Raw genomic sequence first — 144179 nt, 5'->3', positions numbered from 1 at the left:
AGCGAGACAAAAGAAAAAATAAGTTCACTTGCAGTCAGAGTTATCGGCAATAGTGCAATAATATCAGGGTCGATGGCCAAGGCACTAACAAAACCGACCTAAGGAAGGGCACACGTAAAGCAGTTACCAACGAAAACAAATGATCTTCGAAAGGCAAGGCCTTGAACGAGTGATCGTGATGGGCATGCGGTGGGCGTGGTTCAAAGCCCAGATACTTACCAACAAGTTGGAAAAGCAGCACTTGCGCTGCTATGCTCGACCTAAAAAGGTTCAAAACCTAGCAATCCCAGTCATTCTGAATCTCTTAAACAGCCCCTCTCACCCACATGCTGCTAGTAGCACAGGGATGTCTTTTGACAGCTGTGCCCTTTAAAAATAGCATATTCATTCTTTCACTCATGGGTTTCATCCTGTCACATTAAACATTTTTTTAAATTGAGATTCCACGTTATAAAGTTCTAACTCATGGAAACAGAATCCAGATGGACTCAAGATCTGATCTCCTTTGATCATCCCTTCAGATGGAAAGGAGATTAATGGATAGTGTGATGGAAAAGTTCATTTTTCAGGAGCTTTCTGAACTTCAGGTAATCATATCCCATGTGTAGGCGAGAGCTGGGTCGGTGCTATAGCGTAGAGTTCTTGCCATGAAAGTACTGCCAGTGGAAAATATCAAGGGTGGGAAAAATACTGTTAGCGAACACCTAGGTTTAGATTTACTTAAGGATGTGCAGCCACTCTTCTGGCACTGCATGACTTAGTGCTGTGTCTGTGTCTGTGTCTGCAGACGTTTATAATGGTTAGTAAATTGACCCAATGCTTTGCATTGCTTTGTGCCACGCTAGTGTGCTCACAAAGCCTTAGCAATCAAGTCTCACAATGTAAATTTGGAATTGTGTACTAAATGGGGTAAACTATTACCTCAGATGTAAAGACATTTTACCAGCAAGCAGAATCAGCCACCAGTGGCAGGAACCATTCTCATGTCAGAGCATTAGTGGCGTTACTACCCTCTACCTCAGGTAAAGGAGACCATCTCACAACTGATAATATTTCTGTCCGTGAAGTTTATTTTTTAGAAACGTATTTTCTGTATTAGAAAAGCTGATGGCAATAGCTTTAGCATCAGCGCTGATTGTAAGAGTTGGTGGTAAATACATTGGATGAGTGTTTTAGAGAGAGGACATGCATTTTCCCCATCTGGGATTAACAGCATTGTACTGCCATTGGTATTTCCCATTAACTTCTAGGGATGAAAAGACCACTTTTCCGGAAAGAACTACATTCTCTTCACCTCTCTTCACTTCTCCAAATGGTTATTTACATTTGTTTGTGCGTCCCTTCTGTTTCCCTTGTCCTCCCTCCGTTATTCTTTCATCGAGCTCTCACTGTGGTCTTCCTTCTGCTGCCCCTCTCTGTGCCTTTACCAGACTCTAGACAATTATTCTTCTCAGTTCAGCCGTTCTTCCCTCCCCCTCACTTTATCTCATACATTTTATCCTATTAAGTTAGAGGGAATCCTTGCTGTCAGCTTGATCCATCTTCAATGACGTCCGTAGTTTAATCCCATGTCAGTCCAAAAGCATCCACCAATCCATCTTTAGAAATGCACCAAATATATGGTCAGTCCTCCGTGCCTCGCATCAAAAATATTAATTTAACTACTGAAGAAATTTAGGTCCAGATTTCCAAGGCCCTAGTGCCACTAGAGCATCACTTTTGTGACAGTCCGGTGGCGCTGTGCAGTGCACCACAGTTACAAGGTGGCGCTAAGCCACTTTTTGTGGCTTAATGCCACCTTGTAAATATGGGCCCCTCCGACGCAGTTTTCTGCATCGCAGGGGCGTGTAATGAATTCAGCTGCAGGCGTTCCACCGCAACATCCATTGCTTTTGGCGCTGCCACAGATTTACAAGAAGGTGTAAATCTGTGGCAGCCCCAAAAAACTAATGCCACCCCTGAGGAGGAACATTTTGATTCCTCCTAGTTTTTGCTTTTTCCGTGTGTGCTGCATTCTGAAGCACATAAAGAAAGAGCAAAACGCCATCAATTATTGTTTATGTGTGGCAAGGTGTCCCCAATCTTTAAATAATGACGATTTGCTACTTCTATGTGTGCTGGATTCTGCATTCTGCAGCACACATAGAAGTGCCAAATCGCCATTGCAGATTGTTTATGTGCCGGAAGAGACATCTTCCTGAACATAAGCAATCAATCCCCTCAATGCAGTCACCCTTGCACTACAGTGCAAGGGTGCCTTTATGTTGGCAGCTGAATTTAGCTCCGGGGCTTGGGGAAACACAGGGGTGCACCGTATTTTAGTAAATACGGCACATCTTTGTGTTTCTAAAGTGGCACGGCGCAGCAAATTTTTTCCGCAGCACCGCCTTACACCACTTTTTAGTAAATCTGGCCCTTAATGTACTCTGGGTCTCTAAATGGGTTGCCATTGTAGACAGATCACAAGGAATTTTAAGTCACGTTTATTCCAGTTTTGAATGGATTTTCATCGACATGCATACCAGTGTCCGGGAACATATTAAAGTGAGATTTAAGAATGGCTTGAAGGAATATATTTTCCTGTTAGGTTGCATTGAAGTGGTTGAATTTATTTTTAAGTGGGAGAAAGGTTACCTACAAATCGTGAATCTCCACCTTCAGGTCCTCATTGTGACTGGTTCGGTGTGGGATCTGGTAACTTTTACACCAGATAAAATCCAACACTGAGGTGTTGTAAATTTATTGGCGTGATAATTATAGCCTGAGTTTTTCTGCACCAAAATCCATCCCCGTGTCCTGGTATTTACTGGCCTTTCTTCCCTCGCTAAGTATCGGCAGATATGACCTACCTTAGTTTACCTGGAAAAAAGTGTATGGGTGCAGTGTTGCTACAAATCTCACAATTTCGGTATATGTGGTAACTGGCGTTTCTGCGCATATCAGAACTTGTAATAGACTCGTAACAAGGGCCTCAGTTTGGAGCGTTGGCATGTATGTTTCATGAGACGACATTACCATAGAATGTACTTTTAATACATTACAATAATCCTAGTTTACTGCTTACTGAATTAGGCTTATTTATACATAACTATTTTGTGCAAAACGTGAGGTGATTATGAGGAAAAAATGCAGTTGGTCAATTTTTTTTCCATAAATTGTACAACTGCCACTTGACTTAAAATTTTCCAGAAAAAATATAGGAAATACTTATGAAAAACTATGACTAATGTGCGGATGTTATCACAACAGTTTCTCCACATATTATCCCTTTGCTGCCTATTTATGGAAGATAGAATGTTTCCATAAAGGTCTTGAACCTCAAACTACCAGGTTTGAGCTGGTGGCTCAATAAGGAAATGTGGTTTAGGAGGTAGAGTTTCTGTTCCCAATGGATTCTGCCTATTTAGTCCACTAGGGTTTTCCACTTTTGATCACCCACTTTTTTAACTGTTTCTGTGGTTGACTCTCACTACCTGAGTCTCACTCATGGTAACTTAACGGTAATTAGATTGAGCTTGTTTACTACCAGTGTAGTGTCCTTAAATGTAAGACCATTGCAGTGCTGCTAGGGTAAGGGTAGTTGCATGTGAACACATGGGAAGATTCATGTGCATATGTGTACAGGCTGTGCATGTGAGACTACTATCATACGCAGTCCAATAATAGTGCACAGGTAGCCTGGTGCAGAAAGGACTCAAGGATAGATGCTGTTGTGAGCTAGGCCTTATAATGTTAGTGGGCCTTCATAGATAGGTCAGAAGGGTTTAATGGAAATCCGTAATGCTTTCATTGTATTATGCACAAAGGTGAAATGTGCCATAAAGTGCAGTTTCTTTACACTTAGGCCTGCACAGTCCAGCGACCTGTCAAACTGAGGTAAAACATGCATGGCAAGTTTGATTTTGCAGGTTCTAATAACATGTATATACATCTTCCTGTGCTTTGTCACACTTTCTGAGCCTAGTAAATTACTCACAGCAGAGGGAACAGGGGCCTCCTCTCACAAAGAGAGCAATTATCATAGATTGACACAGCTCCTTGGAGAGGAGAGGGGTATTATGAAATCAGCATCTGATAACTAGCTGTCTCACTGCACTTAGGCTGGGTCAGCCCAAGCCCTCTGAACAAAGGATGAAGCCCAGACATTTAGAGCTAACACATGAGGGGCTCCTCTTTGAAGTTTTGGTGGGAAGGCCTTTGGCAGTGATGTCAGCTATGGGTAGATCCGAGGCCCTCAGAAGAGCTCTTCACAGAGAACACCTGACAGTGCAATTTTGGATTGAACCATAATGCTGTGTTGCATGGTTGGGACAGGGGTGGAGGAATCACATGGCGTCCTAGGATTGGTCAGGAGTGCCTGACATCTAGAACTTTCCACCCCAATGCAAAAACCCTTGCACATAGGAGAGACAGTGAACAAGACCCTCAGCCTGGAAGGGGACAACAGCAGAATCATGGACAGCTGGAGTGGATGAGAGACATCTTCTGCCCTGAAGACATCCACTATAGAGTTTGCAGCTAACTACAGAACTAGCTGTATCTCTTCAGGACCAGTGACGCTGGCCCCCGTAGGCCCACTGAGGACTAGTTGGGTGACGATCTGGACTCCACTGCCACCCCAAGTGCTCTGCGAGACACCTAGGCGGCTTCGGGGCTTGTGAGTGTGTGCAGGAAGGTGCTCTGGTGGCTGGTAAAGGAGGGGCTGTGCAAGATGCCTCTACTAGTAGAAGAAGGGAGCCATGTGACAATAGAGAATAACAGTCATGCAGGGAGCCATTAAAACCGACTCCCCACAAAGTGCACCCTTTAGAGACCAGAGAGCTTTTTGAAAATGCTGCAAGTGGTTAGAGCCTGTGTCCCGGAGCAAAATGTGCCAAAGATCTTCAAAATCCATACACATGGGCCAAAATAGGGCTGTTTAAATATCTCACCTTTGACCCTTTTCAGAAACTGAGAAACCTAGTGGAGCTCCACCTTGTTCATTCAAAATTCACCCCGAGTCGGCCAGAGCCCGGGGTTTGGTGAAGCACTTCTCTTTATTTAACTTGCTCAGTGAATAGGCTCAGTGCAGTGGGCCCCATTCCCAGACTTATTTTCATCCCTGGGGACCCCACCTCCCATCCCCCATCCCCCAAGGCCTGAAGCCTGATGCAATATTTATTGGGGCCCGGGACCCCATCCCCGAACCCCAATGTGAGAAGAACAGCATGGAGCACTGCTGCAGCCACTTCCCAGTGGGGAGGTGCTGCCCCCACTCCCCATGCCCGCGGAGTGGGGTGGCTACCTCAGAATACACACCGTGCCTGCATGGAGCGGGCCAGGTGAAGATGCCTCCTCTGGCCCCGGCAAGCAGAAGTGCCGGCCAGGCAGAAAGGAACTGGGAATGGGCTCCTGGTACCAGCCTAACATCACTGGAAAGGCTGTGGGTGGCCCAGGTGGGACTGGGTCACCCTAAAACAAAAATGTGTGAGCACGAGGCTGCAATAAACAAAAAAAAGGCACCATTGCACAGCTACAAAATCAAGTATTCACAAAGCTGGGCAAGGTGTGGTCTATAATGCCCTGCTAGAGAGTATTTGACATTTTTTTCCCTTCTATGTGGTGCCCCAAGGAGTGGCAGAGGCACCACCAATGTAATTCTAAAGTGCTTTGAGGGGCTACAGGGAGTGCAGCAGCCCCCGAGGAATGTGTTTAAAGCTTAACCCTAAGCCCCCTAGGTCATTGAATTCATGACCTTTGGAGAGGTTGTTATTGTTTTAAAATAACTCCAGGGCTGGAGCTTTTAGGCTCAGAAGTGCAGAGGGCCATGGTGATTGGTCATATGGCTACAATGTGTGGCCTGAGTGTGTAAAAAGAAAGATTCTGAGTCTTGTTTGTGATTGTTCTCAAAAATGCCATATTTAAAATGCTTCACTAATAATGTTATTGATGGCCTTTGGTATGCTTATTAATGAATGCATTTAAATATGATTACTTGCACCAATAGTTTTGATAATAAATCTGAACAAGTGCTTATTCTTTTAATCATGTGTTGACTCCTTGTCAAAGCCAATAGGCCTGACCTATATATTGAAGATAAGGACACCTTGACAAAGCTAATATGCTTGCCTTGTATATTAATGTGTTGACCCCTTGATTTGATCTAAAATGACACCCTCTTATTTTGTGATCTTGCATCTAGTATAGGTTAGGGTTTTTTTTGTTATGGAGTTCATGACCTAATAGGGGTCAAATGTGATTTGAGAATGGCACAAAAGGTATTTTCATCTACCTGCTGTACATATTTGCAATTTAATGTGTACTATTTAGTAGTGTATACATAATAAATGTTTGCTTCCTTTATCAAACACAAAGCACTGGTAGAGCAGTGAATTATTGAGTGTTGTTCTTGTGTTCCAGCAAAAGAAGAATAACAACCCACACCACCTCTGCTGAGTAGGCCTCGGACTGCTCTGCTTCTCTACCCTAAGAGAGTCAAGTGCTGCAATGGGATACTTGTTTCCCAGTAAGGAGACAATTGTGGATTTATTACTTGACGCAGGACTTACATCTAGCACAGCTAATAACCCAAATTCTTATAATCGTCTTTTCCAAAAAGACTGTATGAAAATCTAATGCACCCTTCTTAATAGTCTTCAAGCCCTAAGAGATGTTGGTTTATTTCTGAGCTGAAGGTTCTGAAAGGGAATTGGGGGCCCAGGCCCCAGCAATTAATTACTTCAATTTGTGGCTGCAGATTACTGGGACAATTAATGTTTTTTAAAGAGAGCCACGCTACACATCTTCATCAAGGACTGCTACCCCAAAGTCAGTACTAAAAACCTGTACACAATATCATGTTTGGGGTTTTTTGTAGTGCACACTGCAGATGGCACAACTTCTATGCATAGGATATGTCGAGGCACTAGAATCTTAAAACGTGATACTAAATGTGAGTGTTAGACCTGACAGCCTTAGGGTGGCCACCCCTAACTTTTTGCATGCCTCCCTCCCCTTTTTGGATACTGTTTTTGCTGGTTTAAGACTCTGCTCACTTTACCACTGCTAACCAGAGCTGAAGTGCATATGCTCTCTTCCTTTAAACATGATAACATTGGATCATACCCAATTGGGTTATTTAATGTACTCATAAGTCCCTAGTAAAGTGCATTATATGTGCCCAGGGCCTGTAGATTAAATGCTACTATTCAGCCTGCAGCACTGATTGTGCCACCCACTTAAGTAGCTCCTTAACAATGTCTCGGGTCTGCCATTGCAAGGCCTGTGTGAGCAGTTTCACTGCCAGTTTGACTTAGCATTTAAAAGTACTTGCCAAGCCTAAAACTCCCCTTTTTCTACATATAGGTCACCCCTAAGGTAGGCCCTAAGTAACCCATAGGACAGGGTACTGTGTAGGCAAAAGGCAGGATATGTACCTGTGTAGTTTACATGTCCTTGTAGTGTAAAATTCCTAAATTCGTTTTTACACTCCTGTGAGGCCTGCTCCTTTGATAGGCTAACATTAGGGCTACCCTCATATACTGTTTGAGTGGTAGCTGCTGATCTGAAAGGAGTAGGGAGGTCATATTTAGTATGGCCAGAATGATAATACAATATCCTGCTGACTGGTGACTATTTTAATATTACTATTTTAGAAATGTCACTTTTAGAAAGTGAGCATTTCTCTGCACTTAAATCCTTTTGTGCCTTACAATCCACTTCTGGCTAGGTTCAGTTGACAGCTCCCTTGTGCATTCACTCAGACAAACCCCAAACACAGGATGCTCTGCCTCACTTGCATACATCTGCATTTTGAATGGGTTTTCCTGGGCTGGGAGGGTAGAGGACCTGGCACTTACATGTCAAAGGACAGTAGCCTACCCTCACACAAAGGACTGCCACACACCCTACTGGGACCCTGGCAGACAACATTGAACTCAAAGCGGACCTTGTGCACTTCTAAGCCACTCTTTGAAGTCTCCCCCACTTCAAAGGCACATTTGGGTATTTATGCAAAAACAACAAGTGATGGACGGAATGCTGAACATTGTCAAACATTCACCCCAGTCACAGATCTGGGTTTAATCCATCGTTTTTTTGCTGCCCATGCCATTCCAGTTTGGACCCAGCCATAAGCAAATCAGTCTTGACCCTGTTCCCCATGGGAACAGTCCAGCCCGAACTGCTAGGCCAGGGCTTCCCTGGACTGGAAACAAGCATCCTCGGACCGGTTTCGGGGTTTCACCCCTCATCAGCCAGGCTAGCTTGAATCCAGTGGCATGGGAAGCACGGGACCCACGTCTGGGCATACCCTTCCCACTTAGGGCGACAAATGCAAAAACAACAAGTGATGGACGGAATGCTGAACATTGTCAAACATTCACCCCCAGTCACAGATCTGGGTTTAATCCATCTTTTTTTGCTGCCCATGCCATTCCAGTTTGGACACAGCCATATGCAAATCAGTCTTGACCCTGTTCCCCATGGGAACAGTCCAGCCCGAACTGCTAGGCCAGGTCTTCCCTGGACTGGAAACAAGCATCCTGGGACCGGTTTCGGGGTTTCACCCCTCATCAGCCAGGCTAGCTTGAAACCAGTGGCATGGGAAGCACGGGACCCACGTATGGGCATACCCTTCCCACTTAGGGTGAGGCATACCCTTCCCACTTAGGGCGACAAATGCAAAAACAACAAGTGATGGACGGAATGCTGAACATTGTCAAACATTCACCCCCAGTCACAGATCTGGGTTTAATCCATCGTTTTTTTGCTGCCCATGCCATTCTAGTTTGGACCCAGCCATATGCAAATCAGTCTTGACCCTGTTCCCCATGGGAACAGTCCAGCCCGAACTGCTAGGCCAGGTCTTCCCTGGACTGGAAACAAGCATCCTGGGACCAGTTTCGGGGTTTCACCCCTCATCAGCCAGGCTAGCTTGAATCCAGTGGCATGGGAAGCACGGGACCCACGTCTGGGCATACCCTTCCCACTTAGGGCAACAAATGCAAAAACAACAAGTGATGGACGGAATGCTGAACATTGTCAAACATTCACCCCCAGTCACAGATCTGGGTTTAATCCATCGTTTTTTTGCTGCCCATGACATTCCAGTTTGGACCCAGCCATATGCAAATCAGTCTTGACCCTGTTCCCCATGGGAACAGTCCAGCCCGAACTGCTAGGCCAGGTCTTCCCTGGACTGGAAACAAGCATCCTGGGACCGGTTTCGGGGTTTCACCCCTCATCAGCCAGGCTAGCTTGAATCCAGTGGCATGGGAAGCACGGGACCCACATCTGGGCATACCCTTCCCACTTAGGGCGACAAATGCAAAAACAACAAGTGATGGACGGAATGCTGAACATTGTCAAACATTCACCCCCAGTCACAGATCTGGGTTTAATCCATCGTTTTTTTGCTGCCCATGCCATTCCAGTTTGGACCCAGCCACATGCAAATCAGTCTTGACCCTGTTCCCCATGGGAACAGTCCAGCCCGAACTGCTAGGCCAGGTCTTCCCTGGACTGGAAACAAGCATCCTGGGACCAGTTTTGGGGTTTCACTGCTCATCAGCCAGGCTAGCTTGAATCCAGTGGCATGGGAAGCACGGGACCCATGTCTGGGCATACCCTTCCCACTTAGGGCGACAAATGCAAAAACAACAAGTGACGGACGTGCTTCCCATGCCACTGGATTCAAGCTAGCCTGGCTGATGAGGGGTGGAACCCCGAAACCGGTCCCAGGATGCTTGTTTCCAGTCCAGTGAGGACCTGGCTTGGCAGTTCGGTCTGGACTGTTCCCATGAGGAACAGGGTCAAGACTGATTTGCATATGGCTGGGTCCAAACTGGGGTGGCATGGTGAGCAAAAGAACGATGGATTAAACCCAGATCTATGACTGGGGGTGAGTGTTTGACAATGTTCAGCATTCCGTCCATCACTTGTTGTTTTTGCTTTGTCGCCCTAAGTGGGAAGGGTATGCCCAGACGTGGGTCCCGTGCTTCCCATGCCACTGGATTCAAGCTAGCCTGGCTGATGAGGGGTGAAACCCTGAAACCGGTCCCAGGATGCTTGTTTCCGGTCCAGTGAGGACCTGGCTTGGCAGTTCGGTCTGGACTGTTCCCATGAGGAACAGGGTCAAGACTGATTTGCATATGGCTGGGTCCAAACTGGGGTGGCATGGTGAGCAAAAGAACGATGGATTAAACCCAGATCTATGACAGGGGGTGAGTGTTTGACAATGTTCAGCATTCCGTCCATCACTTGTTGTTTTTGCTTTGTCGCCCTAAGTGGGAAGGGTATGCCCAGACGTGGGTCCTGTGCTTCCCATGCCACTGGATTCAAGCTAGCCTGGCTGATGAGGGGTGAAACCCCGAAACCGGTCCCAGGATGCTTGTTTCCGGTCCAGTGAGGACCTGGCTTGGCAGTTCGGTCTGGACTGTTCCCATGAGGAACAGGGTCAAGACTGATTTGCATATGGCTGGGTCCAAACTGGGGTGGCATGGTGAGCAAAAGAACGATGGATTAAACCCATATCTATGACTGGGGGTGAGTGTTTGACAATGTTCAGCATTCCGTCCATCACTTGTTGTTTTTACATTTGGGTATTTAAACAGGGCCTCTGCCCCTACCAACTCAGACACTTCCCGGAGAAGAGAACCTGAACCAGAACCTGCAACCTGCCGAGAAGAACTTCCTGGCTGCCCAAAGGACTCACCTGACTGCTTTCTATGAAGGACTGCTGCCTTGCTGTTGCCCTGCTGGCTTGCTGCTTTCTGGCACTGCTGAGAAGTGCTCTCCAAGGGCTTAGATAGAGCTTGCCTCCTGTTCCCCGAAGTCTCAGGTCCAAAAAGACTTCATCTCTGCAAGAAGAACTCCCTGTGCAGTGGAAATCGACGCACGGGCAGCAGAAAATGCCGCACAGGCTGCATCGCGGTGAAAAATATACCTCACGCTGAACCGGAACAACGCAGCCCAACTTCGCAAGGAGAAGTTTGACGCAGTGCCAGCGTAGCGCCCGCAAATTCGATGCACGGCCCACTGGATCGACGCACAGCCGAGCCAGAACGACGCAGCCCGACTTCCTGAGAGGAATCGACGCAGCGCCTGCCGTACAGTAGAATTTTCCAAGCAACGCCCACCAGGTCGATGCAGCCCCTGTGACTTCGTCCTGCAAGTGCCGGATCTCAACGCATCGTCCACGGGGCGTCTAAAATTCCCGCAACCCGAAGTGGATCCTGAGACCGAGCACCAGAAATTGACGCAAAGCTTTCCCTGTGTGGAAAATAAATGATGCATCGCCGTGTGCGGCCCGAGAAATTGTCGCACACCTCCCTGTTTTCCATGCACCTCCTCCTGTGCGGTTCCTTGCGGAGATTTTGTACGCAAACCAGGTACTTGTGCTTGCAAGAGACATTTGTTGCTTTTAAAAGACTAAAGACACTTTATATAATTTTTACAGTGATACTGGGTTAGCACCAGAGTGTCCAAAAAGGTATCTTGGTGGACACCCACAAAGGTGGTCAGGGTTCCCAACAGAAGAAGGAGGGAGAAAAACGTAAAGATAAGAAACTCTCAAAAGGCCCTCAAAACAATTCCTAAGGGGTGGGGGTGGTAACCAGTCCTCATCTAAATTTAGGAAGAAGCCAGGGTACTTTGATAAAAAGATAGGAAAGTTTATCCCCAAATGCTTAGAGTGCTACCAGCATGGACACTCTAAGGGTGACTCCCAGTGTCCCAAGAGGGCACAGCCCGCCACTGGAGGGCAGACACCTGGGTTGGCTAGTGTAGCACTCGGGAGGGAGACAGTCCCAGTTAGCTTTGGGGAGCAGATAGAGGTGTCCCTTGTATCCCTGGGAGATAAGGAAATGGTGCCAAAAGCCCACATGCCTGCCAATACTTCCAATTATAGGCAGTGGGTCACCATTGATGGGCAAAGGGTAGAGGCTCTGCGTGACACAAGAGCCAGTATGACTACTGTCAAGAGTGTAAGCAGAGCAGATTATCCCTAATACATTCCACCATGTCATAGTCGCTGACAATCGTGAGATTCACCTACCAGTGGCTCTGGTTCCCTTTGAGTGTGGAGAGGTCTCTGGTACTCTAAAGGTACCTGTGAGTCCTGCCATGCCTGTAGATTGTCTGTTAGGCAAGGATCTTGAGCATACTGCCTGGAAATAGGTAGAGCTCAGATCCCACATGGAGATGTTAGGTTTGCCTGAGTGGGTCTGCATGACCACAAGGTCCGTGGCTGCCCGGAAAGGGAGTCAAGGGCGTCTGGAGCCTGGAACAATAGCCCAGACAGCTGCACAGGGGAAGGGCAAGAGGCACGGGGAACCCACATCAGATATTCCCATTGTAGTGGACGGGGTCCCAGAAGAGGAGGTCCCTGAGCCAACTGGAGAGGATATTGCTGACCTGCCTGAACTTGCTGGCTGGCAAATAGACGGTGGGCCACCCATGGGCCACCCAGGGAAGAATTCTGCAAGATGCAGAAATAGTGCCCCACTCTTGAGGGTCTGAGGCAACAGACCCGCAGCCCAAGCAGCAGGTGAAGCCTCTGGTGATCACCATATCTACTGGGAGAATGATCTCCTTTACAGTGAGCGTAAGGCTCCTTTGGGACAGCACGTGTGCTGGTGGTCCCCCAGTGTTATCAGGCCTTCCTACTGGGCCTGGCTCACGACATCCCCTGGCAGGACATTTGGGCCAAGACAAGACCTTTGCCAGGCTTATCTCCCACTTCCATTGGCCTAGAATGGGGGTAGCCTCAGATAGTTTCTGCAGGGCCTGCCCCACCTGCCAGGATAGTGGGAAAACAGTGAAAAGTCTTAAGGACCCTGTGATCCCACTCCCCTTCAATGGCACCCTCTTTGAAAGGGTGGTCATCGACGTCATTGGTCCTTTGGACCCCAAAACTGCCTTGGGCAACAGGTTCATCCTGGTTTTGGTGGACCATGCCACCCGCTACCCAGGGGCAATCCCTCTGAGGACATTTACTGCACCGGTGGTGACCAGAGCCCTGATGGGACTATTTACCCGTGTGGGGTTCCCAAAGGAGGTTGTGTCTGACAGAGACACAAACTTCATGTCAGCGTACATGAAGTCCATGTGGGATGAGTGCGGGGTAACCTACCGGTTTACCACCCCTTACCATCCTCAATCCAATGGGCTTGTTGAGAGATTCAACAAGACCTTAAAAGGCATGATCACTGGCCTACTTGAGGCCATGAGGCATAAGTGGGACGTCCTCTTGCCATGCCTTCTCTTTGCTTATAGGGAGGTGCCCCAGAAAGGGGTGGGGTTCAGCCCCTTTGAGCTTCTCTATGGTCACCCTGTCAGGGGACCACTAAGCATAGTGAAAGAGGGCTGGGAGAAAGCTCCCAAGACACCTCTCCAGGATGTGGTCAGTTACATGCTGGCCCTCTGCAACCAGACACAGCGCTTCGGGAAGCAGGCCAAAAGTAAGCTTGAGGCAGGTCAAGAGGTGATGAAGGAGTGGTATGACCGGAAGGCCACTGTGGTTGAATTCTCACCTGGAGACAAAGTTTGGGCAATGGAGCCAGTAGAGCCTAGAGCTCTCCAGGACCGCTGGACTGGCCCATTTGAGATTAAGGAGCGGAAGGGGGAGGCCACTTACCTAGTGGACCTCAAGACCCCTAGAAACCCCCTAAGGGTTCTCCACCACAACCGACTCAAGCCTCATTTTGAGAGGTCCGAGGTAAGTATGCTCCTTGTGACAGATGAGGGCATGGAAGAGGAGAGTGAGCCTCTTCCCGACCTCCTCTCTGCCAAAGAAGGTGATTGGTCAGTGGAGGGTGTCAATCTCTCTGACTCTAGATCAGAGAGGAGACTGCTAAGAGTTATTGGAGCAGTTCTCTTCCCTGTTTTCCCTTACTCCTGGACTCACCCACTTATGTGTCCACGATAGTGACACGGGAGACAGTCCCCCTGTAAAGAACAAAATTTACAAGTTGTCAAATAAGGTGAAGGCCAGCATCAAGGAGGAAGTCGCCAATATGCTGGCCCTAGGGGTTCTTGAGAAGTCTAGTAGTCCCTGGGTCAGCCCTGGTACCCAAGGCTGCTGCACCTGGTGCCAAGCCAGAACTCCGGTTCTGGGTGGACTACCGGGGTCTCAACTCAGTCACACGGACTGACGCTCGTCCCATCCACCAAGCTGATGACAGGCTAGGTGCTGCCAAGTTCCTCAGTACTTTTGATCTCACATCAGCGTACTGGCAGATCGCCTTGACTGAGGGGGCTAAAGAGAGATCTGCTTTTTCCACACCTGAGGGCCATTACCAATTCCTGGTGATGCCCTTTGGGTTGAAAAATGCCCCAGCTACCTTCCAACGGTTGGTTAACGGGGTCCTACCTAGACAACATAGCCGTCTATAGTTCCAGCGTGAAGGAACTCTCCTGCTCCACCTCAAGGAGGTGCTTCAGGCTCTGCAACAGGCAGGCCTGACCATCGAAGCTAGTAAGTGCCAGATTGGGCAGGGTTCCGTGGTGTACTTGGGACACCTAGTAGGTGGTGGCAAGGTGCAGCCACTCCAGGCCAAGATTGAAACTATCAAGGCCCAGCAACCATCTAGAACACAGACAGAGGTGAGAGCCTTCTTAGGCCTCACCAGATACTACCGTTGATTTGTCAAGGGCTATGGATCCATTGTGACACCCTTGACAGAACTTACTTCTAAAATGCAACCTAGGTTGGTGAATTGGACAGAGGCCTGTCAGAAAGCCTTTGACTCCCTGAAGGAAGCCATGTGCATGGCCCCCGTGCTCAAGGTCCCTGACTACTCCCAGGAATTTATTGTGCAGACGGACGATTCAGAGCATGGCATAGGGGCTTTTCTAGTACAGCTAAATGAGGAGGGCTCAGACCAACCAGTAGTCTTTATTAGCAGAAGACTATTACCACAGGAACAGAGGTGGAGTGCTATTGAGAAAGAAGCATTTGCTGTGGTCTGGGCCCTGAAGAAGCTGAGACCATACCTGTTTGGGACTCACTTTCAGGTTCAGACAGATTACAGGCCCCTCAGATGGCTCATGCAGATGAGGGGCGAGAATCCTAAACTCTCGAGGCGGTCCATTTCCCTGCAGGGGATGGACTTTACAGTGGAACATCGGCCGGGGATTGACAGCGCCTACGCTGATGGTCTCTCCAGATACTACCGCCTTAGCGATGAGAGCTCCCAGGAGGTTGGGTAGCTCTCCTTTCAGCTGGGGGGGCACATGTTAGACCTGACAGCCTTAGAGTGTTTACCCCTAACTTTTTGCCTGCCTCCCTCCACTTTTTGGATACTGTTTTTGCTGGTTTAAGACTCTGCGCACTTTACCACTGCTAACCAGTGCTGAAGTGCATATGCACTCTCCCTTTAAACATGATAACATTGGATCATATCCAATTGGATTATTTAATTTACTTATAAGTCCCTAGTAAAGTGCACTATATGTGCCCAGGGCCTGTAGATTAAATGCTACTAGTGGGCCTGCAGCACTGATTGTGCCCCCCACTTAAGTAGCTCCTTAACAATGTCTCGGGTCTGCCATTGCAAGGCCTGTGTGTGCAGTTTCACTGCCAATTTGACTTAGCATTTAAAAGTACTTGCCAAGCCTAAAACTCCCCATTTTCTACATATAGGTCACCCCTAAGGTAGGCCCTAAGTAACCCATAGGACAGGGAGCTGTGTAGGCAAAAGGCAGGACATGTACCTGTGTAGTTTACATGTCCTTGTAGTGTAAAATTCCTAAATTTGTTTTTACACTCGTGTGAGGCCTGCTCCTTTGATAGGCTAACATTAGGGCTACCCTCATATACTGTTTGAGTGGTAGCTGCTGATCTGAAAGGAGTAGGGAGGTCATATTCAGTATGGCCAGAATGGTAATACAAAATACTGCTGATTGGTGAAGTTCGATTTAATATTACTATTTTAGAAATGCCACTTTTAGAAAGTGAGCATTTCTCTGCACTTAAATCCTTCTGCGCCTTACAATCCACATCTGGCTAGGTTCAGTTGACAGCTGCCTTGTGCATTCACTCAGACAAACTCCAAACACAGGATGCTCTGCCTCACTTGCATACATCTGCATTTTGAATGGGTCTACCTGGACTGGGAGGGTAGAGGACCTGACACTTACATGTCAAAGGACAGTAGCCTGCCCTCACACAAAGAACTGCCACACCCCTACTGGGACCCTGGCAGACAGGATTGAACTGAAAGGGGACCTTGTGCACTTCTAAGCCACTCTTTGAAGTCTCCCCCACTTCAAAGGCACATTTGGGTATTAAACAGGACCTCTGCCCCTACCAACTCAGACACTTCCTGGAGAAGAGAACCTGGACCAGAACCTGCAAACTGCCAAGAAGAACTGCCTGGCTGCCCAAAGGACTCACCTGACTGCTTTCTGTGAAAGACTGCTGCCTTGCTGTTGCGCTGCTGCCTTGCTGCTCTCTTTCTGTGCTGAGAAGTGCTCTCCAAGGGCTTGGTTAGAGCTTGCCTCCTGTTCCCTGAAGTCTCAGGACCAAAAAGACTTCAACTCTGCAAGAAGAACTCCCTGTGCTGCAGACATTGATGCAAAGCCGTCAGAAAATGGCACACAGCCTGCATTGCGATGAAAAATTCACTGCATGCCGAACCGAAATGACGCAGCCCGATCGCAAGGAGAAGGTGGACGCAGCGCCAGCGTAGCAACGGAAATTCGACGCATGGCCCACTGGATTGACGTACAGCCGAGCTGGAATGACGCAGCCCGACTTCCTGAGAGGAATCGACGCAGCGCCTGCAGTGCAGTAGAATTTTCCATGCAACGCCTACCGGATCGACGCAGCCCCTGTGACTTTGTCCTGCCAGCGCCGGATTTCAACGCATCGTCCCCGGGGCGTCTGAAAACCCTGCAACCTGAAAAGGATCCAAGACTGAGCGCCGGAAATCAACGCAAAGCCTTCCCTGCGTGAAAAATAAACGACGCATCGCCTTGTGCGGACCGAGAAATCGATGCACACCTCCCTATTTTCCACACATCTCCTCCTCTGCGGTTCCTTGCAGAGATTTTGTACGCAAACCAGGTACTTTGTGCTTGCAAGAGACATTTGTTGCTTTTAAAAGACTAAAGACACTTTGGCCCATATTTATATTTTTTTAGCGCTGCATTTGCGCCGCTTTTTGATGCAAATATGGCGCAAACTTGCAAAATACAATTGTATTTTGCAAGTTTGCGCCGTTTTTGCGTAAAAAAATGACGCAAATGCGGCGCTAAAAAAGTATAAATATGGGCCTTTATATCATTTTTACAGTGATATTTCCAAAAGTTCTTATTGCATTTTAATCGTGTTTACCTGCTTCTTATCAGATAAATATTACATATTTTTCTAAACACTGTGTGATGTATTTTTGTGGTGTCCTACTGTGTTATTGCATGATTCATTGCACAAATACTTTACACATTGCCTTCTAAGTTAAGCCTGACTGCTCAGTGCCAAGCTACCAGAGGGTGGGGCAGGATAATTTGGATTGTGTGTGACTTACCCTGACTAGAGTGAGGGTCCTTGCTTGAACAAGGGGTAACCTGACTGCCAACCAAAGACCCCATTTCTAACAGTGGGAAAGAAATCACTGCACCACCTATGTAAAAACATACACACACAATACGTAGTGTGATATAATACCTAACCTCCCCACTGTTGATTCAAGAGGTGGAAATGCCTCCTTTCTTCCACTACTGAAAAAACTCACAACAGACTCAAAAACTTTAGCAAACTAGAGACCCATCTCCCTGCTACCCTACACTGTGTCTTAAAAAAACGCATCAAGAAGAGACTGGCCAACCACCTCGATGCCAACACCCTCCTGTATTCATCACAATTAGGATTTAGATCAAACCACAGCACTGAGACAGCCTTTATATCTACTACAAATTACATCCATCTCATCATGGACCAGGGTGACTCCATGGTTCTCATGCTTCTCAACCTCTCTGCTGCCTTCGATGCTGTCTCCTACCTAATACTCATCCATTGTTTCCATGTGACAGGAATGTGCAGATCGGCCTGTCGTGTAGGCTCTCATTATCCTAATGAGACTACCAGATTTTGAGCAACAAGATCGTCCACGGTGTGGGGAACTGAGTCTAACTCACGGTGAATGACACTTGTCACTCTAAATCCGGGTTTTGCTCCGGCTAACTAGCAGTGCCTTATCTCTCCCAAATGGAAGAGACAATTGTGCAGTCGAGCGCATGACATCTTAGTACTTCTCAGGGAAGTCGTGGTCACTCAGGTCACAACCGGTTCTCTCATACACAGTACAGTCTCATATATAAATGACAAAGGCAGTTTAAGTTTCAAAGATTGGTTTAATAAAACGACTGCATTTTAGTTAGCAAAGCGTGAGCTGCAATAACCAGAACTATACAACACAGTAAGATTAAAATAGTAACGATGAGAGTGAAGCACACAAATAAAGCTATCATAGTGCCGCTAGATTATTTTCTCTCTAAGTTATATTTCGAGCACAGCATGTGAAACCCTAAGCCTGCCTTTCAGGTTCCCCCGGGAGGACATCAACCCTCATACCTGGGCAAAGGCCTATAATCTGCATCAGCATCTGCAACGGGGCATTCAGCATCTAGTTGTAGGTCCCTTTCTGGAATCTCCCTCTTGACGTTTACTAGGACTAGGAAGTGTTTTTATAACTAACACGCAGATGTTCTACGAAAATGTCTCTATGTAAGGATGTGTATTTTCTACGAATACTGGAGACTAAACTTCTACCACGTTTACCGGCAATTTACCAGACTGTAGCCTTGACTGACGCACAGGGCAATCAAGAATGCAGTATTTGAGAACACAGTGTTGAACTAAGCTAAACAGTGTGATAGAAGAAATTAAAACAAGACCGTAAAAACTGGTTATTGTAAAATAACAGTGCGAAGCTGAATAAAATATATCTAGGGCAAAGTGCACAGCGGCCTAATATGATAAGCTAACGTGCATGAAGCTATATTAAAAATGGCTACACTACAGGCCCATCAGTGGAACGGTTCCTTCCTCACTTGCCACATACAGTCTTTCAGCCTGCCCACTGCAATCTGATATGCAGCATCACCTCAGGCTCATTTATTAGCCCCACACTCTTCAATATCTACATGGCCTGCTCACCAACATTGTCCATACCCATGGTCTTAACATCATCTCATATGTTGACAACACACAGTTCATCCACTTCCTCTCTGCTGACACTCCATGATCCAAGACAATATTATTGACTGCTTGTCAGAAGTCACCCTCTGGATGAAGACGAACTGCCTGAAGCTCAACTTAGATGAGATGAGGTTGTACTCTTTGGAAAATATACCTCACTTTGGTCCTCATCCTTGTGGGCATCAAAACTAGGAGCCACCCCTCTTTGTTTCACATCAATCTAGGAACCTAGGAATTATAAACATCAGCCATATCTCAATGTACGACAATGCTAACCTGATCACCTCCTTTAGTTTCTGCACCCTCAAGCTCCTCAATAAAATCTTCTGATGGGTTCCTCTCAACACCAAATGTACAATCACTTATTGCAGTGGTTCCCAAACTGGGTGCCGCGGCTTCCTGGTGCTCCATCAAAACTAGCCAGGGACACCGCACAGAGTTTGGGAACCACTGGTGTAGTTTTATTTTGTCCGAAATAGCTCAGTGGTTCCCAAACTGTGTGCGGCGCCCCTGGCTGGTTTTGATGGCGCACCATGGAGCCGCGGCGCCTAGTTTGGGAACCACTAACTTATGGTATAGTCACCAGGAAGCTAGACTGTGGAAATTCATGTTATATGGTAATCTCCGCTCAACTCACCAAAAGGCTACAAGTCATCGAGAATACAGTGACCAGACTTACTTGCAACCTCCCATCACACTCACCCATCCACTCACCTCAAAGACCTCCATTTTCTCACTATCCTCAATACACACTTTTCAAATTACTCATGCACACATACAAAGCACTGCACACCCTAGGACCCATGTACCTGAAAAACTGCATCAGCTTTCACACACCCACTAAATACTTTCTGTAAGCAATTAGGTTATTGTGTAGGATGTGAGGCTTGTGAAAGTAATAGGTACACAATTGTCTTGTTACTGGGAACCAAGCTCCCCATTGTAGCACTTGACTCCTTCAGGGTAGCAAAGCGGAGCATTCCAAGACTTACTCAGGAGAGGTGGTGTGGGCTAGCAATCCCAATCTGCTGCTATGCAATAACATCACATAATAAGTCATTGTCCAGTTAGAGCTTTTTCTTTGAAAAAGGAAAAGTACGCTTATACACACTCACACACACACACACACACGCACACACACACTACTAAATACTATGCATTAAATAACAAATATGTACTTCGGGTAGGTGGAAATACCTTCAGTGAGAGTGTGAAATCACATTTGACCCCTAGTAGATCATGACCACCCAAAATTATAGTACCCCTTACCCTATACCGGATAGTCCATCATAATATGAGGATGTGACTTTTTAAATAAAATTGCCCTATTGACTTTGTTAAGGGGTCACCACACCAATATATAAGGCAAGCCCCTTGACTTTGTCAAGGGGCCACCACATTATAAGACTAATAACCACATGTGAAAAATCATTATCTTATCGCAGTGATCCATAACCATGCTTAAATGCAATCATTATTGTCAGTCCACACAATTCAATGTTTCTCAAAAGTAATTGTCAGCAATATATTTTCAATAAAGCATTGCAAATCAACATAAGCTGTGTCTGAACCTTTTTTCTACCTATTTAGGCCACATACATTGCAGCCAAAGGACCAACCCCTAGAAGGCCCTACACCCCCAAGCTGTAGATAAAACCCCCCAGCCTCAAGTGCAAAAACATTGCCAAGTATACTAAGTCATGTATTCCAGGACCTGGAAGACATGGGGGTAATTATTTATAGCGACCAAGAGGGGTTGTTGCACTCCCGCACCTCCCAAACACTTCTTTATGAACATTGGTCATGCCCCTGCCCCTCCTTTGGGCACCATCAGGGAAAAGAATTGTCTTATCAACCCCTTGCAGACAATTGTGTGGCACTGTCTCACAGAAAAATGCATATTCAATCAGTGGCTGCGGCCACTATGTTTACAAGTTCAGTCTTGCGATATGCATCTCAAGTTTCTTTTTCTTCTTTTTTTTTGGGGGGGAGCGTGCCCAGTTGCACTTGGTCCCCCCTGAGGAATTCCTCACATTGAGGCAGACAGAGAACCCAGTTCCCTGCTGGCCAGCACTGTGCTGTTCATGCATGTTAGACAGGCTTTTTATAGCCACGCTTGCATGCTTGCGGGTAGGCTGCAGCCTAGGCTGGCCTCCCCACTCCCACCAGTCACAAGCCAGCAAGCAGGAGGCAGCAATAACACTGCCACATGTTGAGGCCCAGGGTATGGGGTCTTGGGCCCCATGCAAGATTATGCCGGCTCCACACACACCCCTATTTGGGCAATTTAATAAATAAAAGTGTTGTATCATCCCCTGAGAGCTTGGCCTTTCCCAGGGAAAAAAGTGCAACAGACTTCTTGGCCCTTGCAAGGATGTTGAAATGGGCACATTTTCAAAATTCAGGCCCAGTTCGGCTGATTTTCCTGATCATGGGCTAATTTCATTCCTGGTAGCAAGCCCTGGCCACCTAGAACATTTTATCAGGCCTACTGGCCTCAAAAAGGATGCACTCTGCAAGAAGCTGGTTTCACTGGCCTTCTGTGCCAGCTTTCTCCTATGCCTGATTCCTCGTAATCTTCTACTTCTGCAAGGGCACAGAAGTCCAGGTCTTCCCCCAACTGGTATCCATAAATTGGTGTGTAGTTCTATAGTGGTAGTCCATATTCTGGTAAAAAGACAAACTGAGGTCATCAAAGGTGGTCTTTATAGGAAGCACAAGACCTCACCCACCAAAAGATGGCATGCTTCATCATTAGGCTGTGCTCCTTGTTGAGCCGTCACTTTAGGTGGGCTTTAATAATTTTCCACTAGGAAACCCACGTGAATAGATTAGGCATCTCATTCTGGTCTTAACGAATTGCCATTGATTCTGTTTGGGGCAAAGACGGAAAGAAAAATGTTCACCATATCTTTGTGAATTCTAGAAACATCATTATCTTACAACTTCTCTCTGTTTTTACCCCTTAACAAAGGCCCTGTTAATATATAGGTATACTGGATACCTCTAGTTAATTTTAACTTCTCATCTTTTGCTCCAACCTATTTTTCGCCTATCCCATTCCCTCCATAAAGTTCTGAGGGCTTTAGTCTGGAACCCGGACCTTTAGGCAGAAGGAAAGGTCTCTGGCATAAAGCCCCTACAGAGGGGCCCTTAGGCACTGCAGCACCAGACCAACAAGGAGAGTTGTACTACATTGCATGCAAACCAGTGGATAGTTCAGGCTGCCCCCATTTCACCCCAAAGCTAGGTATGGTAGCAGTACTAGAGCGCTAATTTATACTCACCTTGTTGTTCTGCTACTGACTTGTGGAACTCAAAGCGGACGTGGCAAACCTTGCTTGTTGTTGAATGATGGGGAGAAAAAATATTTACAGACAGATGACAACCTGAAACAAAAAGGAAACAAGAGCATGCTCAATGGCTGTCAGAGTAAGTGCATTATACCACCAGTCCTAATTAGTACTAATGGTATGATGTCCTTTTTTGATGTCTGTGTGCCAAATTTAATTTAATGACACCCAGGTGATTGGAAGTGGGACATGTAAAAAATAATATTGCCATGTCCCTACAGTGACAATGTCCTAAAATCTATTTTCATTGTGGCAGGCCTAGCTCTCCTATGTAGATAGCCGGAGTACAGATGAAAATACTAATACTGTATCTCAGGAATCACTGCAGTACCTATTGTGCCATCCACTTCAGTGGTAGGGCAAACATCACTTCAGGCCTATCATGAACGCCACCTCAGCACCAGACATCGCCATAGCCATCCCACAGGGCTACAAGATCTCCCGCAGAGGCCACACCAACGGAGTGGGAGGAGGAATCGCCATTATCCACAAAGACTCCATCAAAATCTCAAGGAACACCAATGACACCCTCACCACCGCCGAGCACATGCACTTCCAGATCCACACCGACCCCAACACCACCCTCAGAGGAACTCTCATCTACACACCTCCCGGACCCCGCCCACAGTTTAGTGACACCATCGCCAACCTCATCAGCACCCACGCCCTCGCTTCCACAGACTACATCCTCCTCGGGGACCTGAACTTCCACCTCGAGAACAACAACGACGCCAACTCCACCGCCCTGATCGACAACCTCGCAAACCTCGGACTCAAACAGCTCGTAACGACACCTACTCACGCCGCTGGACACACGCTCGACCCCATCTTCTCCGCAAGCCCCCACGTCTCCTTCAACCACACCACCGAACCACACTGGACCGACCACAGATGCGTCCATTCACCTTCAGAAAACCCACCACACACCACCGCACCCAACAGCTACCACGCCGCTGCTGGGGCAAGGTCACCGAGGACCAACTGACTACCGCCCTCGCCCTGAGACCACCCACCGACCCCACCGACCCAGACACCGCCGCGACCAACCTCACACAGTGGATCAACGACTGCGCCAACACCCTCTCCCCTCTCAAGACCTCTACAACCAACCACACCAACAAGAAAGCCGCCTGGTTCACCGAGGACCTCCGGATCTCCAAGCACACCTGTCGGAAGCTGGAGAAGAAATGGCTCCACGACCGAACACCAGACAACCACACAGCCCTCAAGAGCACCACCCGCAGACACTACCAACTCATCAGGACCGCCAAGAAGACCGCCAAGAAGACCGCCTTCAAGGACCGTCTAGACAACAACGCACACAATACCAAAGAGCTCTTCAGCATCATGAAAGAACTCTCCAACCCAAGCTCCAACATCAACGACATCCCGCCATCTCAAGACCTGTGCGACTCCCTGGCCACCTTCTTCCACCGCAAGATTACCGACATCCACGACAGCTTCAACTCCGACCCCCCCGCACCCACCACCGAGTCCACCACCCCTGCGACTACCACTCGCACCAGTCGCCTGACCGTCTGGTCCAGCATCAGCGACGAAGACACCATCAAAACCATGAACTCCATCCACTCCGGATCCCCATCGGACCCCTGCCCTCACCACGTCTTCAACAAAGCCAGCGCAACCATCGCGCCCCACCTCCGGAAAACAATCAACTGTTCCTTCGAGACAGCAACCTTCCCAGAAAGCTGGAAGCACGCCAAGATCAACGTCCTTCTGAAGAAGCCCAAGGCGGACCCCAAGGACCTCAAGAACTTCCGGCCCATCTCCCTGCTCCCCTTCCCGGCAAAAGTGACCGAGAAGATTGTCAACAAACAGCTGACCCGCTACCTCGAAGTTAACAACATCCTGGACCCTTCCCAATCCGGTTTTCGCAGTAACCACAGCACCGAGACCGCCCTCATCGCCGCCACTGACGACATCCGGACCCTGATGGACAAAGGAGAAACAGCCGCCCTCATCCTCCTGGACCTATCAGCAGCCTTTGACACGGTCTGACACCGCACCCTATCAGCACGCCTCCATGACGCCGGTATCCAAGAGAAGGCCCTGGCCTGGACCACATCCTTCCTCTCCAGCAGAACCCAGAGCGTCCGCCTCCCACCCTTCCACTCCAAAACCACCAAGATCATCTGCGGCGTCCCACAGGGATCCTCCCTCAGCCCGACACTGTTCAATATCTACATGGCCTCCCTCGCCCACGTCACACGACAACACAACCTCAACAACATCTCCTACGCTGACGACACCCAGCTGATCATATCCCTCACCGAAGATCCCCACACCGCCAAAGCTAACCTCCACCGAGGAATGAAGGCCGTAGCCGACTGGATGAAGGACAGCAGACTGAAGCTGAACTCAGACAAGACAGAGGTGTTCATTCTCGGACCCACCCCATCAGCCTGGGACGACTCTTGGTGGCCCACATCACTAGGCACAGCCCCGGAACCCACGGACCACGCACGCAACCTGGGGGTCATCCTCGACTCCACTCTCTCCATGACCAGGCAAGTCAACGCCGTCTCCGCGTCCTGCTTCAACACCCTCCGTATGCTCCGCAGGATCTTCAAATGGATCCCCCTCGACACGAGAAAAACCGTTACCCAGGCCCTCATCACCAACAGACTCGACTACGGGAACGCCCTCTATTCAGGAACTACAAACAAGCTCCTGAGACGACTCCAACGCATCCAGAACGCCTCGGCCCGACTCATCCTCGATGTCCCCCGCCGCAGCCACATCACACTCCACCTGAGAGGCCTGCACTGGCTCCCCATCAACAAAAGGATCACCTTCAAGCTCCTGATCCACGCACACAAAGCACTGCACAACACCGGACCCACCTACCTCAACAACTCACTCAGCTTCCACACCCCCACCCGAAGCCTCCGCTCAGCCAACCTCGCCCTCGCCACAGTCCCCCGCGTCCGAAAAACCACTGCCGGCGGCAGATCCTTCTCCTACCTCGCCGCCAAGACCTGGAACACTCTCCCCACCATCCTACGACAGACCCAGGACCTGCTGGCCTTCAGAAGACTCCTCAAGACCTGGCTCTTCGACAAGTAGCACCCCCCCACCCCCTCCCCAGCGCCTTGAGACCCTCACGGATATGTAGCGCGCTTTACAAATGCAGTGATTGATTGAACACGATACCAAGACAATTCTAGTGTATTCACTGTCTAGTTTCTAGAGAACCCTGCTTTTGTTCTACCAGATTTCTGTCTCTGGGTTTGTTGTGGGTACAGACATGGCCTCAAACTGGATTTTAGTGTTAGATGTAGGAGGACACTATGATTGCCAACGTGCACTCCCCACACACACCACCAGCCCTCAGAGCCCAAGATGAGTGCAGCAGAAGAGTTTTACCATATTGAAAATGTCTTGATACATGCCATGCTGGGCACATTTGCAATAAGACATACAGTAACTACTGAAAAAGTGGGTAGGGTTGGACAGGTGAATTTATACCGCATCGTTTTTTGGGCATACCCCGAAGCTTCCCCTCTAGCTAGTTTGAGGCATAAATGTGCCACCTCCAGGCACCCACATCAGAACACTTTCTGGACCTGCAAAAGATCAGAAGAGGAACAGACCTGTAACCTGTAAGGTCTGTAACTTAAGAGGAGCCTGAAATATCTGGAAGAAATGGATTCCAAGGGTCAGTTGGATGAGCTCCTGTGTCACTACAGGGCTACCACTAGCAACAAGAGGCCTGTTACTAGAAAAACCCAGCTAACCAGTGATAACTGGACCTGGACTTGACCATGCTGTTGGCCTCTGTCTGACACCCTGTGAGTCTCTATGTGCCTTCCCTCAAGTATTGGGGGAGTTTAGAAGTGTATTCCTGTGGTGAATTGGGACTTGAAAGACTAAGGGACTGATCACGACGTTGGTGGATGGTATATTTCGTCACAAACGTGACGGTTATCCTGCCCACTGTATTACAAGTTCCATTATATCCTATGGAACTTGTAAAACGTCGGGAGGGATAACAGTCATGATTGTGACAGAATATCCCATCTGCCAAAGTCGTAATCAGGCCCTAACTTCAAAAGTAAAATCTTTGACCAGGATGCTTTGTGCTTTTTGATGCTATTTTCCCTTAACATTTTTAATACTAATATCTCTAGATCCCCTTATTGTACAGTTGTCATTTTGGTTTAATTTTGTTGAATAAACTTTACTCTAGTTTCCTAATTCAGTATGGGGTTTTATTGTTTTGAATGTTGTCTTTATTACAGTATTTCTTTAGTACTGCATAAAAATACTTTTCACATTGCCCTAAGCTGGGCCTGCCCGCTATGTGCCATAACTGCCAGAGTGTTTAGTGACTTGGAGGGTTCCCGCTGACAAGGACTGTGATCTCCTTGAAGTGGGCAGTCAACCACCCCCAAAAAATAATACACTTTCCGAAAAAAGGCATTATCTGGCTGACACGTGTGGCTACAGGGCTACCAAAATCTACAAATAGCCTTTTCCTGGAGTTTCCACCTGACCAGTACTAACTGGACCTGATCTGGACCTGGCTGGCAGCCTCTTCTGGAGTGAGTATTGACACCAATATGCTGTTCCTAATGGCCTGTGACTCTTGTCTGTGCTAATTGGACCTCTCTTACCACTCATGAATACCTGGTACTTAAAACGTTTTTGGACTTCCAGACCTCCAGAGGACCTGGACAAATCACCCCAGCCTGTCCAACCAAGGCACAAACTCACTGGGCTGAGAAATCAGGTTTCTCCTGCACGGAACGTCTCAGCGGAAGAAAATCCTATTGAGGAGATCCTCTGTAAGAAAGTATGTAGCTTCATGGAACTCAGTGTTGGATATAGCCACAGCCTTCTCCTGTTGCAGGCTTAAGAACAACAAGATGACTTACTGTGCTGCCCTACGCCAAAAGCCCATAGAAATGGGCCTACGTTTGAAGGTAAAAATTGTGACTGGGCAAAGGCACCAAAAGTATCCGAACTGGGAAAAGTCTTCTCTGGGTTTGAAATTTGAATTTCTCCTGCTGAAATCTTTTCCTGCCAAAACCAATAGCTTTAGCAGTACCTCGCCTAATGCATATCCATCTTCATGAGGACTTACTCGGGTACAGCATGCTGCCTTGTCCGCTGAAGGATTATGATTTCCAGGAAAAAAAAAAAGTCAGAAGGTAATACCTCCAACCGGGCCAAACCTGGTTGGTGTATTTAACTCGAGCTCCATAGCGGTCAGCTTCAAATTATACCTAGGTCTTGGTCTAATGCAACCATTGACTACCATGGCACTTTGCACTTTTGTCTCTATTTATACTTAATTCTTTAAAAATCATTATAAATTCATATCCCTTATTTCACTTAATGGATTTTTGCTGTTTTGGTGTGTTCTTTAAATTTTACTCAATTTTCATTAATTGGAGTGGAGTTTCATTGTGTTGTTTTTTTTTTTTTACCTCTGAGTTGTTTTAGCATTTCTACATGCTTAGTACATTTTCTGTAAATTAAGCCTATCTGCATTGTGCCATAGCTACCAGGGGTTCAGCTCAGATTTAGATTACTAAAACTTTTAATAAGACCGACTAACAAGACAGTGCCTTTATTACTTGTGATGGACCCCAATCCAGCCCAACTAATGAACCATTTACTCTCAACAATCATAAAAGGAAGAGGAAACTAAACTTTCAATGTCCGAAAGCATCAAACAAAACTGGTTTAACTCTTTCATGAACGCTACAAGTGTTAAGCAATTCTACATTTAAAATGATTGTGATTTCTCCTGTATCTCCTCTCACTTCTTTACTTCTATTGTGAAGTGTAGGATAGGCATTAGAGTTCTGGTCTAGAATACATGCCAACAGACCCACTTCAGACAATAGACTCCCAATTATTGAAGACAAAAGGGCTTTATTTCAGCCATCTCCCACCTGGAATTGCCTCTGCTACAATAGAAATCAACGGGAAAAATACATTCTCCCAATGGTTTTTCTCAAAATTTCCCACTCTCCTTCTTTGAAAATGTTGGCATGTATGGTCTAGTCATGTGGAACTGTGCACATTGTCACATATATGCGCACACATGTATCTAGTTTACCCATTAAGTAAGGCAGAGAGGCTTTGCTTATTTCTTGACAAGACTAGGATTCAGTATGGTTTCTTCGTAACATGAATTAGAAAAGTGTCCTAGAAAGATATCTTTGATGCCTCTCTCTTCTTGTGGACTGCTCCTCAAGGTGACAAAGTGTAGACTAAATTGCCAACATGTGTAGTCCACCTGTGTGCCCACCTAATCTTCCAAATATGCCACAGGATTCGCTTTTGCGTGCTCTGCAGCTCCATTCAGAAAAGCTCTTCCTCTGCCCTGTCCATTATGTACAGTGCTTCACTCACTTCGTTGGATGAGTGTAGAGGCTGATCTGTAATTGTAAACATGTGTCCTATGTGTGGCAGTGGTGTAACAAAACGTGAGGAGCCTCCCTATAAAGTACCTGGAGGGGGTCTCCTCACCCTGGACCCAGTCAGGGGCCTGGTGCCCATGCACACTGTACTGTGCTGAGGGGGGATCCTGGAGCTCGCTCCCCCCCCGCACCATGGGGGCTGCGGGCCTTTGTTACAACACTGGTATGGGGGATAAAGCACTGTAGCTACCTTTCAGGTGTACTGCTTTTCGAAGTTATATGTATGCACACATAATAGCACTTGTCGAAGTGCTTTAAAAAAAGTATGGGAACTGTAATGATGTATGTAATGGAGGTAGGGTCAATGAGTGTGGGGGTGGGGGTCAAAGAAAGACCAAAACATTCCCCTTAAGGAAGCTACATATATAATAACTCATGGATTAAAGGAAAAACATAAAGTTAAGTTAATCAGTGGTATGTGCGCTATTGTTTATTATGAAACCTCTATTAGTTAATGCACTGAGAGGTTTGTGTGTAACCAGAAACCCAAATAATGAAATCTTGGTTGATTAAATGGAGAATTGTGGCTCGTGTGTTACTCGCAGTATAAGACAGACTGCTACCAAATGTGCAAAAAGGTGCTTCCAAAATACAGGTTTTAGTAATACCCAGACTGCTTGATGCATACAATTCAACACAAATTACCTGTGCCTGCTGCCTATTTGCACCATGCGATAGTAGACTTGTAATCTGGTAATTGCACTGATTTTTGGTTCAAAATATTTTTGACAATTTCCTATTCTTCCTTATTTGCCTTACTATGAATTTACCCTCTTTCGAGCGGACCTCTCAAGATTGTGCCTGGCTTCATCTCTTCAGACACTTACGGTTTTTGATCTAAAAACTCAAAACTTCATGTGATGTCATATCTAATATCGCACAAAATGGTCTGTACTGAGTAAAAAGCATTTCGCTCTTAAGGAAGTGCAGTTTGATCAAAGACCAATCTGCTTGAATTGTGATGACTTTATTCTGGGGCACAATAAGTAGTATGTTAATTCTTTGCTTAAGATGGAACAGAAGGCGGATATGGGAGGTGGCTCACGTAGGTCACACAGAGCCCTCTCTTGGCATTTTATAGCACGGATCACACAGTCCCAATGATCAAATCTTCTGGACTCAGCGCAGGGAAAGACTTAAAGACCTTTATCCCAGAAAGGTGCTTAACTTTCAGCTGAGAGCAGCAACTCTGGGGAAAAGCCACAGCTTGCACACCACACCTGCTGCCCACCTAGACACCTGTCCTTGGCTCCCATTGGCCCTTGGAGACCAGATGACCAGCGTGGGCTGCACAATCCTCCTAAGAAGTAGAGCAACGGGGATTTGGGACAGAGCTGAGGAGGGGTGAGGAGGGGAGGGATCTGTCCGATCAGGGCCAGTGAAAGGCAAGGAAGAACGTGGCACGAGGAGGCGAGAGCTGGGGCTCCCCACCTGGATACCCCCAAAATCTGAAAAGCATTGAAGCGAGAAGGGGGCTTAGGGAAACAGAAAAACTGGAAAAAGTCCTGTGCTAAAGGAGTGGGCGTGGCTGAATATTTTTGTTCCAAGTTAGCAGCTATTTGCTTCTGCCTGTGAAACCGTGTTCCTTGTGACTCCAGAAGATGGGGGCTGGTGCCAGTGCCGAGGCAAAGCACTCCAGGGAGTTGGAGAAAAAGTTGAAGGAGGACGCAGAGATGGATGCCCGTACAGTCAAGCTGCTCCTGCTGGGTAAATGCCATCTTTTGAATTTAGGAGTAAAATGTGATGCTTTGGAAGCTAGCATAGGTTTCTGGGTCTCTGGCCAGTCATAGTCTTTCTTTAGGACACCTGTTGCTGCTCCATACCCTCTGCGGCAACAGCAGAAAGATGTATGCTAGGCAGTGTCTCACTTTCATATACATGTGCACCCTATCAGGAACTCTGCTGCCGAGCTGGCACAGCGTATCTGCTACACCCTGGAGGTGTGCTTCACATGGACGGTCAAGGGCACATTGCTCTGCCTGCCATGGTCACATTGGTCTAGGTTGTAATGCAGTGCTATATATGGAATCTGAAAAGCATAGAACAGGTGTAGCACGAACATGTGTGGCACGTACTCCCCAAGGGCTGTAGTGAGCAGGAGGGTTGACCACACTGTTTGCAGCCCCAGCTTCAAAGAGAGGTGAGAGGCAGATGGATGCCTGTCTTCATGTGTGTTGTGTTGAGAACATGTCCTGTGCAAATGTGTGCCCTTAGCTTGGACTGAGGTGAAAGAATATGAGGGTCTCCTACAGCCCAGGAGCGAATTAGTCTTGTGTCTTCAGTTTGGACGGATGAAAGAAATTAGAACCAGGTCTTAGGGAGCTGCGTATTCAGATTGTACAGCAAATGCCTTCAGTAGACCCATTGATTGAAATGTTGCCTGCTTTCCTCGGAGTTCTGGAAATTACTGAGAAGAGACTGCACTGAAGGGTAAAGCTTTGTTCGGGGCAGCTAATGAAGCTGCTATGTATTCAGTGCTTAATTTGTAGAAAAAAAAGAAAAGGAAGTGCAGGAGCCCAATGTTTTTCATAGAAGCCCACCGTCAATGCTGTCGAATGTTGACCTTGATAAATACCAAAGTTGCATAGTCTTGTTTACATCTCATGCATTGTTCCATTACGGGTTCTTGTTCTTTTTTTCCTCGGCTGTCGATGTTGTCCTCTCTTACCCTATCACCTTCTTTCTCCCTTTTTTATTTTTTTCTCTTGCTCTGGGTCAAAGTTTGTTGATGAAAAATAAGTTCTGGGTCCCAGAAATGAGCGCTTGTGCCCACCAACTATACACACTGGCACAAATCAAGAACTGTGGGTATGCCTGAGGATCATGAAGGGGCTCAGAATGCACAAGCGTGTCTTCTTAACTTAAACATAGATGAGTGCCTGTTCTTCTGGGAGCTCAGATGGGAGCCCTGTACCATTAGGTTAGACGTAGGTGAAGAGAGGTGAATAACTTAGAGATGGGGGCTGTATTATTCATTGTGCCCTGCGGGCACAACTGGCGTGTGTGCCTGCTTTGTGCACCCCCCTGGGGCACAATGGTATTGCAGAACGGATCCCAGATGCTTGTGAGTCTCTTCTGTAATATTGATAGTGCCTGGGCACATGTAGTGCTAGTGCCATCATGACAGGGTGTTCCCTCATTTGCATGGGGCTATGGCCCAGTGCAAATGAGGAAATCACTTTGCCTCTGCACCCGTGCCATATTATGGCAGCAAATGTTAAAAGGTAATGGATGGAATACTTGAATTAAACTCAGCCACTGGCAATCGCTCAGGCTGCATCCCAATCCATCGTTTTTTTGCCCACCATGCCACTCCAGTTTGGATCCAGCCATACTAAATTCAGTCTTGGCCCTGCTCCCTATGGAAACCATCCAGCCCGAACTGCCAGGCCAGATCCCCCTCGGACCAGAAATAAGCATTCTGGGACTGGTTTCAGGGTATCACCCCTCATCAGCTAGGCTACTTGAAACTGGTGGCACAGTGAGCCCGGAACCCGTGTCTGGGCACACCCGGCGCACAAAGGGTTGCAAATGCAAAAACAACAAGGTGATGGATGGGATGCTTGAATTAATCTCAGTCACTGGGAAACACTTGGGCTGCATCCCAATCCATAATTTTTCTGCCCACCATGCCATGCCACCATGCAGACCATATTATGGCGGCGAGCGCAGAGGAAAACATGCCTTTAGGAGACACTCCTAAACATAGCCCGTGGAGGGGAGAAAGGGGGTCAATGGATCCCCCAGACATTCCACTGCAGATGGGTGCAGCCACTCACTGCACCTGCCAGCAAGGGGATGTCTCTCCCCTCTTCAAAGGGAAGGTGGCATCCACCTGCACTGCAAAACACAGAGGTGCTTTAAAGAAGCCACTCCATGTTTCATTTGAATGTAATGCCTCAAGGGCAGCTCTGGTTCGCGGCTGCCCTTTTGGGTAGCGCATTCTTTGTAATACAGCACCCTGTCCCTGTTTGTACCTGGTGCACTTTTTGAAGGGTGCGCCATCTCTCAAACAGGGAAAGTACGCCATATTCATATTGCAGCCCCAGGTGGATATTCCGACAATATTACCCAACGTATGTATCTCAGATGTAAACCATTAAAGATCCTTACATCCCTGCATGGTCAGCACAGTGCTGAGGCAGTAGCGACATGTATCCTCCAATGAGTCATAAAATGCTGACTGGTCACGTGGGTGTTTAAACTATGCAGACCTGTCCCCTTGTTTTCTAAGACAATGGGCCTGATTTAGAATTTGGCGGAGGGGTCACTCCATCACAAACGTGACAGATATCCGTCCACTGTATTACGATGTCCAAAGGCTATTATGCAATCATAATACATCGGACAGCATTTCTGTCACGTTTGTGATGGACTAACCCCCTCCGCCAAGATCTACGTTAGCCAATTGATTCTTAACATGTGGTCTGCGGATCACTGGGGGTCTGCAACACCTACTTAGAGGGTCTATGACTGCTTAGAAAATTGTAAATTATTACCAGATTAGGAAGTATATATGCATAAATAAGCAAACTTTAACTTTTTAAAAACCTCTGTGTAAAGGAATTTGAAAGTGGAGTGCAAAAATTAAGTTGGTATCCTTTTCTTGACTTGTGGGAACAGCACAAGTTCTGTAAAAGGAATCTGATATGGACGATTGATGGCCACAATTGAATCACTGGAAAATGCTGATAAAAAAATCCATCTATTAGGACCAAAAAAGACAAAATAATAATTAGGAGTCCTGTATATTAATTTGTCCTTTGGAAATAAAACTACATTTTTGAAAAAGCTCCAACATTTCAATTAAAACTAGAATTTCGATTTTCGTATATGTTTCTGTTTTTTTAATAAAATAAAATATTTCAAAATTTATGTACACTTGATTTGCCATTTTTATGCATTGTTTTGAGGTTTTACATGTACACCCATTAACACATGCGAAATTATAATGATTATTAGAAGCAAAAGACATCCTGGATTTCCCAGAACAGTTTTGTTTTTTCGGTTTCTGTCCAAAGGTAATTTCACTAAATTTAGTACATCTCGTTGTGTTCCAGTGCACAATTGATTACTAGCCCATGGTGTACAGCAATCTAGTTAACACAGATAACACTGTGTAAAAGTACCTTTGATTTCCGTCAGTGCCCCACTGTGTATTCTATGTTGGTCAGCGCTGTAATTTAAGTCATTCTGTGCCTCTCGGTTCATACGAGATTTCAGTAATACTTCCATGTGTATGGAATGTCACAATTTTTGGTTTTCAAAATTTGGTCGCCCTAAAATAAAAAATAAAAAATATAAGTAAGACTTCCTTCACCCGAATACATTTTGTGGTTCCTGTGAAATTTGCTTTGAGTTCTATTATCTTACTAAATTGATAGTGATTCATAAAAGGTCAATGGCAGGGTTAAGTACGTTATAACCTGGAAATGTATGTTTTATATGTACTTGTATACACTCGTATAGTTACATATTAGCAATATCAATTTCTTGGACTCTATGGGGGAAAGGGCTGCAGTGCAAGTTCTTTTCTTGGTACATTAGTCCTACTGGAACAAGTCCGCTGTTACCCCCTTCTTAATGAGCCATTCATTAGTGACAAGCGCATGCATAGTGCCTTGAGACTGTGTATAAAGTTATGTCCCTCTTTCAATAGTACCCCTGAGAAAGACATCCGGTGCGGCATTCCACCAGCGTTATGCTGTGAAAGAGATCTCCTTGAACCGAGGATGCTTCTAAAACTAATAGTACTTGGACATTTACGGCATAGAAAAACATTTTCATGACAACTGAAATAGTGTAAACTCCTTAAAGAGTAGTGTTCAGACAGTGGCAGCCCCAACACTGGATGAAGTTCTGCCCACCACCATGTTGAGTCGCGCCAGCAGTGGGATGTGTTTCAAACAGCTGGGAAGCTTTTAAATTGATAACTTCTCTGCTTTAGTTTTACCCTGTTGTAGGGCTTGCCTAAGACAGTGCATGCTCTATTGTGCATTAATTTTAGTTCCTTGCTCTCGCACATATAGTTTAGCTTAGCTTAAGCCTGCGGCCTTTCCTCTTTTGCCTAGATAATATGCTCTACTCTCATGTATTCATTTTAGAAGAGCTTGCTTTTCAGTGTGGATGTTTTATTTTTCCTAATCAACTGCTATTCTACGACAGCATTAATAATATTATACTGCATATTTCTCATCAATGTCCCTGACTCAAGGTTGACAGGGAACAGTACGAGACCAGCACAAGATAATGTTTGTCATTGTTGCGACAAGAGCACGCACATAGTCTAATACTTAGGCAGAAGCCCAAGTCAGGCTGATTTCGCGGAACAAAAACGTCCTTTTCTACCATGTACCATTTACCACGTACCATGTAGGCCAAGTGGGGGTTAAGAGGGGTCCTTCCGATCAGGATTTCCATCTATGCTGCATGCCATATTCTAGCAAGACCTCAGCCTTGTCTCTGCAAGCCAGCTAACGAGACAAAGGAAAGACCTTCATTCTAAGGTAATGGGGTGGGTGCTCCTCTCACGGACTGAGTATGAACAGATTGGGCTATCACCGCTGTGCTCTTGCTAGAAGCTAGATGTTTGGTGTTAGGTAGGAATTCTAAATACATGTTCATTGCAATATGTTGGGAGATGCTGCTAGCAAGATGGTAGGGCTGGGCCATCAGCCTCCAACTGGTGTGGCAAAGACTCAGTCACCCACAAGCGGTGGTGCTGCCTCCTCGAATCCAGCAGTCTCATTCGAATGATGTCCTACATATTGTTTGTAAGACATTTTGTTCACAATCAGGAGACTTAGAACCTGCCCATTAGTCATCATTGGTTCATCGTCACTCTCATTTCCTTGCTTTTCTTTGGTCATTGTGTACTGGCTTAACTTCCTCTTAGTGTGTTTATCCCTCCCTTACAGCATAGCCCATATACTGCTTCCTTTCGATGCCCACTGTCCTTCCAATGCTCACGCACATTTTGGGGGTACTTTCATTTTATTTTGGTAGTAGAACTCCATTAGAGTGCATGCATTTGTAGGCACCTCGCCCCACGCTCTTTGTTGTTCCATTATTATTGCTTCACCCATTTGTGTTGCCCGGTCATTGCTTGCCCCATTCTGGTTGCCCCATTGTTTCTTTCACCATTGTTGTTGCTTGGCCTGTTAAGGGGCTAGCACAGGGTTAGCAAGGAAGCTTCAGAATGGCCCATTCTCTACCAGTGATGCTTGTGCTCTGATCCCATTTCAGCAGCAATCTGTGTTTGAGATAAGGGCTAAGGGATAGTGGGAACTTGATGAGACTTGGGCAAAGTTCATTTAGAGCACTGTTGGTTCCAGACCACGACTTGTATACTACTGGTCCCAACACACCCCACTCTCCCAGAATGGTCTCTGAATGGTTGCTGCACTCGAGCTTCAGAAAGTTGTTCTCAGTAGTTTTAAGACTTGATATACAGACAAAACATCAACAGTGAATGGCTGTCTCCGGGACACATCTAACTAGAACCCCCACAAGTCCCTGTAGTCTGTGATTAGGTAGCACCCAGTCCATATTTTCCACATATATGCAGCCCACCTGCAGCTTGAGATCTTTAGTATGTAACATCCATAAGGCCTGCACTCGTACCCAAGGACTTTTCAGTTTTGGGAGCAATTCCCCTCCACCAAGAATTCCCTTTCATTAAAGCGCAATCTTAGAGAGTGTCGACTCCATTTTGGGACAACCTTCAAATTCTTCCTTTAAACATTAACAAATGTATCTTTCAAGATAAAAGGCGACCAGCTCTGAGGTGGTCTGAAGCCTAGACGTAGCTGAGAAGGGAGATCTATTTGCTTTGTGAATGTGTTTTTGTCATGTTGTAGTGCAGCACAGCTGTTGTGCAGCATGGCTGAAAGTAAACAAAATAAAAACTGACAAAGCCAAGTACTAGAGCTATTTGGCTTTGTCATTTCTTTTGTCAGCATGGTTAAAAGTTGGCTGCATCTTAGCAGTTTTTTTAATGTCAGCGTGCCGCTCTACATCATGGATAAAAAACATTAACAAAGCCAATAGATTTCGCAAAGGTGGGACCTAGCTTTACCAATGCTAGTTAAATCTTGTTCCAGTGGGAATAAATAATTAAAGACCAAAGTCACAAGAGCAGCAATATTAGAAACTATTCACTGGACTTAGCTTTGCAGGCACAAGGTAGAATTATCATAATTTTCCAACTACAGGCACTTGGCCATATCTGAACTCCAGCTATGAAGAACAAAAAACCACGGCACATCTCAAAGTCACAGTCTAAGCCATTTATTCCTTGGTACTTGTAAAAGGAGAGTTAGTGATCTGATCCAATGAAGTATAGTGGGTAAGTGATTTCCAGGCCGAATACAATTTTTCGTAGTTGTGCGAAAACAACCAAGTGATTTCTAGGCCAATACAGTTTTTTGTAGTTGAAAGAAAACAGCCGACACATGTTTCGTCACACTGGACTTTTTCAAGGCTTTCGCAAGTTGGAGGTATTGCTTGTATTATGAGATTCCAGTAATCATGAATGTAGAACAGGTATGTATGGTATATCATGAGTTGAACAGGGAGTCCGAAGACCATGATACGTCTGTTGCCGGTCTCCCGTCACGTCTTATTATGGATCACGTCGCATCTGAACTCCAGGGCAGTTTTGTATTACAGAAGCAGCAAGTTTGGTAGCAATAAGTTTTGTGTTGAAAGTCAGTGTCCGCTCACTTGGGCAGTGGATGTTCTCTCCTATGAATGGAGGTTTGGCCCTATCCAAGGAAGGGAATCTATATGCTGTTTATGTTCCATGTTACGTTTGCATTGGTAACAATCACTTGCAAATCCAATAGGTCTCGCCTATGAGGAACTTAGTGTCTTTCTCAACTTTTTTAGAGTTATATTGTACAGCAGCATGGATTCTGTGTAGCATGGCTGAAGTAAAAAAGAAACAATAATGCAGTCAATAGGCAAGACCAATTTGCTATGGATGCGTCTTAGTGTTTTTTTTATGGATGGAGAGGTCTTGTATAAGGGGCAAGCAACAAAAGGGAGAGAGGATGATGGGAGGGGTCAAGCAACAATGTGGGATGGTGGAGCTGGATGGGGGAAAACAACAATGACAGAGCAAACACATGCTCTCTTATGGCGTGCTACAACATACATTTTTTCAAACGTATGTCCAGAAGTGCACGACCAGTGAAGGGACACTGGCTGTCGATAGGTAGCAGTACTTGCCCCATACCCCATAGAATGGATAAACACAAAAACAAAAAGTGAAAGCAGCATGCCCTGATAAAAATGAAGCAAGGAAAAGAAAGTGACGATGATCTCAAACAAGGGTAAGTAATGAGTGGGGTTTAAGCTCCTTGCTTGTAAATAAATTATCTTCTAAGTGACAGTTCAAGATGGGTCACACCCAATGTGCACCACCTGAGAGGTACACAGAAGAAAAGCATCATCAGACAGTATGGTGAGACCAGGCATAACCGACTGCATGAACCAGTTCTTGCCAATCTGAAAACAGTGGATGTAGACACAAGGTGAAAGCAGCAAATGGCTCTGTGACAAATGATCTACATGTGTCTGCACAGTTGGGAAGTGCACCTGCAGATGGCAGCTCCCTGCGTAGGTGCTGAAGTCGACATGTGGGGGCCTTCAGCACCCCCAATATAACCAAGTTGGAGTTCAGAAGGCAAATGAGCAATAAAGATCCCTTTAAAATTTGTTTTTTATCTTGCCACAGAGGTCAAATGTCAGACCCAGTCTTCTGACAAATTGCTGCTTACTCTTTTAACATTTGAGATTGGTGTTTAATTGGCTTTCTCTGACTGCAAAGTGAGAGGATTTTATAAAGTAAGCAATATGACAATCTTTCTGGGGTACAGGGAGTTTGAAAGGAAAGGCTGTAGGATGTCATTTTTTTCTAACACACAGCAAAACGTATATCCATGTAATTGAACTGCACAACAATTTCAAACTACAGCAACAATTAGGAAGGCACAAATTAAGCACTTTTTTTTAAATTGTGAAGTGTGATGGAAACAAATATTTTAATAGGGTCAAAACAAGCCAAGACACTTTACTTGGTGATGTTCAAAGTATACATATTCACTAGAACCTAATTTCCACCATTACCATTTGTGTGCTGTGTAGTTTTATGCATGTCTGTGCAAATTTAGTTTCCATTTTAATGGAAAATATGCTGTCTGTAAATGACAGTGTGCTACCATGCTTTAGTAATATATTTGTGACTGTGTGCTCTAAAATACACTACCGGCTGTATACCATCTGCTTATCACTCTTCTTTTAATTAACATGGATCATTTGCTACACTTGCTTTTTGGGTACTGTTTGGATTTTTCATAATCCCTGTGACTCCAATAATGTAACATTGTTGACAGCGCCCCAGTCTAAAAATTGTTCCAGCGCACTGGTTCCGTTTAAATCTATGAACCACAGAGTGAAAATGCTCTGACTGTGAAACAAGTAGGCAGAACATATGGGACGAAATCAGATACCACATTGACATTATGGTTTCTTGTGTTTTGCTAAAAGAAGAAGATGTAAAGTAAACTCAAGCGAAGTGCATTTGCCCTCAGGTAGGACTCCATTAAATGAGACGCTCACTTGTGATGTACACGTGTTAATGAATAATGTAAAGCTAGTGATCAGTAAAAGTGAACTGGGTGATGTACTTGTCAGGTGCTCATGAAGTGTATGATAATATTCTTAACAGGGCCTTTAAGAACACATGCACTAAATGCCATGGTAAGTCTGCATGTTAAATGTTGTCCACTAATCTTGTATGGTTAATCTTCGTGACCTCCACAATAGATGGGAGACCAATCTGGGAGCCCTACAGGATACTGAACGGAAAGCGGCTCTGATGCACCCCAGGAAGGAAGCAACCAAGCTAGATTGTGGTTAATACAGTTCAAAGTTCTGTACCGGATATATTACAATAGGTCCAAACTATCTAAAATGCAGAGTGCGACAGATCCATATTGCCTACATTGTGTCACAGAAGAGGGTACATTCCTACACACAATTTGGAGTTCTCCCAGGGCGAGTTTGTACTGGGGAAGTCATACAGTAATTGAAAACTTATAGAAATAGCTATTCCTAGGACGCCTCATCTAGTCATACTGGACATCCCAAGTGATGTAGACATCCCTAGAACGCAATTACTCTTTTGCATGCAAGACTTTATGATCAAGAAAAAGGATGTGGCAAAACTGTGGCGGCAGACACAAGCACCAATGAAAATCATGTGGCAGGAGGGTATGGACAGGTTTATGGCGGCGGAAGGGTGGTATGGAAAGGATTTAATAGGTGGCTCCCTTGTCCATTGACTTATTCTTAGGTAGAGTAAACACACAGGCTTGGAGCTTACCAACTAACACAATAGACTTTCCAATGGCCAAGTGTATTTCGGAAAAAAAAAATTATTCTTTAAAAAGTACACTCCTACCATATGTTCAATACAAATTCTGACTGGTTATGCGAATAAGAAACTGGGAGTTCCAAAAAAAGTTACTGTAAAAATATAGAAGCGGAAAGAATAATATAGGGCCAGATGTACCATCACGGCCCATTGCGATTCGGTAATAGCGATTTTTAAGAAATCGCTATTACCCACTCGCAAAGGGCCATGTATCACATTTGCGAATCATAATAGCGATTTCTTAAAAATCGCAAATGCTATTACCGAATCGCAAATTGCGATACCGGCCCCATTCGCAGCTATGGGCCTGTTGGCTCATAGCTGCGAATATTTAGCATTTCCAAAATTGCGATTTCTGAACCAGAAATCGCAATTTTGGAAATGCAAAAGGCCAGGGTCCTGGGGGCCTAAGGCCCCCTCTCCTGCACCCCAAAAACTTTTTTTTCAACATGTAAGGTACACACATGCCAAAAGGGCATGTGTGCTTTTCATGTTGAAGTTAAAAATGCAGTTTAACTGCATTTTTAAATTTTGCACCAGGTTACCACCTGGTTGCAAAGCATGGTATTTTGCAAGTGCAAAATGCCATTTTTGGAAAAATCGCAATTTGCGATTTTTTCCAGAATAGCCTTGCGACCTGGAAATTGCGAATCGCAAATTGCGACTCGCAATTTCCAGGTCGCAAGGCAAGAAATCGCTATTTTAGCGATTTCTTAGTTGTGGTCTGCGAATGCATTTCATGCATCGCAGACCACGGTTTTGCACTTGCAAACGGCCGATTTTACCGTTTGCGGGCGCAAAATAATTTCATACATCTGGCCCCATAGTATGTAAAAACGTGACATTCAAAAATGCTAAATTAAAATAAACCAACATGAATTCCTTTCTTAGAGGCATCCTGTTTGTGTTTTACTATTGGACACTTCTCCCAAAGCAGCATCATGGCCCAAAAGAAATAAATGTTGATGATTACCTATAATAATGTGTAAAAGTGTTCTTTCCAGGCACACACTTTTGCTATGTTTAAGTCACTGGATTTGCAGCTCTACATTCATTTTTGCTACAAGCTTATCTAATAAGCAACAACAAGATGTCTATTTAAAAAATAATAACCCAAAATGAATACCAAAATAAATTAAGTGATTATCGAACGCTTCAAGGGTCTTACTCACAAAAGTAGTGGAGATTCTCCTACTTATAGTTCTAAAATGGAAAAGGTTGTTGGAAGTGCAGTATATTAATTACCAACCTGCGTTAGCTTTTATTTCAAATAATTAAACTATTCAACAACTAAAATGTGCACATTTTAAACATATTTTAATTATTTTTATATCAGAAACTGCCTAAATTACTTAAACAGATGTAATAAATTATTACGTCTTCAGTTGCATCTTCACACCGACGAAATTTTCACAAAGATACTCATATTCATTTAAACGCAAAGCCTTTCATGACTACATTCGAACTGATTGTATGCAATAGATATACACAACAGTGGATTTATAAAAACTCCCACAGTGTATCTCAAATTATTTTCTCAAAGTATCAATATATACAGTTGTCAGCTCTGATACAATGAATGTCAGGTTTTACACATCACGATTGATGCCTTCTTCAGGATAAATATCACTTTTCTGGAACTTGGAGCCACCAGTGCCCACTAGCCATTGGAATGATAACTGGCAGTTGCTCTAGAACCCACAGGTGAAGCATGCTCCTGCTGTAGAGGGGTAGTGAGTGGTTTTGGTTCCAGGGAGGTCTGGAACACCCTTGGACTTTTGGACAGTCATTTCAGCTTACACCTGTATTAAATTTGAATAATGCATGGTATAAAACTGCCTATTATTTTATTGGCAAATAAACCTTGAAAGTAGCCAGTATTAATTGGTAAAACAAATGAATTAAATAAACGCAGGAGACTAAAGGTTTTCATAGGAGCCCGTCACTGAATATCGAGACTGCCTAGGGTTGATTCCACCTCATGCCTCTTTCTTCCATCACCCAACTCTTCCAGTTACTTTATTTCATTGTTGCATGTCCCAGGTTCTTTATCATCCTTGCTTTCTGATGTTGTTAGTTTTCTTTTGTCTCTTCCTCCTACTTTACCCCTTTTCTGCCTTTGTCTCTCTTGTTCTGGGTCAAAGTTTGATGATAAAAAAATAAGAAAATGGCATCTCAAATGAGCGTGAGCGCCTACCATCTTCAACCACCAGAACAAATTAGGCACTGGAAGTGACAGAAACGTATGGTTGGGACAATCATCACGTTTGTTAAAACACATGTTCATACTATTTCACTGGCAGATAGGTATCTTAAAGTGCACCACAGCTTTTCCTTGGATGCTGGCAAAAAAAAAAGTTGCTGGCTGAAAAAGTTGCAGTGTATGTGGGCATGCTAAACAAATTGGGACTCATTGTAAAATAATTTAGAAAATAGGGTGTGGTTAAAATAGACTTCAAAACAGGCCTTCGCCTTCCTAGCCCACACTCAGTGGAATTAGATTTCTGATTCTATAAAATATAATTCCAAATCGCAGGAATTGCCATTTTCTAATTGCGAATCACAATTCCTGATGTAAGAAAAGGTACATCTTTTAAACAGTGATTCCTAGTGGGTTGGAAATTGGCTTACCTCATAAATATTAATGAGGTAGCAGTTTGTGACCCATTAGGAATTCTAGGGATCACAGGGATGGTGGCCTGCTGGAGTAAGCTGACCACATCAGTGCTTGCTTTTTAAAAAAGCTATTTTTTTCTAAATACAGCACATTTTCCTTTAAGGAAAACAAATAAATTATAAAAAAAAAAAAAAAAAATCATTTTTTTAAGAGTAGGTACTGGTCCGTGGGATCTCTGCCTGTTGTTAAAAAATACATTTTTTTCTATTCCGAAAAGGGAAGGGGTGCTATTAAAACACCTTTGCATTTGAAGATGGGTAACAACCTCTTTCAAGGAGTCTGTAAACCATCAATGTTTTATGATCGGAATTCGGTCACAAACTATTAATACATCCCATTCAGATTCGGTATTCACGAACACGCACCTTCCAACTACTGAATCACAAACCTAAATTATGAATAATGTGAAATTCAGGTGATATTTACTGCACTGGTAAATACCAGTATTCAAAGTGGGGTGATCAGTGTGTGATTATGCCGATCCCTGCACAAACTCCTTTTTTAATAGCAGGAATCAGAATTTACAGCCTGACTGGTAACGATGCCCAATGAAGATGGACTTCGGAACTGGTCACACCACTTAAAGTTTTTCATATGATCAAAACTCCAGAAAGCTCCAATTTGTCCATGAGGTTGATATGTCTGTGCCACCAATACCCATCATAGTATTTGATATGTATTCAGCCAAACAGGTGCATCAACGCCACTTATCCCACCAATTGGCAGAAGACCCATCTATGTGCAGCCCTGGCTTTTTGGCCAACACTGCATTCCAAACTTGTAGTTTCAATGTTTCCGTCATAAGTCTGTGCCTGATGGTCACAGCATGTAAAGTGAAGTTGGCTAAAAATCCAGACTTGAATTAAGTTGACTCACAGTTTACATCCAGTTAGTTGCCATGCACGCGTCGAGAACTGTGTCAATTCGTGAACCAATTTTCAACTGCTGTTTACATGCTGTAGCTGCCAAGTGGTATGAGCTCTCTTGGGACACAAGAAGCCCTTCCCACCTTTTAGCCATCAGAATTTGGAATTTTTGAGCCAAATATAAAATGTCAACGTTAAAAATACAAATCCCAGAATGCGGTGTGCGTTTTCGAAAATACCCAGGGCTCCTCCACAGTGTGACTTGCAACATGGATAATTACTTTCACAGGGAAATCATATTTTTGCTGGTAAAACAGGCAAATTAACCAGTTTTCATATGTGGAGGCGGTGAACGGTTTCTGCTTAGCGAGCATAACAAGCTGAAAACAGCCTCGGGTTATTAAACATCAGCGGCCTGATGCATCAAAGCCGCACCAAGGCCCGCTCCATCCATCCATGTTATCCGGTTTTGGATTTCTCGTCCTGCTTTGACCGAGACAAGGTCAGGTGTTTTGTCCTGTCCATCACCTAGCAACCGAGCTCTTCGGTGAAACTGACACGTTTAATCTCCCAAATCCTTGTTATTCCTGGGCCCTATTACACTGATCCGACAATCGCAGGATTCTAGCGATTTGCCCACTGGGTAAGAGGACGCTGCTAACTGAAGAACAAATGTTTACACTAAAGAGAGTGGATAAGGGACCGAAGAGAGGCCTGATTCCAGGCCCGGCCCTGGAAAGTGAACGAGCCCTGACAAAAATGTTCAATTCGGCCTCCCACTGCATTTTATGAGGGAGAGTAACAGAAACTCCATTACAAGATTTCTTTTTTAGCACCTGCAGCTAAAGGTGGTCAGGAAAAATGGACCTAACTGGTACAAATTGCAGCAGGATTAAAGAAATAGATTGGCAAACACCTTCAGAGCAGTTTCGTGGCAGGCGATTACTTTAGGGTGACCAGATTTTGAGGAGCGAAAACTGGGTCAGGTCAGAAATAAAAGAAGGACTAACGACTTTACACTCACTTTTATATCTGCATGTCCCGTTTTTTTGCGTAGCTTTGTGAATGTGTGCCTATACATGTGTTTGTTAACATATATGTATATATATACACACACACACATTTACAAGATTATGCATATACAATTAGCTATGGCTTGACCTCCCACCCTGCACCCTCAACCATCCCCCACCCACCTCCCCCTGCCCCGCCTCCTCTCTCTGCTGGGAGCAGACAGGGTACTGCGTTGCCTGTCAGCAACAGATAAATTACTTGAATTATTGCATACTTTGTAGTCTGTTAAAGGAGCTCATACCTTGAATTTATGCTTCCCTAGATAATCGGACTTTTGTCCCAAAAAACAGGACATTTATGTAATAATTTGACCTTTGTCCCAAAAAAATTAAGAGAAGGGTCGGGACAGTCCTCTACAAACCGGGACTGTCCGGGGAAATTCGGGACGTTTGGTCACCCTAGATTACCTCCTTATAACAACCCAATACCTTCACTCGGAAGTGCTAGAAAGTCCAAAGGTCTAGTCCGTTCACCGTTGGGTGAGTCCAATACAGTGCCACAAACCGAAGCGCCGAGACTTGAGCTGTCAAAGCGCAAAGGACAGGTCCTGGCCACCTGTTCTGGCTGCGCATACCTTATGCCCATGCTAACTCCCTACTCCCTCCTGCCTTTCTCAAATGTGCGATCTGGAATGTTTGTTGCCCGTGTGTTAAACAATATTAAAATTTAGGCCTGTGACTTAACACCCTCCCACCGCCAGAGGTAATCAATGTTCGACATTGTTATGGTCTGTCTGCCTATGTTTTCAATATCGCTAAAATGATTACCACCGAGGACTGGCTCAATAGATCAGTGAGTTAAGCAGTTGCTGCTCACAAGTGTGTGTGGCACGCAGGTAAAAGGTTTGACTATGTCTTTCATCCTTTCAGTGTTAATACATTTAGTAAAAGTACTATGAAAATTAGGGGTGTACGGGAAGCTCCGCTCCGCTGGTGGAGTTAAAGGAGATATGGAACTAGTTATCCAAAAACCTCAGCTAGCCCCGCCAGCAGAGCGGAGCTCACCCAGTACGCACTGCAGGCCAGTGTTGGCTGCACAGTGAAAGCGCAGACACTGCGCTTGCGCTGTACAGCCCATAATTGCAGTGCGCACCGAAGCAGACCAGAGGGAGGCAGCTGTGCTGAGACATGTTGCCGTTGGACGATGAGGAGAGGAGGACCCCGGGAAGACCCAGGTAAGTTCTCGCCTCTTTTGTCATTGTTTGTGCACACTGGTGCACAAACAAGGAATTAAATGGCAGCTTTCGCTGCCTACAGCCCTGGCCTGAACTCAGGCCAGGGCTGTAGACAGTGAAAGATGCAGGTTGAGGCCTCTTGTGCACCGTCCTGGCAGCTTTGTGCACCGGCCTGTCCCATGTGCACTGCACACAGGGCAGGCCAGTGCACGACAGGCCTGGCACCTTTTGTTGCATATGCCCCTGGCCGGGATTCAGGCCAGGGGCCATAGGCAGCAAAAGAAAGGTGCAGTTTCAGGCTTCTTGTGCACCGGCCTGCCCAGTGTGCACTGGACAGGGAACCGGCCGGTGCACAAGAGGCCTGAAACAGCAGCTTTCGCTGCCTGTGGCACTCCTGATTGCACCCATTTGGGAAGTGCTAAGCAGGGTCGGGTCCGGGCTGACCAGGCCTGACCCTGCTTAGCGCTTCCGAGATGGCCGCATTCAGGAGGACTCCGCAGGGCATGGAACTCCGGCTTCACGGAATTCCACAGAGTTTTTTTTCAACTCTACAGGCTCAGGATGGAAAGCCAAGTTTAGTAGTTTATCAAAGTTAGGCCATCAATATTAGCTGTAAAACTTAAACGGATGCATAACCTACAAAACAGGGATGATGCATGTTTACAGGTACTGCTCAGAAGGATTGCTGCTAGATTCAGAATCATCCGAAAGGCGACAGAGAAGACTTTGGGTCACCACATTCCACAGAGAATATCGGTTATAATTGGTAATTCTCTGAATTGACTAGCCAACAAATTTGCTGTTTTAGGTGAAGTCTCGAGCCGAGAATAGAAGTCAAAGAATTGTTTATGGGAAGCAGGGATTGAAATGCGACTATTTATTGTGCATGCTCTCCATGCCATAATTGTACACGTTTTTTCAGGACCAGTGCAAGATAAGTTAGCTGGTCCTGAAACCTCCCTTTTTTCTAAATTGAAGATGGTCAAATACTGGGACATTCAGTTTTCACTCACAGCATGGCAAAACTTTAGATACTGGTTCTGTTTACAAAGCAAAAAAAAAGCCTACAAGAACATAACTTACTTTAGTTAAGGTACTTTGCACCGCTTAGATTGCTGTCTAAATGCAGAGTGAAACAAATGGTTTCCTCACCTTTGAACATTTCAGTTTGTCAGATCAAGACATAGATAGCTTTCAAAAATACAGATTATAGAAGACTTAAGTACATATGCTTTCAAAATACCTACCAAACATAAATACCAGTCTACAAAATACTTGTCAGGAGCCCGACCCACCATCAAGTATTTGTCTCCAGCTATGCTAGGGCGCTAGTTAGAATAGTAAATTAACTATCTCCTACAACCGGTCAGGGGTTACTTGTGGTCTGCCTCATAGGGGACAGGACCTTTCAGTACTTCTTGGACTGTTACAATTAGAGCAATACCAGGATAATTTAGATATGTCTGGTTCCTGTATGAGGTGGCGTGGGCAAAACAATGATGTGTTGAGATGCGGCCCTCGTAAATATCACTGGTAGAGATTAAATCAAGCATTCCACCCATCACTTTTTTGTATTCTTCAGTGCAACTCCAAAAGGGTCACAAGTATACTGTACAGAGATATAGATCCATGCTCACTATACTGCTGGAACCAAGTACCCCCCTACCGAAGAGACCCAAATAGGCTGAAACCAGTTTAGGGTTGCTTGTGTTCCAACTCAGAGGAGACCTAATCAAGCAGTTCATCCAGGATTGTTCCTATTGGAGCAGGACCTAGGCTTATTTGCATATGACTGGTTCCTGTCTGAGGTGGCCTGGTTGACAAATAAACAATGAACTGTGATGTGCTTTTGAGTATTTACCAGCAGTTGAGATTAAATCAAGCATTCTATCCGTTACTTTTTTGTAATCCTCAGTCAACGGAAAAAATACAGAGTGAACATGATCAATTTTAGGGCTACGGAGTGTAAGATAATTTCAGAGAAATATGCTGATAACTGCAATTGGTTAGTACCATATTCCTGAAATTAAGAAAATCTCTTACATACTGTGCCTTTGATACCCATAGACTAGAAAAGCAACATATAATTGTCTTGAATACTGCACATAGGTCAAGAATTGTGTTTTAGTGTGCTGGTCCTGATCAGTCGAGGTCAGAAACTCTTCTCTAATGCCAATACGAGCGGTTTCCACTCCTTAGTAGGGGCAGAATGCCAACTGGTAATAAGTGAAAGTGCGATCGATCTCCAGGTGTGAAGAGAACTGAGATATTACTTTTTCTACAAACACCTTTTCCACAGATGGCAAGCACGATGTAGTTTTTGTAGATGGCTAGAAACTGAGGGTCAGAAATGCTGTTGTTTTCTTTAATTTAATGGATTTCTAAGCACCTACACCTGCGCACTTAACGAACTTTAACAAACTTTAAAATAAACAATGAAGAGCTGAGACAGATTAGAATGACTAAGGAGAAGACAAGACAGAACATAGAAACCAAAAACCATGGAGAAAGAAAGAAAGGAACCAGACGTATGTGCTACTCTTCTTTGACTAATGTATAAACAACGAAGAATCATATCAAATCTCAACCACAACCTCAACATGAGGACGGAAAGACAAACTAGTATCTCTAAAAGCATTGCCACAAGATGGGCTTAAGAGGAAAGCTGAACAATGCTAAGTCCCTTTTCTAAGGCCTGCTTCTGAGTAATGTTAATCCAATCCATCAGCAGTTGTTCAGGGAAGGGGTTGTGAATGTAAACGAAAACCTATCTTGACCTGGTTCACTGAAAATCAGAGACAAGAGGCCTCTCCAGGCAGGGATCAAGTTACTTAAGGAGTCAGGCAAGTCCAATAAATCTAACCACACCAGTAGACCATGGTGGTCCATTGCATCCCATCAAAAAGCTCCCAACCCTGAGCAAAAACGGATGGGTTCAAAGCATCCCACTGCTTTCCACCACCGACAAACAGAAGGAAGAAGAAGATACACCGCTGTCATCTTCCATCTACTGAAGGCTGGGAGTAAGCCACAACTGCAGGCCGGCCTCCAAAGCAAAGCCCCAGTGGAGGCCTAAAACAGTCCAGCACATCATGGCCTGTGCCGCGGTCTACTGAAGGCTTTATGTCCTTCATTAGCACCAGCAGAGAAGGGCAGAGCCAATGTTAAAGCCACGTCAGACACCACAATCTCAAAATAGAAAGCCAGGGCTTCAGACAGCAAAGATGGTACACGAGCAAGGGGCGCCCATTTTCATTTGACAAAATCTGCTGAACGGCTGTACGATAAGAACAGTTACACAACCTTTGGCCAATGCATGCTTTATATGTCCTGTCTCTGACTATTGAAAGAATGCACATTATAGAAAACGGCATCGCCTACTGCCAAAGAATTGTAGAAGAGCTCAGAGTGGATGTGACGCAGCCATACCCCACCTCAGGTCAGAAGCTCAGAGATTCCACTCAGGGAGCCAAAATTGAGTAAAGCCCATCATCTTTCAAAATAACTTAGGGCCTCATTTACTGAGAAGTGGTGGTCGCACTGCGCTGCGCCAAATTTGGCAGCGATGTGCTGTGTCACTTCAGAAACGCAGGGATGCGCTGTATTTAATACAATACGACACCCCCCTCTGTTTTCCCTAGCGCTGGCGCTACAATTAGCTACCTAGCCCCAACACAGGCACCCTTGCACCATAGTGCAAGGGTGCCTACTTTGTAGGGAATTATTGTTCATGTGCAGAAAGGTGTCCCTACCTGCACATAAACAATCAACAATGGATATTTTCTAGTCCTATGTGTGCTGCACAATGCACATAGGTGTAGCAACTCGTAATTATTTAATGATAGTTTATGTACAGGAAGGTGCTCCATCCTGCACATAAACAATCATTAATGGTGTTTTGCATTCTGCAGCACACATAGGAAAAGCAAAAAACAAGAGAAATAAAAGTATTTCTCCTCGTTGTGCCATGCTGATGCTACCTCTGGGGTGTCGTTAGCTTCTGGACAGCCTCAGGTTTACAAATCCTTGTAAATCTGGGGCAGCATCAAAATGCAATGCATGTTGCAGTGGAACACCCACAGCATCATCCAATGCACGCCCCTTTTACGCAAAGTGATGCGTGTAGAGGGGCTGTATTTACAAAGTAGCGTTATGCCACAAAAAGTGGATTAATGCCGCTTTGCAAATATGGGGCAGGTCTCTGCGCCAATGGAACATCATTAAAAGTGACATTCCGGTGGCGCAAGAGCCTCGTAAATGAGGCCCTTAGTTTTAGGGGAATGTTGCTTTCTTGGATGCTAATACATAAAAAAGTAATCTTCATAGATGATACTTTCAGAACTAAACACCATAGTACTGCCTTCACGTGAGCTGCAAAGAGGTGTCTTGAGGGTGCTCCATTTCTTGCCTCAGCCTTGAACCTGCTTGGCCTGTATTCTAGTGTTTAATGCCTCTAATCTGTTTAAGGCCTACAGGGCCACTTTAAGAGGGGTAATTGTAATCCACCTACACAGGGATTAGATTGATTTCAGAGTCAATAATCTGGCCTGTCTCAGCTGGCATCTCTGGTGGCTAGTCTGAATGTAGAGGTCTCTTACGAGACAAGCATTGGCAAAGTCAATAGGTGCCACCTATGCAAGAGCTTTTGGCTTTGCCGTTGTATTTTAGCCATGGTGTACACCAGCGTGGCTGCTGTTCAGCATGGCTAATTTCATTGGCATAGAGGAGAGTGGCATGTAGTGTCGTAGAGTGAAGTGACATAGAGTGTCGTGGAGTGGCATGCAGTGGCATTGAGTGGCACAGCGTCTAGTGTGCTGAAGAGTAGAGTAACAGATTACAGTGGAGTTGCGTCTAATAGAATAGAGTGGAGCGGCGTAGTGTGGAGTACAGTCGTGTAGTGGAGTGTTGTGGAACGGAGTGTCAGAGTCGTATGTCATGGATTAGAGTGCCATAGATTGGAGTGGCGTACAAGCCATGGAGTGTCGTAGAGTGGCATACAGTGGATTGGCATAACGTGTTGTAGAGTGGAGGATCATAGAGTGGATGGTTGTAGAGTGGGGGCATAGAGTGTTGTAGAGTGCAGTATCATAGAGTGGAGTAGAGTGGCATTGAGTGGAGTAGAGTGTCGCAGAGTGGAGTGACCTAGAGTGTAGGGGCTTAGAGTGCAGGTACATAGAGGGGAGTAGAGTGGAGTGTCTTAGACTGGAATTAAGTGTTGTAGAGTGGAGTGCTGTAGAGTGGAGTGGAGAAGAGTAGAGTGGAGTGGCATAGAGTGCCGTAAAGTGGAATAGAGTGGCATAGAGTGGAGTATGATAGAGTGGAGTAGAGTGCCATAAAGTGGAATAGAGTGTCATAGAGTGGAGTATGATAGAGTGGAGTAGAGAGCAGTATCATAGATTGGAGGGAGTGTCGTAAAATGGAGTGGCACCAAGTGAAGTGGTGTAGAGTAGAGTGGAGCAGAGTGGCATAGATTGGAGTGGAAGAGAGTGGTATAGAGTGTCATAGAGTGGTGTGGAGTAGAGTGGTGTAAAGTGTAGTAGAGTGGCATAGAGTGTAGTGTCGTATAGTATTATGGAGTGTTATAGAGTGGCGTGGAGGGTAGTAGAGTGGAGGGCCTGTTTAAAGAAAGGGAGCACTGGTGGAACAATACAATAAATAGGCTATGCTCTATGAGGGGGACAAAGACATGGTGGACAGAGTAAAACAAATAAAGGCAGCAAATAGAAAGCATGTAAATGTGAGTTATAAACTACAAAGCCAACACATTCCTAGGCCACCTTTCCAAATGTCCCCATGCCATCTTTAGCAAACCAGACAGCTGCAATGTCTGGTAGACTTCGACCTAAAAAGAAGTGCATCAAAGAGGTCTCACAGCTTGATTCAGACAGTGGGAAATCAGGACACAGCTATGTCACTCTGAGTAGTCTGACTATTTTTTCTTTCACCAGACTCCCACATTCTCATTTTCCACGGTTCCTGTATTTCTTGTTCTTTTTCACTTGTTCCCTTGCTGTGCCCCACTGCGCCTCCGGGAATGGGCAGAAATGTAGTGTATCTACAAGATATGGCACATTTCTGTGCCCTCCCCCTCTGCTGGCACACAAATTGCTCCCATGCGCTAATGCAATCACCCTTGCACCATGGCACAAGGATGCCTGCATTGTGGCACTCCTTGTCAGCCAGACCCTGGACCATAATAATTTTTGAGGTCCTAGCCGCACACTGCACCACTGGAGCATCATTGTTTGATGTTCTGGTGGTGCAGTTTGCCAGCCCATATTTACAAGGCCACGCAAAGCCATCTTGCATGGCTTTTCATGGCCTTGTAAATTAGAACCTATTTAATGCATAACACTGCGTGAAAGGGGCGTTCCATGGGTGTTGCTTGGAATGTTCCCACACAACACCCATTGACCCAGAAGAAATCTGACGCATTCCCAGATTTACAAGTCTGTGAATGTGTCAAATTCCAACGCCACCTCATGGGTGGCGTAAGAGTAACACAACTGGGAGGGATATCTTTATTTCTGCCCAAATCACCTCTTGTGATTGTTTTTTTTGCAGGAAAGCGTCCTTTCCTGCACAAACACTATCATCCCCACAATGCAGGCACCCTTGCAGAATGGTGTAAGGGTGCCTGCTTTGGCACGTGGCAGCAATTTGTGTGCCAGTGCAGGGGGAGAGGTCAGAAATGCGCTGTATCTTGTAGATGCAGTGCATTTCTGCCCTTTGCCTGTGGTGTAGGGCGACATAGGAAGGTCATTGCTGCCACGGGTCTTGTAAATGAGACCCATAGTTTGAAAAGTTATGACAATATTAATAATATTTGTCAGGCGCCCAGCAAATGTTATTAGTGTCCAAACTTGTGAGCTAGATATGGCAACTGCCTTTTGTTGTGGCAGCTTGCACAGGGCCTGTTCATCTTATTGCCCCAGATCCTGTTTGATATAATTTTAAAAGTTGTTCTGTGTTAGTTTTCTCACTTCTGTGGGTTCAATCTTGTTTTCTGGCCAGGTGAACTGTTGTTGATCATATGGGTAATATTGTATGATTCTGGGAGTTACATACCTTCCCTTGGATCCAGTAAGTGTTTCTTACGGTACAAATCTCAAGGTAAATGTGAGCACTCCTTGTCAGCCAGACCCTGGACCTTACTCGGGTTTTATGGTATTTTTTATGGAGTTGGTCCTTGTTATTAATAGTTCTTAATGTGAATACTGGCGGTTTATGCCCTCAAATCCTCAATGGATAATAGGTATAGAAAGGGTAATCATATTGGCAGCAGTATTTTTACTTTTCTGCATGGAATACCTTTAATTCACCAGAGCAGGTTTCATTCACTATAGACACCGAAACACTCTCCTTTAGTTATTTTCCTATATTATTCCCTCCATGTGCAGGCCTTTAAATCAAGAGAGGAGATCTCACTCCCCCATACAACCAAATTTGGGTTTAGTTTTGTATACATTTTATGTATCATTTTTATACACGTTGTAGTCTCTTCTGACAGTATAGACAGGGACGCTGGCCCTGAAGGAAGCCCAAGAAGCTATAGGCTATTTGAAGGGAACTAAAACATGGCGGCCTCAAATTAAGGTGGACCCGCTCCACTTGACTCTTTCACTTTACCAGATGGCGATCCCAATAAAGCTTCTGGCCATCCGTTAGGTAACTTATTGCAATTCTTTTATTTTTGTCCCTCATGCCCCTTTATATTCAGCATCCCATTGCTGAATAGTTCTCATTTTGAGAAGCACCCTTGCTGAATTACAAGAGATAAACGCCCTATCCGGCCTTGGTCAGGTGGGTAAGGGTTCAGCGTCCTAATAAGAAATTAACAAACATAATACTTTGCTATCAGTATAGGGCCTTAGGCTGTTGGTTCCATGTCAGGATCTGATTTCATAATCCTTCTACCCTAGACTACCAATGTGTATACAGCAGTTTCAAACATTTTCATTTGCAGGGCTCTTTGTTTCACATTGTGAGATTTATTGAGCATTGGTCGTTAGCACCGACTTCTCTTCTGTGGAATCTGTTGTTATCATGCATGGTCCTTTCTTGGTTCTGTGAGATCTAATGATTGTCCCGTGCATTGGCTTTATATAATGTTTACCATATAGCTGCTTGGTAGTACTGGCCGTGATTATATCAGATCCGTGGGACATTGCTTAATTATAAAAGTCTCTGTTTGATGGGATTTATTGGGTGATCCTTGATGATAAAGTCCTTGGATTTATTGGAACTGCCGAGTGTTGCTTATTTGTGCCACTCTTTTACCGCAGGGGAGGTGTTGACTGTTTCTCAAGGGTTCAGGTCTTAATGCATTCGATTATGTTAGACATTATTAGATAGTACAAGTATATATTCTGTGAGATCAGTTGAGGTCCGTTAATGGTAGACATCTAAGTTCCATGGAATTAGTTGTGTGTTCTGGATGGCATTTTTCTTAGCTGTGTGGTTGATAGGTGTTCCAGGTCATGTTCATAGCAGGATACAATTGTACTGTGGTACAGTGCGTGGCACCCTGGTTGGTTAATGTACAAAAATGGATATTTAGACATTTGAGACATCTTCCATCTCCTATGGGGAACACCTTTGAAACAAGGAGATGCTGGTTCTATTTTGTACTTTTATTTTCATCGTAGATATACACAGCTCCTATCGTTTCTACAACATTATGCAATGTGGTTTAAAACCACAGTGGAAGTGGTATTACAATTAAAATTCAAACATAAACAAGTACTGGTAAAAACTAGTAGGGCTGGTGTTGGCTACCAATGTGTGGCTTTGCAAAGGCTTGTGAATGTTTTTTGTAAAACTGTACAAAAGGACTACTTTTTGTGTGTAAGTGCACATTATGCAAGAGCAGAATAATGTTACTCAAAGAGAGGTAAGTCAATGGATGAAATGCGCTGACATTGTGCCCCATGCTGTATGCTGTGGTGGTTAAAACAACAATGTGAATGAAACACTAATGGATGATGAGAGATGGCTGTTTCACCCTTTAATTAAATCTATCTATGTATCTATCTATCTATCTATCTATCCATCTATCTATAGATATATATTTTTTTTCCTGAAGAAAACAAAGGTTGCAAGGACATTACAGTTAGGTTTACTTTTTACCCACACAGATCCAGAGAAATTTTGCAGTTGTAGTTATACTTATAGTTATACTTATGTTAAGAAACTAAAACCCGTGGCCTAAAGTTACCTGATGGCACAAGTTATAGCTTCTTCTGATAAGTATAAGTATATTTATAACTCCTGAATTTCTATGGTTTTGTGTGGGTGAAACGTGAACCTAACTATAACATCCCTGTAACCTTTGCTTTTTTAGTGAATTTGTATGTTTTTTTAAACGTAAAATAATACAACCACTGCCGCACACATGGACAACCAGCCCGCGTGCACCAAACCCCACACAGCACATGGCCTTTGACCATACACGGCGGGGGTTTTGTGTGTGAGTGGGTGTATTTTTGTTTTTAATTGTGCCTAGGATCCACAGATCCATTGGAAAGGTACACTGGAGCTGGGGTCGCGCTGAGCACCCTAGGGGATCCGCGGATCCTCGCTTAGGCCCCCTCCAAAAAATTGGGTGCAAATTCTTGCCCATGAAGGGCCCCTCTGAGACCCCTCCATGTGTCCTATGGGACCAAGATACCTGTATTCTGACCCCTTATCGGTTTTAAACTTTCATTTTTCCTTCCCCGGCCCAAGCGACAGACGAAATGGCGGCCACATCTTTCCTGTCAGGTTGTTGCCAGCCAATCAGGTCCTTCCTTTTCGCTGGGACCTGCGGACCCACTGCAAGTGGATCCGTGTCCCTTGATGTCTATATTTTTTATGTCCTCACTATAACTACCATATATATATATATACACACACACACACACAAACACACACATATTTTATTTACATCAAAAAGTATTGGCTAATGGCAGGTATTTTGGCAATTAAAGTAGCAATATATCCTTTATTGTCCGTCCTCCCACCAATCCATTGCCCTTGACATTACAAATAATATTACAGGTAACACAAAAACGACAATTACATCACTATAAACTCACCAGTAGCATCATAATTATATGATATCATCAATAATAACATACTTGCCCACTAACCTGTTCTTAAGTACTCATTAACAGAACAACCTGTATGTACTTAGGGTTAGCTCATCCAAATGTCTTCAACAGTGTAGCTTAATGAGCTACTTTAGATATGGCAAGTAGGATATTCTTTCGAAGAACAAAAACTAATTTAGATAAATAAATATCGAAGTATGTCTAGTGCTAATATATATACAAATGATTAGAAGATGGCTATATCACACTTTAATGTCCAATTAGAAAAATAATTAATTAACTTAATTGAAATCTAAATAAGTACATGACATCTATGATAATATCCATGATATAAAAAAAATCAAAATGTATTGAAATGATTCACAAAATACAAAAAGACCAATACATACACTAATGGAATGTACAAACCTAACTCAATCACCCATCATTCACACTCTATTAAAAACTGTGTTGGAAACAATACAGAACAGTTGATAACCCCATAATAACAATTGTCAAAAATATCTGTAGACCTACTAATCTTGATAAATCTCGATATACATTTTATTTAGACTGATCTGTTATTGTTGTAACAATACTCTCGGACGAAAGTGTACACTTTGTGTATATTTCCCTGCTTGAGCTACTGTTATTAAGTCAGGGTACCCCATTGGTCATTTACCTTCAACAGTGTAGCTTTCAGGGTACATAAAATTGCATACACCCTACTAAGTTTACAACTCAGGACTACAGCAGACGTGTAACTATAACTTGGGCAAATGGCATTGTTGTAAAATTAACTTAGCTATCCCTTTTGGTATGGATTATTATTGGACAGTGAGAATCTACAGGTAGTGGCCACCCTGGTAGATGATCAGCTGCTTGATGATGGAAAGTGGAAAGGTGCAACATCTTATAAATATAACTCTAATGCGTGTTCACTCGGATATATTGTACATATTTTTGTAATAGACTATGAGGAAATACCTGAGAGCTGAAACTGTATACAAATATTGTAATGTAACTGGAGGCCTAATTCCTTAGTTCAGTGGTTCTTAAGCCATAGTCCCTGGGGGTCCACAAAGCCTATTTAGGTGGTCCACAACTGTTTATAAATTTAAATAATCATGTCAACAGATTACTACATTGCATATACATAAAAAACAACATTTAAAATTCTAAGTTTTAAAACACAATATAAATGTAAAGAAATTTGAAATCTCTAGGTAAAAATTCACTTGGTATCATTATTGTAATTGGCCGAGGCAGTGTAGTACAGCAACAGAATCTAGTGTGGACTGTCGGAGGTCTCAATTGAAGGAACACCGGCATGCGGCAACAAAAAGAGAGCATGCATTAGGAGCAAAGAAGACAGGTTTATTCTGGAGACTAGCATATTACTTTGTCTTTTAAAAATAAAGCTACATTTTTAAAAGCTGTAAATTTCCCATTGAAACGTAGATTAATCTATATTTTTGCTTTTTAATTAATGGTGTATTTGTATGATCTTTCCTTGTTTCTGTATATTTGTGTATTGCTTTGAGGTTCAAATGATCGATATTACTTAGGTGGGGGTCCCAGACTTCAGACTGTGATTCACAGGGGGTCCATGGAAATCAAAAAAGTAAAGAATCGTTGCCTTAGATTATCGGGTGATATGATGTATAATGCCATATGTTATCTGGAATAGCCTTAGTGCTGTAATTTGTTAAATGTGAATGTGTTGTATTACATAGAATGTGTACATCAATTAAATTCAATTGCGCATGCCTACCATGCTTACTTTAAAACATCTGTTTCACTTTCTGATGTTCAATGTTCTTTGATGTCCAAGATTTCAAGGATTTTCAAGTAAAATGCTGTTAGGGACATTTAAGCCTATTTCTAGTACCTGTTTTCTAACAGAACATAGACTGAAACATAAACACAGGCATGCTAAAGAAGAGCTAGTACTGTGTATTCAAGATGGTGTGTGGGTTATTGCTTTAGAAAACCCTAGGGAGATTGTTGAGTGGGAGCCCATTTGAGACAGGATTGTGCTTCCTCTAAAAGTAAGATGGCACAGTGTGTTATGATCATCATATATTTTGTATATTTTGTATTCTAGGTATCTCCTTTTTGAACTATGTATGCCAGAGTTCTCCCGCCCTTCCTATCATGAAAGCTACTTCTGAAAAATTAAAACCAACCTGAGCTACTGCCTAGTATGGGGATTAGATAAGGGTAAATAAGACTCAGAGAACAAACGCTGCTCCTGAAGAACCCTAGTTCTACGTCAGAGTAATATGAGGACAGGTTGACCTATGGGGTTCTCAGGCACCAGATTTATCTGTTCATCCTTGTTTAGAAATTACCTCCATGTGGTGGGTGTCTGACTAGGTCTGATTGTCTTTTTATTCTCTTTATCCTGCTATACAGGGGACGACACATCTCTCATTTGAGAGTCAAGCCCACAAATACTTCCATTACCTGTCTGATTGACCTGAAATTCACTGATTCGTGTCCACAAGGAAGAAAATCAGGAAGTTATTTTTCTTACATATATTTACAAGGAGAAACATCATTCATGTATTTTGCCCAGTACATGTATATTTCATAGCTCTCTACAAGTAACTGTATCTCCACAGTCGCTCCTATGCTCAAGGGCATTACATGTGAGGAGGTAATGAAACATAAATCAATACATGAAGGGATGGGGGAAGGATGCAACAAATTATGCAAAAAGAAAGGAAGGGAGAGAAAGGCAACAGCAGAAAAAATGCACAGGACAAATGGGAAAGAATTAAATTACAAAGAGAGAAGATGGAAATTTGAAAAAAGGCAAAAGGAGGAAAGGAGCAACAGAAAGGTGGACAAGAGAAGTAAAGCAAAGAAGAAAAGGAGAAAAAAGAGGAAAAGAACAGCAGAGAAGGAATGGAGAATGAGAATGAAAAAAGAAGAAGTAGAAGTAGAAAATGAGAAAAGAGAAGAGAAAAAGGAAAGGAAAGGAGAAACAAGAGAAAGGAAAGAAGAAAAAGGAGTAAAAGAGAATCGGAAGTGAAAATAAGAATTGAATAAAAGGATAAAAAGGAGTGAATGAAATAAGAAGGGGAGAAGGATCAGAAAAAACAAACAATGGAAGAGGAGAGGAGGAATGCAGAAAAAAGAAGTAACGGAGAAAAAGGAGATAACTAAATTACAAAGGAAGGAGGACGGGAAAAAGAAAAGAAAGGAGCATTGAGAAAGAACTCGTGAAAAAAGAGAAAGAAATCAGAAAAAGGTTTTATAGAAGATGATAACTTCACCTCTTATTTTTTTTTTTTAAACAGTCAACAAAGTTTTACAGAACCCAACTAAGTGAAAGGCTGCCAGATCTTTTCTGCTAATTGTTTATTCTGAAAATGTTCAACGATATACAGAAATAATATATAAACTAAGAACAGAGTGGAATGAGATAGAGAAGAACTTCATATCAGACAATTGAGGTTGGGGTCCATACAGAACTGCAATCACCTTACTTTATCAGAGGCTACAGAGAGGCACATCCAGCCTTCATTTGGTGTGGTTATCTGCCTGCTTTCCAATGCAGTTGAGAATAGCTGATGCTGTTACTTTGCTGAACACTGGTTCTATTGTTCAGAAGAAGAAAGCAGGTCTGAACCAACTCTGAAACTTGAAATGGGTTGCTTTTGTTTGGCTTAGTTAGACGAGAGTGAAATGGGGTTGTAAATATTGTTATAAAGAAGCTTAATGATATAATAATTTTACAATATTTTTTACTTTTCACACTCATGATAAGTATGTTTACCACTATTGTGCTTGTTTTCATACTGTTACAATTCATATTGTATGCAATAGAACAGGACTTCTGATTTTAAAATCAATATAATCTTGGTTTCCTAGTGTGCTTGAGTGTGCCGTGCCATGATGAAAGGATTTGAGTTTTGCTAACTATCCCCGTGATACCGCAGAGGATCTATTGTTACTTAGAATGCATTTCTCTCAAGTAATGCTCAGTGGGTTGCAGGGTGGTTGCACTCCATTTGGCTTTCTGTCTCAGACTGGCACATTGACACAGTCCTTGGTGCCAGGGGGTCCAGAATGCCTATCATTGGCTATACTTTGGAAAGCAAACCAGAAACCATATCAAGTTCTAATGAGAAATTAAGAGGAACATGTAAAAGAGAACATCTAAATCCTACAGAGAATCTATGTGCACAGAGATCGAGATCAATATGACTGATATTAGTATATAATGTGCACCAATGATTTCATGTGGTGAGCACTGGCACTCAGTGCTGGGGACAAGGACTTATTTTATCATCCGACTTTTACGTATAGCAGGAAAACAAAAGTCACAAATGACAGGGTGAAAAGTGAAGGGAAAAATAGGAAAACAGTGGTAAAGGGAAAAATCTGGGAATAAAAAGAAAGGAAACTGCAAACGTGAGAAAAACAGACAAGAATTTCAGGCTTGTTGAATAAATAGGCATAAGGTGGATCAAAAACGAACATTCTGTATCTCTAGTAATGGATTCCCAAAGCTTGGTTTTGACCATGACACTTATATTTTTGTAAGTTAAGAGTGGTCTGGGATTTCTCGGATATATAAGCAGACTAGGGTGACATTTGGCTCAAGGAAAGGCGGCAGTGGGTTTCCCCGGGAGGAAATGTGCTCTTCTGAGCTATCAGCTTGATTCTGCAGTAAATATTGAATCGAGACCCATAACAGAATGACATTTGTTGTAACCCTTAGTTAGGAACATGTCTGAAGCAGAATTCCAACTGGAAATGATAAATAATGAAAGTGTATAGGATGCCATCTTTCAGGGGGTTGTGTAAAGGATCCTGCATAAGGATTGCGTGAACTGGAGAGGAGAACTGAGACATTAGCAGCCATTCTAAAACTAATCTTGTTGACCAATGACTTTCACTCTTCTTTCATTGGGGCCTGCACTATTGGGTGATTACATCCTACTAAGTAGGTGTAGTCTTCGTTGGTGGATAGTGATAGGCCTCCCTACTCTAATTTAGAAAATAAAGACTTCAATCTGATAGGTCTCAAAAGGTTCTTCGAAACACAATTCATGCTCTATGGGCCAGATGTAACAAAAAAGGCATTTGCGATTCAGAAATAGCGATTTTTAAGAAATCGCTATTTCTGATTCGCAAAATGCAATGTATCATATTTGCGATTCGGTAATAGCGATTTCTTAAAAATCGCAAATGCTATTACCGAATCGCAATTACCGAATCGCAAATTGCGATACAGACCCCATTCGCACCTATGTTCCTGTAGGCCCATATTTGCAAATTGTTTGCATTTCCCAAATTGCAAATTCCTATCTGGAATTCGCAATTTAGGAAATGCAAAACCCCAGGGCGCTGGGGGCCTGATGCCCCCTCTGCTGCACCCAAAAAAATATTTCAGGACATGTAAGGCGCACACATGACAAAGGGGCATGTGTGCGTTACATGTCAATTTTAAAATTGCATTTTTAAGTTCAACTTGGTGGTAATAGCGATTCCTTAATGCCAAATTCGCATTAAGGAATTGCTTGTTACATGTGGTTTAGAAATCGCAAATAAGGATTCCTTATTTGCGATTTCTTCTTCTGTAAAATGAGTTACCCCACTGAAATATTGTAGTGCTGGAAGTTTGTGCTCATCTTGTTTGCTAGTTGTAGAGGATTCAAGTAATTAGGGTATCATCAGAGGTTCTACCCTTGGCAGTGCTTTTGTGACCCCTGGCTATGATGTGCAGATGCATTTGAAAGTGTGCTTCAATTAATACAACATTCTGTAGCCCATATGGGAAAGGGAACCCAGATACTGAAGAATGTCACATGATGTCACTTCTTACCATTGTGGTGAAATATATACTCTATGATGTTGCCAATGTCACAGAGAATAGGTCACTTCCTGTGCCATTTTAGGGACAAAAGCAAAGGGTTGTCACTTCTGTTACAACCAGAAACGGCATCCATGTTGTAGAGCGTCAAATATAGAACAGCTAAAGATTGAGGAGTTAATGTTAGACATGTACATAGTTGCTGAGTTTGCTATTGTGAACTGGTCATCTGGATGCATCTTGTTCATGTTCTTATCTTTCTCCTTTTAGGAGCTGGTGAGTCCGGAAAAAGTACAATTGTCAAGCAGATGAAGTGAGTATTATGTCTCAAACAGTTCTAAAAGATGGTCATGCTCCTTTCTCAAACCTTCACCCTGTCCAGTTCTGAACTAGAATCCCCCTAAGTTAGCATTCTCCACTGATATAATACCTACCTTATCCCAATAGTGAGCTCTTCTGTACAGTCCTCCAGGCATCATTTTCCTCCATCCTCTTCCACAGCTGGCACTATTACATTGCTCTCCATATATGCCTCTGCTGCCCTGTGCAATTAACCTCAACTACCTCTCTTGCAGAGCTCCTTATCATCAAAGCTTCTATTAAGTTTATAAACTAACCACTTCAATATTATTTACCAGAGCCCACCCTCTCTCGAATTCCCACATTGCCCCCTCTCTAACACTCTCTAATACCATCCCTAACGTCCTGAACTTCTACGTCATTTGCTAAATGTTCATTGAGTCTGCCTGTAAGTAACCTGTGCGTTCCTCGTGGCTGGTCCTCTGGTGCTTCTCCGTTGGCTTAATAAAACATCCACCCTAGTGAGTAAGTAATAAAATCAGTCAGGTACTTCTAAATGTCAGTGATGAAAACATGGATGTGACGTGTAGGATCTGTTCATTAGGCTGTGGCGTTCTTGCCACATATGTCTCCTTCCACTGGTTGTCTAGTTTCTTCTCTTTGAGGTCTCCAAATTGACCACAGAGGTCTGGCTGCCTGTGACCAGAGCATGGCTGTTGTTTTCTCCTCTGTCAGTGCTGGGGAAACTAAAGAGCGTTTACCATAGCTACATTGCTGGATTGTCTATTTAGGTGTTTACAGTTAGTACTTTAATGTAGTGCCTGCCTGCTGTTTTCATAGCTGCATTGTGGATATATGATGGAATATTGCATGCGCAAAACACACATGCCTGAACAATGTGGACGGTATAACAAATGTGTTTTTTCAATGCATTCCTTTACCACGCATGCCTTTACAACGATTTTAAGTTGTAAAAGCATGCCTAGTAAAGGCATGTGTGGGAACGGCATGTGTGGTTCTAGCGTGCCACCCCCCCAACCACCCTAAAAAGATATCTACCCGACACCCCCACCTGCCCTAAAAACATAACTACCCTGACATCCCCACCTGCCCTGAATACATATCTACCCTGTCCCCAACCTGCCCTAAAAACATAACTACCCTGACACCCCCACCCTTAAAAAAAATAACTACCCCACCCGGCCCCCTAAAAAGAAATAACTCTACCTCCTCCAATACCCCTAAAAACTTTCCCCCAGGCCCCATTACCTGACCGGGTCCTCTCCAGATGCACTCTCCCTTTTTCTCTGCCTTAATCACGCATGTGCGTTGTTCACCACATGCGTGGTTAAGGCAGAGAAAGAGGGAGTCGTTGTTTTGGCAAGCGTGGTGACGGCATCGCGGCAAATGTGTCTCGTTGTATTTGCCACGTTGTAAGTAATATTTCCCCTGCATTGCTGGATTGTCTATTTAGATGTTTACAGTTGCTGCTTGTATATAGTGCCTGCCTGCTGGTTGCATAGTTGCTTTGCTGGATGGTCTATCTAGATGTTTACAGTTGGTGCTTGTATGTAGTGCCTGCCTGCTGTTTACATAGTTGCGTTGCTAGATTGTCTATTTAGAGGTTTACAGTTGGTCCATGTTTAGAGTGCCTGCCTGGAGGATGCCTACCAGTTGCACCTGCTTGCCTATAAAGATAATCTACCATGGCTGCCTGCGTAGAGTGCATGCTCTGGTTACCCTTCTTTTGCTCCTAAATGACTCTTTGTATCAGTTACCATGGTGGCCTATAATCAATGCATGCCTGATGGTTGCCGTTTCTTACTGATGGATGAACCCTAGGGGCATTATCCATGGATGCCTGTAATCCAGAGCATTCCCCCGCCTGCTTTCCTGTCCTTCCTGGATGGACTCTTTAAAGCATTTATTTGAGTCTGCAATTAGTGCATCACAGTGGTTTTCCTCCCTATCCCTCAAACCCACCCAGGAAGCAGAACCCGTTCCTTCTCCGGGGTGCAAGGCGATTTATTCTACCCAACCATCTCTCTTTGTCTGATTCGCCTCCCTCCACATAAAAGTGCTCCTGCGTAGTCTCAGCAGTGGCGAAGGCAGTGTGCCTGGCCACTAGTGCAAGGAAAGAAATGGCAGCACAACCACTTTTGAACTGTGAAATACAACAATAATCAGGGTTTAGTGGGCCCTTCAGGCCTCTGGGCCCTGGTGCCACTACACCTTCTGCACTAAAGGAACCTACGCCACTGAAACTCAGTAACAAGAGGAATGCATTTTACTACTTATCCGCTTCACACTAAAACATTTCCCACATAGGACACAGTCAAAAACAAAACTATGACTTAATTTAAAGTGCAAGTGTTCCATCTATCACCCCTCTTCCACTATATGTCCGTTATATGCTTGTACGTAAAGACGCAGCAACCCATGTTTGTATAAGGGCATCACTCTGTTCAGTCTTGCATAACAAAACCGATTCTTACCCAGGCCACACTGCAATGCAGAACTCTTATGACTGAGCCCTGTATATGGCGTATCATGCAGCCTGTTGACTAAGGGGCATGGGTGCCTCGACAGAGGTATGAAGCGCTATATAAATGTAAATACAGCTACAACCACTACTGTCACAACTCCTCTGCCATCCCCAAATGCTGATATATAGACATTACATAAATGCAGGATTCTTAATATACACACTTTACAGTCACTATAAACATCCAGTTCTGGCAGTACTATTACTTTGCATCCAATGGCACAGCTAATCAATGAACACTACAGATAGTGCACAGTTAGGGTGAGCTGATCTTGAGAACCAAAAACCGGTACATTTTGCAAAAATAGAAGGACTACAATTTCACATCAACCTAGCAGAGCATAATGACAGCTCTCATCAGCATAGGAATACAGAACAGGCACCATGAAAACAAATAAAATGTAATTTTTAAAACAAGCACCATACCTGTTAATTAAATTGGTAACTTATAACAGCTTCTAACTACCACAGCTTTAGAACACTTACAATAGTGACTTTCACTGTTTTCAGTCAACTCCCTCTAAAAACCAGGACATAAGCCAAATTTGCCGAAATCTGCCAGGGCAGGTGGCGAAAAACCAGGACTGTCCCTGCAAATCCGGAACGCATGGTCAGCATATGCACAGTGGTCCTACACCACCTCAGCAGCAAATGATCCTGCAACATCCACCACATCATATACCCCTAGTAACCAACGTTTCAAAAGCACCTCCCACTGCCAGTGCATAGTCATCATTCCTAACAGCGAGAGCTGGTACACCAGGCCAGTGGTTCACCTCAGAAGTTGCTCATCCATTTCCTGTCCGTCTTCAGCTAGTTCACACTAGAAGAGATGGTCTATCGGATACGTAGCAGTGACTGTTATTGCCACCCCGAGGTCCCCTGTCTTCCTATGAAAATGCAAAATGATTTGTCACTTTACCTTACAAGAGGTAATCAACTCCAGTGGCGGCCGGCAGCTTTAGGAGGGAGGGGGGCAGGCAGTCAGGAAGCACACACACACTCATTCTTTCACACACACATGCACGCACATCCAATAACAACACTCATAACATTCAAACATGCACGCACGCACCAAATATTCATTTTAAAAGATCAGAAACACACACGCACTCATTTTTTCACACACACACGCACGCACATCCATTAACAACACACATAACATTGAAAGATACAAGCACACACCAAACATTCATTTTAAAAGATCACACACACTCATTCTTTAACACGCACACGCACATCCATTAACAACACTCATAACATTCAAACATGCACACACGCACCAAACATTCATTTTAAAAGATCGCACACACACACACACACTCATTCTTTCACACACACACATCCATTAACAACACTCAAAACATTCAAACATACATGCACGCACCAAACATTCATTTTAAAAGATCATCCACACACACTTACCTTCAGCCTCAGAGGTCTCAGGAGGGTTGGGACTGCTGCCTTCCCTCACTGACTGACCTTACCTTCAGCCTTGTCATAGAGTTGGATGGGGTCAGTGAGACTTCTGACCCCACCCCACTCTGTGACGAAGTGTCACTGATTTACACTCGTCCTGGGCGCTTCAGGGCTTAAACCTGCAGCGCCCAGGTCGAAGTCAATGGGTGACGCTTTCCTCGTCACCCAGGGGAGGGCCTTGAGGCACCTTTGTTGAGCCGAGGAGGTCACGCCCATAGGAGCTGCGACCTCCTCAGCCCAGCAAAGTTCAGTTCAGGCAGCCAGTAGTCTGCGCAAATCACGCATGTTTGCTCCTGGCTGCCTGACCTGAATATGAAGAGTGTCTGTCAGGCTGACCTTTGTTCAGCCTGACAGACACTCTTCATGAAGGACAAAAGGTGGGGGGGGGGTGGCCCCTCTGCCCTAGAGGACGGGCCGCGCCTGATCAACTCACAACAAACATCCAGCAGTGTCATCCATCCATTGAATCGCACACGACTGCTCCCTGCTTAGAAAATAGTCTGTGACACGACCTTATCCAATAATTTACAACTAATCTCGAACCTACCATTTCAGTCAAAACCCTGGAGAGAATAGGTACACACTGGGTACAATAATACATAAATTCGTAAAGCTCCCAGGTGCACACCAAGTCAGGTTCTATGAAGCTGAAAGTACAACATGCCTTGATTTTAGGGTAAGGGCTAAACTTAATTCTAACGGGACCTCAAACAAAACCTAAACCTAGCCCCCTTGCGCTCTTTGATTTAATTTAGAAGAGAAGGTTGTGGAGGTCAAGAAGTTTCTATTGATAAACTTTATTCAAAATTAAAAGAATGGATATCTAAATCTTTTTATTTGTTTGTTTTGAATACTCATTTTTTTTTTTTTTAATAAAGTAAATAAACTTTTAAACTTGAAGAATAAATTAAATTATTTTCGATTGAAACCACTTGACCTCAACAACTCCTCATTCTAAGTGACTTGATTTGTACCACAAACAGCAAGACAAGGTAGGTCAACCGGACGGGCATTTGCACCTTTGTCCTCATTTACCTACCACTCCATTTGGTACTCTTTGGATACTTAGTACTAGCGGCACAGCAATGTCCTTCTCAGCATAAGCCCTTTGTTTATCTTCTAATGCCAAGGCAATTTGACATTTTAAGGGCCTTTCACCAAAATGTCAGGGAGCGGGACATAATTTTGTGCTACACCTATTGAAATTGTAGGTCATGAATTCTCCTTAACCAACTCAGCCAGACTGAATTTGAGAGATGTGTTCTATAGTGGTGCATATCCTTTCTAACACTCAAGAAGTAACCTTGCCACCCTTCTCTCTACCAACAGTCCCAACCTACATAGGTAATAGTGCTTGTTACAGTTGCCATTATTGTTAAAAATACGTCTGACCTCCGACTCCTCTTACGAATACCATTGACTTCACCATCCGTAGTTGTGCCAATACAATGCACATCTTGATCCTTGCAAGAATAGACAAAGAGCATACAGCTACCTGACTATATTATAACTTATGAATAGCATCAATTATTGACAATACACTGCCTCAAGATAAACACTGACTAGCTCAAGAACATATTATTTCGCAACAGAAAAACCTCTTCTCCATCATTTTTATTTTTAGCCATCAAATATGTTCATGCACCTGAGCTAGAATTTTTTTGCTTGTTTCTAGTGTACAGGGACATGTCTGGTCACCTCATTTATTGTCTCCATGTAACGTCGAATGGTACAGTAGGCCTAGTAAACAAGAGCTGACAGGAAGACTGCATTGTCAACAGTTTGTCAAACTTTATTTGCTACTCATAAGAATAAAGGATCCAATTCAAGATAGGCTGCCTGATCAACTCCATAAACTAGCACCGCACATCTCTCTTGCTGTGATCAGCAGGATCAACAAACGGAATACCTACATGATACTTCAAATGTTACTAATTCTCAGGCTTACATGAATAAGATTCGAGGAACAGCATTCTAAGATCAGGTAGTTAGACTCTGAAAGTTCTTGCCACTGACTATTCAGGCTATTGAAGCTGAACTGCCTATAAAAAACACCCTCAAGCTCATGCTGTTTTCTATTCCTATAAAGAATGCATGTTAACGAAAGCCTGGATGTTTCAGTATCACAATGCTACTCTGTTGTTAGAAAAGTCTCCTACAAAATCATTGTCATACGTTAACACTAAAGACATCGATCCAAAGTAAATTTGCTAGAGTGTTTTTCCAGCCCTTTTATCACCAATTTCTTACCCATAAGCGCCAGCAACCAGTATCAACATGTCCCTTTTTGCTGGAAGTACTGCCTCACCCATTAGGTAGTGCTTGGGCACTATTGCCCCAATAGCCAGTGACTGTTCTTGCACTATGCCCCGCAGCAGTTACTATGCTTCTTCACTTGCAGGCTGCCTTTCTACTTTAGTGCCCTCATCCGGCTCTTCAACATATACCCAAACCCACATTCCGTGACCTTTCTAAAGCCCCAATAGTGTGCACAATTGCCACCAGTTATACCCTAAATGAACCCGCACAAACAGTGCAATTGCAAGAATCTCACAGTCAGAACTCCTATAAATTTTTCTGAAGTCAGCACTCCTGCAGCCTTTTCATGGCAATCACTTTTATAAATCACACACACTCAGTACTAAAGGATTTCCTACTGGAAGTACTTCCACACCGCCAGTACTCCTATGAGATCTTTCATATTAATCACTTCTACAATGCTGTCTGAGGCAGCCCTGCAGAAGGTCTGTCACATACAACACTTTCCCATGATTCCCAACGAACACTGATTCACAATCCCTTGAAGTAAACACCATTAAACAATCTCCTAGTCACAGCACATACAAAAATTCCCTAAAAAATGAGTCACGTAAGAATCCAAAGTCAACACACCCAAGAAATCATCCAGTGACAGCAGTCATACAAGATCTTTTTTAAGCCAGCATTTCTATAAGATCCACAAAAGTTAGCATTCTTGCAATATCATTCAATGCTCATAGTTCTACAAGGTCGTTTAAGAACACTTCTTCACTTGTGCATGATCTTCCATCGTGAACACTGCTGCAGTATGTCTCGCACCCAAAGTTACTTCAAGATAACACTCAGTCATCCCTTATGAAATAAACCCACACATGACACTTCTAAAACAAGTACAACAGACACTACTCTTATTCCCTCCTTCATTATTAATACTTATACACAAACATTCAAAATGCATTTAGACAACTCATCATCCTGTTTTGCTGATTATGATAGCCACAAATTATGGATTGGCATTTATGTTTTTTTTCACCCTTTTCCATACCAGAATTATTCATCAAGATGGTTATACGAAAGAAGAGTGTTTGGAGTTCATCTCCATCATCAACAGTAACACGCTGCAGTCAATGCTGGCCATTGTGCGAGCCATGAATACCCTGAACATCAATTATGGGGACTCAGCACGGCAGGTAAGTTCTAGAGGATGTCAAGGAGTGCAGCTAAAATCTCAATTAACCACAACGATTTCCCTCACTTACAAACATCGACCAGGTGCTATCCTTTATCCTTTGCCATCGGAGCAAAAGCGAGTTTCAGCAAAAGCACAAACAGCATGAAGTTAGGGTGTCCTGTTTCCCAAGAAAATATACCAAGGAGAAGACTGAACCCATTCTAGCTATTTTTCCAGATGTTATAATTTACTTCTACGTTAGAGAGAATACAATGTAATATTATCAGTCACCACCAATACAGCCTTTTCATTAGTAGGGCTTAACACTGTAACAGTGTATTACAGAGCGTGCTTTCTCAATGAAACACTAGAACAAATAGAATACAATTTGATGGTTGTAAGACACTACATTGATATGGATAATATCAACCTTCAACAATATGACACTCATTACATCACCTGCTGCCACATCATCATGATAAGTTGCCATTATTATTCATATTTTCACATTTACTTACCTATTCTTATATTGAACATTTGAACACGTATAAATGTGCTTATTTTGTTTTTCATCAAGTTCCTTAGGGAAGAGATTATGGATGCAAAGTCAAGTAGTCATCTGGTGAAATGACTGATCATGCCCAAGAAAAGATCTTAGAGTAGATATGTTGCAAGGCACAGAAACAGAATTAGGGCTACAATCTCATCATGATCTGTACGCATGGCATTGAGAGATAATATGTGGACACAGAACTTTAGAAAGGTCCACACAAAGTTGCACTTTTCCTTGTTGAGAGTCAGTTTAGCTTCATTAAGAGCTTGGCAGACTTTCACCTGGTAAACTTTACTAGTGTGTTGTTCTGCTCTTATAGTGTTTTTCGGAGCTAGAATGTCATGGCTTTAGTTGAAGCAGTGGGGACTATCTTGATTTATTCTTCAGACCAACCTTTGAAACAATGCAGCCACAGACAAAAATGATGAAACCAAGGTGCTTGTGTCTAAAAACACCAAGCTACATGGCAAACTCGATGCTGTATTGGGAGTACTCTCCAGCTGGAGGTACCTTTTGTTCAGTTTAAGGATTGGAATAAAAAAAGTACCATTCAGATGATCAATCTTGTCAAGAGTGCAGCGAGCCAAGTGTCTCTCTGCCTCAGTGAATGATAATGCTGACTCATATTAATTCAGATGCCAATTTTTCCACATGTTTGATATTTGGGCACAGGAACTAGAGATGAAGCCCATGGTGTGGGTCTTTTAACAGGATATGATGATTCTTCAATGTAACTATCAGGGGCAGCTCCTCCACTATGGTGGAGGAGCTTCGCCCCCCGCCAGCAGCAGCAGCTGCAAAACCTTTACTATAAAACTGGGTTTATAGTAAAAGGGGCGGACCACATGCTATGACAAGCACAGAGGGGGAGTGCACTCCTCCTCAGTGCGCATGCATGTCTGGCCTGCCGTCTCAGGCTGGCCAACACACATGCATACTGGTCCCTCCAACCCGGCACTGCGCTGCCAGGTTGGAGACAGCAGCAGAGATTGCGTCCAATCCTAAAGCTGCTTTCCTGTTGCTAGCAGCATGAAAGGATTGTTAGGATTGGACGCAGGGCAGGCTGGGAGCCTGTGCCTGTAGTAGAGAAGAGGAGCGCGGCTCAAAAGGTACGTTGAAAAAAAAAATATATTGTTATTTATTTTTTTGTTGTGCCCACCACGCATCGCGCCGCCCTGCCCCTTTTCCCTCTTGTGAACCGCCACTGGTATCTATCCCCTGGAATAAACTAAGGAGTTTGTATATGAAACAGTCAAATGGGATATTAGTTGGCAAAATATGTAAAGAAGGCCCATCCTCCTGATCCGGTACTGTGTGTGCGTGGGATGTGGGCAAGTAGGAGTTCTACAGAGCAGAGGTGTCGGGGTGATTGGTGGAAGGTGATGCTTAGGTAGGTATGGCCTTAGTTGTATAGTGTCTTGAATGTGTGTGAGGACTTTGAGTTGATTGTGTTATTGTATTGGGAGCCAGTGAAGTTCTCTAGAGTGTAGTGTGATGCGAGTTCTGTGTGGGGCAACTAGGATGGAGCCCCCTAGTGGATGGCTTTCATGCTAGCAGTTGTTTCGACAGTGATGACAGCAGGCCACCAGGTCAGGGTTTGTTCATCGGCTGTGATGGGAAGTTGAATTGCGATATTGATGTCTTGTGAGGGAGGATGTTGCTAGAGGGGCCTGGAGGCGCAGTGAAATCTTTGATGATGGCAAAGATTTCCTAGGTTACTGCAGGTGTTAATGCGATTTGCAAGAGCAATGAGCTTGGTGTTCCGCATCTGCTAGTAGTAGCTCCTTAGGGCTGATTTGGAGATGTCTTTATCTTCGGAGTCTTGACTTGTTCTCTGTCTGTGCTCCAGTTGCTTGCAGTGGCATTTCATCAGGCTAGCTTACACTGTGTACCTGCTGGCCTGTAGTCAGGCTTTTACAGTTGGGTTAAACTTGAGGGGAGCCTGGATGTCGAACATGCAGTGATCCAGCTGTTGAGGTTCTTGATTGCTTTTGGTGAGTTGCTGGAGTGCTCAGTACAGTGCTCTGAAATGGGGGAAACTCTCTCCTCTTTTAAAATGCCTTTCTAGATGCCTAGGTGTTAGAAATGGGGTTTTTGGTTGGCAGTCAGGTTACCCTCTGTCCAAGCAAGAACCCTCACTCTAGTCAGGGTAAGTCACACACAATCCGAATTATCCTGTGCCCACCCTCTGGTAGCTTGGCACGAGCAGTCAGGCTCAACTTAGAAGGCAATGTGTAAAGTATTTGTGCAATAAATCATACAATACCACAATATAGCACCACACAAATACACCACACAGGGTTTAGAAAAATATATAATATTTATCTGGATATTTGCAGGTCAAAACGAATAAAGGTGCAATATGAAATTGTAGAGGTATCACTGAAAAGTGATATAAAGTGTCTTAAGTCTTTAAAAAGCAAACAAAGTCTCTTTCAAGCACAAAGTACCTGGTTTAAAGTGGAAGATCTCCGCAAAGGGCCGCAGAGGAGGAGATACGTGGAAAAATGGTGTGTGCGTCAGTTTCGCCCCTTCACACACGGACTTGCGTCGTTATTTTTCACGTGGGTCGTTTTCTGGCGCGCGGACAGTCTCCTTCTGTGGTTTGCGGGATTACCAGATGTCCTGCGGTCTGTGTGTGGAATCCTAGGCTTGTTTTCCGGCTGCGCGCCGTTCCGGTGGGCTGTGCGTGGAATCTTCTCCATCACGGCAGGCGTCGCATCGATTTCCTTTCTGAAGTCAGGCGGCGTTGTCCAGGCGAGGCCGTGCGCCTAAGTTCCAGTTGCACCGCAGGCGTCGCGTCAAGCGGCGTCTTTCCGGATCGGCGTGCGGTGAATTTTTCACCGCGGAGCAAGATGTGTGTCGAATTTTTCGGCGCACAAGGCGTCCAAATGAAAAAGAGAAGTCTTTTTGGTCCTGAGACTTCAGGGAACAGGAGGCAAGCTCTATCCAAGCCCTTGGAGAGCACTTCAGCAGCAAGGCAAGAGTTCAGCAAGGCAGCAAGGCAAGAGTTCAGCAAGGCAGCAGGGCAACAGCAAGGCAGCAGTCCTTTGTAGAAAGCAGTCAGGTGAGTCCTTTAGGCAGCCAGGCAGTTCTTCTTGGCAGGATGCAGGTTCTGGTTCAGGTTTCTTCTCCAGCAAGTGTCTGATGAGGTAGGGCAGAGGCCCTGTTTTATACCCAAATGTGCCTTTGAAGTGGGGGAGACTTCAAAGAGTGGCTGAGAAGGGCACCAGGTCCCCTTTCAGTTCAATCCTGTCTGCCAGGGTCCCAGTAGGGGGTGTAGCAGTCCTTTGTTTGAGAGCAGGCCCTCCACCCTCCCAGCCCTGGAAGACCCATTCAAAATGCAGATGTATGCAAGTGAGGCTGAGTACCCTGTGTTTGGGGTGTGTCTGAGTGAATGCACAAGGAGCTGTCAACTAAACCCAGCAAGACGTGGATTGTAAGCCACAGAAAGATTTAAGTGCAAAGTAAAGCTCACTTTCTAAAAGGGGCATTTCTAGAATAGTAATATTAAATCCAACTTTACCAGTCAGCATGATTTTGTATTACCATTCTGGCCATACTAAAAATGACCTTCCTACTCCTTTCAGATCAGCAGCTACCACTTGAATACTGTATGAGGGCAGCCCCAATCTTAGCCTATGAAGGGAGCAGGCATCACAGTAGTGTAACAACTAATTTAGGAGTTTTACACTACCAGGACATGTAAACTACATAGTTACATGTTCTGCCTTTCACCCACACCGCACCTTGCTCCAGGGGTTACCTAGGGCACACATTAGAGGTGACTTATATGTAGAGAAAGGGGAGGTTTATGCTTGGCAAGTACTTTTAAATGCCAAGTCGAGGTGACAGTGAAACTGCACACACAGGCCTTGCAATGGCAGGCCTGAGACAAGGTAAAGGGGCTACTTAAGTGGGTGGCACAACCAGTGCTGCAGGCCCACTAGTAGCCTTTAATCTACAGGCCCTGGGCACATATAGTGCACCATACTAGGGACTTATAATTAGATTAAATAGTCCAATCAGGTATGATCCAAGGTTACCATGTTTAAAGGGTGAGAGCATATGCACTTTAGCACTGGTTAGCAGTGGTAAAGTGCGCAGAGTCTAAAAGCCAGCGAAAACAGTGTCCAAAAAGTGGAGGGAGGCAGGCAAAAAGTTAGGGGTGACTGCCCTAAGGCTGTCAGGTCTAACACTAGGGCTGTTTCAGTGGTGGTAGGTCTGAGGTGGTGTGGGATGGGTATACTGAAACTGATGCAAGTATGCTCTGTACAGGTCATAGTGGCTGGATTGTCGACTTTAATGTTGCTGATTGAAGAGAAAATCAGGTCCATTAGGTGTCCAGCAGTGTGGGTGGGTTCGGTACTTGATTTTCAATGATAAAGAGATTTTGAGAGATGTTGGAAAATAAATAAATGTTGCAGCCTGAAAGACTCAAAAACAATAACAATGCCTACAGTGACTAGTTTATCATCAGAAATGATTCATATTGAAAGGCACTCAGTGATGCCATTGTCACTATAGAAACACTAGTGGCATTGTGACATTGTCACCACTACAAGACTACATTGTGAAAATGTGTGGTTTGCTTTCCTAGATGAGTTGGTTGAATGAATGCCTGAAACCCGCTAAGTATGCCAGAGCTAGAGAAAATATAGCAGAACTGCTCCATAAGTTTCTGCTTTTCTACCTCCTTACTCTATTTCTTCTCTCAGTTGTGTTTTCATTTTCTCATTCATCATCATTTGAGCTTTATCTTGGCAACAGCTACCATAAAAGCAATACATATACACATATAAAACCATGATTCACAATACAACATATAAAAATACAATAAAATCCTTGAGATAAAAAGTTCCACATTACCAAAGCCCAAGGTATAAAAATCACACACTAGGGCAAAGCCCAAGGCATAAAAATAAAAAGGATACATATGGCTTAATTTTTCTTAAAATTTCGTGAACCTATACCATAAAATGATTAAACAAACTTGTATTCTGAGTCAAGCAAATAACACAGTAGAACTTTACCAAATGGATTTAAATTCCTAAAACCTTGGTGTTCTCCTCCCCATGTTATAAGAACGCCTGGTATGATACAAAGGTATAAACAAAAATCTAAGAATAAGCAATATTAAATAGATTAAGAAACGCAGTCTCTGTTGTTAAAATAATTGTGTATTAATATATAAAACTTACTCTAATACACCATATTGCCGCAAAAAACTTTGCCACAGCGCACACCACCGGCCCCTGGGTACCAGTTCTGCAAATCCTATGGGCCAAATGGTGGTCCATAATACCCATAGTATTGCAGGGAGGTCTTATCCAACAGGCCCTTTGCTTTTTATATGTGGGACAATGGAATAAAACATGACTAATTGATTCCCTAGTGTTACATCCCATTGGGCAAGAATCTGTTAAACTAGCAGTTAACTTCCACCTGGAAGTAAGATCACATACTGGTAAGGATCCTAATCTAAATCTTATACTGACAATGATAAAAAACTGTCCGTCATACTACCCGACGGAACAGCTGCTAAAGTTGATGTTTGTACACTCACCCAGTATGCATCCTTCAAGTTCTATTAAGCGTTTTTTGGGAGATGCAAAGGATCCGCCCAATAGGAACCCAACCCAAGTTTGATGAAAATGCTTTTTACATAATGACTCCATGGAATTTTCCCAACCTGGGCGTCTCTCAAGAGCACTCCTAACCATGTCCTATAAGGGTCTAAGGCTGCTCTAGACCAAATCCAAATCTAATATTGCAACGGTCTCAGAGCAGCAATATCTGCAGTAGAGTATAAGTTCAAATCCATTTGGATAGGCAAAGGTAGGAGAACTCGAGGGAACCTTTCACAGGGCCTTCATAAAAAATATCTCTGCCCTTTCTATGTCATGGAGTTTACCATGGACCCACAGCTCAGCACCGTACCAGGCACACGCTCCAGCCTGCATTTTGTAAATATCTACTGAAGGTGTGATGGGAAAGGTGGCGTTCTAGCAGCAAATCTCAAAATACCCCCTGTCTTTTGTTTAAGGGACATAGTGCACTTTGTCAGATGTGCTGACCATTTAAGGGAGTTTTCTAGTCTGACTCCCAGATAGTCAAAATCAGTAACATGTTCAAGGCAATATGTGACAGAACAACTAGGTGCTAAACAACTATAGCCTAAACCACTACTGCTAAACAACTAAAAAGTCTCTACAACTAAGTACTGAACAACTACTGTCTAAACAACAATTGTGCCTGAATAACAATAGCCTGAACAACTAATTTTGATATATATATATTCTAAACAACTAATAAACCATAAAAAACAAAGAGAAAACCTTACCTTAAAATTAGTTGTTCAGGCAATTGTTATTCAGGCACAATTGTTGTTTAGACAGTAGTTGTTCAGCACTTAGTTGTAGAGACTTTTTAGTTGTTTAACAGTAGTGGTTCAGGCAAGTAGTGGTTTAGACCTAGTTGTTCAGGATGATTCCCCGTTCAAGGGCCTTACCATCCAACACTATACTTTTCTTTGCTCTACATTTTGGGTCACCAAATACCATGCATTTGGTTTTGGTGCTATTTATTTGTAGGCCGTAGTCCCTATAAAACCCCGAGAATTTCTCAAAAAGCCTAGATAATCCAGAGGCAGTTTCAGAGCGTCATTTAAGCTAATAAAATAACTATGGAATACAAGCATTTATAAAAGGTAAGAAGAGAGTAGGAGCCAAAACACAACCCTGTCCAACACCTTTCTGTATGGGAAACTCGTCAGATAATTCTCCGTCCTTCCCCCACCTTACTCTGGCAAAACTCTCTGAGTACAGTTACCTGATCAAATTTAACAAAGGGCCCGGGACTCCAATTTTGGCTAAGGTCTCCCATAACTTGGAACGGGGGACCAAATCAAAGGAGGATCTAAGATCTACAAAGGCGACAAACAACCTACCGCCGTCCAGGTCCACCACCTTCCATTTAATTGTAGGAAAGCGGAAGAACTGATCCACCATGGCCGTCTTCTGCCTAAAGCCAGCCTGCAAGTGACTTAGGGCCCCATTCTCTTCTATCCAGGCTCTGAGCCTACCCAAAACCTGAAAGGAAAAAATCTTCTGAAGATTATCTTAAAGGCTGATGTGGCTTTAATTAACCAGAGCCGATTTGTCCCCTTTTTGTAGATAGGGATAATTATTGCACCCTTCCATGAGTGGGGAAAGATGTTACTCTCCAAAATAGCGTTTGAGACTTGATTAATGTAAGGGCCCCATAATTTCAAATCAGACTTGTACAGGTCAGATTGTATCCGATCTGACCCAGAAGCCTTCCCTGATTTTTGGGCCATAATGGCTATCTCTGTTTCTTTCCCAGTGCACGGTATGATAACACCTGCCCCATCGATCTTATCCATATGTACACTCTCTGTATCCACTGGAGGAGCAAAATCCTGGCTTTAAAGTTTAGTAAAGTATGAAAAACAAGTTTTTGGAGGGATATGACAGTCAGGCCTAGAGCTCAGATTTCGTCCTTTTTGGGAACCAAAGACCAAAACCGCTTTACATTAGAATCCTTGGCTGCTACCAGCAAATCTTGCCATGTATCCTCCGCCCATTGTGCCTTACTAGACTTGATTACAGCACCATAGTCGCACCTTGCCATCATTATAGCTGGTCTATCCTGTTCTCTGACCCATTCCAAAAGGCCACACTTGGCCCTCCTACAGTCGTTATTAAACCATGAATTTTGTTTATGCACACTACACCTCCCGCTTCCCCTGTTCTCCCTAATAAAAAGGGCCTTCAGGGAAGCAAAGAGCTCAACATGTTAAGCCATAATCTGGTCAGGAGAATGAGGATTGGATGCAAGGGCAACTGTATAAATAGAAACTAAGTCAGACATTCAAGCTACTAAAACACCTTTATTCGTGAAAGGATTCCATTTTAATACACGCTGATTGCTAGCCACCTCCAAGAGGGGCTTAACTCCCTGGTCTTGTTGATTTATCCCAGGAACAGGAAACCACCTATCCCACTCTAGCATAAGGGGAAAATGATCGTTGTAACATTGATTTAAGGTCCTTAATTTCGTGCCAAATCCTAACATCAATAAGCAGGTAGTCAATCAGGCTACTATAGGACACTCTGGAAAAGGTGGGACGAGTGGGAATATCTGAGGGGAAGTGCCCATTTCCTGGCCATAGGCCATATAACAGTATTAAGTCAATAACCTGCAACACCCTTGAGCTATACTTAAGCTGATTCCTCAACATGGAAAAGGATGGAATTCCCTATGTTGCATCCTCTTCCTGAGTTAACTCTGCAAAAAGGAAATTGGGCTCTAGAAAAGCATTGAAGTCGCCGGCTATGATGACAAAATGCGAGGGAAGTAATTCAGCCACAGGTATATTTAGCAAGGAGATAGTTTCTGAGATTTTTTCTACTGGGGCCTGATGTAATGTAGAGATTAACACACAAAAACAGGGGACCCAATTTTGGTTTGATTTAAACTGCCAAGATGTCAGGTGAGTTCACGTTAATTTCCTTCAGTTCTGCCTGGGAAATATTTACCCATGTAATAAGACCCCCTCCTGCCCTCTCTGCAGGTGAAGGGATGGCCTCCTTTCAGATTGAAATATACCCTTTTCTATGCACATTCATAATAGCCCATGTTTCCTGGAAAAGACAAATACTACAGGAATCAATAAGGGAGCCCCAGTCAGGATCGCCAATCTTGTTCTGTAAGCCTGCTATATTCCAGGAGATTAATGAGGGATAAAAAGGCCTAGATCTTAGAAGAATATTATTTACAACCTTATGACGATCAAAAATTACTGGAAATTACTGGAAAATGATTGGATCTTCTACTATCTTTGGACTCTCGTCCCGAGTGTCACCCTTTGTAATAGACTTGTGGGAGCGCCCATTCACGTCCCTACATGGATTTCCACCCTCATACAATATTGTGGGCTGCTGATTTTTTAGTCAATCAATGTCTGATAGATCAGAGCTTTGCATTTTCTTCAGGAATTTCAGCTGCAAGCCCAGGGTATCGCTCTGCCTCCAAACAGTAGCCGCAGAAGGGACCGTTGAAATAGAAGAAGGTGGCTCGACAGAGCCCGTAGTGGAGACTCCACTCTCGGGGTTAGCAGATGATTCCTTGGCTAGGGTACCCCAATCGGGACGGTTTGTTTGAAGGACAATATTCGATCCATTGCGTAGTGGGTTATGGGCCTCTAGGGATATCAGGCCTTTCACCAAGTCAGGGGTGGCTAGGACTAGCTCGACAGTATCCCAGTGGCCTGACTTGCCTATATGGCGCTTGGCAAAAATAATATCTGAGTGAATGATAGAGCCACATTTCCCGACATGCCTTACCCGATGGGTAGCCTTATTTTTTAGAGACAGAGGGGGTGATTCTAAGTCTGGCGGGCGGCGGAGGCCGCCCGCCAGACTTCCCCCCTCCAGAATACCGCACCGCGGTCGGAAGACCGCTGCGGCTATTCTGTGTTTTACACTGGGCTGGCGGGCGACCGCCAAAAGGCCGCCCGCCAGCCCAGTGTAAAACTACCTTCCCACGAGGACGCCGGCTCAGAATTGAGCCGGCGGAGTGGGAAGGTGCGACGGGTGCAGTTGCACCCGTCGCGAATTTCAGTGTCTGCAAAGCAGACACTGAAATTCTTTTTGGGGCCCTCTTACAGGGGCCCCTGCAGTGCCCATGCCACTGGCATGGGCACTGCAGGGGCCCCCAGGGGCCCCGCGACACCCCATACCGCCATCCTGTTCCTGGCGGGATGGAGGATTCATTTGGGCAGCGGAAAACTGGCGGGAGACCGCCGGTTTTCCACTTCTGACCGCAGCCGAACCGCCGCGGTCAGAATGCCCAGCGGGGCACCGCCAGCCTGTTGGCAGTGCCCCCGTCATTTTAGCCCTGATGGTCTTGGACCGCCAGGGTTAGAATGACCCCCAGACTGTCTTCTTGAGTGTTTGTAGATAATTTCGGGACCTTGCACATGTAGACTGAGTGGTCACTTTTATAGTTGATTTCTGTGGATTGCCCAGCGGGGGCATTCCATGATTCTCCTATACAGGAGTTAGACGGCGAAAGATGGGTGCTATGGCTAGATACTCTGGGGACATTTATGCTTCCCAATAATGGTCCTATTCTGGTCAGTAACTTATCGGGCCCCACGCCGGGTTCCTTCCTCCACTCTTTAGCAGTAGACAGGGTGAGTTTAAGACTTTTTTCAGGGGGAGTCTCCCTGGCCCTCTTCTTTACCTCTGGATGAAGTAGAGTGAAAGCCTCGGTCAACATTTGTTTTAGGTCCTTTACCCCTTGTTTTAGATCCATAATTAAGTTGATCCCTTCTATCTGAAAATATCCACCTCTAGCCTGTCTGCTGGATGTTTGCAAATTAGGATCCATGCAACCTTACTCTGGATTATGGTCAACGTCTCCTAATAAGGAAAAACTATTAGAACAAGGCATGTCATGCATAGTGGTTCTGTTAGCGACACCCACATCTCCACGGTGCTACTGCCCTCTAGGTCAACTGCATCATCAGACCCTGCTGATGTTAACAGGTTTAGAGCAGGATCCATGCAACTAGCTGGATTGTCCCTTTTGGGTGTTCTAGGCCTGAAAAAGGATGAAAGGGAGACGCTAATTGTCCTTTTTGTAGCTCGACTCTCCTTCCCTTTTAGCAAAGACTCAACCTCTTTAATTAAGGTATCAATTTCATTGGTGGTACAATTGGAAAATCTCTTTGAGGTTTTATGAGATTTAAGGATCTTGGATGATGTGGCTGCCGCCACAGGACTCCCTTGTGCTTTACGCCTCCCCATTCTTTAGTTAATGTCAAGGAACCCAATAGGTATAACCAAGAATGAAAAACTGTCAAACCAAAAGGCCTCTACCTTAAAATCAAGAGGTGTGGCCTGTCCTGGCCTCTTCTGGTTACTGACGGGCACGGACAGGCGTCCCATGCAGCTGGATCCCCAACGTGCTATGAGCGCCCTGATGCTGGCTCCGCCCCCACCTGGGGCCTGCTATGACAGGGAGTCCCTCCAACGCTGGTGTTGCCGGTCAACACCTCTCCTGGGTGCTCTGAGCCACTCCAAACAGCTCTGGGCCTCCTCTGGCTTCCTCGGGCCTCGCAAATCAATAAGGACTGGGGACAAGGTTCTTAGCGTCACCCTTCTCCCCTGCTCCTGCCTGCCATCCGTTCGCTCTCGCCTTGCTCTTGCCGGTTCTTGCCTGGCCGACCCGTGGCCGATCTGCAAGTCTTGCAACGGTCTCTGCCGCAGCGTTTACACGCCGTGTCTGTACGCTGCCGCGCTCCAAGCTCATGCTCGCGCTCCCAATCTGCATCAGCGCACTCTCCCTCTCATTCTTTTTTTCCGTTCTTTCTTTTTATTTCTTTTTGACCCCCTTCTCTTTCTTCCTTTTGTCTATTGTATTCCTTTCACTTCTTTTTCTGCCCCATCTGCTTTCTCTCCTGAGGCCTAGTTATCAATGGAGCAATAGGTGCAGTGGCACTGGGGCCCAGAGGCCTTTGACCTCACTCAACTCTAATTACTGCTCTACTTTCCTACCATTTTCCTTTCTTACTCCAGGGCCCATTACACTGTTACTATGCCACTTGTCTTCTGCATATTTACTCCCAACTCCCTCTGTCCTTCCACCCTCCAATCTGTCCCAAATGATGTTTTTGTTATGGTGTTTTGAGCATTACACTCCAATGCCAATAGTCTATGTCTGATAAAGGTTTTTATGATAATTGTATATGTTTTGAGATAGAGGAAGAGGATAAATTGAAGTTCGTTAGTTAATTGCTGGGCCACTGGAATTATATGGCAGGAAAAGATGAAATTATGAGACAGGGTTGATCAATTTATGTGGCAAGAAAAGTCCAGTTATGAATTTACAATGCCAACAGCTCTACCGCAAGCAAATGCGAGACCTATTGCAATGCAAATGCTTGTCCTATCTGTGCCCATATTGGGAGTTTGAGGGGCATATTGACAAGGTCCTTGCACCACTGGAGCGTCACTTTTTGCGATGCTCTGGTGGCACTGTGCCCTGCCCCATATTTACAAGGCAGCGTTAATGCGGCCTTGTAAATATGGGCCGCCTCAAAGCAGTTTTCTATGGAAAATGAGCGTGCAATGGGTGTTGCCGTGGGCATACCCTCCCAACCCCCATTGCTTTTCGACACTGCCCTAGATTTACGAGAAATCGTAAACCTGAAGCAGCACCAAAAACTAATGCCACCAAAGGGGTGGAGTCAGAGTGGCGTAACAAGGAGAAATACTTTTGTTTCTCCTCGTTTTATGCTCTTTCTATGTGTACCGCATTCTCCAGCACACATAGAAGGAGCAAATCACCATTAATAATTGTTTTTGTGCAGGAAGGTGTCCTTTCCTACACAAAAACAATCACCCTTGCAACGCAGGCACCTTTGCACCATGGCGCTTGGCAGATAATTTGGCACCAGCGCAGTTATGGAAATGACGCAGCTCGGCGCAGCAAGATTGCTTGACACACCGCGCTGTTCCATTTCCTTGTAAATAATCCCTGAGTTTTCATCTCTTACATTTCAGTCCAGAAAGAGACTCGCTCAATTAATTTGGTTCTTGAATAGCGCTTAAAAAATAAGGGGCAGATTTATGGAAAGTGCGCTACACTGAGTGCAGCGCCACTTTCCCAGCGCCCCTTAGTGCCCCCTAACCGCCACAATGTGGCCGCAATATTTAAAATACGGCACACGATGACGCAGGGTAAGGGGCAATAGCGTCATTCTATGTGAGTAGTCTGCAGGAGTAGCGCCAACTTGTTGGCGCTACTCCTGCAGAGTACATAGCGGCCCATTCTAAATAATGGAAGCCCCCTTTTAATGCCTGCTTTAAGCAGGCGTTAAAAGTGCCGAAAAAAATGGCGCAAGGAAATCTAGTAGATTTCCTTGTGCCATTTTTTCGGCCCCCTAATGGGAGAACACCCCCCTTTGCATCCATGATGCCTGGCATAGGCATAATGTAGCGCAAAGAGTTACAAAGTGGCACAATGCATGCATTGCGCTATTCATTAAATACGGCGCAGGGATTTTGGCCTTGTTGGGCCACATTAGCGTAAAAAATTATGACGCTAATGTGGTGCAAGGTGGCACTACGGGCTCATAAATATGCCCCTTAAGTGCTCCAAAATGATCCACTGACTCCTGGACCCTGTTAACTGATTGCTGAGTCGGAATTTCTCATTTACAAGCCCGAAAGAAAAAAACAATTCAAATCACAGCGATTGCGGGTTTTTTCAGGATCATAGCTCTGAACTTGCAGTCCTCCCAGAAGAAAATTCAAAACGAGGACCGATATCTTCAAAAATCACTCGGCTATTTCCGTCACAAAAATATTTCCCTTTTAGTTCGGGAGGGGTGCATGAAAATCTCAGGCAACTCTCTGCTTGACCACTGCGTGGCAGACTTCAACTATCTATTCACCTAAAAGAATATAGAAACACTGAGAGCGCTACAAACTATGCCCGTCTCCAAAGAAACCAGAGGCATAGTATATAAAATTTCCTCTTCCTGTCTCTGACAGGCCCAATTGTCAAATTAAGTGCGCACAGCCAGGTATAGTAGGCCATATTACATCAAAAATGCGCTGTCCCCTTTCCAGGCGCAAAGGCACTCCTTCACTGGGTAGGGTGCAAGCAGCACTAGAAGGCGAACTGACAGTTTTAAACCGTCAGTCCCATCGAACAGTCCAGAGGGGCTGGCAGTATGTTAAAGCAGGAGGAGGTTCCTTGGGACCCCATGTCTCCCTCTAAAGAGGCCCTTCATTTTGTGTTTTGCTATGAGATGAGCCTCAGGTAGGAATGCTGTGATCACATATTTGATTTCATTAGGTGAATGAGTCATGCATTTTTCTTAGGGATGCTGCCACATTACTGGTTGCTTCAATCTAAAGCAGGCTGGAAATGAACATTCTCCTATGTTCAAGGCCACTGGAATTATGCGACAGGTGAGGGCAAATTATGGGGCATGGTTGGCTAAGGTATGCAGCAAAAAAGGCACCTCATGCAGCATTATGCAGCATATTTTGTGATAGCATTGCTTCTTTATTATGCCATTTTTACACTTGATAACGGTTCGGTCATTGGTTGCACCTCATTAGTACCAGTTTAACTCCCAAATATAGCAAATAAGCAACAGAAAAGTGACCAGTCAACCTTTGCAAAGGGCCTTCCACTGCTTGGTGACAAGTGTTTAAACCGTTTGAGCTAGAAACACATCTTTTTTTGTTAAAATCTGCAGATTATGCAGCATATGATGGATTATGTGGCAAATCTATAACTATGCAAAAATCACTGTGGCTGTACAGCTGCATAATTCCAGTGGCCCTGCATATATTTAAAAATGGGGAGACAATGTGATGTAATGGCCAGAGCCCCCAACTTTGGAACTGGGGAAAGAGGTTTCAGCATCACATCAACATCATGTGATTCTGGCCAAATCACTTAAGATCCCTGTTCATTAATAAAATATGAATGTGTACATGTATCTGTATAATGTACCTAGTGCTCATCTAAAGTGCTGTATAAAACAACCGTGAAAAACAAGCATTTGCAATGCAATGGGTCTCGCATTTGCTCGACTTACCGCTATTAGTGTTGTAAAGTACTAACCTGACTTTTATTGCCACATAAATTGAAAATGTAAAGTAATACAGTTTTATATAAGCGAGCCGATTTAAAGCACCACACCATAAGCACAAAGGAATACACAAAAGGAAACAGAAGTTTGCTCGCCATCAAACGTTTCATCAAATGTGAAATTATCCATGTAATAGGGTTGATGTCATTCAAAGCGCTTGACTACTCTCCAGCGAGATAGCGCTGCATAGGAAATAAAAAAAAGAAGTCCAGAAGCCATACAGAAAACATGGAGCCTCGTATGTTTTCAGTAGTTGGTCGGTGCGCTCGAGGAGGGCTAAACACTGAAAAGGGCATGGCGTATGCATGTCTTTCACAAATGAAAGCAATTATTTTTAAAAGGCAAGCCCACGAACCAACGGAACTGATGGGAGTGTGGTGGGCGAGGTTAAAAGCCCACAAACAGATTACAGCAGGCTAGAGTGCTTGCACACTCTACCATAAAAATGTACTTAACAATTTATGGAAAGTACTATTCCCAAAGATGGTAGGTGAATTAACTGTTTTTGGTGGTTTGTTTTGCTTCAGTCTCGTCGTGATGCCTACTTAAAGTTGTCTGCCAGTTCTCATCTACTTTTGTTCCTTGCTTAATCTTGGAATATGCTTTTAGGCTCTGTGGTGTTTTCTTATGTAGCTACTGGTATTTGTTTGCAGGACAACTGTTTTATTGCTCTTATATACATTTGCTCCTCATCTCTCTTGGCGTTCAACAGATAGAAAGCCACAATGGGCTCGAAGGTGTTTATCTTTGCAGTTGCACGTCACTTTTTACTGGTGGAAGCTGGTTTTCTCCACATCACACATATTATAATTGCTGATGGAGAACAGTATTGGACTGGCATAGGGCTATCAGTCAGTGCTCAAAGGGTTGGTCTCAATGGTCGGTGTTTGAACCATTTATTTTACAGTTTTTGGACCAGTTTTATAATCTGGTAGGCGACTTTTAACTGTCAGATTCCCTGATATTTAAAGAAACATTACCTGCACAAGCTCAAAATCTATGCAAACTTCCATACCTTACACAGCGTGCCTTCACAAGTTAAAAACTGCCTAAATGTGCAAACATAGGCCACTTTCTTAGGTTTCTGAATCACTAAATGGGGCCACTTTTATTTTGGTGCCCGGGTTTATTTTTAGCCCCAGTCCGATCCTGGCATCGAACTGTGTCCATGGGGCTGATAGTTAAATCAAGGATGACGATTACCTCATATTTTCCACAGTGCTACTGCCAAAACAGGGCAGCTGAAGAATGTATTACAAGGTCTGCAACCTGTTCCTATGGGTTTGTGTTGTGTCATGTTTTAGTACAGGTTGGAGCACAGATGCATGCTAATGGCTCTATATTGCTAGGTTAAGAATGTAATGAATTGAAGATCCTGAGCGGCATTCCAGAGAGTGTCAGTTGTTAGCTGTGCTCTCTGGGTGACAGTCGCTGAGGGACGCTTTCGCTGTTTCTCATTCTTCTGCATCAATAGACCTAATTAAATGTACTTCTTGTCTGGAGTTTCTTCCTACCTGCGACTCAACAAAAATTGGCGACAAGCATGTTGGAGCCACCATTCAAGAACAGCCTGTCTGCTCATTTAACGCTGGAGACAGGAATTACAAAATTGTAAATATGACAGATGTGAAAAACAGCGTCCCTCAAGGTTAGGATCACTTTTTGGGTGAACCTGCCTTTCATTTCATTTGCTTCTCTAAGGAACTGTGCTGTTTGTTATTGTGTCTGGACCATACTGATTGTTGCTGCCACAAAGGGATGTTACTATTTAAGAACAGTGCGATCTCGATTTTGAATGTATGACATTTACTTTTAGGTGCTTTTAGACTGTTACAAAAGGGTGGGCATGTGCCATTCGTTTTAAAAGTCAACGTTGCTCGTGCTATCTCGCGCACTGACACTCTTCAGCTTTCCAGTGTTGCCACTGGTCGGCAGCTCACAGATTCTACGTGCGAGCGGTGGAACTGCCATATGGGCATGATCTATTCAGTGTCTGCATATGCTGGATTTCTGCAGAGTACGTGCAGCATGGTGAAGTCATCATTAAAGGTGTGGTGCCTTCATTTCTTAAAGGCGTAGTTGTATTTCTGTTGAACGAAGTACACATCTATGGGATACACACTTTACAAAGATTCTGTGGAGGTAGTACTGTTATGCTCATGCCTGCATACTTACGTGGCGATGTGCACACACCTATAAAAGTTTTTCTGTCTTTCTCTTTCATTAAGCTGTGCTCAATTGCCCTTGTACATTTGCGTGTCATGTACCCAACAAACAATGGTACACATATCTTTGTGAAGTGCATTCTTCATTATCCGGTGATGCACACACCTTCATCTGGACAGTCTTAAAAAAAAACTTTAATGGACAACATTCAAGTAGTTAAGAGAAAAAGTACTTTTGTAGTGGCTTTAGGGGAGGAACATTTTGCCAAGACACTATTTAGAAGTTGTTTTCTCTTCGACAATGCAAACGGCAAACTTACCTATTGGCTTTTTACCAGAACCAGGAGCACGGAAGAATATGTGGAGTCAATGGTAGGGATCATTTAATAGTTATTTGATTGCCATTGATGGGGTAGGTTTTTCAGCGGCAAGGAAAAAAGCTATGTTGTACAATTGCTTAGGGACTAAAGGCCAGAGGATCTTTGACCATCAACCACAATTAAGTTTGCAAACTTCTACTGAATGGGATGAGCTTACTGAGGCAATCAAGAGATTAGAGAAGCACTTTGAGAAAGACCCTAGCACAATTGTTGAGAGGCACTAGTTTTTTACATGTAAACAATGTGAACATGAAACCATTGATAATTTTGTTGCAGAATTAAGGATTTTAGCCTCGTCATGTCAATTTGTAGGGCCCCTTTGAGCAATCAGTTAGTAGGGAATTGTTATGACTAAATGGCGCAAAAGAGAATATTATGCTGTAGGAACCCCACCTTAGTGGAAACCCTTGAAATAGCTAGAGGAACTGAAAGGTCTATCTTGGCCTCCAAATAGTTGAGTAAGGCAAAAACAGCCACATGTGAAAGTTTAAACGCCATTTCATGTAGAACGAAACCGGTACCACACATTAAGCTTGATGTAAAAAAAAAGTGATAAGAATAATGTATGCTTTAAGTGTGGTTCAAAGTTTCCTTTAGCTAGTGCTAGCAATTGTCCAGCAATTGGCAAGTCGTGTTCCAAGTGTAAAAAGAATGGCCATTTTGCATGAGTGTGCAGAAAGTCACCTATTATAATGTTGGTTGACAATCAAGTTACCTGTAATTATGACCCCATGGTGAATGAAAGGGACACCAGAAAAAGAATGGTACTATCTATAAATACAATATGAACTTCCACTCAAGAAGTAAATGCTGGGGGTGATCCATCATGTGAGTTAAAGATTGGTAATACAGATCTTAAAGTGACTGTAGATTCAGGATCAGCCATCACCATCATTTCAGATAAATTGTTTTTGGAAAAATGGTGTGGATTGAAACTCGTGCCTCCAGATATACACACTGCAGCGTTCAGAGGAAAGGACATTGACATGATTGGCTATTTTATGGAAAACATGTACTATTAGAACAGATCTATCCACTCAAAAATGTAGGTTGCTAAAAGAGGGTGCAACATTTTGGAATGGATGGATCCAGACAAATTTGGGATGGTCCTCTGGCCTGGCACTGAACATCCTATTTCCTTGATTGATAGAAGTACTGAACAAGTGAGATCATTAGAGGATGTCATCTCCAAACATCAGTCAGTATTTAAAGATGGGCAAGGGGTTGATAAAGGTTATGAACATAAGATAATTCTTAAACCCAATTCCATTCCTGTAATTCATAAGGTACGGAATGTTTCATTGAGCATTAGTGGAAAGTTTAAAGAACATATTAAAAAATTGTTTTCGGATGGAATGATTGAGCCTGTAGATTTGTCACAATGGATTTCTCCTATAGTTGTGGCCATAAAAAAGCTGGTGAGTTAAGGCTCTGTGTTGATTTAAGATCTTTGAGAAAAAACATCCAGGTTGATTGTTTTCCTCTGCCAAGAATTCAGGACATGCCTGTTCAGCTTTGTGGCGCAGACATTTTTCTGCCATTGATTTTTAAGCTGCATACTACCAGATTGAACTCAGTCAAGACTCCAGGGATTTAACAGCATTTAACACTCACATTGTGGTGCATTTTGTTTCTTAAGGATGCTGTTTGGCTTGGCGTATGTGGCTTCTGTTTTTCAGAAATTGATGCACCAAATGTTGGGGGATGATAGTGATGTATTCACTTATCAAGATGATATCTTGATGTGCTCAAACTCAGTACAGTCCCATTTGGGCAAACTGGACAATGTTTTAGGAATTCTGGAAGATCATGGTATCACAGTAAATGAACAGAAATGCAAATATTTATTGCAGGAAGTAGAATACTTAGTTCACGGGAGATCATCACAAGGGATTAAACCTAAGAACAATCTACTGATGGGCATAGAAAAATGTTCACAGACTGCTGATAAGGAACAATTAAGGTCTTTTCTGGGGTCATGTGAATATTATTCTCGTTTTGTACAGAGTCTTTACGGAAAATGTTAAGAAAGAATGCAAAATTTGTTTGGCAACATGAACAAAATGATGCTTTCATAACATTGAAAAATTTGATTGTAGGAGCACCTACTAAACAGCCATTTAATGATAAAGACACATCTATTGTAACAGTAGATGCCAGTAATCGAGGGCTTGGTGCATGCTCACTCAAACGTATGAAGGACAAGAGAGTACGGTGGCATTTGCATCTCAAAGACTCACGGAATCTTAAAAAAACTACAGTACCATTGAGAAAGAGGCTTTGGCCTGTTTCTGGGGTGTTCATCATTTTTTCTACATATTTGTTGGGGAGGGAATTTGTGGTGGTCACTGACCACAAACCATTAGTGTGCATGTGGAATGACAAAGGTATGGGTAATACCAGTCCAAGGTTGACTTGTTTGTTGTCCGAAATGCATGAATTCAATTTTAGAATGAGAAACATACAAGGGGGGAAAAGTGCAGAGCAGATTTTCTTTCAAGATGTCCAGGTGGAGAAGAAAAAGTGATGGTGATTGGGCTAATTGATGGAATCACCGAGTCTGAGGGAGTGATTTCTAGTGAGTGTTGGAACGATAACGTTGATTGCAATCAGTGCCTCAGAACACTTAACAGGTACATAATACTAAGATGGCCCAGGGAAGGACAGATCCCTGATGACTTAAACCCATTTTGTAAAATTAAGGGAGACTTGAGTGTTGAAGGAAAATTGGTGATGAGGGGCATGAAGTTGATTCCGCCAGGTGAATTGAGAGGTAGGTTGGTTGAACTAGCACATAAGGGCATGTTGGTATAACAGAAACTAGGAAAAGATTGCATCTGTACTATTCGTGGCGCAGGATGGATAATAATGTGGAGGTGATGGTTGGAAGTTGTAGTGTGTGCCCAGTCTGAAAAGTCTATCATCACGAATAACACCCCATTATGTCCAGTCACCTTCCCTGAATGGCCATGTGAAAAAATTGGCATGGCTTTCATTGGACCTATTGGAGGAAATAACTATGGCAAGAGGTTTGTATTGGTGATTGTTGACTACCACTCCAACAGGGTGTCATACAAATTCATGAGGGAACCCAATACCAGTAGCGTGATAGATTTTTTTGAGGAATTTGTTCTGCCTTTTTGGCCACAGATAATGGCATACAATTTGTCTCGGTAGAGTTTCTGAACAATCTGGGAATTAAACACTTGACCACCGCGCTTCATAGCCCTCAAGGTAATGTGCTAAGCCTTTTTTGCCTATTTAGGGTAGTTCCCACTTAGGCCCCTATAATGTTTATCAACATAAGCTATCCACACCAAATTTGCGTCCTTTTTTCCAACACCCTAGAGACTATAAAGGTACACACAGTTTGTGGATTTCCCTGGAGGGGTCAGAGAAATTAGCCAAAATATAGCTAAATTTTGTGCTTTTGGGAGGAAAATGGGGAAAAAGTGCTGCACAAGAAAGTGTCTGTTTTTTCCCTGCAAATGGCATCGGCGGAGGGTTAGCAGGGCTGAAATCACCATGTAGGTTCATCTTGCAATGGTTTTTCATTGTGTACTAGGTATACAGTAATTAATTTTGCAAAATATAAAGAGAGAAAATAGGTGTCAAGGAAACCTATGTATTTCTGAAATGGGCACAAGATATGGAGTTTAGAAGCAGTGGTTCTGTGCACATCTCTGAATTTGGGGTTACATATGCTAGCATGTGAATTAGAGGGCATTTCTCAAAATGACTTCTTGCTTACACACTGTGTTACATGTGGAAGGGGCAAATGCAGAGAAAGACAATTGGTAAAAACACTTGTTCTACTATTCTGTGTTCCCCTAAGTCTTGTATGGATAGGCCTAGTGTCCGCAAAAGAAAACAGCCCAAAATGCAACATGGATACATCAAATTTTGCCACACAAAACTGACCCGTTTTTTGTAAAGTGGCTAGCTGTGGTTTTTGGGCCCTACCTCAGCCAGCACCTAGGGAAACCTAGCAAACCTGCACATTTTTGAAAACTAGATGGCCATGGTGATCCAAGATAGGGTACTTGTACGGCTCTCACCATGGGTTCTGTCACCCAGAATCCTGTGCAAACCTCAAATTTGTCTAAAAGAACACATTTACCTCACATTTCTGTGATGGAAAGTTCTGGAATCTGAGGGGAGCCACACATTTCCTACCACCCAGCACTCCCCTAGGTCTCCCAATAAAAATGCTACCTGACTTGTGTGTGTGAGCTAAGTGCCTGCGGCATGGAAGGGCCAAAAACATGTAGAAGTTGAGGGGGAATCAAAGCAGGTCTAAAAGGGCAGTTCTTTTCCTATGTATTTAAGCTGACTCTGCTTTGGGCACCCACACAAGTGGAGCAGAGTTACTATCAGTACATCGGGGGCAATGCTGGGCAGTAGGAATTTAGAGGATTCCTGTGGATTACGGAAGTTTCCATCACAGAAATGTAGGGAAAATGTGTGATTTCAGGCAATGTTGGAGGTTTTCAGGGCATTTTGGGTAAGAAAATGGTGTGGGGTGCATGTGAAGCACACCACCCTGCACTCCCCCATATGTTTAGTTTTCAGAAGTGTCTGACTCTGGTAGGTTTTCCAGGTGGCACCGTACCCAAGCCCAAAAAGTGCAGCCACTCACCAATGCAAGTGGGGTGATATTGGGAGTTAGCTAAGCTCTTTTGGCCCATATGTAAAATCAAAACCCAAAAGAGACAAATGTCCTCTTGTTTACCATTGGGATGAGATGCTTTAGTCCACAGGGGGTCAAAAAGACTGCTGCTCGCTGCAATTGAGGTGGGGGGCATAACCATGCATGGTGGTGGCCAGCTTCCGCCCCTCTACTTTTACAAAATGCTTCCCTGGTGCCTAGTGGGCATTCTGACCACCCTGGAGGGCATTTCAGAGGCAATACATCCTACTTACCCCCAGTGGGGCAGAAAGACTGTGCCCATTTACTTTTGGGGGACATTGCCATGCCCATCCTGGGCAACCTCTACCCATACACTACCAAAAGAAAATCCTTGGTGCCTAATGGGCCTATGGCCCCCATCTCCCCCCTAGGGGGGCAAAAAGACTGTGCCTTTTTTTTGGGTAGGAGTGCGGGCATTGCAATGCCCATTCTGGGCAGCCACCACCCCTAGATGAATAAAAAGATCCATGGTGCCTAGTGGGCTTTCTGTCTCCCCTGGGGGCAGATTATGGGGACAATTTCCCCCATCTGCCCCCCAGGGGGGCAGAAAGACTGTGCTGATTTTCTGGGGGGTGGGGGAGGTGGGGGTATTGCAATGGCCATTCTGGGCAGCCCCCACCCTAGACAAATAAAAAAAAATCCCTAGTGCCTAGCGGGCTTCCCCCATCCCAGATACTAAAAGAAATCTGTGCCTATTGGACTTTGCCCCCATGGGGTAGTTTTGGTGCTATTGCCCCATCTGACCCCCCAGGAGGGGCAAAAAGACTGTGCTGCTTTTTAGGAGGGATGGGGCATTACAATGCCCATTTAGGGCTGCCCCCACCACTTGATGTGTAATAAAAATAAATCCCTGGTTCCTAGTGGGCTTTCTGAACCCCCAGGGGTTGGCAGATTGGGGGCTACTGCCCCCATCTGCCCCAAGAGGGGGGGAGCAGAAAGACTGCATATGCCCAGAAAAACAAGGGGAGCAAAATCCCTTGATCAAGGGGTGCCCCCCCCCGAGTTTCTAGTGGGTGGATCCCTCCTTGGGGATTACCCTCTTGTGGCGATCCCCAAGCAGAGATCCACTATGGCGGGGTACATTTGGAAAGGGAAGATTCTCCGATTTCCAGTGATACATCTGCCTCAGTGCTCAGGGGGCTGAGATAGTCCCCTGAGCACATAGGCAGTAAAAGCTGAATGAGCCGATAGGATCATTTCACTTCTGGTTTCAGTGAAATGACGTCAGTGTGCTGCACGTGCTGATCATCATTTCACTGAAACTAAAGAAACAGCCTCGAGAGATGGGGGAAAGCTTCCCCATCTCCGAGGCTGCTTCTATCAAGAGGAAATCCCTCTGATGCCTGTACCAGAAGGATTTCCTGTGCCATGTGCATGTATGGCCTGGAGCCGACAGCTCCCAGCTGTCCAAAGCATCCAAGTGGCTAAATATTCCACGTGGGATAGTCTGCTTGCACAGTATAAGGCACTACTGTGGAGGAGGCTCAAAGTAAACCCAAAGAATACTAATGAGCCGTTGGAGTAGCTGGCTTAATGGTCACCCAGTGTCAAAATAAAATAGACACTCTACTATTAGTCCTAGTAAGGTTTACCATAGTGCAAATCCTCTGTCTCTCCAGCACCAAAACCAATGTAATAAAATACCTATGTACAGTCTTTAGCACAGTGTAATAACAATTTGCCCTTAAAATACTTTAGCTCATGTTTTTCACAGTAAGTAACTCTGTTATAACTTTTCATTATAAACACCTAAGGAATCTGACATAACTTTTCCAAGTGAACCAATAAGACCTCTAGCCTTCACCAGTAGTTTGACACTACATACATCACAGGTCTTCTGAACTGTGCATAAGCTGGAAACTATCAGGTTTGCCTTTATGAAATTACATTTATCTGCAAAATTAAAGTTGGCATAACAATATGGAATGCCTGTCAAAAGGATCTAGTAGGAACCATCACAGGGAAATTGTATTTTCAGGATTTGCCAGTATGGGTGACCAACAATTGAACACTTGCTTACTATGGTAATCTGTGAGATTACTTGTAATCAAATACCTTACTACGACAGGTAAAATAATGTGATTGCAATCTACTGTTGGAGACCTACTGACTTTACCATATTCTCTTCAAATAAGAGGACCTAACAACTTTATATCATGTATTCTTACAGTTTGGGTGGATCACTATCACCAAAAGCCTTGCCTTCTATGGTAATTGTGAAATCCCATGTAACAACATGTCTGTGTAAAATCCTCAGCACATTAATAACAATTCATAAAAAGTCTATTGTCTTTAACACATATTTTTCACAATAATTAGGTCAGGCCTACTTATTTTGTCATAATGTTTCATAATAACCAGATCAAACATATGAAATGTGGTATGACTATTGCCAATAAACCAATGAATCATTTACCTTTTACCATTGGCTTTAAACCTTATCCAACCCTAGCACGGTGCATATAAACTGGCAACCAACATGCATACAGTTATAAAATAACAAATATGTAGAAAAGTACAGCTCGCAAAATGATATACTATGGTAATCCATGAGATAACATGTAACAAAACACCTGTCTAGAGTATGTAACGCAAAGTGATAACCAACCGTTAAAGGTTTACTGGCTTAAAAATTTTTTTTTTACAACTAATAAATTAGACCAACAGCATTTGTCATATAATTTCTTAATAAGCAGACCCGATCTATTGCATCAGACATAGGGGGTCATTACGACCCTGGCGGTCATGGACCGCCAGGGCCGGGGACCGCGGATGCACCGCCAACAGGCTGGCGGTGCATCCAGGCCAATTTCCCGACGGTTTTCCCCTGGCCTGAGGAATCCTCCATGGCGGCGCTGCAGGCAGCGCCGCCATGGGGATTCCGTCCCCCTTACCGCCAGCCTGGTTCTGGCGGTTTTGACCGCCGGAACCTGGTTGGCGGTAACTGGTGTCGTGGGGCCCCTGGGGGCCCCTGCAGTGCCCATGCCAATGGCATGGGCACTGCAAGGGGCCCCCTAACAGGGCCCCACCAAGATTTTCAGTGTCTGCATAGCAGACACTGAAAATCGCGACGGGTGCAACTGCACCCGTCGCACCCTTTCCACTCCGCCGGCTCCATTCGGAGCCGGCATCCTCGTGGAAGGGGGTTTCCCGCTGGGCTGGCGGGCGGCCTTCTGGCGGTCGCCCGCCAGCCCAGCGGGAAACTCAGAATTACTGCGGCGGTCTTTTGACCGCGCAGCAGTATTCTGACGGCGGTACTTTGGCGGGCGGCCTCTGCCGCCCGCCAAGGTCAGAATGAGGCCCATAATGTTTTTCAGTGTACTAATCAAGCCTATAGCTTGTCAACATAACTAAGTGATGCTTACAGTTTTAAGACACATGGGGGGTTATTCCAACTTTGGAGGAAGTGGTAATCCGTCCCAAAAGTGACGGTAAAGTGACGGATATACCACCAGCCGTATTACGAGTCCATTATATCCTATGGAACTCGTAATACGGCTGGTGGTAAATTCGTCACATTTGGGACGGATTACCACCTCCTCCAAAGTTGGAATAACGCCCATGGTCACAAACTTCCAAAAGTATATTAAATTACAGTTGGCTAAGCAGACTGCTATCTCTCCTAAAAGGACCTCACAAGGATTCTTACACAACAAACCTACATCCTAGCTTGTTTTTTCAAGCAAAAGCTTTGTCAAAAACCCAAAAGTGCAATGCAAGCAACTTTTAGGAGGAAGCCCCCAAATTCAGCCCAATTAAGTCCTTTACCCATGGGCCAACATGGGGGTGGAGGCTAAACCCCTCTCTTAGTGGTATTCTAAAGCTCTATTTTGTGTATCACATAAGGTCAGGCAACTGCCCTCTGTGTTCTAACATTAATGATAGAAGGGGAGAATGGTGGGACTGCAGTACATGACTCATGCTGCTTGCTAGAAAAAAACACTCTGTAACAGTTATCAAAGACACTTTAACCATAGTACAATGTCATCTATTTGCCCCTGAAAGATCAATATCATGTAGGCATACTGCTGCTGCCTCAAGCAGCTAGATAAACAAAATAATCCTAGCAGCGTGAAGGGGAAGCACTTTTTTCTGTGGGAGCACACAACTTCTAACCCGTCAAAACATGTATTCCTGACAAAGAACAGGTGGGTGGATCTACAGCCACTCTTTATAGTACTCCTGCAAGCTCTCTTTTTAGGTTGATCACATTATATCTGGTGACAGCTGCATGATACAGCCAGACCTAAAAGTGCCTGCCAGGTTGCTCTGCAAGAATTTCCAAAGCTGTGTGTTAGAAGAAGCAAACAGGCACCAATGTAACATTGAGAGTTATACCCTAATTCCAAGTTTACGAGATCATTCCAATCCCTGTGCAGGCAGGGTCCTACCCAGGGATAGGAATTTCGAATTTGTGGTGATATCTGCACCGCAGCAATTTTCCCCTGATAAATTTTGGCAGGTCACTCAAATCAGGGTCATAGTATTGAGAACTAAGGTTTTATTTTAGGTATCTGAAGCCTTGCAATTTTCCCCTGAGCCACATAAGTCTCTATTAAGCACGTCTGTGTCAAGGGAAGAATATGAAAAGGAAACAGAATGGTGCCTACAGAGCACGCCTGACTTTAGTCTTTGCTGAAAAATGGTAAAGGGATGCTTTTAGTGGCCTCATTTGTGCTTGCATTTCAAATGCGCCAGAGTTTGATCCGATTGTTACCATCTAATAAAATCTTACTAAGCGAGAGTCAGAATTTATCAACACGTAAAATAGGCACTATTGCAAGTTTTTAGGGCTTTGGTAATGTTGGACCTGACACCATTGGCGTGATTTTCCCTCAGCCTTTTGCCTTTCATCCTCCTGTTTTTGCTGAAATTGTTTTCTTCTGGCTTTAGGGCTCTGTGCACTTTACCACTGCTAACCAGTGCAAAAGAGCTTGTGCTTTCTCTCTTAAACATGGTAATATTGGTTAACAACCAACTGGCACATGTAATTTAATTATAAGTCCCTACTAAAATGGCACTACATATGCCCAGGGCCTGAATATTAAATACTACTATTTGGCCTGCAATACTAATTGTGCCACCTACTTACATAGCTTTTAAAAATGTTTCAGGCTATCAATTGCAGCTTGTGTGTGTGCAGGTTTAAACTGACATTTTGGCCTAGTAAAATAAAACCTTTTTCCAGGCCTAAAGTTCCTTTTTAATACATATAAGTCACATCTAGGGTGGGGCCACAGCCCATAAGGCAGGAGGCAGAGTATTTCTAAAGTTGGACATGTATTTTTAACTTTTACATGTCCTGCTAGTGAAAAACTCCTAAATTTGTTTTTCACTACTACAAGGCCTAAATTGCTGGTAGGATAACATTTCGTTACCTTTTTATATTTCATTAGTGCCAACCTTCAATTGGGAGCATGAAGAATATTGAGTTTAGTGTCTACAAATTGTAATTTAAAGCCCTCTTTAATGATAAAGTAGAATTTTAAGTCACAATATCTAAAATGACATTTTTAGAAAGTTTGAATTTTCTTGTCCTAACCATTTGATGCCTGTATCCTGGGTCACATGACTAGATATAGCTGACAGTTGGTCTTTGTGCATTGCTTCCAGACAGTGACACAAAGTAGAATAGGTGTTGGCAAGCTGGACCATCTTTGATTGGATTGGGGGTGGGGCTGTCACCCAACACATTTGCACATCACAAAGGCTCTGCTGAGCACACTCACAAAGGCTTTGACACTAGTCTTTTGTGATCCTAGACATGCTGGGGCCAGGGCAAGGAGGTAGGAAATTCCAAGCACCTGCAAGGACTGCTGTGCTGCTCTGCAAGAATGACTGCTACTGTACAACCCTGCTGCCTGTGTGAAAAGAACAGGACCTACATCTCGAACCCAGGAACATCAAAGTAGCCTCATGGACCTATTGGCTGGCCTCCTGATCCGAGCCACAAAGACAGAAAAAGCTTCACCGCCTTGAACCCAGCACCTGGACTGTGTCTGCTGTGAGTCCAACCCCCAAAGTTGTGCCATGCCAGTCCTGGAACCTCGGAATTGAATGAAGGTGCTCTGTCAACTAATCTGTAGTCCTGTGGGCAGAACCGACGTAGTGTATCTCCTTGCAGCTTCACTCCAGAACCGCAGAGCGTGACACATCCCTGATGACAGACCTCGTATTGCAGCCTGCAGTCTCCTCAGAACTCCTGCTGCATGATGCATCCTTAATACAGGCCTTCATGTTGTCAGCTCCTAATTGACAGCATCCTTGATGATGACAAAGTATTTCGCATTGAAGCCCCACAACTTCTTCGGAACCGCTGCAGCATAACACATCCTTGACGCTGGACTTCACATCACAAACCCACCAATGATGGCATTCTCGACAACATTGCAGGACTCTACTTTGCAGCCCACAGCTCATTGGAACCACCGCTATGTGGTGAATCCTCGACGCGGAATCTTGCAAAGCTCAGCAAACCAGGATTAAAAGTACATTGTTCCTAACTTGGTCCCTGTATCCGGCCTACTGTCCATCTTAGTCAGCCTGAATTTGTGACTTTATCCTGGTCAAACGCAACCAGTTAACCACAGTTGGCATTTTGAGTTTATAAGCAATATTTTTACTTAAAACTTGGATATCTCCAGTTCTTTTGATTAACTTTTTGTTGTTTTGATCTTAAATATTTTATTAAATTTCACTCTATTTTACTCAATTGCTTTGGAATTTTTCTTGTGTTTTCACTTTATTACTGTGTGAGGCGCTGCATAAATACTTAACACATTACCTCTAAGACAAACCTGACTGCCCTTGTGCCAGGCTACCAGAGTGTTAAGCACAGATTAATTTGGTGTTTGTTGGTGTTTCACTTTGACAGAGATTGTGATTGCTGCTTGAGTAGACTTTCATCCCACTCAACCATCCCACTCAACCAGTGACCCAATTTCCTGCAGTTGGTATTATTATTTTACTTAGGAAGTCCAATAACACCTGTAGATTTCCTGGCACTAAACAAAGCAGCAAAGGAGGCTATGAAAAAAGAACGACAGGGGACCTTATGGAAATTAGAGTTTTCAGAGCTTGTTTGAAGGTGAGATGCTTTTCTTGTGCTCTGATCTTCAAAGTAAGCTAGTTCCAGAGCTTTGGTATAAGATGCCTTAAGGACCTCCCACCAAGCCAATTTTTATTTTTTGTAGGCACTAGGGTCTGTGAGCAAACACCGACCAGTGAATCTGAAGGAGAACTTTGCCTTCTAAAGGAGTCAATTTAGATTCGAATAGAACTCTTCATGCACTGCATCTGCTGACAAAATTGCACCTTCCCAGACAGTCACAATTAATCCGTTCCTGGCCGTAGAAGATTCCATGTGCACTACACAGGGCTTTAAACTGAATGCATTGTTCTATCAGCAGCCAGTATAATGACACTGGAGACATGTAAGTATTGTGTAGCTTGCATACAATACAGATTAGCATGAATATATTGGTGTTTACTGTGCCAAAATCCGCATGTCCAGTGCTTACCGGGCCATATTTCCCCAGATATATTTTTGAAGGCTTGCCAAAATTCACTTGGGGTCAGGATTATTTTGAGGGTGCAGTGTTACCTGCTAAACTCATAATTTTGTTATGCAGAGAAAGAGGAGTTACTGCACTGCCGGAATCTAATGAGGCAATCATAATAAGGGCCTGGGAGTTTGGTAGAAGAGGAATCTTGCCCCAAGTAGGAGGGACTCCTTCCCTCTAAATCCCACAGTTCCCTCACCGTATTTAGAGGTGGGGGAATCATTCCTTTTCTGGCAGCCTCAGATGGCTCCCCAATTAAAAACCTATCCTACTAGGCAGCCTTTCCGCTGAGCGACCACCGGTATCCAGCCATCCGAAGGTCCGAAGCATGACGGAACTCGGCAGGACATATTATCAAAGACCACAAGTACACGAAGTAAGCTCCCTGAGCAACATGGCTATTGATTTATTTTTCTGCAGAAAGAAACCCTCAATTGAGGGCTCAGTTGGTTGGGGGAGGGATGTCTTTCTGCAGACCAAAATTAATGCCCAGCATTACGTTTTTGTCTAAAGCGTTACCCCTATGTCAGCAGAAAAACATTTATAAAAAAATTCCCAAAACAAGCGGTGAGGAACTGTAAATATGAAGGGTGGTCGGCTGGGAGGTGGGCAGGGGTAGGATCCCCACCGTTCTGTAAGTCTAGAGGACAGCTTGCCAGTGTCTGAATGACCATTAAGGGGAAGACTGATCAACGACCAATAATTTATTTGTGTAGTTGTATCACGCTCTAAGGAACCGAGCAGGCCGTCTGCTTTCCAGGACTTTGCATAGTTTGGCAGTTGACATAAAAAAAAACCTTCATGACATTCTTCAATTAATGCATGAATGAAGCACAATTTGCCAATCTTTATTAAGGCGAAAAATTAAATATCTGCAGGGTGCCTAATCAAGATTTGATTTCAAGGTGGTGCAATTTGTGACAGCATTTTCTTTCTTTAATTTGTTGCTAGTGAAATGATGATGTCACTGAATCCTAAAATATTTGATCTGAGGCGTTGACATCTACATATAATTTTCTAACTTAATCATTCATGCACTGCATTTACTGAGAAAACTACAACTTAATGACATAGTCTAAATTTAAATAATGTGCTTTCTTATATGTTTTTGTGTGTTCTGTACTCTTGCCTCAAATTATGCTGATTGCTGCTGGCAAATGCCTGGTACTTCAAACTGATGTATCTGCACTGTTATGGCATTTCCCTGCTCATCACACCTAACCTTTATTTTTTGTACTGCAGGATGATGCTCGCAAATTGATGCACTTGGCTGATACGATTGATGAGGGACAAATGCCTAAGGAGATGTCTGACATCATCTCCCGTCTCTGGAAAGACACAGGCGTCCAGGCCTGCTTCGACCGTGCCTCGGAGTATCAACTCAATGACTCAGCCAGCTAGTAAGCTCTTTTCTGCTGCAAATTTTAAATCTTTAAAAAATATGCTATGTCCCTACAAAATATGAGGTGGGAAAATAACACAAATAAGCTGAGTAAATTGAATTTAGACAATGTCCATAATGACGTGGGTAGAGCAACCCTTTGGCTCTGTTTAGAGCTTCGTGGACATTTTCAAGGTTATGGTGGCCGGGAAAAGGGCGAACGTTCTGTGCGAGTGAAATGTTTAAATGTACACAGAAAGAGAGAGATGGTGACAGAAAATATGAATGGCTGAAGTATGAGAGAGGGGATGGAATGGAAGACTTGAAAGGGATTGACCCAGGACAGAAAAAGATCTTGGTTTTGGTGAGCTTGATCAGAGGAGTAAAAATCAAAGAGAAATGATTCAAGAAATTACCAAAATGAAGGCCCAGTAAGAATGGAAGGAAATAGAGATTGAATTGTGCATGGTAGTCAGAAATATGTTGGCAGTAGACTTCAAATATAGCCTTTAATTGAACATAATCAACGTCTCTGATAATCCGATGCAGCACTCATTATATTTTAGAACAACAACAAACATGGAAAATGCATCCATAGATGGTTAAAAGGGTCAGCAGTGGAGCAAGATGTTCTTCTAGATCATAAAAGAATAAAGGAACGACTGGAAAAGAGAGAGTGAGAAAGACTGGGACTAGAAAGCACCAAAGAACATGGAGATGTCCATAGAGATTATTCTACGGGACTTGATGAAGAAAGAGAGAGAGAACTAAAGAGCTAATCTTCTTCAGTTTACAAATGCCTACTCTTCTTTTCAGAGCTTCACCCTAATATTTAAATGTTCCTTGGGTGGAGATCTCAAGGTTCTGGTGTTTATTTTTCTTTTGATTTAATCAAAGATGCTGCCATTCGAATCCAAGCTATCCTGTGATCATTGGTAAATGTATGGCCTCAACAGGTGCTCTCACAAGAGCATTAGAGGGCAATTCTAAAATCTAACATAGATACAAGTCTCCAATTTTTAAATGGCTAAATGGCCAATCGTGTTCATTGGTTTGCATTGTTTATCAATTACACTCCTAGTTAAAGAATGAAGGGCCTATTCACAAGCTGCATTCTGTAGTATGTTTAGCAGTACTAGAAAAAAATACTTATGTACTACAAAATGCTGTTCCAAACCTACAAGCTGCCATCGCCTCCACCTCTCCTATTTTTAATGTGCAGAGTTCTTCGCCTGTGGAGATGTCTGTAAACGTACACCTACATTTTAATAGTAAATGTGGGAGCGGCAGAGGGGGAGCAGGGAAACGTTTACTATGAAATTGGAGGGATTTAGGAAGGAATAAAGTGGGGTTAAGGAAGGGGAAAGGAAGGGTTTAGGAAGGAGCATGCACCCATCCACACTAGAGTAAGACCATTCCTATTCACAAACTGCACTTCTAAATGTACACAGCCAAAATGGTCCCACAACAGTCATAAATGTACTCCAGTTTGCAATAGCGCCAATACTTCAACTTCTTAGAAAAAAAATATAGATTAAATGCAGATAAAATTATATATATGTATATATAAATTCACTTTAAAAAAAACAAAGTTACAGGGGGATGTTATAGTTAGGCTCACATTTTAAACGTACGAAACCACAGAAATTCACCAGTTTTAGTTAGAGTTACCTCAAGTAACTAGAATTTGTGCCCTAAGGTAACTATAACTCATGCCCTAGCCATGCACATTTTTTCATCAAAGATTTTACTGCAAATATCACATTGATATTATCAATGATGTTATCAAAGATGTCACCAGTGCCATAATTTGCGGGGTCCTTAGCAGTGCATGGCTAGGGCATCAGCTATAGTTAGCTTAGGGCACAACTATAACCGGTGAATTTCTATTGTTTCATACGTTTAAAATGTGAGCCTAACTATATCGTCCCCGTAACCTTTGTTTTTTTAGTGAATTTCTATGTTTTTTTAATTCTATTTCCTAACTATAACGTCTGTGTAACCTTTGGTTTCTAAAGTGAATTTCTATGTTTTTTTTAATGTATAGTAAAATTCATTACTATATGTTAATCCAACCACTGTGAGAGCCTGAGTGGATCTGTGAGTGGGTGCGTAACTGTCTGAGTGGGTCTGTGAGTAGGTGAGTAAGTGTCTGAGTAGATGTGTGAGTGGGAGAAATTGATTGAAAGCGAGTCAGAGCGAGAGAGAGAGAAAAAAAGTGAGAGGAAGGGAGATAGTGAGTTTTTTAGGCTTTGATGTATGATTTACTTAGAATGAGATATTTCTTTACCATTTAAAAAAAAAGAAATTGGGGGGCTTTAAAAAAAAAAAAAAAAAGAAAGGGAAGCGAGTCTGGCTGGATTCGAACTCTGACTGCTCAGTGTGAAGGTTGCACTGAGCAAAACGTGTTTTTATTTTTTTGCATTTTTTTCCTAGCCCTTTATTGGCTATGTAGGACTCCACATTCATTTATTTATTTATTTATTTTTAAAGATATATTTTTAAAATGTTCTTACAGGCTATCTGGAAGCTTGGGGGAAGTCTTAAGGCTTCCCCTGGGGTGCCATTGCTTCAGCAAGCACAGAGCTGGTTTGACAGCAACTCTTTGCTTGCTGAAGCATTTTATCTCAGTCCCCTGCATGCATGCAGGGGACAGAGATGAAAGCTTCGGATTTGGACAGTGGGACCTGCTTTACATGTCTTCTGTCAAAACCCAAAGTGTTTGCTGTGGCTTGACTGCAGCTGCAGAGCTGCAGTCAAGCCACAGCAAACCACTATATCCCAGGGGTGGCCACACCGGGACAAAGCAGGTGCTGGCCCTGGCGGTGGCGGTCCCCAGGACCATCAGTGTCTCCAAGAGGCGGGCCACATGACCCCCCCCCCAAACTGGGCACACAGCCCTGGAGAGGTGGTGATCCCTGGCACTTGGAGGTCTCAAAGGGACCCCTTACGTTGTTAAATATTTGCCCTGGGGAGGTGGTGATCCCCAGGGGCAGTGATGTGGTACGTGGCCCCCGCATATAAATTATAAGCCCGGGGAAGGTGGCAGTCCCTGGGGCAGAGGGAGGGGGCCAGGAGGCCCCCCTCATATTTGTATACAAATGCACGTGTGACATGGCCCACCGGGGGCTTTATAGTAACAAAGCATGGGAGACCACGCTTCATTTTGAAAAATAATTTTATGGTGGATCCACCGTGACTACATTAGTAAAATAAACAAACACCTGAGCTACGGGATCAGAGTGTTCATACCCTGACCCCTTTTCCTTATTTTGTATGTTTTTTTGGGACTTGGCTTCAGCCGAGTCCCAAGATGGCTGACAACACTTCAACGGCTTTTGTTGTTGAAGTGTGATCAGTCAATCAGATCTCTGCACGAGTTCAGTAGGGGTCGCGAATCCTTCGCGTCCCTAGATATACAAATTAGATTTTCTTAAATTTCTCTACTACTAAACGGAATTACACCAAAACAAAAAAGATCACTGTCTGGAACCTACCCTTCTGTCAAATTTGGTGTAGTTCCGTCCAGCGGTTTTGGCGCTATCATTGTTCAAAATCCCCATGGAAAAATAAATGGGAAAACATGTTTTGGGACCCCTCTGTTTCTCGGCCACCCAGGGACAAATCACCCCGAAACTTTCCAGGCACCAGCTGACAGGACTGGCAAATTTTTTGGGAAGGTTTTGTGAAGACTCGTCAAGCAGCTCCAAAGATATAGGTGGTCATTACAACCCTGGCGGACGGTGTTGAAGCAGCGGTAAGACCGCCAACAGGCCGGCGGTAAAATTTTTGCAATTACGACCGTGGCGGAAACTGACAACAAAGACAGCCACTTTAACACTCAGACCTCCACGGCGGTACAAACAAACAGCGCAGCAGTCACCGCCAACAGACAGGCAGAGGACAATGTACCGCCCACACTATTATGACAGGACAATCCGCCACCTTTTCCGGGGCGGATACACCACGGATAAGAACACGGCGAAAACAGGAATTTCGAAGGGAAAACGCTCACCTCTACACACTCCATGAGGAACGAGGACACCATGGACCCAGAACTCCAAATCCTACCTGCGATAATCTTCCTGCTCCTGTACCAGGAGCACCAACGCCGGCGGCGAAGACCACAGTGAGTACTGCACCTACGACACAGGGGAGGGGGGCGGCAAAAAACAGGGACACACACAAGCAACACCCCCACCCTCACCCTCACCCACTACAACACACACACTAATACATATCTATACATTATAGTTACACCACCTAATCCCCACGGAAGAATGCAAAGACAAAAGGAAATTAGTGTAACCATTGTAATATATCAAAATGCAGTACGCAAAAATATACATATATCCACTATCAACAAAATATACACCAAGAATAGTAGTCCAGGTATTGCACCACTCATAGTCCGTGGACCACTGGGCCCAAAATGCATGGGCGAGGCACACACACGATACCAGATCAAAACAGAGAGAACACTGCAGGGGCATCAGATAGAAATACAACAGGCACCTCAGGGGGAAGGGAAGGGGGGGCACCTCAGCCGGATGAGTGCACGACACCAGATCAACGAGGGCGCTCCATGCCCATTGATGTATCCTGGAGAGTGCAAAGCCACAGTCTCTCAAGTCTCTACAGTGGGTGGGTTGCCCACTGTTCAATCCTGGGGAGTGCAAAGCCACAGTCTCTCAAGTCTCTACAGTGGGTGGTTTGCCCACTGCATTATCCTGGGGAGTGCAAAGCCACAGTCTCTCAAGTCTCAACAGTGGGTGGGTTGCCCACTGTTCAATCCTGGGGAATGCAAAGCCACAGTCTCTCAAGTCTCAACAGTGGGTGGGTTGCCCACTGTTCAATCCTGGGGAGTGCAAAGCCATAGTCTCACAAGTGGATGACAGTCTCCACTGGTTCTGGAGGGGGCATTGTGCCCAGAGTGCTTCATCCTGTGAAGGACAGAGGTAGTGGATGCATGTCTCCACTGGTTCTGGAGGAGGACTGGTGCCCAGAGTGCTTCATCCTGTGAAGTACAGACGGAGTGGATGCATGTCTCCACTGGTTCTGGAGGGGGACTGGTGCCCAGAGTGCTTCATCCTGTGAAGGAAAGAGGTAGTGGATGCAGGTCTCCACTGGTTCTGGAGGTGGCATTGTGCCCAGAGTGCTTCATCCTGTGAAGGACAGAGGTAGTGGATGCATGTCTCCACTGGTTCTGGAGGGGGACTGGTGCCCAGAGTGCTTCATCCTGTGAAGGTCAGACAGAGTGGATGCATGTCTCCACTGGTTCTGGAGGGGGGACTGGTGCCAAGAGTGCTTCATCCTGTGAAGGACAGACGGAGTGGATGTATGTCTCCACTGGTTCTGGAGGGGGACTGGTGCCCAGAGTGCATCACGCACCCCGTCACGGTCCCAGTTGCGTCAGTGCCCCTGCCGCCCATGGGCTAGCGGTGCTTGAGTTGGTGGTGCCTTGTTCAGCGGTGCTTGATTTGGCGGTGCCCTGTACAGCGGTGCTTGAGTTGGCGGTGCCTTGTTCAGCGGTGCTTGATTTGGCAGTGCCCTGTACAGCGGTGCTTGAGTTGGCGGTGCCCTGTTCAGCGGTGCTTGATTTGGCGGTGCCCTGTACAGTGGTGCTTGAGTTGGCGGTGCCCTGTTCAGCGGTGCTTGATTTGGCGGTGCCCTGTACAGCGGTGCTTAAGTTGACGGTGCCCTGCTTGATTTGGCGGTGCCCTGTACAGCGGTGCTTGAGTTGGCGGTGCCTTGTTCAGCGGTGCTTGATTTGGCGGTGCCCTGTACAGCGGTGCTTGAGTTGGCAGTGCCCTGTTCAGCGGTGCTTGATTTGGCGGTGCCCTGTTCAGCGGTGCTTGATTTGGCAGTGCCCTGTTCAGCGGTGCTTGAGTTGGCGGTGCCCTGTTCAGCGGTGCTTGATATGGCGGTCCTTCATTGCCCAGCAGGGCTGGGGCTGGCAGTCCTTCATTGGGCAGCTGGGCTGTGGCTGGCGGGGCCCTCCTGGGCAGCTGGGCTGTGGCTGGCGGGGCCCTCCTGGGCAGCGAGGATGGGGCTGGCGGTAGCCTCCTGGGGAGCGAGGATGGGGCTGGCGGTGGCCTCCTGGGCATGGAGGATGGGGCTGGCGGGGCCCTCCTGTGCAGCGAGGATGGGGCTGACGGTGGCCTCCTGTGCAGCGAGGATGGGCTGGCGGGGCCCTCCTGGTCAGCGAGGATGGGGCTGGCGTTGGCCTCCTGTGCAGCGAGGATGGGGCTGGCGGGGCCCTCCTGGGCAGCGAGGATTGGGCTGGCGGTGACCTCCTGTGCAGCGAGGATGGGGCTGGCGTGTCCCTCCTGGGCAGCGAGGATGGGGCTGGCGGGGCCCTCCTGGGCAGCGGGGATGGGGCTGGCAGGGCCCTCCTGGGCCGCGGGGATAATGGCGGTTCCTTGTGCCCCTTCCCCACCTTGGGAGGAGTCACAGCTGAGTCCACACTCCCACCGGGACCCCTGGGAGCGGCTTGGGTGGCTGGAGTCTTCCCCCTCTCCCGCCGGGCACTGGCCAACTTCTGGTGCTTCACAGGGGGGGAACTGGCTGTGCTGTGGCTCAGTGCCACACTGGCTGTCCTGGTGGCCGGTGCACTCCACATACCTGTGACAACAGGCACCACTGGTCCCGCAGATGTTGTGGCTGAGGTGCTACTTCGGGACCTATGAGTTGGACCGGGGGGTGGGAAATAGGTCAAGGCTGGACAGGAAAAGTTTTTTGGACACACTGGGATGGGTAGCTGGAGGGGGTTTGGGAGTGGAGGAAGAGGTGGGGGTTGTAGGAGGTGTACGTTTAGTGGCTTTGGGTGAAGGTGCATGCGCTGGAGGCTGTCGTGAAGTGTATGGCTGTTGGGTGGGTGTGTGGCTGCATTTGTGTATCTTGGGAGGGGGCGTCACAGACACACTGGGAGAGGACAAAGGGGACGTGTGTATGGTAGTGGGGGTGGTGACTGCACGTGAGCGGGGTATGCTGGTGAGGGACGTAGTGGCTGTAGAGGTAGTGCATGCAGGTGTGAGTGTAAACGAGACTGGGAGGGAGGAGGGAGACGACGAGGTGGGGGACACAGTGAGGCAGTGGATGTTGGTGTATGTGTATGTGTGTGATGCTTGCGTGAGTGCCTGTGGGATGTGTGGTGCTTATGTTTGTCTGAGCTTCCCTTGTGTGGTGAGGTGTGTGCATGCTGGTTTGATGGTGTGCATGGGATAGGCAGAGGTAGAGGGGATTGGGTCTGGGTGGAGGAAGTTGGAGGGGGGAGGCTAGACACAGGGACAATGGCTGCCATCAGTGCTGAGGCTAGAGTTTGAAAGGCTCGGTGAAGGGCCGCCTGACCAGAATGAATGCCCTCCAGGAATGCATTGGTTTGTTGCAACTGCCTTTCTACACCCTGGATGGCACTCAAAATGGTAGACTGCCCAACAGTGAGGGATCTGAGGAGGTCAATGGCCTCCTCACTGACGGCAGCAGGGGTGACTGGGGCAGGGCCTGAGGTGCCTGGGGCGAAGGTGATGCCCACCCTCCTGGGTGAGCGGGCACGGGCGAAGGCTGAGGGGCTGCTGGAAGGGCGGTGCTGGTAGGGGGGTGGCGGCTGTACCTGTAGATGCGGGGGCACAGATGTTGCCGCCACCACAAGGGAGCTCCCATCAGAGGACAAGTCTGTGTCGCTGGTTTCAGCTCCTGTCCCCGCCGTGGTGCTCCCCTCGCCCTCCGTCCCACTGGTGAATTCTGAGTCCGTAGTGTGGCCCTCGATGGCCATGTGGGATGCAGCTCCCTCGTGCTCCAGTGCCACTGCTCCTCCGCCTGATGATGCTAATGCACACAAGAACAGGGAGAACACAAAAAAGGGGGGGACATAAGAAAGACATATTGAGTGCATGGATTACCACTACTGTTGGCGGACAAGACAGACACAGAAGCCCCCTGCACTACGTCGCGCTCTTGGGCTCTACAGTGCAACTCCTGGGAAATGGCCTACAAGGCTATGGACGACATCTGCACACATAGATGACACAGGTGCATGACTAGGTGTACTTGGCACTCTACAGAGGTGGGGTGGGGGGCCACAGGGCCATGCCTTACAGAGGGGCCTAGCCTACGGAACTCACCCTGGCCTAGGGAAACCCACAGCCCTCCTCCCCCACCCAGACACCTCCACTGCGCGCAAAGTCAGCAGAATGAGAATGTACTCACCCCCTTGTGTCTGCTGTGATGCCCTCAAGCGCCCATACAACTCCGGGTAGGCCACCGCCAGGATCCTGAACATCAGGGGGGTCATGGTTCGCCAGCTGAGCCTCCGCCGTCTTCTTGCTCCAGCGGCGAATGTCCTCCCATCTTTTCCGGCAGTGGGTGCTCCGTCTATGGTGGACCCCCAGGGTCCGGACGTCCTTGGCGATGGCACGCCAAATATCCTTCTTCTGGTGGGTGCTGACTTACATGAAATGTACAGGGGAAGAAGAGAAGTCATTACCAACTGCGCCGTCAAAGTGAGTGGCCCCCATCCCTACCCTTGCCATGTGGCACATGCACCCACCATCTTTTATGCACGCAGAACTCTGCCCCCTTACTACTAACAACCAGCCCTCTCCACACAGGCATAGCCCATACAACATGCTCCCTGTTGGTCTGGAGCAGTAGCGTATACTGGGGGAGGACCCCATCGACGAGCTTCTCCAACTCCTCCGATGTGAAGGCAGGGGCCCTTTCCCCAGACGCACGAGCCATTGCTCTTCCAGACCGAGGTCACAGCAGCACTTGCAGTGTAGGTCCTCTCCTGTCGAAGATCGGGTATCGAGTGATTATACAGATAGAAAATGGCGGTCACGTCTGCGGCGGTCACGTCCGCAGCGGTGCGTACCATCACCACCGGCGTACATCGTCATTGGCTCCTGGGACCCATAGGGTCCAATGTTAACCAATGCAGCATTGCGCAGCTGTCTTCGACCGCCAACCGCGACGGTGTACAACGCCAGCGCAGTTACCTCACATCCCACTGTCCCACTTTAGAGGTCAGGCAGCCGCCATTTCAGGGGCCCACATGGCCTAATTTCCAAATACGTCACACATACCTAGGCCTAGTCTCACCACACATACAGGCCACATGTATGATTGGTGTTCTGTGTAGACTGTGGGTACATACCTCTGAGTTGTTTGACTCTGTGGTCGCTGTTGTCCTTCATAGGCACCGTCCGCTGGGACATGTAAGGAGATGCCGGAATCCTCCAGTGTACCGACCGCTGGTGGACCTGTCGACAATGGAGGAAAGAAATTTGATTATCACCTACAGGTTTGACCGTGCCACAATCCAGGAACTGTGTACACAGTTCGAGCCTGACCTGATGTCAGCAATCCGCCATCCCACAGGAATCCCCCCTCAAGTGCAGGTGCTGTCAGCACTCCATTTCCTTGCAAGTGGGTCTTTTCAAACAACTGTGGCCATGGCATCAGGGATGTCCCAGCCTATGTTTTCCAACGTGTTGTCCAGAGTGTTGTCTGCCCTGCTGAAACACATGCGGAGCTACATCGTTTTCACTCAGGTGGAAGATTTGCCTACAGTGAAAGGTGACTTCTATGCCCTTGGACATATCCCCAACATCATAGGTGCCATTGATGGGACCCATGTGGCTTTGGTCACCCCCCACAGGAGTGAACAGGTGTACAGAAACCGGAAGAGTTATCATTCCATGAATGTACAGATGGTATGATTGGCAGACCAGTACATCTCCCATGTGAATGCCATGTTCCCTGGCTCAGTGCATGACGCCTACATCCTGCGGAATAGCAGCATCCCTTATGTGATGGGTCAGCTCCAGAGGCACAGTGTGTGGCTATTAGGTGACTCTGGTTTCCCCAACCTGTCATGGCTACTGACCCCTGTGAGGAATCCCAGGACAAGGGCAGAGGAACGCTACAATGAGGCCCATGGGCGAACTAGGAGGGTGATCGAGCGGACGTTCGGCCTCCTGAAGGCCAGGTTCAGGTGCCTGCATATGACAGGTGGATCCCTATTCTACTCACCAAAGTAGGTGTGCCAGATCATCGTGGCCTGCTGTATGCTTCACAACTTGGCTTTGCGACGACAGGTGCCTTTTTTGCAGGAGGATGGTCCAGATGGCGGTGTTGTTGCAGCTGTGGAGCCTGTGGACAGTGATGAGGATGAAGCAGAGGAAGAAGACATGCAGAACAGGGACTCAGTGATCCAGCAATATTTCCAGTGAAACACAGGTGAGAATACATTCATGCCTACTACATGTACTTTAACACTTCTACCTCTATCCTGTATGCCGTTTTCACTGAGTGTATGGTCACTGAGTTGTCACTTTCCCTTACGGTTTCACAGGTGTGGGTCCCAACGTGTCTCATCTGCTTAGATTCCTCATGGACTAGAGCTGTATGACATAGGTATGTTGACATTACTAGTTCAAGATCATTTTGGCACTGTAATTGCAAATACACTATTTTGAAAGCACAGACAGACTCCAGCACTTTTGGTGCTTTAGGTGTGTTTATTTAAATACAAAATATTGGAGGGGTAAGTTAAATGGTGAGGGGTGTTGGCGGAGGAGTGTCCATGGCAGAATGGGCATAGGAAGTGGAGCTGGGGCAGTTTCAATATGGACAGGGTGACAAAGTGGGACAGTGGGATGACAATCAGGGTGTTCTCATTTCTTGGCGGGGGTCTTGGCATCGTCCTCTGTCTTGTTCCTGGATCTCAGCGACCGTTTGCGGGGTGGTTCTCCGTCTGCAGGGGGTGGGGTGCTGGTGTGGTGGTCCTGTGGCGGTGCCTCCTGTCCACTCGCTCTGGCGGAGGTGGTGGGCAGTTCATCGTCAATGCTAGTGTCAGGGGCCCCTTGTAGTGCCACAGTGTCCCTCCTGGTGTTGAGTACTTCCTTCAACACCCCTACGATGGTGCCCAGGGTGGAGCTGATGGTTCTGAGTTCCTCCCTGAACCCCAAATACTGTTCCTCCTGCATCCGCTAGGTCTCCTGAAACTTGGCCAGTACCGGTGCCATCGTCTCCTGGGAGTGGTGGTAGACTCCCCTGATGGAGGAGAGGGCCTCGTAGAGAGTGGGTTCCCTTGGCCTGTCCGCCCCCTGTCTCACAGCCCCCTGTGTTCCTGGGCCTCCGTCCCCTGGACCATGTGCCCACTGCCACTGCCCCCAAGTCCCTGTTGTTGTTGGGGTGGTGGGTTATCCTGGATTCCCTGTAGTGGTGGACACACAGCTGATTGACGTGTCCTGGGGACGGAGGTATGGGCCCGCTGGGTGGGTGCTGTGCTGGTGTTTCCTGGGGGGGGGGAAGGTCTGTGGTGGCCTGTGCCTGTGTGAGGGGAACCGACTGTCCTGAGGCCCCCGATGGTCCGGGCTGGTCATCTAGATCCAGGTGGACAGAGGTGCTGTCATCACTGTGGGCCTCTTCTGTGGGTGGAGTGGACATGTCTGGACCCTCCTGTCTGTTGACGTTGGGTAGTGGTCCTGCAGGGGTGGAAAGGCATGATTATTGCATCTGTGTGTGCCATGGTGTGCAATGGGTGGGTGACCATGTACCCCAGTGCTGGCATTCCTGTGTGTGAGCTTGTGTGATGATGGTTTAGGGGGGTGTATGGGTATGTGCAGTGGGCATGCTTTAGTGATGGGTGTCCATGCGTTGTTGTTGCATGCAGAGCTAGGTGTTGGGATGTGTGGTTTGTGATATTGGGACATACGTGAGGAGTTGGAGTGTTAGGGGTGAGGGCGAGGGTGGGGGTATGTGATGGCATGCAGGTAGGGTGGGGGTTGTAATAGTTAAGATGTGACTTACCAGAGTCCATTCCTCCACGACTCCTGCGAGGCCCTCAGGATGCAGAATCGCCAAGACCTGCTCCTCCCATGTTGTTAGTTGTGGTTGGGTAGGTGGGGTTCTGCCGCCAGTCCGCTGAACCGCCTGGTGGTGTCTTGAGACCACGGAACGCACTTTCCCCCGTAGGTCGTTCCACCTTTTCCTGATGTCCTCCCGATTTCTTGGGTGTTGTCCCACTGCGTTGACCCTGTCGACTGTTCTTCGCCATAGCTCCATCTTCCTTGCAATTGAGGTGTGCTGCACCTGGGATACAAATAGCTGTGGCTCTACCCGGACGATTTCCTCCACCATGACCCTGAGCTCCTCCTCCGAGAACCTGGGGTGTCTTTGGCGTGCCACGGGGTGGTGTAGGTGATGTGTGGGGTGGTGTGTGTGGTGATAAGTGTGGTGATATGTAGTGGTGTGTTGTGTGAGGTGCGTGAAAGTTGTGTGGGTGATGGTGTTGTGTGCCTGTGGATACTAGTTTGTTGATGGTGGTGTCTCTCTCTCTGGCCTTCGGTGTTGAATTGTGGTCGTAGGGGTTTGTGGGTGGTGTGGGTGTGTGTTTTATATTGTATAAGATGTGTGGGAGTGGTGTGTGTATGTGTATCAGGTGTGTGTATTTCAAATTGTCCAATGTGGCTGTGTTTTGTAAGAGTGTATGTATTTTGAGCGCAGCTGTGTGTACTGCCAATGGAATACCGCGGTTGAAAGACCGCCCCGTTGATTTGTGTGTCGTGATAGTGTGGGCGTATTTCTGTTGGCGTGACGGTGTCGGTTTTGTTTTTGCCAGTTTCACACTGACCTTTGGTGTGGCGGACTTGTGTGCGTGTCTGAATTTTGGTGGATTCCGAGATGTGGGTCATAATAGCTGTGGCGGAATTCCGCGGCCGCGGCGGTGTGTTGGCGGTCTTCTGCACGTCGGTAAGCGGCTTTTACCGCCAATGTTGTAATGACCCCCATAGTCAAGTAAATAGATGCTTTTTATATAGAAACTAGGTCCTAACTATAGCTACCTATTGGCGGCTGTATTTATACAATTATAATTATTGTATTATAAAATATTCTAACAATTTTTCTAATTTAAAAATGAATGACTGAACGAATGTCTAAAAATCGGAACTACCAAAACAGGACAGTCAGGACTATTCACACTACCGATCAGGTCCAAAAGTTAGAGCTTAAAAAACATGATTTTCAATTGTACATGAAACAATGCTTCAGCCAGGGAATTGCATATTTCAAGGGATAAAGAATTCCAAAGTTTGGAAATCATGTAACACAAGGATCTTCCACTATGTCTGAAAATCTGGATCCTGAGTACTGTTAATAGGAGGGCTGTTTCTGACCCGAGGGCCCCCTCCAGGGTTGTATATAAGTATGGGGCTTTGAAAATATTTTTTCTAGCCAGTTCTCTATATCCCACAAGTAGGGTTTTGAATCGGATTCTTTTGGACCAGGACCAAGGTAAGTCTTTATGATGATGCAATATGGAGGGGTGTCTGGGGAGTTTTTGAATGGTTCAAGCTCTAACATTGTTGATTATCTTGATAGAGGGCATTTGGAAAGACCTCAATAGGGAGAATTTGAATAGTCCTAGGTGGTAATGAGGTAATGAACAATAATTTTATGTTTTTAAGAGGGGAGATGGCTGAGTGCTTTCTAGATCGTTTGTAACAGCCCCAAGCATGTTCCAGAGACTAAAGCAGTCTATTTTGTTAAGAGAAACTTCACAGTTGATTTTTATTCCAGGTTTCTAGCAGATGAGGCAGGAGTGAGAGTGGTTGTTCTTTTCTGTGGGACATCAGAGAGAAATGCAAGTTAATTATCTTTGCCAAAGATGACGAGTTGGGATGATGAGATTTAAGAAGCTCTCATACATATGGATGGCTCCGTCAGAAAGGTAGTTTTTCAATCGGTCAAAAATGGGGAGAGGTGTAGTTTTCCATGGTGAAGACTGGCTGAGTGTTATCAGCATATAACATTGCTGAAAGGCTGAAGAACTGCACCTCATGTGTAAGGGGGCAATGTTGACATTAAGTAAGGTGAGGCTGAAGAAAGAGTCTTGTGGAACTCCTCCGTTAACCCAGCAGAAGGCTATTTAAAACAGATAGCAAGACAGCTTGTGGCATGCCAATCAGAGAAGATCATAGCAATTTTAGGACAAAGATTATGCCATCCAAATTCTTAGAGATGCTGGATCAGGCTAGGGTGTGAGAATGTGTCAAAGGCTGCAGAGAGGTCCAGTGAAATACGAGCTGCTGATCCACCTGAGTCCAGAGTATCTCAGATCTGTTCAGTTCTAGCCAGCAGTCAGGTTTCAGTGCTATAGTGGGATCTACATCCAGATTGATTGTCATCCGGTAAGTGTTGAATTTCCGAATTGTTAGCTACTCGAGAGTTCAGTATCTTTTTTTAATGCTTTAGAAGTGAAGAGCAAAAGTGAAATGGGGTGAAGAGTTTTGTGAGGGGTCCACAGTGAGCTTCTTCAAGAGGGGAATGACTCGGGTATGTTTCCAAGTAGCAAGAAGCTCTGCTGAGGAGAAATAAAGGGTAAACAGGTGATATAGACTGGAGATAAAAGCTTCACTGACTATCTTCAAGAAGTGGAGTGGACAGGGTTATCAGGTGACACTGAGAGGCAGGTTATAAGAACCTTGAGCGTTTTCTGGCTAGAGATGGGATGGAATTGGCTAAGGACTGGCTCTGGTTGCATAACAGAATTACTCTCTGACCGAAAGGGAAGGAGAAATGGCTGGGAGCAAAGTTGGTGTAGATCATATCCATTTTATCGTGGAAATATTTTGCAAGGATACAAGAAAGTTCTTATGAAGGTTTGACTTATTTAGCTAGGAAAGAAGGGTTGAGTAGAGATTTGACAATTTTAAAAGTTACTTTACTCAAGATGGATGTTGTTTGAAGTCTGTCTGTGAAAATTGAGCCCTGGGTAGCTTAAACTGCTTGTGATAGCTTCAGACTGAGTAGTGCTAATGTTTTTTGGATTGCGTTCAATAATGCATCATTTAAATGCATTAATGCTTTTTTCACTATTTCCTTTCTACTCTAAGAGTAGGTGAGTACCAGGATGAAGAAGGAGACTTGCACATGGCGCCTCCATTCCTAGGGTGGGCAAGGAAATCTATAGTTTTGGAAATCCATGCGTTGAATTAAGCAATGTCTTTGTTGATGTCCCCCTTTAAGTGGAGGCAATTAGAGTTGAACATTCTCCGAGTTAATATTGTGACAGATGTGAAAAGAAAGTTTGCAATGGAGGCATAAGGCTCGTCCAAGAAGCACTAGGCTGTGCAGATACCTGGAGCTTTCTGAACGATTGTATTTAAGGAGGCCTTGGGTAGAGTAGTAGCTAGCCCTTTGTGGGTGTGAGTTCAGTCTTAAGAGTCTGCCAAGGAGCACCATTGGCACACACAATGCTGAGGCCACACAACAGCACTATGTAAGAGGTCCATCATGCGGGGGGGCGTGACCCTGTGGAAAACGCTAGAATGAGGTTCATGTTTGCAGGAAGTGGTGCTCAGGACACTGAAGAAGTAAAGTGATGGCAAGCAAAATTAAAATAAAACTGGAGCCCAGCTGTTCCTGTGACCCAGTGATAGCTCATGGTGCTGGTCATTGCACTAAAATAAAATCAAAGCTAAAATTAGAGTGAGAAAGGAAATCATCAAACTAGGAAAAAGGCTCACTGATTCTGTGAATCCACTCAGTGGAGAGAATCAGTGTCAGTTGTTGATTGGGAGGCAGGAACCTCCTTAACATGCAAAGGAAGAACAACACAGGAGGCCAGGTATTTACTTCTGTAATGTAAGTTTAATTTAAAAACACGATTCAATTAATTTAAAATAATTCTATACATAACCTTTATTCACTTTAATACATAATAAATAAATATTAACATTGTGCTATAGGGTTTTATTTTGCCTTTGAAAAAATGTTTTTTTAATATATTTAAATTAATTAAATATTTTATGTAAATTGAGGTTAATAGAGATGTACCATTCTAATTTTGCTCTACATTTAAAATAATTCTATAAAAATAACGTATGTTAATATGTACCATAAAAACATTTTAAATACGTTTTTAAGTTTAATAAACTTTTTTACTTTTTCCTGTACTTAGCATGGGGGATATCTCTGCCACAGTGGCATAGGTATTCGCAGATGTGTGAAAAGTTACTAGTAGTAACTTTATACTCGTTAGTTAGGTTCCACCACCTGAACTCAGGGGCTGGAGACTTGTAAGTCCACATACATTTTGTAGTAAATTTACACTCATAAATGTCGAACAGCCAAAGTAGTAAATTTACTGCAAAGTGGTAGTGTAAATTTACATGTGTAAGTCTACCTTTCTGAATAAGGCTCAAAGACGTTAGCTCACATGGACTTTGTACAGTAGTTTAGAAAAGTGTCACTGATGAATAGGAATACAAACTTTGATATAAGTGACTAGATGAGGAGCAAATTTGACTTCCATCTGTATATTTGAAATTGGTTTGCTTCTTTGACTTATAATCTGAAATTGTTTTCAGCTGAGACACATAAAAACATTACGCATGAAACAATCCCTATTACTCTGGAGCCTTACAAACATAGTTGAACCAGATAAAAATGAAAACAGACATCACAGTTGCTGATGAGAGCTATTTAGAAAGGAGGCGTGAAAGAGGGATTACAGAGAAGGGTTACATTTGCAAAAGAAGAAGATTCTTCACTGAGAGATTATGGACAGCTAAAAAGCTGTAAAGGGATCATATGAGACCCAGGAAGGAAGTCAGCAAAGGAAGGTAACTAATAAGAGGCAATGAACCCTTAACTCTTTACTTTCTAATTGGACAGTTACCTGAACGATCTCGACCGACTGGTTAAACCAGGATACGTTCCCACTGAGCAGGATGTCCTGAGGTCTAGAGTCAAGACAACGGGTATTATTGAGACCACATTCGGCCTGAAAGATCTGAACTTCAGGTAATTAAGGGTGACGTGAAATATTTCTAACACTAACATTCGTACTGTTTAAAATCTTGGATAACTGTTAAAATGCACTGAGAACAAAGAAATGTGTCTCTTACATACCCTCACCACTTGCCCCCAAATCAGATCCACATGTTGCTTCCTGATGTCTTTCTCCAGCTGTGGATATATCTGTTACAGGGCCAAGAAAATGCTGACATTTAAATAAGCACACCTTCTTCCACAATTCAACCACACAAGTACAGAAACCATTGATAGAAACTGTTAACATGTCTGCTCAATGCAACAAATGTCACAGAAATCAAAGTGTTTGCCATTGAAACCTCCAAATGATGAAAGAAAATGCTACTAATCCAATCCCTCGTATTTGCTTTCTACCTTCATGCGAATGAAGTCATGAGGTGTTTGGGCAATTCTACACATTTTAGATTTCAATCACTACAGTCAGACCAGGACATTGGTGTGCACCATAGAGTCCAGGACATCCGGCCCGCCGCACATTTTCAGGATAACCATTTACAATGTAATAGCATAAACTTGGATTGTTTATAACGTCATCGTACGTAGATATCCTAAAAACCTGGTATGGGAAATAAGTCTCTCAGACTTACGTTGAAAACCCTGAACTAGATGTTGATACTAAAATGCCTGAAATAGCCATTAGCTTTGTAAACAAATCTGTGGTGCCCACGTATTTTGAGGAGCCAATTGTGAGTGCTGAGACAGCAAGACAGACATTATCTATATGGGATTATAGGTACTCCACTTGTGCACTATGAGGCTATTACAAGTCATCAAGGAGTACCTGTAGCATATACTCTAAAGTGACTAGCAATACTCTTTTGAATGTACAGTTGGAGGGTTAATTATTCCATATGATAAGTGGGTGGTTCTAAATTCCTAAAGGGTTTTATATTAACCCGGATCAAACATGAGTTGGTCACCCAGTCCTGTTTTTTTAATTCTAGGACTTGTAATTCTCTTATACAGTATACAAAACCAAGACTACAAATTCCAGAATGCAGGAAAAACAATGGAATGCAATGATTATGGCATGTCTAGAGCACTGACTGCAAACTATAATGCTTTGCCTCCAAGGCACTTTTTAGCCTTGGCTTCAGTAAACATTGTTCTTCGACTCCTCCTTACCACCATGAAAAATCTGGATGTAAGGGACAATGTTTACATGATCCTCACACCACAAGTACTCCAATGTTGGTGGGGGGAGGGGGCATTCATTTTGTGCTGTTTTAATGAAAATTCAGATCCAGCTTTTAGAAAAAACCAAAACAAGTTAAAAGTTCGACGAGTGGTTGTCATGTATGACAGAGCTGTTAGTCAGCGGTTTCTGCCAATTTTGAGAGATATCCACAGGGCCAGTGGCCAACTCTGTAATTTAAGTCAGGCCCTTAGTATCCTCAGCTTTAAGCCAGAGTCCTCAGTACATTACAAAAAGTTCTTATTCTTGACCTTCTTATTCTTGACTTGCTTCAGCATATACTTTTCCAGTGGGGACTCATGTACCTAATTTGTGACAGGCAGCACCCCAACCAGTTTTACGACTAGAACTCAACCTACAGTCGCAGTAATGCACTTCACTTCAGAGCAGAACCCTAGCCCTAAAAACAACAAGTCATGCTTTATAACATACCTTCTTACGGGTTGTGATTATAAAATTCCAACAAAACTCTCTGCTGTGATTAAATAGGGAGTGCACCATGGTTTGGGGTTCCTCTTATTTATAACTTGTGACATAGTACATCTCATCTGCCATTGCCATGCCATTATTATGCTGCCATTACTGACATTGCCATTGGATTATGATAATGCCATTAGTGACATTACTCAGAGGTTATTATAAAGTGACATGGGTTTGTGGATGTGCCTTGCAAAGAAGGTAGAGGTCTGGGTCTGCTTTTGCAAGAAAAGCCAAAAATATGGCTCTGATTTAGAGGTTGACAGGTGGAGTAAAGGCAATTAAGGTGGCTGAGGACTTCACATTTTGGGGTGTTTTAAAAAAAAATTAATGTCCCACACCCCCAGGATATTTCTGGCAGTGATGGAAAGTACAAAAAAGTAATCTGACACAACTTTAAATAGTGCGAATCTTCAGAGTGGCTTGTCTCTGACAACCCACACTCCCTTCTTCGGAGGAAGGTGTGCACCAATGGAATAAATTTTACTCCATTGTTGTTAACCTGGTGATTCGCCAAACTCAAATGTGGTGAGCAGAGAGTTTGGCTGACAGGTTACGCCATTGCCATTGAAGTATCCTGTCTGACAAACTTTAAACTGAGCCCTAAATCTTTATTCCAAAGATGTTCAAATCACATAAAATTATCTAGTGAGTGGATACATGTTACCTTGAGGAGAGGTCAAAGGGCATTTAAATGAGCCCATAATCAACAACACCTCTAGGGCAGGATGGGGAAGTCTTCAAATTGATTTGTATTTTACAACAGTGCTTAGGAATTACGTGGGGAAGAAGTATGCAAAATTTGTCAAATCCAAATATCCAAATACGCATATGGCAGGAAAGGCAAACCGCCAACCTCATGGGCGTAGGTTTATTTCAGTGCCTATGACATTAAATAAATAAATCACTTTGATCCGTAGTGCTTGACATAAAACTCGTGGTAAACAATCCATTGAGAATTGTAGGATAAAAACACATAATACTAATGATGGATTGCTTCTCCATTCTTTTAATTATCTGGTTGTCAAAGGGGATGATAAACTGACTTCATTGTACCTCCTCCAAGAATGACGTACTCTTGTGATTCCCATAAAAAGTTGACCCTTGGAGTTTCCAACAGACATTTCCTAATTGGTCCGCCTAATCCAGGCATTCTCAGTGAGGAGCAGGAGCCCATTTGAAAGGTCTCTTATGCAAAGAACAATAATACATTGATGAACGTTTGTGCTCTCTTTAGAATGTTCGATGTCGGAGGCCAGCGCTCTGAGCGTAAGAAGTGGATCCATTGTTTTGAGGGGGTGACGTGTATCATCTTCATCGCTGCGCTCAGTGCGTATGACATGGTTCTGGTGGAAGACGATGAAGTGGTGAGTGTGACGTGCAACCTAGCTGGCTTCAGGTGGAGACAATCACTCAATTAGCCCATCGACCACTATATAATCTCAGTGCGACTGAGATGATGCTTTATGTCGGGATTCTACCTCACATACATACAGACATACTAGGGTCTATTCTCAAAGGTAAATTCAGGCATAAATGTAAGTTTACAACCGAATTTACCTTAATTAACCCTTCGACAATTTCACAAAAGGGGTTCCTTTCAGGTGTAAGCCCATTCATTTGTACAGAGATTCTTGGCATGATTGCAGCGTTCTCTTCACCCTTAAATCCCACTGAAACGGTGGTAATTGGGCTTTCCAGTCACTGTTAGCCTTGAAAGCTTGTGGCAACCCACAAATAAGACTGTTTACTCTTTTAATTGGTAATTACAAGCTCCTCTCTTTCCCCTTTGAACCAAAGCCTGGGTAGCTCCCCTTTCAGTGTTGGATGGAGAACAGATCACCCCCTGATTTCTTGGAGTGTAGGAGAAACAGTTTCACCATGGGGAAAAAATATTTTCCTGTACATAAGAAAAAGAACAAACAATGTGCATTTGCACAGAAGATCTTATTCCCCCTCTGGTTTGCACAGCTGTAATTCAATCCCTGGGGAATGTCACATGCCTTTCTCAGGAATAGACATGGACAGTGCTTGGCACTGCTTTGTATTCAGAATTCTTGGCATGTTTGTGAGTTCTAGAAAGCTGTGAATCTACACTTGCAGGTAGGTGTAAATATGGGAGTGCGGATATACAGCTTTATAATTAGGCCCATATTGTGCTTTCTCTTTTATTGTTTACTTTTATTTCAATTGAGACATGCCTATCTTTTCTGTTCATCTATACAGGACAATGTCTCACCATTCCTGGTATCGTAGGCCACTTTAACCCACTTAGCCTTCCATCCTCTCACTCTTCTACAAAATTCAACCTTTATATCCACCTTTCATTCATTTAGTCATGAATGTTTGACCTTGCCATCAGTCTATTTGCATTCTGCCTGCTTGTTTAGCAAGTTCTGTTTCATGTTTCTGTTAGGACAGAGTGTAGCCAATAAATGATCATCCTTTTGAAATTGTCTCTAGAACCGAATGCACGAGAGCCTTCATCTCTTCAACAGCATCTGCAACCACCGCTACTTTGCCGCAACTTCTATTGTCCTTTTCCTCAACAAGAAGGATGTCTTCACAGAGAAGATCAAGAAGGCTCACCTGAGCATCTGCTTCCCTGATTATGATGGTAAGAGGCCTACAGGTGCACACTGTGTAGTCTTCCCATTATAATCTGGATTCATACACATTACCTAATGAACCTCATCCAGAAATATAAGGACTCCTGTGGCGAGTAAGGAATCAGCAATAAGAGGAGGAGTGAAACTTTATCAAAGTTCATAGGCTCATCAATGTATAGTTAACGTATGTGAGGTTTCATTCCTGCAATGTGATCATCAATGCAATCAACAATGTGATCAACACTGAAATAATAAATGAGACTCTATAAAATGTACAAAATCAGCAATGAAGGATAGGGATGAAACTCTTTCAAAATATACAAGATCAACAATGTGTGGATGAATGAGTATCTGCAATGCATGAGATCAGCAGTGTAGGGATGAGTAAAAGTATTAAAATGCATGAGATCAACAATTCAAGAAAGAGAGTCATGCTGTTTACTGGTTTCAGTCAACTGACTGAGTGAGACTCCATCGAGGTACACGGCGTAATCAACTAATACCTCAAGTACATATTTTGGTGCATTGCCTGGTGTGATGCAAAGATTCTTGATATCAACGGCAACTGCTGATCCAAAGACTGGTTGTGAACCGATTGGCTGACTGGGAGGAATTAGGGTTTTGTGATTCATATCTCTGACTTCGTTTGCCAAGCATTTATGTACTGCACCTAACATCTAATTCCATGCCGGTCTACCCATACAACTCATTTACTATTCTCCTAGTAATATTCCTATTTAAATAGCCTTTGAAGTGGAGCAATTAGTTGGAAGCTTCTGTGCCTCTGTATGTGCCTCTGTGTGTATATGTCTGTGTTGATGTCTGTGAGCTCGTGTCTCCTAGTCTCCAACCTGCGGGTTTACTATTCAAATCCTGGTGTGGTGGCTCAACCTGACTCTTCAATTTATCCTCCTAGGTCAATGCAACTAATACCAATAACTTGGTCATAATAAAATATGTATTTCAGCAGCAGACAATGATGTTAGTGGTGTACTATATACATTTTCAAAATTATAATTGAGGTACATATTGTTTGGTCTGCACAATAGTCCAGAGAGATGCATTAGCCCAATTCTATTATATCTGGAGAAACTGTACATAAATGCAATGGGTAGTTCAGCTCCAAAGCTGAATCTGAGCATCTTTGAACAAGCTAAGGGCCTCATTTACAAACATTTGGCTTAGGGCAGCGCCACAAGCCTTTTAGCTGTGCTGCCCTATACCAAATCGAAAGAGCAGGAATGCATCGTATTTACTTGATACAGCCGAGCAAGGGTATCTGTGTTGTTGGCACAATTGTTTTTGGGCAAGAAGGCACACATTCCTGCACAAAAACAATCAATGGAGTTGTTTTCCTCTTTCTACGGGTGAATGCAGCACCCATAGAAAGAGGAAAAGACAAGGAGAAACAAAGTGATTTCTTCTTGTTATGACTACACTTGGGAGGAGCACAGTTTTGATGCATTCCCAGGTTTGCAGATTCTTGTAAATCTGGAAATGTGTCAAAACCCATGGGTGTTGCATGGGAAAACCCTCTGCAAAGCCCATGCTATGCCTCCTTGACATAGAGTAAGGCAACACAGCGGTTGGCGCTGCCTTGCCTTACTCCATATCTATGAGGCCATGCAAAGCCACGCAAGGTGGCTTTGTGTCGCCTCATAGATATGATTGAGAGGCCTGCACCACCAGAGCGTCATAAAAAGTGATGCTCCGGCAGCTGAGGGTACAGAATATACGGTGAGCTCTCTGATGATACATGGATTGGCTAGGAATGCTTCCAATACTCCCCTGTATCAGGTGATGGTGGTGCACTCCTCCTAACATTGATGCTTGAATATGTGTCTGCCCACAGGACCCAACACATATGAAGATGCTGGGAACTACATCAAGCAACAGTTCCTGGAGCTGAACATGAGGCGAGACATCAAGGAGATCTACTCGCACATGACGTGTGCTACCGACACAGAGAACGTCAAGTTCGTGTTTGATGCCGTTACAGACATTATCATAAAGGAGAACCTGAAAGACTGTGGTCTTTTCTAAACAACAGGTAACGTTTCTAACAGTAGCGTTTCAAATGAATATATATTACTTAAGCAAATTGCTGAACCTGAAAATCACAAAAAGATGTTTGACATTATTTTATTTCAAGAGTTGTAAAGTAACGTGAGCTACTTAAGTGAATGCAATTTCAAATGCAAGGATATACAGTTAAGAAAAGAGAAATCAAGTGCATATGATAGTTAATGTGACTGAAGAATTGGTCACAATGGAAGGGGCGCACATAGGGCATATGCCAAAAACAGAGTGGCGATGTGCCAAATTTGGCAGCGCCTTGCAGCGTCAGTTCTGAAATGCAGGAATACGCCGTATTTACAAAAATATGGCACACCTCTGTTTTACCCTAGCACTGGCGCTAAATTCAGATGCCAGCCCCAACGCAGGCACCCTGTCTGCATTGAAAGGAATGATTGTTTATGTGCAGGAAGGCGTCCCTTCCCGCACATAAACAATCTACAATGGCGCACACATAGAAGTAGCAAATCATCATTATGGAATGATTGTTTATGTGCGGGGAGGGACACCTTCCTGCACATAAACGATTATAAATGGCCTTTTGCTCTTTCTATGTGTGCTGTAGAATGCAGTACACAGCACCACTGTGGCACTTTGGTCTTGAAAATGTGCCCCATACAGTCACATCCATGTAAAGAATCCCTTATGTTAATGATCACCTTGATAGTAGTTATATTACTTCAGCCTTCTTGTGATGAACAGTATCTAATATAGTATGCCAATGTGTCTCCACAAGTATATAACAATGCCCAGCGCCTTTAGGAGGCTAGCATTACAGATTCTCCCTAGCGGCCTCGCTTAGCACAAACAAGAATGTGGAAAAACGCACATGTCCAGTTCAAACTATAAACTGTTGTTTAAGTCTTGATGACCATTTTGACTCAACAACAGTCTGTGTTTATTTTTTATCTTAAGTGAGGACTCTTGAAAGAATTTAGCAAGCCTTTGTTTTGCTTATCCTGATGAAGGCTAAATGTAATTCAGATGGTAGTCTTAGGAAATTGAAGGGGCCATGAGAGACCTTTTGGGCATTTAAATTGCAAACCTTCATATGTCATTCATGCCATTAATTCTCCTATCTTCCTAAATGTGTATTGGCGGGTTTCACTTGTGTCCTCTTCAATTTCCTGCATTTTATTATTCCAACACTCTCTTTTTCTTGTTTTCATCTCCAATGCCCGAATAGCTCTTCTCTTGTGCCATTGATCCTTCGGGCTGTTCTGATGTTTCATATTCATCTTCTTTTTACACACACTCTTTATAGTTCCTTCTTACCCATATCAACTTTTTTTACGTCCTCATTTCTCTCTCCATCCTCCTGTACCCCTCTTCATTCCATGTTTACTCTTCCTTCACTTTCTATTCCACTTCACAGACTTCACTCAGTGTCTTTTCCTTTTTTGCTAACATGTTAATCCTTGTTCTGTATCTTTGTTTTCACCTTTCCCTATATGGACCTATTTCTATTTTATACACTTGCTTCCTCTTTAATACCCTCTCGCTCAACATCTTCTTTTATCTTTTTCTTTTCTAATGTTGGCCTGGATCATGAGTTGCAGGAGATGGAATTCCTTGTGGAGTTCCACATCACAGAATTATAAGGGAGACAATGGCCCTCATTTCAACCTCAGCGGTCTTTTTCCAAGACTGCTGAGGTACCGCTGTGCTGAAGACCGCCAGTGCAGTGCGGTTTTCCGCACTGCGAATCAGGACTGCTGGCAGCCCTCCGTCCTTTTTCGGACGGAGAGCCACCAGCAGCCATACTGGCGGTCGGCGGGAAAGAGGAGGCTGCTCCACCTCCACCGCCCGTCATCAGAACACCACCCACCGAATCCCAACCCAGGATTTGGTGTGGCGGTGTTCTGGTGACGGGAAGCTGGCGGTGGAGCAGCCCCCATGGATCCCGTCCCCTCCCGGAGGATCACCGGACAAGGTAAGGTGATCGTCCATTAGGTGAGGTGGGTGGGGGTGTTGTGTGTTGTGTGCGTGCATGGGGGTGTGCATGTGAGTATGTAGAGGGGGTGTGTGAGTGCGTGTATGCATGCAGGGGGGTGTTGTGTGCCTGGAAAAGGTGTGCGTGTTGGTCTGTTTGCATGTCTGTTTGTATGTGTGCGGGTATGTGTTGTAGTGTATGTGTGCGTGTGGGGGGGTATATGTTGATGTTGGGGGTGGGGGTGGGGAGTGGGTGTGTGTATGTTGATGTTGGGGGTGGGGGGGGTGAATGTTGATGTTGGGGGTGGGGAGGGGGGTCCTGCTACCATTCGGGATGGCAGGGGGTTTGGGGGGCGTCGGGGGAGGGGGTGGAGGAGACTCCTGTCAGTGTCAGGGAATGACTTCCCTGGCACTGATAGTGCCTACCGCCATGGATTTTGTGGCAGTTCCAAACCACCCGAAATCTATGGGGGTATGCAGGGTCCTGATACCGCCGGCGGTCTGCTGACGGCTGCCGGGCTGGAGACCGAAGTCTCCAGCGCAGCGGTCGTCACCGCCCTGGCGGTCGGAGTGGAGAAGTGGCGGATGACCATGGCAGTAACTGCCATGGTCATAATTCAATTTTTATTCTGCCTGCCTGTTGGCGTTATTACCGCCACTTCTCCCCTGCCTGCCAGGGTCGTATTGAGGGCCTGTGTACCCATACCCAGAATTTCTGGTGCGGCAACATCACAACTATTTGTATTGGTTAGAAAATCCAGCCGGTAAAATCACACTGGGAAACGGGTAAAGGTGCATTTCTGCCCAGTCCCACACCGTGCTTGACCCACTCCAAGGCATTGGAGGAATATTTTATTCTCCCCCCTTCCAGGTACCATCCTCATCCTCCCTCTTTCGCCCTCCCAAGCCCTCCCCTGCATCCCACTGAACAGGTTTCATTGTGTACATTTACAGGCTGTGATTTAAACCTAATATAATTGGGAATTCTTTGCAAAATTCTCCCTGATAAGTCCACACTTTTATTACCTAATCCGTGGGCTTTAGCTCATGATAGGAGGAGATTTGTGTAGAAGTACCCTGTGGTATTGGAAGTTCTGACCACCCAGAATGTTTGCACATATTTCCAGCTCACTCTTAATTGGAGTCTTTGTCTTTGCCAATCTGATTTTTCTTCCCTCTTGTACACGTTTTCTAACCCTTCACCGTGTATTAGTCTGCTCACCTTTTCTTATTCACTTCACTTTTAGAAATTCCTTTCCTCTAAATATCACTGTCACACTGTGTTCATCTCGCATCGATCTCCTACCTCGTCCTTTGTCTCTGTAATTCCATCAGTATGCATATATCATTAGTTTTCTTGGACTGTTATCTTGATGCAGTCAGAGCCCTTCTTTAGTGTTATCATATTTTCATAAGGCATACAAGTAACTCTCACTTTCTCTTCTCTTTTTCTTCAGGGTTTCATAAGATGTGTCTCACCTGTAGCGTTGTTTCACCATTCCTGTAAACGTTGATATCTGGGGGACCTGCCTCCTCCAAAGCAGCACACCCCTTTCCTCCTGTCCGTTGTTTACGCTGACGATGCAAGAATATTTTAAAAACTGTGACTGAGTTCCCCCAGCACTTTCCCAGTATAAGCCAACTGAGGTCTGAAATCTGGGAAGTATAGCACATGCACAAAGGACACAGAAAACTACAGAATGGATTTCTAGTGAAAATCAGTACATTGTCTTTCATAAAGATTGACAGGACAATGAAGCATCTACTTGATATTTGTGATTGGAGACCATGCTCGAGCTTCATTTTCAGCCTTCCCTGCATTCATACAACTATATTATGTCATTTTAGAACATTAATGTTTGGAGCTCGATTGAAGACAGTGAAGTGGCTCAGGGCTAATAATTGCTGGCATAATCCATCGGCTCCAAAGTTCCCATGTTTGTCTTTCTGTTTCTCCTTTTTTAAATTTAGAATATTCTACCCTCAATTGGTGGAATGTTCTAATAGCCTTCTTCTTTGGGCTATACTGGTAGGTAAATGCCCTCTCCCTCATATATGCCCTTGTCTCTGTCTAGGGCCTATAGTTCAAGTTTAGGGCCTTTATTACTGGTAGAACCCCCAGAAGCAGGCTAAAAGGCTATAGTGTTCAAGGTAATTTATTTCATTTCAAGGTGATGTTTCCTAGAATGATCTCCATACAGGCAATACCACAATCAAAACATTGAACTATAACAAAATAGTTAATTGACCCAAAGCATGGATGACTTAAGTGAACAATGATCAAGGCAGGGGAGCCATTTTTAAGGACAGTAATTCTGACACTAGATTCACCATATCCAGGCCAGACAGCACAGGGGATTTGGAGAGTATGAATGGGCCTTGATTTTTTGATTTGCCCTATTCTTTACCTTCACAGAAACTGCCTATTTTAATCTAGGCCTTGCTTATCACTTGGATTACTGGGTATTCCAGGATTAGAAAGCACTGAGAGAAGGAGATGGTAAGGTATGTTTTTTTCCAGTTGGACTTTCCCAAAGTATTTAATTTTCTCTTGCGTTTAGGGTGGACATGTTGGTAGCAAAACCCACCCACATCCATGTCCCAGCATTGCTTCTTCCAGGTGACTGACAAAACAGGGCAGCCATCAAAAACACTGCCACTGTAATTGTCCATGAAACCACGGAAAAATTAGGCCCAGTTTCACCTTTTTGCATGACAACATACCACCTGCACTTACTTCCTAGATGATCATGTTTTCATTAACAACTTCTCCTACAAGGTCTTCCATAGCAAGTAGCTTGACAAATTTTCTTTCATATGGATAATATTTCTGTCCATACTGATGCTGTGGACAGGAATATGGGTTGGGTGGCATATATTTGCATTTCCAATGCTCTATTTAGTGCTTAAATGTACTCACCAGCTCCTTTGTTCTTCCTTCTCCTCTGCAATACCTTCAGCACTCTTACCAAGTGCATACCAGAAAAACCTTAGTTGACGCTGTGCACCACTCTGCTAACTACATAATCACTCTTGTTTACTTGCTGAATTAGAGTGTGAAAATAAGAGCAGCCTTAGAAAGGTGAATCATTTTTTGATGGTGATGGCCAGTCAGCAAAGACCAGGATAGGCAAACTTACCAATATTGTTTCTCAGCTGCTCAGACAGTTGGGTGAATGATGATATTCATTCTAAACGGATTGTGCGAGTGTTGGACTAATTTGCTGAACTAAGCTTGTCCAGGAAATCAGAAACTCCCCTCTGTTTTCCACTTAAGCCTCTTTCTTCAAGTCTGTTTTCGGGAAAAGACAGTGCAACTTTAATCTCCGACACTGCAGCATCTCACTTCTGTGGAGAAGTACAAGCTTATTGCTTCATATGCATTGTTTACAGGAAAATTGGCTTTTCATGTACATCAATATGTATTGTTCCCTCTGTATTTATTGTAAAATATTCCTCCCTTTGGGAGGAGGAGTTTGTTTGGAAGCCATAGGTGGGGTCTAAATTGAAAATCCTGTATGAAAAATAATTTACTATGTTTGTAAATGTTAGCTGTCATAGCATTTCTCAATATAGGGTTAGGAACTATTTTGCTTGTTTAGCATCTGCTGTGAACATGTTGTGCAGGTAAAGACTCCCTCAACAGAGCTCAGTAATACTGCATGGAAGCTTGCTTGTGCTGTCCCATTAGATGTAAAGCTTTAATAAACAAGGTTAATCTACTTAGTGCTCTTGCTTTATTCTTTGTAATATAGGTTGTGTCAGACCTTATCTTGGGACCTTATGTCTGATGGAAATTGAGTGATATTTTGGTAAGTTTGAAAGAGTTGCTAATTATCCTTTAGTACTCTGCCTGGGTCACTAGGTCTTCCTGCTGCTCCTGGATTTAGGTAACCACGGTTTGCCATGTTTCACCACAGTTTTGTAAAGAAAGGTTGAGGCAAACTTCATGTTTGCCGGAGGGTCACCTCCCCCAAGTAAAAGGCTTGTAGGTTCAGCTCGCAGGTGCAACGTTTTGCTATTTACTTTGCTCTGAACTGGACTGATTCTCTGTTCCTGTAGTCAAAGCACATCTTTCAGCTTCAGGGGCTGACCAATGGAATCCTGGCTATGGACTGCTGCAAGACCATTTCTGGATCATCACTGTGGTGTTATCACTAGGCAACCACAGTGATGGGGTGATAAGTAAACTAAGCATATTAGTTTGGTCCAAACTTTTAGAAGTCTTAAGATACATTTTCTGACTGTTTTTAACTTTCAGGCAATTGATGAATGGGTAATCGTAGTCAAGCACTAGCACATTTTGGCCTCTAGAGCCCAGGAGGTCTGTGGACAGCTAAAGTGTAAACTTGGTGTGCACAACCCACTTTAAAAATTGTTTATTTGTAAAGAGATTTTAATTGCAGTATAATGCATTATCATGTAAGTCGTATAATTGCTTTGGTTTTAACTAACTGAAACAATAAAATCAATTAATAGGCGACCACTCCAATTTAGGAATCTATTGACAACATTTTATACTTAGTTTGGAGGTCTTTTAAGGTTTAGGCTAAACTATTAGGTTGGACCATACCTCTGTCTACGAACAAATACTTATTATAAAACATAGAACAAGGTATTTTGATGAGCCTATGATCATTTCAATGGCTCAGGCAGCTTTGGTCTTTATCAGGACAGCGTAATTGATTTGGCACTGAAGTACTTGTCACAATGTGAAAATGCTCAGCTACTTGCAAACCTATCAACACCAATGAAAGGGACAGTGTTCACTGCCTTGGAAAAGGTGATATCTGATGATTTAAAAAAAAAAACTAGACTGGGGTTACTATAGATTAGCAGGATACATCATCTTCTCACTTTATTTCTGATCGCAAAACATTTTCACAGAAGGGGTTTCAGACAAATCACCACACCGCTTGTGCAGTAATTGATTGAATACCCATCTCTGACATTGCTTCTAAAGTGCCATTGTGTAGCACTTAAAATGTGGTCTAAGTTCTATTTTTCCCAAAACGGAGACCTCAACCTCTTTTTGTGTTTATTTCTACCTGCCAATTTTAATAAATCCTCTTCCCATTTCATTGGATAAATCTAAAGCTGTAGGTAAATACTGAAGAGGGTTTCAATATGTATGTTGTTGTCAGCAATATAACTCCACACATAACCTTTCATGTATAGTATAATAGTCTATATTACAGACAATGTATTAACCCTGATTTTCATTATTTTTAATTTCCTCAGCCCAATACATGCCTCAGAGAATGCGCTGCTCATGCATTTCCTCCCTTTGAAGCAATGTTTTATTCCTGACCATGGCAATCACCTGCATTTATCATCCAGTTAACACATCTCAAGCATTCTGCCATGTACTTTACAACTTGTTCCACATTAAATAATCAAAATATGTGACAAAACTCAAAAGAACATGGAAGCGACTGTTGTTTTTTTTACAGATCTCGCACTGACAGACTGCTGTGGTGTACGGGCAACCAGTGACGTCATTGCTGCCAAAATATCAAAACAGTTACAAGACAGACATCATTTTCCCCCCATGAAACACTAGAAAACATGTCCGCCTCCAACTCTACCATCAGTTTACTGTCCCATCCGTCCAAACATTTTCTACACTTTTTTAAACCATGGTAGACAAAACCATAAACTCATCTTGAGACAGACAATGCCTACTGCATCACAACTCACACGTCATCCATGGCCAGAGTCTGCTGAGCTCAAAATATCAGAACCTTAAAGGTACTCGACAGAATCATCAGAGTCCATTTGATAATTCACCACATGCTGCTTGATTAAGTAGCTGAAGTGGGAGCCTATCCTGTTTTCTTTTTCAACCCCTTTAACTGTCTACTTACAGCTACTCATACTATGGTCATTCAAGTGTGACTTTCAGAAGGTCAAAAGTGTTTTTTTTCAAGATACACCCTCTGTTGCATATTATGTTCATCTACCTTCTGAGTATTACTTGCTGCTAGGAAAACCTCCACCGCTCCTAAGCTAACAATAAGACACACACTTTTACCTATGCCCCACCAAACAAAATGACCAACAGCAAACTGTATTTTGGCTACACAACATGCCTTTTGCTGTACAAAGGCATGTGAATGACAGCACAGCACCAAGTGGCAGTCACCTGGTTTACATAGACCGATGTCATTGTACAGAAGGCACATCAAATTACACAATAACTATTGTGATGCACAGTGACCACATTGCAGTCTTTTGGAAGTATCAAGGCAACGGCCTACATGGTATTGTTTAGTTAGAATCCAGTGTGTGCACATAGTACTCAATCATAAGATTAAAAACTAATCATGGTCACAGCTGTAGCCTTATACAAATGAGTCACGGGACCATGAAGGTATACAATGCCTAAACAACTTCCATCTCTGCTGGTGCTCCTGTCTCTAAGCATGCATATGTGCTAAAACCATCTTTTTAATATTCATCATAATATTATGTTCATATGACTCTTTAGGAACAGGCCTTTGCTATGCTCTTGTTATGCGCATCCAGTGCACTGTAAATCACTGGCTTGACTGTAATATATGTCCAAAACTGTTCTAAGCTGCTGGCTGCTTGGTTATACTATCTGGCCATCTCAAACTCAGAAATGTAAATGCTTGTACCCACAGCTGTGCCACGCTCATCACCCATACTAAATCTCCCATCCTACAGTAGTCTGTCATCAAAGATTACAAAGTGTCACTCTTCTGTTACATATGGTTTATAGGACTTAGGGCCAGATTTACTAAAAAGTGGCGCAGCGCGGTGCTGTGCCACAATATGCAGCGCCGTGATGCATCACTTCAGAAACGCAGGGATTTGCTGAATCTACTAAAATACGGTGCACCCCTGTGTTTCCACCTGCTCCAGCGCTAAATTTAGCTGCCAACGCAGGCACCCTTGCACCATAGTGCAAGAGTGTCTGCGTTGAGGGGATTGTTTATGTGCAGGAAGGTGTCCCTTCCTGCACATAAACAACCTACAATGGCAATTTGGCACTTCTATGTGTGCAGCTGAATGCAGCACACAGAAGTACCAAATCATCATATTTTTGAATGACTGTTTATTTGCAGGAAGGGTTACCTTCCTGTAAATACACAATCATTCATGGCCTTTTGCTCCTACTATGTGTGTTGCAGCACACATAGAAGTAGCAAATCGTCATTTTTGAGTGATTGTTTATGTGCAGGAAGGGACATCTTCCTGTAAAGACACAATCATTCATGGCCTTTTGCTCTTTCTATGTGTGCTGCAGGAGGCAGCACTTATGGAAAAAGAAAAAACGAGGAGGACTAAAAGTATTCCTCCTCATTGTGCCATGCTAATGCTACCCCTAGTTTTTGGCGCTGTCACAGATTTACGCCTTCTTGTAAATCTGGAGCAGCATCAAAATAAATGGGTGTTGTGGTTGAATGCCCACAGCAACACTCATTGCATGCCACTCTGACACAGAAAACTGCATCAGAGGAGCCCATATTGACAAGGTGACGTTAAGGCACAAAAAGTGGCTTAGCACCGCCTTGGAAAGTTGGCGCACTGCACAGCGCCACCGGAGAGTCACAAAAAGTGACACTCTGGTGGCACTAGGGCCTTGTAAATCTGGCCCTTGGTTAGCTGAGTGGTCAAGATCTCCCACCACTTTTCTAAATTGCCTCTCTTTGTCACCCCACCAGCAGTAGTCAGAATCCCAATAAAATCAAACAGGTTTATACAAAATGCTGTAAGCATGGTCTACAACAAAATCAAAACTCTCATCTCCAAGGGGTTCAGAATCCTCCTGCATCTACGCTGGAGGCTGCATAAAGTCCTGGCTAACCAGAAGGGGTCTCTATACAAGTAAATACGTGATTTTATAGTTTCTGCACCTATTAATACTTTGTGGAAAAAAATAGGATAACACTTGCATACGTTTTTGCAACCATGTGTACGTTACTTTTACTTTCTCACCCAAGTTGGCACTTGTTGTTAACATCAAGTGAAAAAAAGGCAGCAAGCGCTCTCAAATCGCATTTACCAGTAGTGCAAACACAGGTGTAACTACTGTTTACATCACTGAGTGAGATCTTGATGGTACTTTAACATGACTCTGTATCCTTGCTGTAACCTTTGCAGCAATAGTTCAGCAGTTCAGGTCTGAGGGTTTTTTTTTGGTCCACTGGTAGTTGACCTTGTTTCTCCTTGACGGCAGGCACATTGCTATGAGACCTCTGATAGAAGCAACCGCAAGTTTATAGAATGCCCATCGCTGCAACAGCTTCATTCCTATATGCATCAGGGTGCCAAAGGATGTCAGGAAGACCAAGGAGAGACTGAAAAACGTGTTCTTCCATGGGTGTGGATGATGGAGATGGAGGCGAGCTCTGATTCAAATTTGCAAACATTATGGCAGCCATATTTAGTGGTGAACCATGTACCTTCTAGATATGCTTCTCATTCATTTTTAATAAATAACACAAGATTCAATAAACTATTAATGTTTGAAAATGTTTTTGAAGAATCCTTTATTTTCTGATGTTTATGTTAGGAATGTCTTACATTTTTTGCTGGAGGTAATTGACTAGCACCTCATAAACACTAAAGTGGCTTTTAAGAATCTCACTAAGACTCTCTGCTACAGTAAAACAGAGGTGTTTAACATCCCACAAGCTCACGACTCTCTCGCTTCATTTAGAGGTGAACAAACATTTAGGTTTCAATGCTGGAGTCTCAGCTTGTTCCATCAGCTCGAGTGGCTTCACTGAGTTAGCGAATCTCCGGACCCAGTGAACCATCTGCCAGAGGACCACTGGGTCTGTGTGTCAGAACTGTAACCTTATTTAGGGTGGGTTTCTGATGCATATATTTCTTGCCCTGGCTACCATAAGAGATTTTAAAAAACTGGGTTTGCCCAAATCACCACATATAACCTGGGATAAATGCTATGAGACAAATAAAGGGTTCTCAATAAGGATAGTTTGAGAAATATGGTTTATTATATGGTCTGGTTGTCTGACCTCACCACATAATAAACTCATAAACCAGTATGGGGCCAGTTTGGGTCGTTCGCAAAATCTTAGCTCAACCCTGGGCGGCATTGGTACCAAAACAGCAGAATAGAAAAGAAATACGACACAAAGAAAATCCAACACCAGTTCACCAAATTATAAATACAAAAATCCATCGCCAATTTATAAATAAAAACATTTTATACATCAAAATGAACAAAATCAACCAGAGTGTTCCAAAGTCATTAATGAATAACCAAGTGATAAATTACTGCTTTTCATTAAAAATGCAAATAAGCATTGGCAATTACCCCAGAGAGCGGTTACCAAGAAAACTTTTGGAAAGTTTTGTTAAGTCGTAAATTACTATTCTGGCCCACTTTGGAGAACCAACTCTGGTGGAGAGTAAGTTACAGGGGCCAATGAGGCTTGGCTGGGCAGTTACTTTGTAGTCAAAGTAGTCTCCAATCCAGTTCCAGGTTCTATGGGCACACCACCTTGGACTTCAATGTAGTGGTTCTTATGCAAGAAATAAAGGATGCAGAAGATGCTAAAGGATGCTGATGATTCTGATCCAATGATGGGGGTCTTCCTGGTGGTACTCTTCAGTCCACAGTCACAGTGGGGTGACTTTGGCCACAGAGGTCGATGTCCCTTGAAATCCACTTAAAGTCCTGCCAAAACACAGTTGCCATTGGTTTCTGGTTACAGAGAACCAGTTGTTCCCTTTAACTGAGGCCAGTGTCCCTTTTGGGTGACCAAACTGCACTCTGATGACTCTCCTAGGGCCCGGTAGACTTGTTGCAAGCTTTGAAGGTGGGCAACCTGTCTCCCAGGCTGCACCTTGGCAGTCACTGTTGGTCAGACAATCTTGGCTACCAGCTTTCCAAGGTGGGATTCTTCAGGTTTTGTGGCCCTGGAGCTGTAACAAGAAGTCAGCTTACTGACTTTTGGGGTCACTTCTGTCTGGGGCCGAGCATGACTTTTCCTTGAGTAGAGCACCACAGGCACAGTTCTCTCTCTTTGCTAGCCTAGGAGCAGCAGATGCAGCCTAGTCTTTGGTGCAGCCTCTCTCTGCCAAGTACAGGAAACAGCAAGGAAGTCCTTCTTCAGTCCTCTCTTATGTGCACATGTGATCTGAGATCTGGGGCCCAAGGGTGTCACTTCTCTGTCCAGAACTTGCCCCTGAGGATGCAGTGACTACTAGCCAAAGGGCTACCAGGTCCCCTCCCACCTGATGATGACGTCCAGCACAGTGTGGTATCTAGCTGACCCAGAATGCAATGTTCTCCCCACTTCCAAGATGGCAGGACCCTTTTCTCTGTGTGTAGAGTTTGGTAGCCCACCCTAGAGGTATAGCTACCTAAAGGCTACACACCCACAGGAAAACTGTTTTGGAAACTGTTTCCCCCCTCTCTGTCCCTGATGCCAACCTGCATACCAGAGGAAAAGAGAAGGCACTCACTTGTGTTTCCACCACTTTCCCTTCAAAGGCAGCTTCCCCTTTGAAGCTAAACCTTTGAGTTCACCCCCTGATTGATGGTCCTTCCCGAGAGTCGTTCACACCTCTTTTCAGGAGGGGAGAAGACTGTCTTGTAAGCAGCAACAATAAATGGTCACTGGAAACTTTGGGCAACAGAATGGCAACTTTCTAAAGTTGTCATTTAGTTAAAAGTTACATTAAATTTGACTTCAACATCAAGTCAAGTTTAATGCAATAAGTCTTTGATACATTGAAGTACCAAATTTAGTTGTTCAAAGGCTAATTTTACTGAGTGGTCAGTATGTAACTCTGTACTTGCCAATAGGGCTACTAGCCTTCCCACAGTAATAGGACAATTTGGGGTGAAAATAAAGATTACATATTTATGAGGACCAGCTATGTAAAGACGGGCATGCCACTATTAAAGGATAGACTCAGGGTGGCTGGGATCAAGGCACTTTAGGTAATCATGGTGCGTTGTAGAGGTTGAATCTGGGTCACAGAATTACACTCCATAGATTTGTAATCTAGAGATGCATTCTGTTAGATTTTTTCATATAGTACAGCTTTGCCGCAGAGCTGAAAACAAATCAAAAAGGGGTTGTTGTTAAGTGAGGGACCCGTCCAAAGTAGCTAGCAATGTGCCCAGAGGTAGATTTCCATGGTTCAAGCAGCTGTGTGACTGCGTGTGACCTGCTGAAGATTTCGTTGGAAATAACGATAACCGCCAACAGTAAGGCCCAGTGTGATGTTCCATGAGAAACATGGCCACTCAGGGCTGGAACAAATATCCATTGCTCTACAAAAACTCCCTGTGAGCCTAGGCCACTGATTATTTTTATTGTTTTGCAGAAATGCACTCTCACTTTGAGGGATTATATCTGTTAATCAAAAAATAACACAGACCAGCTTCTATGATGTAGTGGCTTGCTGCTTCAAATATAGACGAAAGTCAAAATGATCCAACTTACATATAAGATATTTCTAAATCTGGTGGGCAGCCTTCAACTGTGATGGTACATGCGAGCCACCCACAAACTCTAGTTGACCGTCTTATGCTCTTTAGTGGAATTACAACATATCAACCAGGGCAAGTGATGAGAATAGGGCTAAGATGAATTCACCAGGGTTTGGTACGTTTAATTTCCATTCTCAAGGAAGACTTAAAATTTAGTGCCACAAACTCAGAGTGGAACGAAATTGAAATTGTAGATGCTAAGGTCAAATGCTACTAGTGTCTGTTTGTCGCTTTTTGCTGCATTTGTGTTTCACATTGTGACTTATTCACTCTTTCAAAGCTTGAAATTCTTCAGTGAGGAAAAGTTGAAAGCCATATCATGGAGGTATTGAAGAGATCAGTTATCTGCTTTGCTTGATCCTTTGGAAGCCTCAAATGTCTTTGTGAAAAGCTCAGAGCAGGGCAAACCATGACATTTTCCATGTTATACTGCACCTTCATTAAGTAGCCTTAGAACCTCGCCCACGTCCTCTGGGAATCAAAAAGTTTAAACTTTGAAAATGGCTAAATATTTTCTTGCTGGTCATTCAAAACGTTCCTACACTTTCAGGAACAATTCCCAGAGAATCAGACCACAGATAACAGTGGAAGGCAGTGTCTCACCACTTTCTTTAGCAAGGGCTCCAGCCAACGTCTTGCACCACTGGACAAAAAGAAAAAAGGGAGCACACTGCCTCACACTCCAGCAAAAAGTTAGCCCCAATGCATCATGGTAAATGCAGTCACTTTGTTTTGTGTTGAAAAAGTAATCAAAAGTCTTTCACCTAAGTAGGTGCAGCAAGTGCTGTGTATCTCTGGACACGTGTTTCTAGGTTTAGCCCGTCATCAGCAGAGAGCAGCCAAGTATGTGGGGTTGCTTGAAATGCCGCCAAAAGTCTTCTCAGGTTTATGTACCACTCACTGGCGCACAGGTGCCTCACCAGAGCTCGTCAGCTCGTTAGCTCAAGGGAGCAGTCATTGGACAAAAAGAAAAAAGGGAGCACACTGCCTCACACTCCAGCAAAAAGTTAGCCCCAATGCATCATGGTAAATGCAGTCACTTCGTTTTGTGTTGAAAAAGTAATCAAAAGTCTTTCACCTAAGTAGGTGCAGCAAGTGCTGTGTATCTCTGGACACGTGTTTCTAGGTTTAGCCCGTCATCAGCAGAGAGCAGCCAAGTATGTGGGGTTGCTTGAAATGCCGCCAAAAGTCTTCTCAGGTTTATGTACCACTCACTGGCGCACAGGTGCCTCACCAGAGCTCGTCAGCTCGTTAGCTCAAGGGAGCAGTCATTGGACAAAAAGAAAAAAGGGAGCACACTGCCTCACACTCCAGCAAAAAGTTAGCCCCAATGCATCATGGTAAATGCAGTCACTTCGTTTTGTGTTGAAAAAGTAATCAAAAGTCTTTCACCTAAGTAGGTGCAGCAAGTGCTGTGTATCTCTGGACACGTGTTTCTAGGTTTAGCCCGTCATCAGCAGAGAGCAGCCAAGTATGTGGGGTTGCTTGAAATGCCGCCAAAAGTCTTCTCAGGTTTATGTACCACTCACTGGCGCACAGGTGCCTCACCAGAGCTCGTCAGCTCGTTAGCTCAAGGGAGCAGTCATTGGACAAAAAGAAAAAAGGGAGCACACTGCCTCACACTCCAGCAAAAAGTTAGCCCCAATGCATCATGGTAAATGCAGTCACTTCGTTTTGTGTTGAAAAAGTAATCAAAAGTCTTTCACCTAAGTAGGTGCAGCGAGTGCTGTGTATCTCTGGACACGTGTTTCTAGGTTTAGCCCGTCATCAGCAGAGAGCAGCCAAGTATGTGGGGTTGCTTGAAATGCCGCCAAAAGTCTTCTCAGGTTTATGTACCACTCACTGGCGCACAGGTGCCTCACCAGAGCTCGTCAGCTCGTTAGCTCAAGGGAGCAGTCATTGGACAAAAAGAAAAAAGGGAGCACACTGCCTCACACTCCAGCAAAAAGTTAGCCCCAATGCATCATGGTAAATGCAGTCACTTCGTTTTGTGTTGAAAAAGTAATCAAAAGTCTTTCACCTAAGTAGGTGCAGCAAGTGCTGTGTATCTCTGGACACGTGTTTCTAGGTTTAGCCCGTCATCAGCAGAGAGCAGCCAAGTATGTGGGGTTGCTTGAAATGCCGCCAAAAGTCTTCTCAGGTTTATGTACCACTCACTGGCGCACAGGTGCCTCACCAGAGCTCGTCAGCTCGTTAGCTCAAGGGAGCAGTCATTGGACAAAAAGAAAAAAGGGAGCACACTGCCTCACACTCCAGCAAAAAGTTAGCCCCAATGCATCATGGTAAATGCAGTCACTTCGTTTTGTGTTGAAAAAGTAATCAAAAGTCTTTCACCTAAGTAGGTGCAGCAAGTGCTGTGTATCTCTGGACACGTGTTTCTAGGTTTAGCCCGTCATCAGCAGAGAGCAGCCAAGTATGTGGGGTTGCTTGAAATGCCGCCAAAAGTCTTCTCAGGTTTATGTACCACTCACTGGCGCACAGGTGCCTCACCAGAGCTCGTCAGCTCGTTAGCTCAAGGGAGCAGTCATTGGACAAAAAGAAAAAAGGGAGCACACTGCCTCACACTCCAGCAAAAAGTTAGCCCCAATGCATCATGGTAAATGCAGTCACTTCGTTTTGTGTTGAAAAAGTAATCAAAAGTCTTTCACCTAAGTAGGTGCAGCAAGTGCTGTGTATCTCTGGACACGTGTTTCTAGGTTTAGCCCGTCATCAGCAGAGAGCAGGCAAGTATGTGGGGTTGCTTGAAATGCCGCCAAAAGTCTTCTCAGGTTTATGTACCACTCACTGGCGCACAGGTGCCTCACCAGAGCTCGTCAGCTCGTTAGCTCAAGGGAGCAGTCATTGGACAAAAAGAAAAAAGGGAGCACACTGCCTCACACTCCAGCAAAAAGTTAGCCCCAATGCATCATGGTAAATGCAGTCACTTCGTTTTGTGTTGAAAAAGTAATCAAAAGTCTTTCACCTAAGTAGGTGCAGCAAGTGCTGTGTATCTCTGGACACGTGTTTCTAGGTTTAGCCCGTCATCAGCAGAGAGCAGCCAAGTATGTGGGGTTGCTTGAAATGCCGCCAAAAGTCTTCTCAGGTTTATGTACCACTCACTGGCGCACAGGTGCCTCACCAGAGCTCGTCAGCTCGTTAGCTCAAGGGAGCAGTCATTGGACAAAAAGAAAAAAGGGAGCACACTGCCTCACACTCCAGCAAAAAGTTAGCCCCAATGCATCATGGTAAATGCAGTCACTTCGTTTTGTGTTGAAAAAGTAATCAAAAGTCTTTCACCTAAGTAGGTGCAGCAAGTGCTGTGTATCTCTGGACACGTGTTTCTAGGTTTAGCCCGTCATCAGCAGAGAGCAGCCAAGTATGTGGGGTTGCTTGAAATGCCGCCAAAAGTCTTCTCAGGTTTATGTACCACTCACTGGCGCACAGGTGCCTCACCAGAGCTCGTCAGCTCGTTAGCTCAAGGGAGCAGTCATTGGACAAAAAGAAAAAAGGGAGCACACTGCCTCACACTCCAGCAAAAAGTTAGCCCCAATGCATCATGGTAAATGCAGTCACTTCGTTTTGTGTTGAAAAAGTAATCAAAAGTCTTTCACCTAAGTAGGTGCAGCAAGTGCTGTGTATCTCTGGACACGTGTTTCTAGGTTTAGCCCGTCATCAGCAGAGAGCAGCCAAGTATGTGGGGTTGCTTGAAATGCCGCCAAAAGTCTTCTCAGGTTTATGTACCACTCACTGGCGCACAGGTGCCTCACCAGAGCTCGTCAGCTCGTTAGCTCAAGGGAGCAGTCATTGGACAAAAAGAAAAAAGGGAGCACACTGCCTCACACTCCAGCAAAAAGTTAGCCCCAATGCATCATGGTAAATGCAGTCACTTCGTTTTGTGTTGAAAAAGTAATCAAAAGTCTTTCACCTAAGTAGGTGCAGCAAGTGCTGTGTATCTCTGGACACCTGTTTCTAGGTTTAGCCCGTCATCAGCAGAGAGCAGCCAAGTATGTGGGGTTGCTTGAAATGCCGCCAAAAGTCTTCTCAGGTTTATGTACCACTCACTGGCGCACAGGTGCCTCACCAGAGCTCGTCAGCTCGTTAGCTCAAGGGAGCAGTCATTGGACAAAAAGAAAAAAGGGAGCACACTGCCTCACACTCCAGCAAAAAGTTAGCCCCAATGCATCATGGTAAATGCAGTCACTTCGTTTTGTGTTGAAAAAGTAATCAAAAGTCTTTCACCTAAGTAGGTGCAGCAAGTGCTGTGTATCTCTGGACACGTGTTTCTAGGTTTAGCCCGTCATCAGCAGAGAGCAGCCAAGTATGTGGGGTTGCTTGAAATGCCGCCAAAAGTCTTCTCAGGTTTATGTACCACTCACTGGCGCACAGGTGCCCCCACCAGAGCTCGTCAGCTCGTTAGCTCAAGGGAGCAGGGAGCAGTCATTGGACAAAAAGAAAAAAGGGAGCACACTTAAACAGCACTTGCTGCGCCTACAGAGGTGAAAGACTTTATTACTTTCGGAATGGACTACGAATTCAACTGCATTTACCATGATGCATTGGGGTTGGACTTTGTTGCTGGAGTGTAGGCAGTGTGCTCCCTTTCTTTGTAATTTTGTCTTTGGACGGCTCCCTTGAGCCACGGCTGACGAGCCTTGGGAGGCACCTGTGCGCCATGAGAGGTACATAAACCTGAGAAAACATTTGGCGGCATTTCAAGCAAGCCCCTATACCATGCTGCTCCCTGCTGATGATGGGCTATACCCAGAAACACGTGTACAGGGATAAACAGCACTTGCTGCGCCTACAGAGGTGAAAGACTTTATTACTTTCGGAATGGACTACGAATTCAACTGCATTTACCATGATGCATTGGGGTTGGACTTTGTTGCTGGAGTGTAGGCAGTGTGCTCCCTTTCTTTGTAATTTTGTCTTTGGACGGCTCCCTTGAGCCACGGCTGACGAGCCTTGGGAGGCACCTGTGCGCCATGAGAGGTACATAAACCTGAGAAAACATTTGGCGGCATTTCAAGCAAGCCCCTATACCATGCTGCTCCCTGCTGATGATGGGCTAAACCCAGAAACACGTGTACAGGGATAAACAGCACTTGCTGCGCCTACAGAGGTGAAAGACTTTATTACTTTCGGAATGGACTACGAATTCAACTGCATTTACCATGATGCATTGGGGTTGGACTTTGTTGCTGGAGTGTAGGCAGTGTGCTCCCTTTCTTTGTAATTTTGTCTTTGGACGGCTCCCTTGAGCCACGGCTGACGAGCCTTGGGAGGCACCTGTGCGCCATGAGAGGTACATAAACCTGAGAAAACATTTGGCGGCATTTCAAGCAAGCCCCTATACCATGCTGCTCCCAGCTGATGATGGGCTAAACCCAGAAACACGTGTACAGGGATAAACAGCACTTGCTGCGCCTACAGAGGTGAAAGACTTTATTACTTTCGGAATGGACTACGAATTCAACTGCATTTACCATGATGCATTGGGGTTGGACTTTGTTGCTGGAGTGTAGGCAGTGTGCTCCCTTTCTTTGTAATTTTGTCTTTGGACGGCTCCCTTGAGCCACGGCTGACGAGCCTTGGGAGGCACCTGTGCGCCATGAGAGGTACATAAACCTGAGAAAACATTTGGCGGCATTTCAAGCAAGCCCCTATACCATGCTGCTCCCTGCTGATGATGGGCTAAACCCAGAAACACGTGTACAGGGATAAACAGCACTTGCTGCGCCTACAGAGGTGAAAGACTTTATTACTTTCGGAATGGACTACGAATTCAACTGCATTTACCATGATGCATTGGGGTTGGACTTTGTTGCTGGAGTGTAGGCAGTGTGCTCCCTTTCTTTGTAATTTTGTCTTTGGACGGCTCCCTTGAGCCACGGCTGACGAGCCTTGGGAGGCACCTGTGCGCCATGAGAGGTACATAAACCTGAGAAAACATTTGGCGGCATTTCAAGCAAGCCCCTATACCATGCTGCTCCCTGCTGATGATGGGCTAAACCCAGAAACACGTGTACAGGGATAAACAGCACTTGCTGCGCCTACAGAGGTGAAAGACTTTATTACTTTCGGAATGGACTACGAATTCAACTGCATTTACCATGATGCATTGGGGTTGGACTTTGTTGCTGGAGTGTAGGCAGTGTGCTCCCTTTCTTTGTAATTTTGTCTTTGGACGGCTCCCTTGAGCCACGGCTGACGAGCCTTGGGAGGCACCTGTGCGCCATGAGAGGTACATAAACCTGAGAA

The 144179-nt window shown here is 44.5% G+C and overlaps 1 protein-coding gene across 2 annotated transcripts; it reads left to right on the top strand.

The window, feature by feature from the left end:
- The first annotated feature begins 30310 nt into the window (after positions 1 to 30310).
- GNAT1 (G protein subunit alpha transducin 1) lies at positions 30311 to 134942 on the top strand. 2 transcript variants are annotated; one of them, XM_069206824.1, is made up of 9 exons: positions 30311 to 30695; positions 62390 to 62432; positions 69751 to 69892; positions 101167 to 101324; positions 117989 to 118117; positions 121057 to 121186; positions 122283 to 122436; positions 124281 to 124478; positions 134643 to 134942. In XM_069206824.1, exons 1-8 carry the CDS (start codon positions 30590 to 30592, stop codon positions 124469 to 124471), a joined length of 1053 nt encoding a protein of 350 aa, XP_069062925.1. In that variant the 5' UTR covers positions 30311 to 30589; the 3' UTR covers positions 124472 to 124478; positions 134643 to 134942. The 2 variants fall into 2 exon arrangements, with proteins under 2 accessions (XP_069062925.1, XP_069062924.1); XM_069206823.1 differs by lacking the exon at positions 134643 to 134942 and adding an exon at positions 127894 to 130158.
- Positions 134943 to 144179: the final 9237 nt, after the last annotated feature.

The sequence above is a fragment of the Pleurodeles waltl genome, chromosome 9 (genome assembly GCF_031143425.1).
Source record: "Pleurodeles waltl isolate 20211129_DDA chromosome 9, aPleWal1.hap1.20221129, whole genome shotgun sequence".
Lineage (NCBI taxonomy): Eukaryota > Metazoa > Chordata > Amphibia > Caudata > Salamandridae > Pleurodeles > Pleurodeles waltl.
Note: the sequence above shows the minus strand (reverse complement) of the source record. Positions and strands in the feature narration are given on the sequence as shown.

Excerpts from the sequence above, each read along its gene's own strand:
- GNAT1 (XM_069206824.1), top strand. The coding sequence starts at position 30,590 with ATGGGGGCTGGTGCCAGTGCCGAGGCAAAGCACTCCAGGGAGTTGGAG. Across the intron at positions 30,696-62,389 it reads AGTCAAGCTGCTCCTGCTGG|GAGCTGGTGAGTCCGGAAAA; the intron begins GTAAATGCCATC and ends TTCTCCTTTTAG. Across the intron at positions 118,118-121,056 it reads CTGAAAGATCTGAACTTCAG|AATGTTCGATGTCGGAGGCC; the intron begins GTAATTAAGGGT and ends TGCTCTCTTTAG.